The sequence below is a fragment of the Molothrus aeneus genome, chromosome 9, assembly GCF_037042795.1.
Source record: "Molothrus aeneus isolate 106 chromosome 9, BPBGC_Maene_1.0, whole genome shotgun sequence".
Taxonomy (NCBI): domain Eukaryota; kingdom Metazoa; phylum Chordata; class Aves; order Passeriformes; family Icteridae; genus Molothrus; species Molothrus aeneus.
Window position 1 is genome coordinate 28,744,124 of NC_089654.1, and position 122,738 is coordinate 28,866,861.

A 122,738-nucleotide genomic window follows, 5' to 3' on the forward strand; every position below is an offset into this window, starting at 1 on the left:
TATTTTTATCACTCCTCTCTTGCCTTTACTCCAGAGCATGGCTGGAAGGATCTTCAGAGCTGTCTCAAAAGTCAGATTTTGTAGGTTTTGGGTGAGAGTAGGTGAGCCAGGTTTGTATTTTCCCATTTTCAGCTGCTGGGGCAGAGGGATGAGCTGGGAGCTGGCCACTTGGTGGGGATGTTGGCACAGAGAGTGGCCCTGGATTCATGCTCCATCCCTGCCACAGCTCTGCTGAGGAAGCCAAAGGAAAACCTGCTGAATCTTCAGCTTCAGGATAACAGCTTTTCAGCTTTCATAAATTCTAGGACCAGCCAGGACCAGGTAAGCTACAAGTTCAAACTCACTGACATATATTTCCATTGAAGGATATGACCCCTGATGCTGCCAAAGCAGGAGCTGCTCTGGAGGAAGGAGCCTGCACTTGGGAGTCTGTTCCCTGTTATTTGTGCAGGGGGATTAGGAGGGAGTGTGAAAGGCTCAAGTGTGTGTAAATCACGAGGTTGTGAGGTGCAGAGTAAAGAAATCTGGCAGATAAAGGCACCTGTGTGCTGAGGTCTCTTGTATCTAGGGCATGTTTTAGAAAGATTCTTTTGATGTTTCCATCAGGCTCATGAAAGGCAATCCTTATTATGATACAGTAAAATAAATGGCTGGAGATACCTGGGAATAAGACCAAAGAGAAAGCTTGGAACTGAACATCCAAATTCTTGTTGCCTGCAAAATTCCTTTTTCCAAAGGAAATGCTGTTTCTTGAGATGCTGGAAATGGAGAAACTATGTGACAAGATAAAGTTCCCATGCGGTTTTTCACTGAAAAATTTTATGACCATGAGCATTTTGTCCCTTTTTCCCCATGAAGAAAAGACAGCAAGGTGTTCAGGAGCTGAGTTTCTAATGGGCAGCACATTAACCAGTCCTTACTGCAAAGAGAGAGTCTGCAGGCTGGGACAGTGATATTGAGAAAGGCAATCACTGAAAAATGTACTTGCAAAGAGAAATGGGCATTAGAAGGAAAAAAAAAATCAGTGTTTTTGCAAGCTGCAAGTCCACCTGGGGAGGACTGGGAGAGGCCAGTGTTTGTAGCAAATGAACAAACAAAAGGAGGGAAAACCCAGGTTATGTTGGGGTTTCCATAGCAACACAATGCTTTTCCTGGAAAACTCAGCTGATGAGATCTGATCTATCTGCTGTTTAACTCTTGCATGCAGAGCCCATTTCTTGCCTTACCTGTCTCCTGCACAGCACAGTCCCTGCTGCTGGCTGTGCTGTCACTCCACCACGGTGGTCCCCATGGGGAATGATGTTCCTGAGCCAAGGCTGCTCCTGTTCTGTTGCAAAGCACACAGAAAAGGAAGAGTTTATGAGGCAGAGGCACCTTTTGTGTGTAGGGAGGATTTACCAGGTGTGCTGATCCTGGGCAGCCTCTGCCTGAGATCTGTGGAAGACTTTGTGTGACTGGTGAGTTCATCAAAGCAGCCTGACTTAAATTTGTACCTGAATTAAATTTGTACCTGACTCAAACCTGTACCTGATTTACATTTGTACCTGGTGTTCTGCCCTTTGCAAAGCCCCAGCTGTGGGAACTGGGAATCCTTGGTGGCAGGGGAGTTTCTTGTGGAGGAAGGTGGAAGGGGTGGCAGCTTTTGCCTGACAAAAAGGACAATTGAGAGAGTGGGCAGCACCACAAATGTTCATGAAATGGCTACTGCTCTCAAAAATGTAGAAAGAAGCATCTGTTTTGGGGAGAAAGTGGATGTGAGACCCCATCCTGGTACAGCAGAGAGGAAATGGATTCTGCTCCCTGCCTTCTGAGCAGGCTTTGCAAGAGGGGCTGCCCTTGGAGGGGGAAAATGGGATGGAACAGACAGAGTTTCCTCATTTTCTGGGTCCCCTGCATGGTAAGGAGTTACAAAGAGAGGGTGGTAAGGGAAGGCAGGGATCCCAAAGGATGCTGAGTATATTGTCACAGAATCAGGGAATGGTTTGGCTTGGAAGGGACCTAAAAGCTCATCTTGTTCCAACACCCCTGCCATGGGCAGGGACACCTTCCACTGTCCCAGGCTGCTCCAAGCCCTGTCCAGCCTGGCTTTGGACACTTCCAGGGATGGAGCAGCCACAGCTTTGTGGGCACCCTGTGCCAGGGCCTCAGAGGGAAGAATTTCTTCTGTCTGATGTGTTTGTTCCAGCCCTGTTAGGGGCCTGGCAGTGGCCAACCTCTGCAATATTCAGCAAAAGCAATATTCTGTTTAATTGGTGGGCTTTATGTTTGGGTTTTTTTTCCTCTCTGACTGTTGTTCTGTTATTAACCTGTTACTGCTTATTGAGCCCTGAAGATTTGTGAATAGAAAACAACCATCATTACAATATTTAAAAGAAAACCAATTCAGAGGGGTTCAAAGACCAGTAATCCAGGTATATGCCAATAAATAGGAAACAGTGCTTTATAATCTCTTCACAAACCATCCCCTATCTTCAAACATTTATTATATTCCCTCCTATTTCTCCTGACAGCCACCTGTTCAACTTGTGACCTGTTTGTAAAAATCTGCACACCATCTATCAGAGGGATGCACTCACTTACAAACTTCTGTTCTGTGGGCATTGAGTAAATTATTTCTTTAAGATCATATGGCAGATCTATAATTAATTAAACCCTCCATGATATTAGTGCAAAATAATTTCTCCTTTCTAAAAAGGTAAATGTAATTTGCCGATCTGGTATTTGGAAGAATGCTTTCCCCAAAATCAATTCCTTTAGTTTCCAGAGAATAGAAATGAGAAGCAATCTCATTTTAATTATATCTCTTTATTGCTAACAAAGGAATGATTTATGCAATTAAATTAACTGGCTAGAAAATTATTCTCAGCTGGGCTGTCCTAATTCTTTGCTTTCTGAATTGCAGGCTCTTACACTTCTCTATGTAGATTAATTTTTCTGATATGCAAACAATGCTCCTTGTGTTCATTTTTAACATTTTTTATTCACAGCTCCCCTTTTCTTAGTGTCAATGACATGAGTAATATTTGTGCACTGCTGGGCTCTGATTCAGGCCTTTTTTATGTAGAAAGATTGGGAAAAAAAAATCTTTTCTTTTGAATCTCATTATTGCAGAGCAAGGTTTTGAAGTTTTCTTATCTATTGCTGAGAAACAGCAGCAGGAACATGGAGGGACTGCAAAGATGTCAAAGGATGCAAACTTTTGAAGGAAAATGTATCAGCACTGAGGAGACAGGTGAATTTGTGGTTGGTGTTAAGAAAGCATTTTTTAATGTATTCCTCTTATACCTCTGTTTCCTTGCAGCCAGGCAAAAAGCTGAAACACAAGGGGAAAAAAACGAGACAGATTTATGTTGTACACAGACTCAATAGGGAACGAATTTGGGATTTTTTTTTCTCTTTCTGCCTGGGATTACCTTGCAGTGGCTGGCCAGAATGTGAGCTAGAGATATTTGGGCTGAGGGGAAAATTACCATGTAACAACACATTGTGACCATGTGCCAACACAGCCTGACATCTTCTGAATGGGGCATTGGTGTAATGTGCTGCTCTAAACCAGCAGTGAACATATTGCAGAGCACGTGTTGGCTCTGTCTGAGCTGTCCTGCCCTGTATCAGTGGAGATGTGTCAGCTGGTCAGGCTTTGCTGTGCTGGCACTCTGTGCTGCTGTCAGATGGCTCTGAACTGACAGAAAGGAGCTTTAGATTGGATGTTAGGAAGGAATTCTTCCCTGTGAGGGTGGGGAGGCTCTGGCACAGGGTGCCCAGAGAAGCTGTGGCTGCCCCTGGATCCCTGGCCAGGCTGGACATGGCTCGGAGCAGCCTGGGATGGTGGAAGGTGTCCTTGCCATGGATGATCTTCCAGGTCCCTTCCAACCCAAACCAGGCTGTGATCTATGAAATAAAGTTAAAAACCAGTTTTTGTCTGGGTTGGACTGTGGTGGCTGGGGTGTGGAAAGGTCTGCACCATTGTGTCACCATCCTGTTTTCTGAAAAATCACTTTGCCAGGATTTTCTCCTGGGAAGCTGGGAAGCCTCAGAGAAAAAGGAAAACAATAATTATCTCATTTGCTTCTCCTGTGTTTTGTTGCTTTGGAATGTGGTTGGAGATTGTTTATCCAACAAGTGAATTGTTTTTACTTAATGACCAAACACAGTCAGGCTGTGTCAGACTCTGAGGAGAGAGTAATGAGTTTTTCATTAGTATCTTGTTAAGCCTTCTGTAAGTATCCTTCCTCTATAATATGATATATGATAGGATATAATATAATAGGATATGATAGGATATAATATAATAGGATATGATACGATACGATATAATAATATAATATAATATAATATAATATAATATAATATAATATAATATAATATAATATAATATAATATAATAATATGCCTTCTAAGAACATGGAGTCAGATTCTCAATTCCTCCTCCGTCTGAGGAACTCAGAAAATACCCCACACCATTGGGATTCTGAAGGCTTGTGAAATTCCAGAGAGGAAGGATCAAGTTGTTATCATTTGGGTGGGATCAGGAAGCATTTTGGGCCTCTCTCCTTGGGCTGGGGATCATGCAAAGGGAATCTTTCCTCTGGGCTGCTGGGTGGGTGAGGGAAGGGGCAGTTGCTGCAATGCCTCTATTGACTGCAGTTGTTCTCCTTGAGGACATCACTGTAAAATCAGCATAAACTGAATTTGCTTAGCAAGTGGGATCACACTTATTTATTGGAAGAACATTTCTCAAAGAACAGTTGCGCTTGGCTTACTGTCAAGAAGTGATTTTTAAATTTTTTTTTTTAATTAAAAAAAATTTCCCCTAGTTCTGCAAATTCCCTGCACTGAGTTCAGTTCTCCTGCATGAATATCTTGGCTCATACAGGAAATAATCCTTTGCAATGCCTCAGGAAGATGCTCTGAGGTGTGAGTTTACCAGCAGTCTGCAGAGAGAAGGCTTTGAGTTCAATATTATCTATACAGCAGGAATGGTTAGAAATCAATAAGATGAAATTCATGACAAATGCTACCTTTAGGGAGGAAACATCTGATTAAAAAAATGAGAAACAGCTGCCTAGGCAAGCAGTACTGCAGGGAAGGGTTTGGCTTCAGAGTGAATCACAGACAAGTGAGTCAGTGATGTGCCTTTAAACAGAAATCTTGTTCCTGGAAGCATTAATAGGAGTGTCAGGAGCAAGTTGTGGGGTCGGGGGAGAGATATCACTGCTCTGTGCTGCTTGGTGAAGGCTGGCAGAACGTATCCAGCCTTGCAGCCTGCATTTCAAAAGGCAAGAATGGGGAAAGGACTGGGAAATCATGATCTGGGGGATAAGTAATGACAAGCCTTAGAGAGGGAGAAAATTAAACTTCACTTGCAGCAGGAGAGAATTAAGCTGATACCAGGAAAACCTCCACCACAACTTTCAATTCTCACCTATCAGCCCACCTGGAAGCCTCTGGGTGTGCCCTTTGGCCCCCCAGCCCCACCTGCTTTTCCTCTTCACTCCTGCTGCCTTTTTCATTCTGGCTTAGCAGCAAATTCCAGTGGGGGCTGGCACTGAGAGCTGCTCCTGGTGAAGGCCAGGGGAAAGGTTTGGTTTCTCAGTGCCTGAAATCCTCCAATTCTTTTGGAGCAAGCAATGTGTGTGAGGAGCAGTGCAAATGAAAGATGGACTCGTAGTGGAAGGGAATGAAAGATGGGGAAGGAAAAGAAACTAAAATAAGAAAAAAGTCCAACTTCAAACAATCAGAACAGGGAAAAAAACCAAACTCAAACCCCAGTGAAACAAGAAAATGTCTCCCTTCATGGAACTGATGATAAGGTGAGGCTTCCTTGCCATTTGGGACCTCTAGAACAGTTTAAATGGTGGGCAGTGTAGGTTGGCAGTGACAATTTCAAGGATCTGCCCTGTTACAGTCTGAATTCTGGACTCCTGTTCTGTTCCTTAACAAAGGAAATAAGAATGAGTTCCCTCCACATCCTCTAATAGAATTAATCACCTCTCCATGGACCATTTCCCAAATGTGCCAGGATTTAATTTCACAGCGAGTGCTATCCAGATGAAAAGCTGCCTTTGCTAACGTGGGGGATCTCTCCTCTGCAAACTCCATCACTATCACAGGTGGCTCTTCTCCCTCTGAGCAGACCCCTGTGCCTTGCTTGCTGGTTTATCCTGCCAAGGCAGCTGCCTGGGAATGCCCTTCCTCTCTGGGATAAGGTTTATGCCTTGTGAAGCTCCTGTAGATGTGTTCTCTGCAGGTGCTTTTCTTCCAGATGAGATGCTGCTGAGACAGCAGGAAAACTAAACTGGGTGGAATTTAAGAGCCTTGTGCATTTGCCCAGTTTCATTAAAATAAGAGAAAATCACCAGAAAGCCCCATTTTGCTGTTGATTAATTCTTTTCTCTTTGCTGTTTTGTTTTGTCCACGGTGTTGTTCTTAAAATCTGATGTTCCTGCTGAGGATCTCACAAAGCAGGACCCAGCAAAATGGAGTTTGGGCTTGCAATATTTCAACAAAGCCAATTTTAATTTTTCCTTTTGTTTCATTGTGTAACATAAAAAAAATTTAATGAACATTTTACTCCAAGTTCAGCAAATATTTCATTTTGAATACCATACTTTTGTTTATATTGGATTCTGGATATCAGAGTGCTGAAATCAGAGGTTAATCTGGTTCACTGCACTGAAAGAGATGCAAGTGCTGGGAAGCTTTCTGTTGACCTTGTATCTTCATTTCTCCTGACTTTTCATTTCTAGTCTTTCCCATTTCCCAGTAAATTACTCAGAGATAGCTCCTAGCTGTGTCTTACAAGCAGCAGGAGAAATGAAGCAGTGTAAAGTATAGATAATATAGACTGCAATTAGGCAGTAGAGCCTGTGCTTTCTGTCTCATTGCATCTCAGAGGGAAATTCTGGGCAATAACCCTGTTTCTCTTGCCTTTTAGAACCTATTTTGTTATTCTTGTCGAGGTCTGGTTTGGAGCTGGGCGATCTCCTGAAAGTCCCACCTGAACTGCGCTGCTTCTGTGAAGATGGGTGTGGCCACTGCCCCCAAATTGCCCACAACTGCTCTGTGTGAAGATCTGCACCCGGAGACAAAAGCCAAACATCCCAGTGAAGGTGTTTGAATGTCCCCAGGCTCTGGGCAGCATCCTGCAGCACACAGCTTGTCCCTCTGTGCCTGTGCTCCCTCCCTGCCGGGATGCTCTGTGCCACACTCTGGTCCCAGGGTCCATCCCTTCAGCGTGGACCATCATCCCTTGGACTCTGTTCTGCCCATCACCAGACCCAAACTGTTTTCTGCCCACCTGAATCTTCTTCTTTCCCATTTCTGCCCACCCTGAATCTTTTCTTCCCCCTTTTTCACCCAAATAAAGTCTCCCTACAGAAATCTCCGTGCCTAGAGCTGTCTTGGCAAAAGACTTGGCCACTCTAAAGGGCTTCAGCAAAACGTTAAATATGCAAATAATAATAATAATTATTGCTGGTAATAACAGGAGCAGCCTGGGATTTCTTTATTTTTTTTTTTTAGATTCTTCTGTCCTTTGCAGATGCCACTTTAATGCAAATCAAACTTTGCGGATTGTGTTACCTATTGAAAAATAGTTTCAATTAGAAATTCAATTACTCTGTCTTGGGGAGGATGGAACTGACAGTTTCTTTGAATTTTGCACGTTATAGAGGGCTCCAAAGTGCCATAAATCTGCTAATTGATTTCTGTACCTGTAATGTTTGATTAGGTGTATTTTATTGTCTTCTTGGTTTTAATTAACCCCAGGCTTGTCAAAATGCTTCCACTGACAAAGGATATATGATGAACTGAGATAAACTCTATTAACAGAGGCTGACTTTTGTCAGTAATTGCTATCATGCCTGAGAGTTATTAGAAATGATCACACACAAAGAAGCTGTACTTTTGGTAACAACTTTTATGGGCTGTTATAAATCTGTTGATTGCCCCCTCCACGCAGGAGATAAGCAACTGTGAATGACAAGGGGTCCGAAGGAAAATCAATCATTTCCTGCATGTCTTATAAATATTAAGGGTGACAAAATGGGAAGAGTTATGAAGTTGAGAGTTATGAAGCACTTTTTCTAAGGGCTGCAAATGGAATTGATGCACCCATAGCTGTCCCCACCAGAGAGCAGGAGGGCTCTGGGGACAAGGGCACGGCCACCTCTGCTTGTGGTGGAGCAGAACCTTCTTACCTTGGCTGGGCACTCTGAAAGGCTGAAGTGAGGCTGAGATTTTTGCTTTTTTTGGCCTTTGGTCGGAGTTCAAGGCTGCCTTGGAGGGCAGACACCCAGCAGGGCACAAAGAAATTTGTGTATTTACTGATGCTGTGTGCTCTCTGTGTTAGAAATGTTTGACTAGGAACAGCTGGCAAACCATCTCCTGGACAAAACCAGAGAGAAGGGTTAATATCCTTATTTTTACTGATATATCCCCCTGTAAGGACTTTGTTTATGTAGGCTCCTTAGACAGAAATGTATCTAAAACCACACAGAAGTTTGTGCATAAATATTTTTGGGTGAAGTGCAGCTTCATCTGTCGGAGCTCTCTGCCTTTGAGTTCTGGAGCTGTGTGTGAATGGGCTTTGGATGCAGGTGCAGTCCTGAGAACACAAATGAGCGGGACTAAAACCACACAGAGCTATGAAAAAGGGACAGACTTTGTGCAAATTATTTGTTAAAATTGTGAATTATTGTTAAAGTAATGTGAATACTTCATACAAACACCAATATATTAATTTATAGTTAACATTTCTAAATGTTTTGTGGTTTTTAAAAAATATATATATGTAAGGAGACATTAATTTATAGTTAAGGTAATGTTTATAAATGTTTTGGGTTTTTTATATATATATGTGGGGTGACATTAATTTACAGTTAAGGTGATGTTTATAAATGGTTTGGGTTTTTTAAAAAAAATATATGTGGGGTAACATTAACTTATACTTAAGATAATGTTTATAAATGTTTTGGGGTTTTATATATATAGCTATATATGTGTGTGGGGGGGTGTGACATTAATTTATAGTTGAGGTGATGTTTATAAATGTTTTGTGGTTTTTTTTTTAATATATATCTTTATATGTAGGGTAAGCACACAAAGTGCTCAGGAGCTACAGTGATCTATTCCCTGTTTTCTGCCAAGTTCTGTCCAAGCTTTGGACACTCTTGGCTGGGTAATTCAAAGTTGCTTAATAGCTCTTCTGTCTTTCGTGTCTTGCTCAAAACAGTTATTTTTAGCTTGATTTTTTTTTTTAATTTAATCTACAGCTGAGAGGGTATTTTAAACTGACCTTCATTTTCTTTGCTGCTTTTTTCTAAGAATTATCTCAATGACTTGCAGTTGTGGAGAAAGGGGGAGCAGAGTGGAGCTTTCCCCCACAGAGCACACTGCAGTCCTAAAAGCTGCTTTACCTAAGAGCATTAGGATATTCAGCTTGTTATTAATATTTTGGGGAGCTCATAAAATATCTCTGCAGCTTGCAAGGTGCAAGATTCTCACTTTGCTGTCTTAGTTTAGCCCAAAATAGATTTTCCCAGTGCTTGGGGCTTTTTGGAGGAGGGTAGAAGGGGTTGCTGGGTTTATTTGGGTGGGGAGGCACAGCTGGAAGTGCTGCTGTGGGCATAAGCACCCTTCAGTCCCCATTCATTCTGCTGACCCCCAGAGGGTCTGGGAACCACATTCTGCTGGAATCCCAGCTCCTGTGGATCACTGCCATGCAGGGCAGGTGGTTTTTGATTGAATTGCTGAGGGAGAACTGCCACTGCTTCACTGATTTCTGCAGCCTGACAGGGGATCTGTAGTGCTGCAGGTGGATTTTCTAAGGGATCCTCTGCTGCTGTGGCTGGGGAACCCTCCCAGCTGTGGGTTGGGATCTGGCTTGATGTTTTATGAAGAATTAGAAGAGTCCTGGACATCCCAGATCTTGAGATGTGGGAGTGTGAGCTGAGACCAGCAGGGGAAGGAGAGCTGAGGGCTAAGGATGGATGCTCTGTTTTGAGGAGCTGGGGCAGATCTTTTACCCTTGGTGTATTTGGAATGGAAGCACCCTTCAGTTCCCAGGGAGAGGGATCCATTCATTCTGCTGACCCTCAGAGGGTCTGGGAACCACATTCTGCTGGAATCCCAGCTCCTGTGGATCACTGCCATGCAGGGCAGGTGGTTTTTGATTGAATTGCTGAGGGAGAACTGCCACTGATTCACTGATTTCTGCAGCCTGACAGGGGGATCTTGAGATGTGGGAGTGTTAGCTGAGACCAGCAGGGAAGGAGAGTTGAGAGCTAAGGATGGATGCTCTGTTTTGAGGAGCTGGGGCAGATCTTTTACCCTTGGTGTATTTGGAATGGAAGCACCCTTCAGTTCCCAGGGAGAGGGATCCATTTGAATTGCTGGAGTGAAAACTGTCACTGATTTCTGCAGCCTGACAGGGGATCTGTAGTGCTGCAGCCCTGGCATGGCACAGGTGGATTTTCTAAGGGATCCTCTGCTGCTGTGGCTGGGGAACTCTCCCAGCTGTGGGTTGGGATCTGGCTCCTGGACATCCCAGATCTTGAGATGTGGGAGTGTGAGCTGAGACCAGCAGGGGAAGGAGCGCTGAGGGCTAAGGATGGATGCTCTGTTTTGAGGAGCTGGGGCAGATCTTTTACCCTTGGTGTATTTGGAATGGTTCTGCAGGCTGGAGAGCTCACACTGACCTGTTCTATGTGGTATCCCTGTGAATATCATGGAATTTCAGCTGTCCCACCACCCCCCCTTAATGCCCCCAAGGGGTTTAGGGGTAGGTTCAGAAGCTGAACCTTCCTGTTGGTTTGCCTTGGCTACACAACTCAGTTCCAGAGATTCCATGCAAGCCTCGTGTGTGTGAGAGAGTGCACATATATCTATATTCCCTCTTGGGGCACGCTGAAAACAATCCATTCAGAAACCAGGTGTCCTTGTCTCTCTTGGCATCTGGTTAAATATCAGCCAAGTAGGAAAAGGTAAATCCTGGGATGCTTTAACAACTGCCGGGGCCGTGCAGCCCTGGGCTCCATCTGATGGGATTTGAAGGTCACGGTGGCTGCCCACGTGTGAAAGATGTGTCCTTATTCCCCATAGATAAAACACAGCGAGGTGATCTGTCTCAAGGTGTCCCCAAACCCAGCGGATCGGTGCCACCTGCGCTTAAGGCTGCCGAGAGCAGAGGTCGCTGTTGAACTGGGAATGGAGCCCCTGAGCCTCTCCAGGGCCACCTTCCCTCCCCATTGTGCCCAGAGCCCTGTGACACCTCAGGCTGCTGCCTGGAAATCCTCAGCCCCTTGTAGGATTGCCCAGAAAATCCCCAGAAAATCTGAACACGCTGCAAGTTGCCCAGGTGAATTCACATCTTATTGCCAGCATTCCTTACTGCTTGGAAACACCTTGGATTTTAAGGAAACATCTTGGATTTTAAGGAAACACCTTAGATTTTAAGGAAACATCTTGGGTTTTAAGGAAACGTCTTGGATTTTAAGGAAACACCTGGAGTTTTAAGGAAACACCTTAGATTTTAAGGAAACACCTTGGGTTTTAAGGAAACACCTGGGGTTTTAAGGAAACACCTTGGATTTTAGGGAAATACCTTGGATTTTAAGGAAACACCTTGGGTTTTAAGGAAACACCTCGGATTTTAGGGAAACACCTTGGATTTTAAGGAAACACCTTGAATTGTAAGGAAACATCTTGGATTTTAAGGAAACACCTTGGGTTTTAAGAAAACATCTTAGATTTTTAAGGAAACACCTTGAGTTTTAAGGAAACACCTTGGATTTTAAAGAAACACCTGGGGTTTTAAGGAAACACCTTGGGTTTTAAGGAAACACCTTGGGTTTTAAGGAAACACCTTGGATTTTAAGGAAACATCTTGGCTTTTAAGGAAACATCATGGTTTTTAAAGAAACATCTTAGATTTTAAGGAAACACCTTGGGTTTTAAGGAAACACCTTGAATTTTAAAGAAACACCTTGGATTTAACAAAACACCTTGGATTTTAGGGAAACATCTTGGGTTTTAAGGAAACACCTTGAATTTTAAAGAAACACCTGGGGTTTTAAGGAAACACCTTAGATTTTAAGGAAACACCTTGGGTTTTAAAGAAACACCTTGGATTTTAAGGAAACACCTTGGATTTAACAAAATACCTTGGATTTTAAGGAAACACCTTGAATTGTAAGGAAACATCTTGGGTTTTAAGGAAACACCTTAGATTTTAAGGAAACACCTTGGGTTTTAAGGAAACACCTTGGATTTTAGGGAAACATCTTGGTTTTTAAGGAAATGTCTTAGATTTTAAGGAAACACCTTGGGTTTTAAAGAAACACCTTGGATTTTAAGGAAACACCTTGGATTTAACAAAATACCTTGGATTTTAAGGAAACCCCTTGGATGTTTTGCTTCTCTCTGGAGAAAAAGCGAATTAGAGCTTCCAGCAGAGACTGTTGGTGCTCATGGCTTTCTTCATGAGGATGATCAGAACCCTTTGGCAAGGTGGGACATCTGTGGCAGCAACAACCTGGGAAGTGAACAGGCTGTGCATCACACCACTCCACTAATTCAGTATTCACAGCAGCCTGAGCTCCAGCAGTTTGTCCTCAATTGGTTTATTATAGTCAATACTTATTATTTATAGATATGAAAGAGACAAGATCTGAGCCTTTTGATGTCGTAAATCGATACAGATTTGTTCACTCCCCAAACATGCAGGGCCACAAATCCTTAGTTAAAACTTCAGCCTTTTGCCCAGACCTGTAAACTTCACGTGGAAACCTTTGTCTTGGCAGAAACAGGGCTGTCATTCATCCCCAAATCCTGCAATTCCAGCAGAAGGCTGCCAAGCTTGGTGTGGTGTGGTTATTTTGGCAAATAACCAAATATATCTGGCAAATATTTTGGACAGCCAGGCCAGTGCCATGGAGAATTACCTGGATTTGTGTGGACACATTCAGCCTCTCTTTCCTTGGAAGCAGAACTCTGTGTTCAAAGCAGTGGGAGTGCAGGAAACACTGTGGTGTCTAAATAACTTGTAATGTTACTGCACAAAAGGTCTGAGTTAATGATCCAGTTGATTTACAAGTCAACTGCATGACAATAGAAATTAATATTCGCTGATGAGTCAAACTGAGAGACTCTGAATTATTTTTTTTTTCCTCTCTAATGGTTCCATGTCAGATCTGTGTGGGAGTTCACACACCTGTGCATGGATCAGAGGGTGTCTGGGGATAAAGGAGCATTTGATGAACTTTTGGACTCTCCTGAAAAAGACAGAGTAAGAAATCTCGTGTGAAACTGTCCAAGTGCTGTGCTGTTCTGAAAATTTCTTCTGAAAAGGAGATCCCTGATCAAATGTGGCTTTGTTTAGGGGGCAAAATACAAATAGCTGAGGCCAGATTCTGCTCTCTTTTGCTTCTGATTTATATTCAGCTAAACTTGCACCACTGTAAAGTGACAGTGAGAGAAAAGCTGTGGCTATTAGGGGAAGAAAGTGGCACTTTCTTTTAAATTAGCTGATCTGTAGTTGAAGATGGGCTGTTCAGTGAAAGCTGCTGGCTGTGGCATGTCCTTGGCACCTGCATGACTCTAAACAGTCCAGCCCAACCTGAGGAAGGAGAAAAACCCATGAAAGCAGAGCTGTCCAATATGCTGTGCCTGAGGGGAGAGGTTGTGTGGACAGTTTCCCATCAGCCCTGGGCCATGTGGAGAACAAGGACTTTCAGGAATTTTGGGATCAGAGCATCATTATGATTGGAAAAGGCCTCTAAGACCTCACCCAGCACTAAACAATGTCCACAAGTGTAGCAACTATGTGTTTTTTGGATATATTCAAGGCTGATGATTCTATCACTTCCCTGGGCAGCCTGTTCCAGTACCTGACCACCCTCTGGGTGAAAAAGTTTTTCCTAATATCCAACCTAAACCTCCTCAGGTGTGACTTAGGGTCTCCTCTCCTCTCCTCCTATTGCTTGTTCTTTGGAGAAGAGACCAATCCCCACCTGGCTACATCCTCCTGTCAGGGAGTTGGAGAGAGTGATAAGGTCCCCCCTGAGCCTCCTTTTCTCCAGGCTGAGCCCTCCCTCAGCTGCTCCTGGTGCTCCAGACCCTTCCCCAGCTCTGTTCCCCTCTCTGGACTCGTTCCAGCCCCTCAATGTCCTTCTTGCAGTGAGGGGCCCTGAGCTGGACACAGGATTGAGGTGTGGCCTCAGCAGTGCCCAGCCCAGGGGACAATCACTGCCCTGGTCACTCTGTGGCTGGAACAGCCCAGGTGCCCTTGGTTGTGACCGTGTTCACAGGGGTCCCAGGATGAGGGAAGAGATGAGGATCTGACTCCATGTTTCACAAGGCTTGATTTATTATTTTATGATATATATTACATTAAAACTATACTAAAAGAATAGAAGAAAGGATTTCATCAGAAGGCTGGCTAAGAATAGAACAGCAAAGAATGATAACAAAGGCTTGTGGCTTAAACTCTGTCTGAGCCAGCTGGGCTGTGATTGGCCATTAATTAGAAACAACCACATGGGCCAATCCCAGATGCACCTGTTGCATTCCACAGCAGCAGATAACCATTGGTTACATTTTGTTCCTGAGGCCTCTCAGCTTCTCAGGAGAAAAAATCCTAAGGAAAGGATTTTCCATAAAAGATGTCTGCAACACTTGGTCTTCTTGCCCACCTGGGCTTTGCCAAAAGCAGCACCCCCAGGTCCTTTCCAGCCCCTCTGCCTGCAGCACTGCAGAGGTTGCTGAAGCAGAGGGAAGCTCCATCCCTTGTCCCTCCTTGAACACCTTTTTCTCAGAGAACACAGGGACAGGAGCTTGTTGGAGCTCTTCGTTCTGCTGCTCAGCACTGGCAGGGACTGGATGCAAATAACTCTTCAAAGAGGTGCAAAACAGAGTTCCTGGCCCTGCTTCCTGCTCTCCAAGGCCCAGCAGGGTCTGTGACATCCCCAGGCTGTCCCTTGCTTGTGGCTTCCCTTGCAGAGCCAGTACTTAGCAAAACTCCTGGAACAGCCTTTATGCTCTTAACCCAATTTCCTTCCAAACTGCCATATGCTGTGAGCTTTGGGAGGGATTGAGAACATGAGAAGGTTGCTCTTTTAAATCCCACAGAAAGGAGGAAAAGTGGCATTCTGAGTGCCTGCAGGCAAGGAATGGAGAAATCTCATATGGGTCTTGGGGCAGGAAAACCCATGTGCCCTCACCAAACTGAAGGCTGCCTCCCCCTGCAAGCAGTTTTCCCAATCACAGAAAATGTGAGGGAAGCCTCACTTGCTGTTTTGCTGTCACGTTGGGTGATGCTCTGAGATGCTGCTGGAACCTGTGAAGAAATGAGATCAGGCAGAGGGTGATGAGCTCCAGAGAAGAACCAGATGCTGCAGAGATGGATGGAGCTGAGCCTGCTGCTGAGTAACCACTTCCCTCCCTGCCAGGGCAGATCCATCCCAGCTGCTGGGGAGGCTTTTGGAGGGTGCTGAGCCAGCCAGGTGCTGTCTTCTGAATCACTGCTGTGGCATGTGATTGGAGTTAGTGTTTAACTGGGGAGTTAAAGCCCTTAGGGTGGGCAAAGTAACAAAAACTTCAGATGCTGGGACAGAGACACCCTTCTGGCAAGCTGGTGATCCTAGAATTAGGCTTGGAGGGTCTACATGTGACAGTATCAACCTCCTCAGGACTTGCAGAGTGGTGCTGAAGCCCTCCTTTTCCAGCTGGTTTGGTGGCTGTGTGTGTGTGTGTGCTGTCCCCCAGCCTGGATGAGCACGTGAGGCTCTGGTGGCTGCCACATGGAGCTCAGCCCTGCCTGGGCCAGGAAAGAGAGCAGTGCCCTGTGGCCAGAACGCCTCCATATGGATCAGAAAGAAGAGTCTGTCTCCATAGCTCTGGGTGGACTCTGTGCAATGAAGCTGAAACACCAGAAGGTAGGATTTCGTGTGTTTGTACAAAAGGTCTGTGCCCAGTGCATAAACAGATTAAAACTGGATGTATTTTTTCACCTGGGACACCTGATTCTCGATGGTTTTGTAGCTTTGTGCAGGGGGTGTTGCAGCACAGCACCAGGGCAATGAGGGAAATGTACTCTGTCTCCTGCTCTGGATGTCTGTGAGCTATTCTGCATTTAGAGAGTGCCTGAGATCCTTTGCTGCATCTGTGGTTGAAGGACAAAGTGCAGTGATGGAAACAGTTCTGAGATGCAGGATCCAGAGGTCAATTAGTGAATGAGCAGGGATAAGAAAATGGAGGTTGAAAAAGAGTCAAAGATATTTACAGCCTGCATGGCCTTCCCTCTCCTGGTGCTTTATTTTTAATGGCTTGCTGCTTTTACCTCTCTTTGTTTAATGAATATATTGCTGAGTTATTGGAAGCACAAACTGCATCCAAAAGCAGGACACTCAGGGTTTATTATATTCATATAACTCAAAAACAGCCAAATTGATTTTTTTTTCTTTTTTTTTTCTTCCCCCCTCCTCCTCCTCCAGCTCATTTTTAAACCTTGCAGCAGGCTCAGTGGCAGTGACAGGTGTGAGACTGACAGCACTGGAGATGAGAAGCTGGGGAGAGCACCTAAACACCCTCTTTTCCTCCCCTGGTGCTTTATTGCCCTCCAGCCACCTCTCCCTGTGCTTGGGGCAGAGGCAATTCTTGGCTTGCTGCTCCTCAGGGCTGTGGGAAGCTGGGGCTGTCCCTCCCACTGTCCCCAGCATGGCTTTGTGCCTGTGTGGTCACCTGTGTGACCACAGAGGGGACACAGTGGGACCTCCTTGGTCACCACAGCACAGTGGGAATTTGCAGTGCAGGGCTCTGTTGGACCTGGGGCTGCTCTGGTGGCTGCAGGGAGTGAGGAAAACATTTGAAATGGTTTCTCTGGGTGGTGTTTTTTAAAAAAGCATCTCTGTGAGGCTCCAGGTCACCAGTCTGTCCCAGGTAGCACGTTCTGAAGTGGCAGAATTTGGTATATTTGGTGATTTCTGGCCTCTCTTGAGGGTGTTCTCCTGGCTGGAACAGGGATGGACACAGCAGTGAAGTGTAGGACAATTTTTGGAGCCACAACAGCTGCTGGACTCTGGGACTTTGTCCTGCAGCTACCCCATCCCTCTGATGGCAGTGCAGCACCCAGGGGCTTCAGGAACAGCCCTGCCCTGTCCCCCGGGATGGAAAGGGACAGGGGAGGCAAGCAGGGGCTAGGAAGATCTCTGCTCCTGGAGAGAAATAAAGGAACCCACCCTCAGCACCAAACAGCGAGAGGTTTGCAGCTCAGCCCTGGTTAATGAGGGCATTTTGATCTACAATTGTTGACTGCAGAAAGAACCTCCCTGATAAAGGGGGAAGGGATGTCCTGGGGGAGAGGGTCGCTGAATATGCATGGCCCCGGGTCTCTTTGTTTAGCTGATATCTGACTATATTTATTCTTCTAGATTACACATTCTGACTGCGGAACAAAGGGCTGGCAGGAGCTGCTCTCTTGTGCTTAATAATTTGAGTGAATTTACATTTCAATGCAGCCCTGTGCCACTTCCCACCCCCCGTGGAAAGAGCAGAATTTCCCTGTTGCGGGGAGGGGGAAAAGAAACTCCCACCGCAGTGGCCAGGCTGGGAGATTTATTGCAGCTCCTCTCTGAATTTATTCCTCCCGAATCCTGCACACGTGTGTGATGCAGAGATGTTTTTCCTCCCCACTCCAAACCTGCTCTGCCTGCCCCACCTCCCTGCTGAGCTCTGTGATTCATCCTCAAGTAATTAACCATCGGCAGCACAGAAAGTACCTGCCTGGGCAGAAGTGAGAAATCACATCTACACCTTGCAGGAACTGGGCTGAAGGGCTCCTCTCTGAGTGACACCCAGGGAGCTGCACAGTGAGAACAAGGCAGAGTTGCCAAAAGTCCCCTGTAGGAGCGATGGTGGTAGGATGGTCAGGATGGATGGAGAGCAGAGATCTCTGCAGCCAGGTCTGGAACTTGTGGGTTATTGCAAAGGGCCTGGGTGCAGGGCCCTGCTGGGAGCTGCCAGCCACAGCTCAGAGCAGGCCTGAGAGAGGTAAAGAGAGAGAAGGCAAGAGCGTGGTACAGAGGATGAGAGAGAGCAAAAGAGTAAAAGAGAGTGAAGTTCTTCTTGCAATACCATAAATCTTCTGTGCTGAATACTCTAATTCTCACTAACCAATCTAATACAAGATACAGATCCTATAGCATTTACATACAGCCTATAAGAATCACTACATTACCATACTGTGTTACATTTTAAACCCTAAAAACTCCTCTTTGGGCCCCTTGTGCCAAGCCAGTAGGGTCTGCTCTGCCCCTTGGAGCTGTCTGCAAGCAGAGGGTGTTGTTCCATCAAAAGGGGATCACCTTCAGCTGGCCATGCCATTGTTTTCCAGTTGTTCAGTAACTGAGGGATCTCAAAGCTTGCTTTCATTTCAATCTCGCTTATAGTTTCCATATTCTCAAAATCTTTTGCCAGGCAATCATATTTGTAAGGCTTTTCTGTTTCATCTTCCCCAACACTTCTGAACACGGTCTGGTTTCTATGCAACGTCCTTTTGGCTGCACTTTGGGAACTGGAAGTACAAAAACTCCTTTGCTGAGTCAGAGTTGGGGCCGTGGAGGTGGCAGGTTTCTTACTTGCTGGTCTGACCCTTGGATCTCTGCCTGAAGGGTGGTTTGACCTGCTTGGCTCATCTCTTGCTCCTCATCTGAAGAGGACACAGTCTCAAGCTACCTCAGGGAAGGGATCGGTTGGATATTAGGAAAAAGTTTTTCACCAAAAGAATAATAAAGTACTGGAATGCTCTTCCCAGGGAGGGGGTAGAATCACCATCTCTGGATGTGTTTAAAAACAGACTGGACATGGCACTGTGTGCTACAGTCTGGTTGAGGTGTTAGGGCATAGGTTGGACTCGATGATCTTGGAGGTCTCTTACAACCTCATCATTCTGTGATTCTGTGAATTTTCTTTGTTGTGCATCCCTGAGCTTATCTCAGAGATGATTTGGTGTCCCTGCACAGGACACTCATGCACACAGGCCCAGGATCCTGCCTTGGCTGCCACTCACTCCTTACTGAGTCCCAGTCCTGCAGTTTAATCTTAGGAAAGCTGCATAATTTTCTCTTGCTTGCCTGATAATAACTTTGCAGGGACTTTATGTGCTGATAACCTCAGCATGCTACACTCCATTTGGGTCCTTCACCACCAGCTGCTCTGCATTAGTCCAATTAAATGAACTTTGATTATAGGCACAGCTCCTCATTGCTGTTTTAGAGGACATCTCTGCTTTTCTTGAGCTTCCTAGGAGCTGGGCTTTGGGGCCATGAGCACAGCACCTCACTGTTTGGGATTTGCATGCTGAGATGTGGCTCAACTAATGCTTTACTTTCACTTGCTCTTCTGCCTAAGTCCCACAGTGTCTCACATGGTGCAAAATGAGATGGACCCTCACTGCTCTTGGGCCTGAAGAAGCAGAGCATGAGGGAAGTGCAGCCTCAGATGTACCTGAGCACAGCAACAGCCTCTTCCAGAAGTTTATTACACCTGAACTTGTGCCTTTGGACAGCCAGAGGGGACAGGTACTACTTTTGTTCTGAATTCTTTTCTTGCCATCTTTTTCCTTCTCTTTGAGTTTGTGTGAGGACCTGTGTGTGGGAGATGGGAGCTGTTGAGCTTTGAGCTGCTCAGGGCTCCCATGGGGGAGGGAAGTCAGCTTCCAGCAGGCTCCACATGTGTGACTAGTGGCTTTTAATATGTTCAGTTCAAACCTGAGCTGCAAAACAACTTGGAAACAGGTTTTATAGCTGTGTTTCACCACTCCTATGTGCTTGGGAATGTGTCAAGCTCTCTGTGGATGTATGTCCCTATAGTGCCCAGAGCTGAATTCCTGACTCTGCAGAGAGCAAGGCAATGACCCCAGCTTAGTCAGTAAGTGCATGTGATGCTGCTCTTCTTTCTGCTGACATTTCTAGATGTCGGTGTTCTGCAATGCAGAGTGCAGGAAAAAATGTTTGAGGAATGGGGACAGAACCAGGACCTTGCCCTGTGTCCTGCTCCAGCACGACAGAGAGGGGATTTCCTGCCCTGTGAAAATGGTGAAACAGTGTGTGGTTGTCAGCAGTTCTGTTTGAAATGCCTGCTGGAGCATGTAGCTGTGTTTATTTTAATGGCTGGATGTATACATTCATTATTTCTCACTGGTTTTGCATTGTGTACATGCACAAAGGTGGAACCATACATATGTATGTTCCATATCACACACACATCCACAGCCTACAACACCCACCAGCACAATGCAGCATTAAACCAGGGGGCTTTTGCTTCTCTTAATTACCTAATTACATTGATTCTTACATTCTGTACATCTTGGTTTTATCTGAACTTTCCAGAAGGTGTAAGCAATACACATCTTGTCACATCCCATTTTCACACTAGCGCTGGTGCTGTACGAACCATTGCTCGAAATAAAACACGACGAGAATAGGCAGCCATCTGTCTGGGAAGCACATGCAGTCCCAGATGGCAGCTCCTCTCCTGCTTGCTGCTAGCACAGTCCTCTCTCTGCCTGAGGAGCACAGCAGAAATGTGTAACAGTTCAGCAGGGAGATGTAGAACGTGTGGTCCTCCCCCGGGCTGGGGCTCGGGGCCCTCCAGCGATGGGAGGGAAACTTGAAACTTGGAGCAGGGAGCCCATCCCTAAGGGGGGCAGGTGTTCATCTCTCTCACAGCAACCACCTCTCTGGGAATGAGGCTCCTCATCCCGTCTGTCTCTGTGTGAATATTCCTTTCGAATGGTGAAGTGGGGGCCTGGAGGAAAAGAATCCACAGGATCTTGTTGGGTAAAGCTGGAGGGAGGTAAAAGCCTCTGAGCCCCTTTTGAGAAGGACAGGGCTGCTCTGGGGTCAGGAGGGATAACAAGGGGTGCTGAAGGTTCATCACATATCTCTGCTTTTGTTTCCAACCCAGGGGTTCCCCCCTCTGCAAGCAAGTGCTCAGATCAGTTCTCTCTGGACTGTTCACACCAGCGACTCTGCTTGGTTTGCAGGCAGCTTGGCCACCAAGAAGTGACACATGCCAGCCTCCAAGGGTCACAAGCCACCTCACAGCCAGCGTCCCTCCCACCAAGGAGTTGTCCTGTGTCATTCAGGACAGGTGACACTGCTGCCTGCCCTCAGTCAGTGCCACCTGTGAAACCACAGCATGGGAATGTCTGTCCTGCCAGCAGAGGTGAATGGTGATGAAATATCTCTGCTTAGCAAAGCTTGGGCATTTCTGCTGGACATGGCATCCAGGGATTGCTTTCACTGATCAAATTCAGCAGAAAAAGCCCAGGAATGTGTAAAGCACCAAGTCTGGGAGTGGCTGGGTGAGAATGCAGCTTCTTTATTCTTTGAACTTTCTGCCCCTGCACGTAGTTTTTAATCTGGCCTGAGGGAGGGATAAAGGATATAGGGACAGGTTTCTACAGAACAGAAGAAATTATCACAAAAGGAATCACAGCCCTTGGGAGAGGCACCCAAAGCTGTCTCCCTGTGACTTTCACTACAGCCTTTAGAAGACCTGAGCAGTGGTTCTGTGAAACAATTAAGAATTTCCTTGTAATTTTGTTTTGCAAAATCATCTCCTTCCTGGATTCCAGTTTTCTGGAAGACAAAGAAGAGCTGAGCAGTGGTTTTGTGGAACAATTAAGAATTTCCTTATCTTCTTATCATTTTGCTTTGCAAAATCATCTCTCTGCGTTTCAGTTTTCTGGAATGTCTTTTGAGACTGTCTCCATTCCCAGAAAAGCCTTTGCACCATCTAATGACTTTTTAACCTCGTGAGACATGTTCCCATCTGCAGTTTTTCCACTGAGAGGCTCATGGATACGGTATTTTTACTGCATAACTTGGCAGCAGTCATTTTGTACAGGGTGAAACTGCCATAGGTAGGGCATCTTCCACTATCCCAGTTTCTCCAAGTTCCATCCAACCTGGCCTTGAACCCTTCCAGGGACGGAGCAGCCACAGCTTCTCTGGGCAACCTGTGCCTCCCCACCCTCAAAGGGAAGAATTTCTTCTTAATATCTAATCTAAACCTAATATCTTCCTAATATCTAATCTAAACCACTCACATGGTCAGGAGGAGAGACAGTGCATGCAGGAAAGGTCCTGCTGAGATTGTGCAGAGGGTCAGATTGTTTTGGATGCAGGAGAAAAACAACTGCTTATTCCTTCCTCTCGGAAGCGATTTTGCCTTGGCCCGGCTTGTGCAAAATGGAATTAGAGAGCTTTGCTGAGCACCGGGAGCTGGCGGGAGCCATCACTCAGCCAATTCATCATCATGGGAGCCTGGTATCTAATAAGCAGGTAATAAATGTGCTAAGTGTCCACCTTCAGGTTGCCTGCATGCCTCCCCCCTGCCCAGAGCCTGGCTTGCAGCTGCTGGCAAGGAGACGTCACCCTGGCTGAGGAGCAGATGATGCTGGAGTGTGGGGTGTTCTGAGACCCCCCATCGAAGGCAAGAATGAATGAATCTGACTCCATGTTCTTAGAAGGCTAATTTATTTATTTAAGGCTAATATTTATATTAAAGCATGCTATGCTAAACTACACTAAAGAATACAGAAAGGATACTTACAGAAGATACTAATGAAAACTTGTGACCCCTTCCAGAGTCCTCACACAAACCTAACCGCGATTGGTCATTAAGTAAAAACAATTCACACGTTGGATAAACAATCTCCAACCACATTTCAAAGCAGCAAAACACAGGAGAAGCAAATCAGATAATTATTGTTTTCCTTTTTCTCTGAGGCTTCTCAGCTTCCCAGGAGAAAATCCTGGGCAAAGAGGATTTTTCAGAAAATATGATGGTGACACTGGAGCGATGCCTGTCTGGCTTTTCTCTCCTACCATGGGCTCTGTAGGGCAAGGTGTGGGGCTGGGGAAGGCAGGAAAGCCTCACCCCAGCTAAATCAGGCCTGGAGGGTGCAATGGGGCTTGGCTGATCTCTGGGAGTCAGGCAGCAGGTTGTGGTAGGGAATGGGGAGGGTTTGGGTTTGTCATGGAATGTTTTGTATCTTCGGTCGAGGTGCTGAAATTGTGATTTCTCTGGGTTTCAGTGTGTGAGGTGATATGCAAAGGGCAGCTGGAAGGAAGGACAAAGGGATGTTGAGTAGAGAAAGCACAGGGAAATGCTCCCCCTGCCCTGAGGGAACAGCCATGGCTGTGGTACCAGGGAATACAGGAATGGTTTGGGTTGGAAGGCACCTTAAGGATCACCTAGTTCCAATTCCCTGCCATGAGCAGGGACATGTTCCACTAGACCAGGTTGTTCAACCTCCCATCCAATCTGGCCTGGAACACTTCCAGGGATGGAACATCCACAGCTTTTCCGGGCAGCCTCCTCCAGTGCCTTACCACCCTGGGGAACAGGTGGCACCAGGAGAACCTGGGCCTGGAACTGGAGTTACAGAAGTTCAAGGGAAGCCCATGTCCCAGGGAATTGGCAGTGGGTGGCTGTCCTTGCTGGGGGACATGGGTTAGGACAGGTGATCCTGGAGGAGGTGACAAGTCTGGAGGAACAGATCCTTCTCTGGCCTTGGGGAAATGAGGATCCCAACCATCAGCAAATGGGAACACGTGGAATTGCAAGGGCCTTTGCTGGCATCAGGCAGGAGGGGCTGGGGACAACCCTGACTGGAGGAGATTGCAGCAAGGGCAGGAGACAAGGACCTCTTTACATCCTCCAGCTGAGAGCAACCTGCTGGGGCACAATCTCTGGGACCACCACCTGTGATTGACAGCTGTCAATCACCTCTCCTTACTGGGGCTGTCCCCAGAGCCCCGGGGGGATGCTGCTGTCCTGGTCCCTGTGTTGCTGCCTGTGAGGGCTCCGAGCGGGCGCTCAGCACCGCAGGCCCCGCTCGGCGAGGCGGGGAAGCCCGTCCCTATTTGTCACCGAGCATGGGGCCTTGGAGGTGAATCAGAGGCACTGCATTAATGGCTGTAATCATGGCAAGCCTTGGTGCTGCTGGCTGCAGCAATCTGTTTGCTGGCTGACAGCGAGCTCGCCGCCGGCAGCGCGGCCCCGCGGGACGAGGCCTTGAGGGTGGCTGAGCCAGGCTTCTACCCCTGAGTTTGATACCTCAGGAGTTGAGCTTTTATGTTTTTCATCTATTTGTAATCCTGTGATTCTTTAGTGTGTAATTTTATCTTCCTATACACTGCTAGCTCCTGGCTTCCCATTTTGGTCAGACACAATTCCTCGCCAGGCCTGGGAATCAAGGATGCCTCACTGCCTCAGGCCCTGAGAAATGTAAAACCAAAGTGAGTTGGGGAGCAAACTTAGGGTAAATTACTTCATTACCTCAAGCTGTAATTGGAAGATTAACCTCCAATATGCAAATGGACCAAACTTATAAAAGTCTGAAAACCTGTGACCATTTTGGTCCATTTTGGGTGTAGGCCCTGGGAGGCTTTGTCTGCCTGAAACATACCTTCAATAAATATAACAGCTTTTCATTCCCTTAATTTTATCTGGCCTCTGTTTTTAGGTAAGCCCAAAAAGGCATCAAGTTGGGGAGGTGAAATCCTAGGCTCAAGCTCGTGGATGGCAAATCCAGCAGAGTGGATTGCAGCCAGGCAGATTTTGGGTTTTGGGGAGTGCCCTGTGCTTTCAGGGGTTTCTCTTTTCTTTGGTTATCCTTAAAGAGGCCTGCTGCTCCTTTCAGTTTGCTGGCATCCCCCAATTTTGCATTTGTCTTCCTTGCTAATGCTGCAGTTGGTGCTAGTGCTGCTTGGGGTTTCAGACCAGCCTGGGATCAATAGGGGAGCACTTGCAAGCATCATATTAATTGAGCCTTATGTTGAGAGCCCTTGTGCTATTGATTGTAACAGTAACTTCAGCTGGAATTTGGGAAGCACTTACTTGAAGTCGAAAAAATAAGAAGAAAGCAGAATGCTGGGTGATTGCATTGACTTCATTTCCAGAGGATTACACTGTAATAATTGTGTGTGTCCAGTCTGCTTTCATTACTTGTCCCTCTAATGAAAGTACCAGGAATGCTTGCAGATTTCAATATGCAGGATTACAGGGCTTGCTTGGAGCAAGCACCAGAGTACAGTGGCCAGGAGCAATATGAGAGACTTTATCTTAATAACCAGCAGAAGATACCCACTCACATTGCTGTCTGCCCCACTCACATCCTTTTCTTTGCTTTCCTTCCTCTAAAATAAAAAAAAAAAAAAAGGAAACAAAAAATGCCAATTACTGACTGAGAACATGAATTTTTTATTGACCTCCTGTAATACCCCACAAAGCTCAGGAGCCTGGAAAGTAATGAAATGAGATTTCTTCAAAGAACAAATGAATGAGAGATGATGACTGTCTGGCCCAAAAGTGAGATGAGGGCATTGTCAAGGGCCTGACTTTGAGGTGAAGGAAGGACAGGACTGCTCTGGGGTCAGGAGGGATAACAGGGGGTGCTGAAGGCTCATCACATATCTCTACTTTTCATTCCAGCCCAGGGATTCCCCTCTCTGAAAGCCAGTGCTCAGATTGTGGGATGCCCTGAGGGGTTGGGGCAACCTTAGCATGGCTTGTGCAGCTCTGTTTTGTATTGGTTTTGTTGTTTTTCTTCTTTTCTGACACACAGCCATCCTCTGAAGCTCTTGGTGTGGGGCAAAGTACCCTAGATACACCCAGGCTGGGGATGCTTTGGCTGCCAAATGTCCTTTCCTGCTTTGCAGAGCTCTTTGGGGAGGTGCCCTGAGTGCTCAGAACCCCAGGTTTGGGACCAAACTTGCTGGGATCTCGTTGCCATGCTGGGGCTTTCTGAGACTCCAGTTGTTTTTAATATGCTGCTTTGCAATAACCCAACAAAAGCTGCTCTCAAACTCATTTATTATTTTTTATAAATGCTCCCCCCACTTTTTTATTTTTTTTCTGTTGTTGTTGTTGTTGTTTTAAGATGCTGTCAAATTGCACTTCTTAAGATTCATGGTGGATCTCCTCTGCCTGACTCTATTACCCAATTTAAATACACAACAGCAAGAGGGGTTGAATGCCACTGTGTTAACATGGTGCCAGAGACCTCTTCGAGGTTGTTTGTTAAAAGCAAATTGTACCTGTTAAGGGGCTGGGAAGGGGAGCACAGCTGCTGTTAACTGCTTTACCAAATTGACTCTGACTCATTCGTTTCAAATGAAAATTGAAATGCTTTTGACTTCTCCTTTTTCTTCTTCTTCTTCTTTTTTTTTTTTCTTCATCCTTCCAGTGGCAAATTTGCTTTACTTAACGCTAAGTGGGGATCATTTCTTGTGATTACTGAAAAATGCATCATAACTTTTGATTACGCTGCTATTAAGGATGCAGAATGGCAATTGCTGCTGCTCGAGAGAGGGAGAGGGGGAGAGGGAGCGCTGCTGGAGGAGCGGGTGTAACCCTTTGCTGTGCAGAAGGTGGGAATGCTGCTGCTCTGCTGCCCCGGGCTGCAGGGGCGGGACCTGGGCTGGAATTTGGGCTGGGAGTGGACACGAACACAGCTGACCCCGGAGGGATGCAGTGGTGAGGGCTGGAGCATCGCTGAACCGCCAGGAGTTTTCCTTTTGTAGGGTTAATGATCCTCTCCTGAAATGAAAACACCTTGGGAAGGCTGGGTGTTGTGTGCAAGAAGGAAAAATTAGGGGGGTGGAGAGGCAGCAGGACCAAGGACACACATCCCAGGGGTGTGGAGCCCTTCAGTGGGGTGAGTGTTTCTGCCAGGGCCTTTCCAGCCAGGAAATGGGAAGAGAGGGATCCTGGAGGGCCCAGGGACACTGCCCTCAGTGCTGGGGAAACTGAGGCAGGGAAGGGAAGGTGGGAGCAGGAATTGAACAACTAAAGGAGCTGGGGTGTTCAGACTGGAGAAAAGGAGACTCAGGGGTGCCCTCATCACTCTCTGCAGCTCCTGAAAGGTGGCTGTGCTCAGGTGGGGCTGGGCTCTTTCTCCAGGAACTGACAGAACCAGAGCACACAGCCTCAAGCTGCACCAAGGGAAATACAGGTTGGATATCAGGATAAAGTTTTTTACAGAAAGAGTGATAAAGTTCTGGAATGGCTGCCCAGGGAGGAGGTGGAGTCCCCATCCCTGGGTGTGTTTAACAAAGCCTGGATGTGGCACTGGGTGCCAGGGTTGAGTTGAGGTGCTGGGGCTGGGTTGGACTCGATGATCTTGGAGGTCTCTCCCAACCCAGTGATTCTGTGGTTGCTTTACCTTGCACTGTTGGTTTCAGCTTGACCTCAAGACAAGTGCCGGTGATGCTGATGAGCTTTCTGGAGGATCCTTGTTGGGGAAAACCCATCCAGGCCAGTGCAGAGAGCCCTTTCCTGTCTTGGGGAAGGTGTCATCGAAATTTCCCTCCTGCTGCTCAGCACAGGGGCTGTAATCAGAGAGAGAACACCCGTGGGCTGGTGCAAAGGTGTGTGCCCAACATTGCAGGGGATCTGGGAGATGAGGAAAGGAAGGGGGGTTTGCTCTGCATCAGAGGGTCACAGGAGCGAGGCACTGGCGTTTTGCTGGTGGTCACTTCCACACTTGCCTGTTTGCAGCCCCTTCCCAAAGAGCTCTGCTGTTTATTCTGTCCGTTTTGCGGCTCTCCCAGGGCACCACCAGCCTCCTGTGGCTGCTTTAGCCCCGTGTTCCCTCTCTGAACTACGTTTCCCAGAGTTCTGCTCCTGAAGGGCTGTAGCGGGCAGCGCTGAGCCGCCTCTGAGGAGACGCAAGAACAGAAATGTCGTAGCTGCACTTAATTAAATCAGGAGCGCAGGGAGCAGCCACATCAGCTACTTGGGATGGGTTTGGAAGATGGAGCTCCCTTATGAATAAGGGAACACACTTTTTTTTTTTTTTTTTTTTTTTTTTTTTTTTTTTTTTAATGCATTCCCTTTTGCTCTGAGCAATGCTGTGGCCAGCTGCAAACAGCTGGTTCTGTCTCATACCTTGAAAAAACAGGGTTATTAGTGGGAGTGAAAGGACAGGTGAGCTCTGGGATGCTCAGGGGGAGTTCCCTGCCCTGGCAGGGCTCGCCTGAAAACACTTGGGAGGGTGCTGCAAGGCTGGAAAAGTTAAAGATGGACAGAAGTGCGTGGAATGATCAGATGCAGAGACCAACCTGCAGAGTTAGGGAGAAATATAACAGCTCCTAATATTGATGAGACAGCCAGTGCCCTCCAAGGAGAATTATAATTTCTGCTTCTTTTTCTTCTTCTTCTTCTCCATGCCCCAAACTGAGCTTGGTAGCAGAACAGATGTGGCAGAACATGGTCACAGGAAGGGTGTTTTCACCAGCACTGGCAGCCATGTGGGTTGGATTTCTTGGCAAGAAAGCACACTTTTGAAAATGTCAAATTTTTACCAGCTCACCAGTGCCCCCACCCCCAGTTGGAGGGGATGTAACTCAGCCCTCGCAGCTCACCAGGTTGGGCTTTGCTTTGTCCTGGGAGCATCCTCCTGGCTGGAGACTGTGGCTTGGCAATGTGGATGGTGAACCAGTCTCAGCATTCCCAGAAGTACATCCACACATGCACACTTACAGATACACACCCACACACACACACATATATATATATGTAGATATGTGTGTGTATATATATAAAATACATATATATATTTTTTTGCTGGCAGCTGAGATAAAAGGGATATAATGAAAATGTAAACGAAAAACTTTACAGCAGGCATGGCCTGACAGAGGGAAGATTGATATCCCGTGATGCTTTGTCTTGATGAGACAATGAAAAATAACCACCACGGCAGCTGTGTCAATATCAGACTTGGTAATGCACCACTAGCTGTGGGTTTTTATTTAATCCGCTTTGCTTTAAGATGATAACGGTTGTTACTTTTCAATGCCTGTCTGTCAGCACCCTGGCATTGCAATATTCCTCCGCAGCTTTGCGAGCGGGTTTCATTTATTTTAAAATACCATTTCACACACTGCTGACTTTTAACAGTGTTCCATGTGAGTTTGGGAGATTGAATAGTGACAGAAACAACACTTTTTATGAGAATACAGAATATTAAAAATGGGGCACAATATACAGATGGCAGTTTTCACTACAGCTTGTTTTTTTCCCCCCAACCTGCTTCTGCTACTCAGCTTCCCACTGAATGCATTTGTAGTAACACCATAAATGTCACTTTCGCTGACTGCCTTTTGGCATTTTATTTAAATGGGAATTTGCTGCTTGCTGCTGCTGCTGCTGCCACTGCTGCATCCAGCTCCTGCTCTGCAGCACTGCCACTGCGCTCTCCTCTTGCATCCACTGCATTTTCCATCAGCCTGGATCCAGGGGCTGCCGAAAGAGGACAGCCCCAGCCGTGGCAGAGCGATGGGAGGTGTGGGTGTGCACTCCTGAGTGTCTCTGGGAGGACTGGGAAGGTCACTGAAAGCCATCCAAGAGTGTTTTCTGCTCTGTGAAATACTTTTCTCTCTGCTTGGCTTCTCTGAGGCTCTCATCTTGCCAGCAAAAAGGCAAAACCGTGTGCTGCTGTGATGGCACCGAGAGGCAGATGATAGCTGGAGTTAGTAACTTGGGTTTAACTCCTGGGGCTCTTTTGGCTGCTTCCTGCTTAAAAATCTGGCTGCTTGCTTGAGCTCAGTTGCTGTGATGTTGAAGGAGCCCTGTCCCCTCCAGGTTTCCTGGGGCAGAGAGCAGTAAAAGCTTCCCAAAAGGTGATACAGTCACATGGCACATCCCTCTGGGCCTGGCTGCTGCTCCTACAGCCATGTGGATCTCCAGAAAATCTCCAGAGCTTGGTGTATGAAGGATTGTGATGGGTGTCAGTCCTGATCTGTCTCCTGGAGAGAGCTGCTGGTCTGCCAGTGCTTTCCTGGGGGGCCACAAGGGCTGGAAGGCAACAGGGGAAGGGGTGAACTGAGGGCTTGCTTTGATTTGCCCTCTTTTTGTGTCATAGAGTGGCTGGAGAGACCTGCTGAAGTGTCCTTCCTCCTTGGGAACAGGCAATTTTTGCTGGCTTTTTGACCTTTGAGGGCAGAGAGTCAGCTGCTCCCCGTGCCCTGGGTGCTGTGGCTGCACTCCAGCTCTTTGGGATATGATTCTGGAAGCACAGGAGGATCCACACCCATATACCCCACTCAATTCCTTCAGTGTGGGGAGGAAAAGCCTGTGCAAGGCTCATCCTTGTTTTTTTCATGACCCTTCCCACTGCCCAACAGCCCTGTTGATACTCTGTGACAACTCCCTGTCCTCTCTAACCTTTGGGAGGTTTGGGTTGCACTCCTGCCATCATCTTCTAACCCTACAAGACACCAGAGTGTTTCTGGAGATGTCTGATTGCCTGTTTGTCCCAATTCTTTGCATAACTTTGGAAGTGTCTAAGCCTCTGCACATCCAGGCTGGAATGGTTTGAATGAGTTGTAAGTGATGACTGTGGCAGAGCCAGGAATCCTGCACCTTTGTGGGTAGGAAAAACTGGTTTTGTTTGAAAATGGAAAGATGGATTTTGATGGTCATGGGAAAGGAGGTAATGTAAACATTTTTGAGGTCTTTATTTGTAGTTTTGAGGTGATATCTGGTTGCAGGCAATATTGCCCATCCCTGGAAGTGTTTAAAGCCACTTTGGACGAGGCTCTGTGCAATGAGCTCCTAGGGGAATGTATCCCTGGGTTGGAATGAAATGAGTTTTAAGGTGTCTTCCAACCCAAATAATTCCATTATTTCTTTGTTTCCTACCCAAGCGCCCCATAGAGGTCCCTGACACCACCAAATGCTTCGTCCAATGTTTTGGAAAATGATTGACATGGGATTATAACTTTGATCTCTGCAAAATAGTTTATTTCAATCTTTGAGCTGCAGATTCCCTGTACAGGTGTACAAGGACATTATATAAAATATAATGACCTCCACCAATGTTTTTCCATCCTTCTGGTAACGTTTTTGCTGTTGCAGATTGTGGCACTGCAGGACTAAGTGCACCTGCATTCCTTGAGCCCTTCTGGGAGCCTGGGAATTTGTCCTTCTCTATTCCCCTGGGAAAAAGCTGCTATTTTTGGCTTTGCAGGTTGCAGTGGTATCAGACTTGCAAGTGGTGATATTTTAATGTACATAAAGCTGTTTTCCAGTGCAGGCTGAATCTTCTCCCCTCTTGGTCCCAGGAGAGTGTTGTAGCAGGGGGTGGGAGGAGCAGAATGAGCCATTACTGAACAGGTTGACTTTCTAAAGAAAATGTGAGCTGTTTGAAAATGCTCCTACATGAGCAATGTTCCAGGCAATCCTGGGAGATGGATGAGCAGTGAGAGTGCAGGTGAGGCAGGCAGAGGCACTGGAGAAAATGCTGCTTTCTTGTCTCTGTCCCAACACAAATAATTTCCACATAAATAGCACCTATCTGTTATTTAACACTTAAATCATCAAAGTGTCCATCAGCAAGGAGCTCTTTTGTGCTGGATGCTCCACAAATATAAAAGTGTGCACACAGGGAGGCATGGAGATGGTTTATGGCTCCTGTTTTAGGGCGAGGAGATGGTGCAGGTGACCTTTCCAGAGCCCTTAAACCCCATTTTCTATTCATCACCTATTGCAACAAAGAGGACTTGCACAAAGTTTATCCCACACTTCATCAGATCTGTGGTCTGGATTCCTAAAGTGAACTTAGGGAAGCTAAACTTTTCTCCTGCTATCTGTGTAAAAATCACTCAACTACACTTGTGCACGTGTCGGTGTGCTGTAAGTCCATGGTAATGTTGTATTTGCATGATCCATCATGCAAAATAAATAAGAAATAATAGAAAAGAAATAAAATAGAAAATAGAAATAAAAGAAAATAGAAATAAAAGAAATAAATAAGAAAAAAATAAGAGTGTACCTTTGGCCTGATCCTTTTTGGCCTCTTGGATGTGAGGCAAGCTGGATAACAGGGAAAACAGGCTTCATTTTAAGCTCTGCATGTTTTGGCTCTGCTCTAGCATTTCCTATAAATATTGTCTTTTTATTGTTGTTGTTTCCCAAAGCCATGGTGTTTGCCTACTGCCAATGGTTGCCAAGGTTAATTTAGTGGTTCCCAGCTCTACCTGCATGGCTGTGCCAGGGAATTCTGCTGAACTCCACAATTCCATGTGTAATGTCTGAGTCCTTACCCAGCAGAACAGAAGCATTAACCTGAGGTGAAGAATAACATCCCCCTCCCTCTGGACATTTGTTTTCCATGGGGCTGGGCAGGGGGTGATGGTGGGGTGGGTGATGGTGACATGGGACTCCCAGGTCACATCTGTGCCCCCCCTGTGCCCTGAAGGAATGAGTCTCCCCACTGATGGATGGGATGCCATGGAAGCCCAGCTCTTTGCTCCCAGCTTGGCATTTTTATTTTTTTTTCAGGGATGCAGGATTTTTCAGGCAGCAGGATTTTCTAGGATGAAATGGGAGGGATGCTGAGGCATCTCCCAGTTTGAGCTGTCTCTGTTCACCTGTGGCAAGTGGTTATACTGGGTTCTCTTTCATGGCATTTTACAGGTGCACAGAGCTTTTTCTGTTGTCCACAGACCCTGTTTCATCCCTGAGAATTCTCATTCTCCAGAAGCTGTGCCAAGTAGCAGAGAAGTTCCTCCCTTTGCAATATTTCTTTAGGAGGAAGGGTTTTGTTGTTTTTAACACAGAACTATAGGTAGTTTGGGATTTTTGGAAGGAGGCTCAGCTTGGTTTGCTGCAAGGTTTGTAGGGTTTGTAGGTCCTGACATTCCTCATTCAGCATTTCTGGCACCCCTCTGACAAACTCCATGTCCAACAAATACCAAACATACAACTCTACAAAACAAAACAACAATTCATTTTCTTTTATTAATACATAAAGATAAGTGTAAAGACTTTAATAAAATATATTACATAAACCTTTCCAACCATTCAATATCTACACATAAAAACATACAAAAATTACAAAAAAATAAAAAAAGCCAAACTAAAAAAAACCACACATAATTTAAGAATCTATTTAACCAGCTAATATAAAAAAACATTAAAAATTTAAAAAAGTTATAAAAATATTAAAAAACCAAACTAAAAAAACCACACATAATTTAAGAATCTATTTAATCATCTAATATAAAAACATAAAAAAAATTAAAAAACCTTTTTTTGTAAAAAATATATTAAAAAAACAAACTAAAAAAACCCCACACATAATTTAAGAATCTATTTAATCAGGTAATATAAAAAAAAATAAAAAAATTTTAAAAACCTTTTTTTGTAAAAAAATATATTAAAAAACCAAACTAAAAAAACCACACATGATTTAAGAATCTATTTAATCAGCTAATATAAAAAAACTTAAAAAAAATAAAAATGTAAAAAAATTTTAAAAAACTTTTTTTGTAAAAATATATAAAAAAGCCAAACAATCAATTTAATCAGCTAATATAAAAAAAACTTTAAAAAATAAACATATATATCAACATAATATTTATACCTTATCTACTTCAATATATGCAACAAAGCTTTAATAATCTTAAAACTTAAAGCAATTAGAGAAATCACAGCAATCTTCATAATTCAAACAGGAGGGGGGAAATATTAAAACCCTAATTACTAAAAATTTTAAACTCTCTATACTAACAAACAGTAAAGGTGTTTTCAAAAGGTTTGGGTTTGTGTCATGATGGAGTGGGAGGAAGGAAGGACTGGCTTTCAAACCTGTGATCATCATGTCCAGGCCACGTGGGCCTTGTGGCTTCTCTGGCCAAGCTGTGTCATTTTGGCAGAGGTGGAGGCAGGGTTAGGATCTCAGGGCAGTGATTTGGGTGTAACTGGCCTCCCCAAATGTGGGATGCAGGGGGTTTCCAGGAAGGATGTGCTGTGTGATGACTCTGAGCCAGGAGGCCAATTCAGTGTGCACTGTTGGATTCTTCCCAGCTCTCAAACTGAGATTTCTGGGGTTTCTGGGCAGGAAGTGACAATTCCATCCCAGATCTGGTGCTGTAATTGCTGATTTTCCATCTCTCCTTCACTTAATTTGCTTTGGCCATGTAGGAGCTCCAAAAAATCTCCAGAGCTTGGTGTATGAAGAATTGTGATGGGTCCTGATCTGTCTCCTGGAGAGAGCTGCTGGTCTGCCAGTGCTTTCCTGAGGGGCCACAAGGGCTGGAAGGCAACAGGGGAAGGGGTGAACTGAGGGCTTGCTTTGATTTGCCCTCTTTTTGTGTCATAGAGTGGCTGGAGAGACCTGCTGAAGTGTCCTTCCTCCTTGGGAACAGGAATTTTTTCTGGCTTTTTGACCTTTGAGGGCAGAGAGTCAGCTGCTCCCTGTGCCCTGGGTGCTGTGGCTGCACTCCAGCTTTTTGGGATATGATTCTGTAAGCACAGGAGGATCCACACCCATATACCCCACTCAATTCCTTCAGTGTGGGGAGGAAAGGATCAGAGTTGTGAGGAGAGCAGTGGGTGCTCAGTGGCTTGGATAGATGGGATTAACCCCACTCCTGCATTTTCCATGCCTTTTGTCCCAGGTGCCCAGCCCTGAGCTCCATCTCCCCCCAGCACAGGCTCCACTTGGGAGGGTCAAACCCCAAACCAAGCCCTCACCAAGCCCCAGTGCTTCCTGTACGCTCTGCACAGGAATGGATGCTGCATCCAGCTGTGTGAAAACACCAACACATTAATTTGGGATGAAACTGAGAGAACAGGCAGGAAAACCTACAGCTCTGGTACAAGGGGTACTCGCTGGACCTGTGCAGCCTCCAGGATTTAGATCCCTGCTCGCTGTGGAATGCTGAACACAGCTTCTGCATGGAAAAGCTGAGGCAAAGGCCCAAAGGAGGAGCAGCTGCAGGAGGAGCTGCAGCTCACCTGCACAGGGGTCCCTGCACAGCCTCCCACCCCTCTGGCACCCCAGAGCCAGCTCCACCCTGAGTGTCCCTGCGTGGCCAAAGGACCCTGCAGGCACTCTGAGCTCTGGCTGGGCTCAGCAGCTTTCTGTGCACAGCCCTGAATCCCACGGGGAGTTTCCAGCCTTTCCATCATCTGTTGCAATCCCGTGGTTATTATGGATAGCAATAGCAGTACCTGGAAGCTCTTTGGTGGCAGTTGCTGTTTCAGAGGCTATTAAGCTTGCAGCTGAACACCTCTTTGTCTAAGCTAGCGCCTAATCTTTCACGTGACAATATCTTTACAGCTAGACCCATCTGGAGCCTGAGTCAAAATCAGATTCACTTTCACTCCAAGCTGCAGATTTGGAGAATTACACTGTGTCAGCAGGGGAGGGGGGAGAGATTTTTGTTAAGAAGATGAAGGAGATATTTCCTTATCTATGAAAGGCTGCAAAATGGTGTGCTGTTTTTGGCTGGGATGGAGTTGATTTTCTTCCCAGTGGCTGGTGTGGGGCTGTGGTTTGGATGTGTTGATGACACTGGGAGGTTTTTGTTGTTGCTGAGTGTAGGAGTGATGGCGGTAGCACAGTCAGGACAGACAGAGACCAGAGATCTCTGCAGCCAGGCCATGGAACTTGTGGGTTATTGCAAAGGGCCTGGGTACAGGGCCCTGCTGGGAGCTGCTAGCCACAGCTCAGAGCAGGCCCAGAGAAGTAAAGAGAGTGGGAAAGAGAGAGAAGGCAAGAGCGTGGTACAGAGGATGAGAGAGAGCAAAAGAGTAAAAGAGAGTGAAGTTCCTGTTACAATACCATAAATTTTCTTCTGTACTGAATATTCTAATTCTCACTAACCAATCCAATACAAGATACAGATCCTATAGCATTTACATACAGCCTATAAGAATCATTACATTACCATACTGTGTTACATTTTAAACCCTAAAAACTCCTCTTTGGACCCCTTCTGCCAAGCTGTAGGGTCTGCTCTGACCCTTGGAGCTGTCTGCAAGCAGAGGGTGTTGTTCCATCAAAAGGGGATCACCTTCAGCAGGCCATGCCATTGTTTTCCAGTTGTTCAGTAACTGAGGGATCTCAAAGCTTGCTTTCATTTCAATCTCACTTAGAGTTTCCATATTCTCAAGATCTTTTGCCAAGCAATCATATTTATAAGGCTTCCCTGTTTCATCTTCCCCAACAGCTGAGCCGAGCTCACACAGATCCAAGGCTTTTGCTGCTCCCTGCAGTGCCCCACGAGTGAGGAGTGCACAAGGAGCTGGGAGGGGACTCAGCTGACCCCAAGTGACCCAAGGGATGTTCCATATCGTGTGTTTGGTGATATAAAGCTGTGAAGAAGAAGGAGGGGGCATTGAGAGTGAAGATTTTGTCATCCTGATACCTTAGGTTTTAAGTGTTTCTGTTCTGCTGTGGTGTGCAGCTTTTAGCTTTATATTCAGTTTATATCCCAGTTATATCCCAGCTTTATACTGGGATCTTTTCACAGGGTGGTGAAGACAAAACAATCTTGTTCTAGCTGGAGACTCAAGGACAATCTTCAAACTTCAGGCCCAAAGCATAAACATGAGGAGGGTGGGCAAGCAAGCAAGGAGGATGAAATTTCATCATTTGAAGTTGTTAATTGGACAGTTAACTCCTAGATGCAAATGGACTAAAACTTATAAAAATGTAAGGTCTTGTGACCTCTTTTGCTTCCATCTTGGAGCCATCTGGGCAGAGCCACAACTGTGGCTCCAGTACTGCCAGGGTGTGTCCCTTGAAGGCACATATAATATAAATATAAATAAATATATAAATATATAAATTTATAAAGAAATATATAAATATACATGATACAATGTATATATTTATATATAAATACATAAACATTCGAATACAGAAATAAAAATTCTATAAAATATATAAAAATAAATAAAAATAAATATATAAATATAGAAACTTATAAAGAAATACATAAATATATATGATATAATATAAAATATTTTTATATAAATACATAAATATTCTAATAAATAAATAAAAATATAAAAATATAGAAATAAATAAAAATAAATATATAAAATAAATATATAAATAAATATATACATGATATAATATACAAATATATATTTATATATAAATACATAAATATTCTAATAAATAAATAAAAATATAAGAATCTATAAAGATATATATAAAGATAAATATATATATAAAGCGAGGGCACTTCAATAAATATCCACTTTATTCCTCTTAACTCCATCTAGCCTCTGTTCCAGCCCCTTAAGGCATCAGTTTTGGTGACCACATGTGATGAAGCCCTGCTTTCCTGGAGATGGCTGGACAATGCCCATGGGGAGTGGAGCATGAACTCCTTGTTTTTCATGTGTGGTTTTGCTTTCCTCGTTATTAAATTGGCTTTATCTCAATGCACAAATTTTCTCACTTTTATCCATTCAGCTCTCTCGCCCACCCCACTGGGGGGGAGTGAGTGAGAGGCTGTGTGGGGCTGAGTTAAACCACGACAAATGGCAGCATTAAATCTTTGTCAGGAGATCTTAGCAGGGATAATGTCTTTCCACGTCAAAAATCAACCCAAACAAACCAGAGATAATGGACATTTAGGTGAAAGCAAATGATCTATGATTTCTGAGCATGCAGGAATCTGGGAAATGAACTACTTGTTCAGATGTCTTCTTTTGAGTTCATTAGTTTTGTTCCACCCTCCACTTGGTGTTTTAATATGTATTCTAAAACACTTCTTGCATTACATTCCTATCCCTATCTTTCAAAAACTGGAACAACTTAGTTCATAGAATCATAGAATGGTTTGGGCTGGGAGGGAACTTCAATATTACCTTGTTCCACACCCCTGCCATGGGCAGGGGCACCTTCCACTATCCCAGGGTGCTCCAAGCCCCATCCAGCCTGACCTTGGACACTTTCAGGGGCTGCCACAGCTTCTCTGGGCACCCTGTGCCAGGCCCTCCCCACCTCACAGGGAGGAAACACTTGAATTCTGTCTTGCTGGAGATCTGAGTTTGGCTATGATGTGGGGGATGAAATAGAGGTTCACGTATTTTCCATGCTGCTCACTGCAGAGCTGGGAAATTACTAAGCTGACACCTTCTGTTTGTCTCCGTGTTTGCAGTGCTGTGATGCCCCTGCCAAACAGGGAGAGTTATGGATGGGAACTGCTGGGGTTTTAATCTTTGCTGCTGCAAGCTGGAGGCAGCTTTCAAAGGGCTCCAGTCACCTATTTCTGAGAGTTTTGCTGTTAAAGGAGGGTTGTGCTGGAGAAATACTTCCCCCCCAAGCTGTCCTTTTCTTCAAATTCTTTCTTTCTTTCTTTCTTTCTTTCTTTCTTTCTTTCTTTCTTTCTTTCTTTCTTTCTTTCTTTCTTTCTTTCTTTCTTTCTTTCTTTCTTTCTTTCTTTCTTTCTTTCTTTCTTTCTTTCTTTCTTTCTTTCTTTCTCTCTTTCTCTCTTTCTCTCTTTCTCTCTTTCTCTCTTTCTCTCTTTCTCTCTTTCTCTCTTTCTCTCTTTTCTCTCTTTTCTCTCTCTCTTTCTTTCTTTCTTTCTTTCTTTCTTTCTTTCTCTCTTTCTTTCTTTCTTTCTCTCTCTCTCTCTCTTTCTTTCTTTCTTTCTTTCTCTCTTTCTCTCTCTCTTTCTCTCTTTCTCTCTTTTCTCTCTCTCTTTCTTTCTTTCTTTCTTTCTTTCTTTCTTTCTTTCTTTCTTTCTTTCTTTCTTTCTTTCTTTCTTTCTTTCTTTCTTTCTTTCTTTCTCTCTTTCTCTCTTTCTCTCTTTCTTTCCCTTCCTTCCTTCCTTCCTTCCTTCCTTCCTTCCTTCCTTCCTTCCTTCCTTCCTTCCTTCCTTCCTTCCTTCCTTCCTTCCTTCCTTCCTTCCTTCCTTCCTTCCTTCCTTCCTTCCTTCCTTCCTTCCTTCCTTCCTTCCTTCCTTCCTTCCTTCCTTCCTTCCTTCCTTCCTTCCTTCCTTCCTTCCTTCCTTCCTTCCTTTTCTTTCTCACTTTCCCTCTCTTTTTTTCTGTTTTTCTCTCTCTCTCAGTCTCTTTCTTTCTTTCTCTCTCTCCTTTCTTTTTCTCTCTCTGTTTCTCTTTCTCTCTCTTTGTCTTGCTCTCAATCTTGCCTTCCTGCCTCCTTCCCTCCCCCTGGAATTCTTTTATTTAAAAATCCAGAGTGGTGCCCCTGGAAGGAAAGGTCTGTGTGTCCTCCAGGCACAAAACTCTGCAGGTGCAGAGCTGGAAGATTGCAAACAGTTCCTCGGTGTGAATAATTCCTCCTCCCCTTTGGGGGCTCTTTTTCTAGCTTACATTCAGATATACTTTCTCTCTTCTTTTTAAGTAGTCTTCCCAAATATCAAGTTTATACTCCCACTCTTCATCACTCATGAATCCTTGTTTTTACCACTGTATTTTTGTTGTTTATTTAAATGTATATTAATGTGAAGAATTTGTAAATGGTGTAGCGATTTTTTTTTCTTCTGTGCCTCTATTTGTATTGGCAGACAACTTGTACAACATGATGTGAAAATACCCCCATATTTTCTAGTTATGCTTTATCTGTCTGCCTCTGTGGTGACCCTCTGACCAAATAATATCCTCAGTCACTTAGATATCCTCATTATAACCATTAGGTTAAGTGCTGAGCAGAAAATGTATATACTGTACCTTAAGTTTCTAATCACTGTGGCAGAGTTTAGATTGGTGCTATCTTTTTTTAATGGCCAGCAATTCAGTTTCTTGGATGAGGTAGTTAATTGGTTCTTTATTGTCTATAGCCTCAGCAAAGCTTTTTTTTTTCCTTTAGTGTTTGTGAAAACCTCTTACCTTCTATTTTTAGTGTTATTTTTTTCTGGAGAGGAAATAGCAGAACAGACTACAAAGTGCATGTGATTTTGCAGGGATTTAGAATTAAAAATCGCATTTCCAGTGCAATGAAAAATCCCAATGAAGCAAGAATGTGTAAATGAATCTGAAACTGCAGCTGAGCTCTGAGTCCTAAGCTGAGGAGAAGGGCCATTGGGGGAGTGAAATTTAAGGAAAATTCAACTGGAGACTTTTCATTTGTTGCTGGTTTCCAGGAGTTTGCAGCCACAGAGGTTAGAAACTTATATTTACCTTTTAGCACAATTATGATGATTCTCATGTGTTCACCTGTGAGCAGCAGCTGAAGCTGGGTAAAAAAAGCTCCTGAAATAATTTAAGATGATGAAATAAGGAGAAGTTAAGAATATTGCATTAGGCACCTGAAATTTTATCTGTTTGAAAGTGCTGTGGAACTGCTATTTCATGGATCTGGCCTGAGGTGCCATACCAGTAAGAGATGTTTGTGTGCATGGAGTAGCTGCAAAATCAGCTGGGTTTTTATTAAAAATATGAGCTAGAGAGTCTCAATGTGTATCAGAGGTGGGAATGGGGTGCTAGGTATCCATGAACTGAGCAAAACTTGGTGTTCCTGCAGCAGGCAGGGACACTCCAGCCTGTGAGTGTGATCCCACTCCAATGCTGAATACCAACCTGAGAGCTGGATATTGCAAATAACCCCTCTGGGTTGTTTTCTGGGGAGGCAGAGGAGGAGGATTTCAAGTGCTGAAATGCCCTTTTGACTGAGAAGGTTACACTGGGGACACTGGTTTGTTATGGGCTGCCAAGGGCAGGAAATGCCAGCTCTGCACTTTCACCTTTTGCTGTGGAGGTTGTTTTCCTTCTTAATCAAATTGAGGCTGTCCTGGTCTGCTCTGAGCCCTGGGCTCCAGCCCTGAGAAACTCATTCCTTGTGGGTCACTAATTCTGGGGAGGAGGGAGGCCTGACATCTCCCTCCTGGGAGGTGTGGTGGAAAGGTCATGTGCAAAACATGGAGAAATATATTTGTTTCCTCTGGCAGGTACTCACTCCTGTGCTCATTTAGTTTACAGATGATGGATCCAACCCTTGAAAATCTGCTCCTATATTAAGTTTTTTGAGGAAAGAGATGCAACCAGTTTGGGGTTTCTGCAAACACAGGTGCCATGGTGAAAAATAGACTGAGTTCTGAACAGAAATTAATCCAAGCCCTGAAAGGACTTACTTTGCTAACAGTATTAGTATTGGTGCTGCAGATATGGCAAGTCCTTGTAGCTCAATGAGTTTGTCTCAGAAGTTGTTAATGAAGTTGTTTTAGAAGAATTTTTTTACAATGAGGGTGATGATTGTATTTGCTGGGAAATGTCCTGACAAAGGCAGGAATGATGAATCTGACTCCATGCTCTCAGAAGACTAATTTATTACTATATTATATTATATTACATTACATTACACTACATTATACTATACTATACTGTGCTATACTATACTGTACTAAAGAATACAGAAGGGATACTTACTAAAATGCTAAAAAGATAATAATGAAAACTTGTGGCTCTCTCCAGAGTCCTGACACAGCTTGGCCCTGATTGGCCAAAGAGTGAAAACAACTCCCAGCAGAATCCAATGGAACAATCACCTGTGGGTAAACAATCCCCAAACACATTCCACACCAGCACAACACAGGAGAAGCAAATGAGATAAGAATTGTTTTCCTTTTCTCTGAGGCTTCTCAGCTTCCCAGGAGAAAAATCGTGGGCAAAGGGATTTTTTCAGAGAATGTGAATGCCACAGGTGATAAAACCCTGGCACAGGCTGTCCAGAGAGGTGGTGGATGCCCCATCCCTGAAGGAGTTCAAGCTCAGGCTGAACCTTTTCATTGCAGGGAGGTTGGAATGGGTGGCCTTTGCAGGTCCCTTCCAACCCAAACTATTCCATGCTGATAAAGTGATGACTGAATTTGTGTAAAACAGGAAAAAAATCACTGCATGGTGCTGTTTTACACAGGAACAGGGTGGCATGAAGCACATTGTGAAGCATTAATGGGCTGGGGCAGGCTTTGGGGAGGACAGGGAGGAGCAAAAACCTTGGAGGGACCAAAGGCATTCCCTGTCTGGCTGTAGGAACCTGTCTGGGCATCTGCAAGCCCGGGGTGGATAAGCTGCTTTGCAGCCATCCTCAGCCCCACAGGGAGCCATGAACACTTATGTTAGCTGTGCTTACAGCACGTTATTCCTTAGCTCTGCACTTACACAGCACCACTAAGCACCTGCTAATGCTCTGGAGGATTTTTAACCATGCACAGCTTGATTAAATACAATCAGAGCCAGATATGCAGGGGAAATGTGGCTGTAGTCACACAAAACCCTCGTGCCTTGTGTGGGATTTTTGTATCCGAACAGGCTCCTGGTGATGACACCACACTTTCTACCTGTGACTGGAACAGGGTAGGACAAATGCCCTCCTGAGGCACTAAAATTTTCCTTGCTGCTTTACAGAGGTTAAATAAAAGCAAGGGATTTGTTTCCTGAGCAAGTCCCTCTGATTTACAGCCGTGTGGGCAAGAGCAGAGCCACTTACATTAGGAGAGCAGTTTGGAGAAGGAGCACAACAGCAATGAAACAGCTTTGAACTCTGAAAGGTGCTGATGAAATGCCTCCCTTGCACTCTGTCCCACTGGGATCTGCTCCCACAACTCCTGTGGAAGTTGTTTGAAAACCCTTATGGCTTTGTGCTTTAGGGCCAGGTGTGTGCCCAAGGCTCACGGGGAGAGGGGTTGTTTTATTCCCTGGCAATGCCCAGATGCTGCTCCAGCCTGCTCCTGGGCTCTGCTGGGATGGAAGGCACTAGGACTGGGAATGTTCCCCCTGGGAAGAAGCCATGGGAATTGCAGGTGGAGGCCGAGGCAAGAGGGGAGCAGCAGCGTTGTGAGTAAATTGTCAGCAGCCTTTCTGTGTGTCCTCCCCTCGCCTCCGCTTTCTCCTCACCGACATATCAGCGATGTTTATTAAGAGATGACAAGTCTATCAGGCCTCATAAGCAGCCTTTCACAAGGAGGAGATCTTATATCCAGAGAGCATCATCAATCTTGTCTCTGCTCTGCTTTTCTGAGCAGCTGATAGCGAGCAAGGCTCCATCCTCTTCCCCCTCCTCCCCACCCCTTCCCCTCTCCTCCCCTCCCCAGCCCTCTGCAGCGCAGCGGGAGCCAGCAGGGAGAGACTGGATTTGCATAAAGTGTTTGTGGAGAAGAGAGGGATGCAGAAGGGGAAATGCAGCCCCTGCTGCCGGGGCTGGAGGTGGTCCAGGGATGCAGGGTGAAGTGCACCCCAATCTGCTGCCCAGGCAGCTGAAGACTGCCAAATTTGGGGGAGGAGAATTGACACTAGGGTCAGAAAATGCCCCTCCCCAGCTGCTGTGCTGGTGGGGACAAGGTGAGGAGAGATGCTGCAGTCCAGCTGTGCCCCTGTGATGCTCCTGTCCAGGGTGTTGGGATCTCTAGCTGGGCAGAGTGACCCCAAGATGGGTTAGAAAGTCTCTTTTCCCAGCCTGGTGCTTGGAGAAGGAGTCAGGGCTCTTCATTTCTCGGTCTCAAGGTTGTTTATTGTTCCTTATCTAGAAAAAATTTTCTCCTGTCCAGCCGAGGTCAGCTCAGCAGCACAGTCCAGGCACTCTGCCTGCACCCAGGGCAGTGTTATGTCTTTATACTAAAAACTACATGTGCAATATTTACAATTACTTCCCAATACCCATCACCTATGTTAGACAGTGAGCTTCTACTCTAAACCAATCCCAAAGTGCCACCATCACAGCAGAAGATGGAGGCCAAGAAGAAGAAGGAGAAAGGCTGGACACACCCAGTTCCCTCCATCTTGGGCCTCCTGAACCCCCATACCAAAAACCCTAAAATCTACTTTTCCACCCTGTGATAACTTCACTAATATTCTACTTAAACTGTTGTGGCTTGCTGATCTTCATACAAGGTTGGTCATTTGCTCCATGGGTCATAATCAAACCCACAGGGGCATTCTGGGCTCTGTGCCAGGGTCTCTGAGTCCCCTGGCAGGGGTCTGGGCTGCTCAGGACAGACAGAGGGATGTCCTGGGTCTTGACATAGGGAAGAGCCTTGCAGAGCTGTTGTTGCCCAGAGAAATGTGATTGCCTCATCCCTGGAAGTGTTTAGGGCCATGCTGGATGGAGCTCAGCTCTGAGCAGCCTGCTCTAGTGGAAGGTGTCCCTGTCCATCGAGATAATTAGATTATCTCTGAGGTCCCTTCCAAGCCAGGCCAGGCTGGGTCTCTGTGGCTCTCTGATCTCTCCAGCTCAGTGGTCTCAATGTGCAAGGGCTCAGAATTCCCCTCTCAGAGCAGAAATCATCACTTCTGTTTCTGTTTTACAAAGTTCATCCTATCTTGTAAATAACTTTTTTTTTTTTTTTTTTGCATTATCTGCACACTTGACACTCATGGTGAGCTGATTGGTTGGAAAACCACTGCTACCTTTCCTCCCTGACCAAATTAAATTTCTTGTTATTCCCTCTGCCTATTGTTTAGAAAACTACTGCTACCTTTCCTCCCTTTCCAAATTAAATTTCTTGTTATTCCCTCTGCCTCCATTTCCCACTTCCTTTTTTTTTAAATTTTTTTCCCCCCCAATTCTTAAAATTCCTTTCCTCTGCTTTTATTTGAAGGCTCTGACTGTTTAGGACTAAATTTTGTGCACAGATCCAGCCCTGAACAGTAAGACTGTGCTAAGAAAAGCTGCCCATTGCCTCTTAGAGATCCTCCTCCCATGGCTCTGCTCATGCTGGCAATGCCTTGGTCTCAGGGGAGAGGAGATGGATTCACTTTTAGGAGCTTGTTAGGGAGCACAGCAGTGAGCTTTTTCCACCAAGTTTTTTGTTCCCTGGTGTTTCCAAGAGTTTAATGGCAGAGAGAGGGAGCTGAGTGACCTGTGGGGGAGTGGGTTTGAACTTGTGGCAGCTCAGAGCTGAGCCTGGATGTCCTCAGCTCCCTGTTTCCCATTGCTGGAGACAACTATCAAATCACCTTTATCAAATATATATAATCCTCCACCAAGGGTTTAGGCTACCAGGCTTGCAAGTGTGGGATGAATGTTGACACATCCTTGTTAAAAATATTGCTAAGCCTTGCATATCTGATGTGCTTTCTTTTTTAAAACTAAAAACTGGAGACAGATAAATATAACCAGGATGCACCTCACCAAGTTTTGCAGAGACAGACAGTTTCCTGTCTGAAGATGCATCAGAAGAGCTGGCAATTTCCAGGAGTTCCCATTAAAACTTTATGATGAGAAATTGAACACAAAGCTCACAGAATATTTAAAGCATTAAAACTAACCCGGTGTGAAATTTCCCAGCGATCCCTTTAGGAGGAGGCAGGAGTTTATGCTCCGTTTTAAGGCTCCTCGAGCACAGCCTCGAGCAGGATGGCACAGGAGCTGCCTGTGTTAACAAATCCTCGTGGGATGTGTGGTGGAGAGAAATATGAGGCTTTCTTGGAGGCTTTTGGAGTGTGATCCCATTCCCTTGGGCTCGGTGGGAAATCTGTTACCGCGCACGGCGCCGTAGCTGGAGCTCAGAGCCCAAGCTGCCCAAAGAACCTGGCTTGGATTGAAAACCAAAGCTGAGGTAAAGAATTGGGAAGAGGAGAGGTGGCAGAAAATGGCTCTCAACTGAGTAAAGGCCTGTCAGGAAGGAAATGGTTTGCTGCATTTATTGTTTAGGTGTGAAGGGATGGCGGGAGCTGCACCAAGATCCGTTTGATTCAGGCTGGTGTTTGTGATGGCTCCAGCCCTGTGTGGTTTAGTGGAAGGTGGAGGAAACTGAAGAGCAGGCAGCTGCAGGGGGGATTTATTCCCATTCTTCTTTGTCTTTCAAAGGTCATTGGAAGCCCAAGGGTTTATATCCCTTCCAAAATTCTGTAGCATTATGATTAGGTGTCATTAAAGTTGCTGCCTGTAATGTGCCAACATTACCCTTTTGATTCATACACATTTTCCTCCTGTCCTTTTCCTTGGGAGTGGGGAGGGAACAGCCTGACACGTCTCTCCTCTGCCCTGGACTGCCAGGATCCAAGGCAGTGCCAGCACTCTGAGCCCAGGTTTGCTTGCTGTGCTAGGGAGACAACAACTGATGCTGCAGGTTTTGGTTTTGTCCGGTCTCTATTTTCCCAAATGAAGCTGCTGGTTAATAATGGACATTTTAGAAGCAAAGATAGCAATCCCTGCCTTCATGGGATGCACTAGAGCTGTCCCAACTGTGCAGCATCACTTCACTGAGAGAGGTGTGCTGTGTCCCACACTGGTCACTCTGTCGTGGCTCAGCCTGGGCCACCAGCCAGGAGGGCAGGTAGCACAGAGGGAAATCAGGCAGTGCAGGCTCTCCATCACTGCTGTACTGTCACCATCATATTTTCTGAAAAATCCTCTTTGCCCAGGATTTCTCTCCTGGGAAGCTGAGAAGCCTGAGAGAAAAAGGAAAGCAATATTATGTCATTTGCTTCTCCTGTGTTTTGCTGCTTTGGAATGTGGTTGGAGATTGTTTATCCAACATGTGAATTGGTTTTACTTAATGACCAATCACGGTCAGGCTGTGTCAGGACTCTGGAAGGGGTCACAAGTTTTCATTAGTATCTTGTTCAATCTTCTGTCTGTATCCTTTCTCTATTCTTTAGTATAAATATAATATAATATAATATAATATAATATAATATAATATAATATAATATAATATAATATAATATAATATAATATAATATAATATAATAGCCTTCTGAGAACATCTTTCCTCCCCATGAACAAGGGACCCCAAAAATCCCACTCTGTACCTCTGTTTTAGTGTTCAAGGGGCTTCACATGCTTCATGTCCCCTCTCCTGGAGAAGATGGGCACAGGGCTTTTCTCAGCCCATGCCACACTTGATCACTGATGTGTTTTCACCCCACCTTTGCTATTCTGGATATTTGCTTCCCTGGGCCAGGCCTTTGCTGGGAAGAGGCTGAGGAGGCTGCAAGAGGTCACCTTTTGCAGTCTGGGTCTGTAGTTCATGTCCAGCCAGCAGCTTCTCCATCAGACAGGCTCGGGGGCTCAGCCTCCTTTGGACAGCAATCCCTCATGGGGGTTCCCCAGCCTCCCTGTGCGCTCATGGCTGGGAAGATGGGCAGCAGCAGCTTGGGTCAATGGAGCTGGAATTACTCTCCTGTCCCCTGAGATTGTCAGGTCAGCAAGGATCACTGCCAGGGGAGGCCATTAGAGAAGCACATGGAGGAGACCCCATAAGCTGTCTTATGCTGTGTCTGTGCTGTTGCAAATCCCTTTCCTTGTCAGGAAGCCTGCCCTGGGCCATGGGATGGGGATCTCTGGTCCACAGGGAGACCCTGCTCTGTGTAGGCAGTGTTTGGGGAGCATGGAGAAGCTGCCAGGAGACTCTGGATTTTCAGGAGTGGCACCTCTCTTGGAGCAAAATGTCTTTCCCACTGCTGCAGAAATTGGTACTGTGGAATCCTAGTTTTTGTCTTGCTGCCATCAACGAAAAAGAGGGAAGGAGTGAGAGTTTGCTCCATCACTTTGATACCATTTGGGTTTTGCCTTTTTTTTCTTTATATGTTCTCTGTATTCTTCTGTATTCTATACACTTGTAGCTCTGTAGCCTATTGTATTAGTGACCCATTTTCCCAGTACTTTTCCATGGCCTTTCCTTGAGCAGAAAGACAAAACAAATTCCAGAGCTCCAAGCCCTGGGGGTGCAAGGCCCCTGTGCTATCTTGGTTCTTCCTGGGAACCAAGGCTGAGAACAACTCTTTGAGATACATTTTCATGGATTAGTGCTGAAAGGGGGGTTCCAGAGAAGGGGCTTGGCCTGGGGGGGAGGAATTGTCTTCCTAACTGGTGCTTTTTATCAATTCTGCTAATTTTATAAAACCTGTAAAACTGTATTCACCCCTGGAGGGGGTGGGCTTTTGTGGACATCTTTCCATAACTGCCTTTAAATAAAGATCCCCTTTTACATTACCTTCTCACTAAAATGATCCCAAGTTTCATTTCCAGCTTGAGGAAAAAGACAACAACTTCTGTCTGCTCTGAAGCATACATTGACTCAGAAAAAAGCCTCTTCCCAAATCAGAAATGATGAACCACAGTGATGAACCAGCCAGTTTCAGGTCTGGCTTCAAACACCAGCATGGCAGTGGTTGTGCAGCGGCTGATGGGCCCCGTGGCCACTGTGGGAGCGTTGTTCTCTCCTCCCACATGCCGTGACTCAGGTCTGGCTGTGCAGAGGAGCAGCTGCAGCCTCCAGGAGAGCCCCTAATGAGGCCAGGATCTCCTGCTTTCTGTCAGCTCTGGGAGGAGGCCGTGGGTAATTACCTCTCCTGCCTGCTCCTCGCTGCTTTTGAGGTTCAAGCGGAGAGCGCTCGGATGCGCCGTTTAAAATTCTGGTGGTGTCTTGTCAGGTCAGCAAGCTGCAACACAGGAAGGGATTTTACATCCTAAGGATTCCAGTGGCATTCCTGCTTGCCTGGTGCATTTTTATACCTGTGTGAAGGTGGGTTTTTCTCTGCTGTGGGGTTGTAGCTGTGATGGTTTCTTCTCACCAGACCTGTGTTTGCCACCTCAGTTTGGTTCTCATGATTGGGGTATTCTGTATTGTGCTGGATGAGCTGGAAATGGCAGCAAGAAAGAAGGTTGAGAGGAAAGAAACCCAGGTTAGAGATCACTATGAATTGCTGTAACCCTTCTTTTACCTGATGTTAGCACCTTTACAGACGGAAAACCTTCTTATAAAGTTTGATCTGATGTTTTATCAGCTGTTTTTGAGTGCACAGCCTTAGCTCAGAGTTGGAATCTGTGCTGTAATTGGCCTCTGTCTACAGAACTGGGTAATGCCCCCTTGGTTGTGCAAATCTGCATCCACTGTGAAGGGCATTTTCTGTCAGCAGAGAGGAGGGCCCTGGGGGGAACACTCTTACCTGCCTTTGGCAGCACTGGGGAAGGGCTCTTGGCCATGTGAACTGAATCTTGATCTCCCCAAGGCAGTTCAGCTGCCTGGATGTTTTGTACAGCTTCACTGGAAAACAAACCTAACGAAACAGCAGGGTCTGGCCTGGCTGTGGACTGGGAGAAAAGTTCCTTTTTCTGTACTGCTGGGCCAAGGACCAGGTTTGTAGTCCTGTGTGTCCTTCCTGGCTGTCCCAGCGTGACTCGAGCTTGGAAAAGGAATGGCACAGACCTTCTGCAGAGAAGGAAGAGCCCTGGTGTAGACAGAAGTGGCTGAAACAGAATAATATTTTCATCTGGGGAAAGCAGGGTGGGTTTCTGCTGCCCATGAGCCATGTGCAAGTGGGACACAAAGAGGGGAGGGACGGGGTAAGGAGAGTGCCAGCATTTCTGTGCCTGAGTGCAGGTGTTCAGCTTCTGTCTCAGGGTTTTACTTCACTGCCATATTTTCTGGAAAAATCCCTTTGCCAGGATTTCTTCTCCTGGGAAGCTGAGAAGCCTCAGGAAAAAATGAAAACAATAAATATCTGATTTGCTTCTCCTGCGTTTTGCTGCTTTTGAATGTGGTTTGGACATCGTTTACCAACAGGTGGTTGTTTGACTGGTTTCATGTGAATTGTTTTGACTTAATGGTCAATCACAGCCAGGCTGTGTCAGACTCTGGAGCAGAGAGTCACGAGTTTTCATTAGTCCCTTTCTAGCTTTCTGTCTCTATCCTTTCTGTATTCTTTAGTATAGTTTTAGTATAACATTCTTTAATATATTATAGATCTTTATATAACAAATTAGCCTTCTAAGAACATGGAGTCAGATTCCTCATTCCTCCCTTTGATGGGGGACCCTGAAAATACACACCCATGTCTGGGACATCTGGGGTGAGCACAGGAGCACCAGGCACGCCAGCTCTGGAACCAGGATGGCAAGGGAGGCAGGTCAAAGTATCCCCAGGTCAAAGTATCCCCAGCCCTGTCCTGGATTTGGGGCCGTGGTTAGGAAGGGGAGCAGGGTTTGGAGCAATGCTGGGATGTGATACGGAGGGCATGGCGGCTGGCATTTGGAGGGGGGGATTCATTAAGGGATTTTTTCATTTCTTTTCCATTTTTGCCGTTCTCCAGGACTGTCATCCGTTCGGCCAGGAGGTGGCTCTGGAGCACGCTGAGGAGCCGGGCACAGCGTGCAGTAGCCACGGCGACAGGGAGGGAGAATCTCAGAGCGATGGGAGGCAGATGGGCTCTCCTTGGAGCTTCCAGCAGGCTGTGTGCCTGTCCTCTGACACACACACATGCAGAGGCAGCCTCTGCACAGTCCCAAACACCCCTGAAACCATGGGCTCTGATGTTAAGGAAGTGGGGAACATGCTCCTGGTGCTGGGAACACGAGCCTGGCTCAGGCTGTCCTTTGGGAGCGGGGATGACTCTGAGTGTGGTGTCACACCAGATGTAGGCTCTTCTCCAGAGCTCCAGACCTGTGAAAAGTTGTTGTGCCAGGCAGCAACTCCGAGAGGAGCCGCATTTGTGCTTGTCAAGGTCCCCAGGGATGTAGGGTGTTGTAAATGCAGGCTACCCCAACGAGGGGAGAGAATGATGCACCTGACTCCATGTTCTCAGAAGGCTAATTTATTACTTTATGATACTATATTATATCAAAGAATACTATACTATACTATACTAAATAATACAGAAAAGATACTCACAGAATGCTAAAAAGATAATAATGAAAACTCCTGACTCTTTCCAGAGTCCTGACACAGCTTTGCCCTGATTGGCCAAAGAGTGAAAACAACTCCCAGCAGAACCCAATGGAACAATCACCTGTGGGTAAACAATCCCCAAACACATTCCACACCAGCACAACACAGGAGAAGCAAATGAGATAAGAATTGTTTTCCTTTTCTCTGAGGCCTCTCAGCTTCCCAGGAGAAAAATCCTGGGTGAAGGAATTTTTTCAGAGGTTGTGAATGCCACAGGAGGGCATGAGGAGCAAAGCAGGGAAAGCCTTGACAGAAGCACAGAGAGGCATTGCTGCTGTCTAGGAAGATTTTGGCATCCCAGGCTTTGGAGAATGTGCCAAAAGTTGTGCCTGGCACACACAGGGCTGCCAAGGCTGAATGACTTGCTTTCTGTCATCCTTGGGCAGTGCTGTGCCCCTGACAAATGGAGAACTTTGTGCTCCTGTGAGAGTAGAACAAGATCGTGGCAGTCCAGGGCTCTCTTGGTTGAAGCTTTGGGATGCCCCAGAAGCAGGGAATTCCTGCTCTTCTCTCAGTGCTGTGATATGGTTCCTAGTGATCTCCTCTGTGCTGAGGATACAGAGAGCTAGCCCTGGAAATCAAAGTCTGCACTTTGATCCCCTTTAGGAGCTCAGAGAGGGACCTTTTACAGCAAAACTTGGAATTCACATATTGAAGAGCAGGAGGGATGGTGAAAGTCATGGGGGACAGGGCACCTCAAAGGACAAAGAGAACAAACAGGCCTAGAGCTCAGCTGGACCGGAGCAGAGATGTGCTCAGTTTGTTCCATGGAATCACCGAGGTGCTTCCAGCTGTGTCTCTTCATCTCCAGTGGCCCAGCAGTGCTGTTGGCAATGCTGCCCAGGTGCTCTGTTCCCTTTCCATCTGCTCTGAGGTTCACAGAGAGCCTTGCACTGACTGTGTGGGTTTAGAGTTCAGTGCAAAATGCTTTGCCTGTTGACCTGCAGAAGGCTGTGGCAGGACCAGGGGCTGCAGCTGGACCTCAGCCTCCTGTGCTGATGGCCCCTCTGCAGCCAGGACCAGCAAGGGGGCCCTGCTGTGAGGCACTGGCTGTTTGCTCTTCATATCCTATTTGCTGGTGAAAGCTAAGGGAAGAGGAAGGGCTTTAATTCAGCTCTAGAGCCTCTGCTGGCTACTGCCTTGTGCTTTGCCAGTGCTGTGTGAAGTGGAGAAAGGGGATTACTGAGCACCACTGGTCCCAGTCTTCAGTCTGGGAGCAGATTTTAGAGGACAGACCTCAACCCCAGGTCCTTGTTTGCTAAACAAGCTGGATCTGGAATTACAGCTGATTTGTGTCTCATTGAGAGCTGAAGGGTGAGACCTGAGATGGCTTTTTACACTCACATCCTGATGCTGTGGAGCCAGCAGAAGAGACTGATTGTTAGACTGGCAGCTCTTTAGGTCGAGGCTTCCACTGAAACTGGAATCTCTGTAATCTGTGGCCTGAGATAAGCTGCAGGTACTGAGCTGAGAAATCCAAACCTGTTGCCATATTTCAGCATGTGCAGCGAAGCCTGTCTGCCCTCTGCCTCTCTATGCTTTCCTGGAGAGCTGGAGAGGAAGAGGAGAGATTCCCCAGGCTCTATGTGAGGTGCAACTGTAATTCAGTGTGCCTTGCTGGACCCTGAGCCCACTATGGGCTGCTGAAGGAATGTGTGCTCTGCTAGGGTTAAATGCTTACATGAAATCAATAGAAGTTTTATTGCCACCACGTGATATGGCAGCTGGAACTCTGCCACCCCTAATAGAAGCTGTGTTAGGTCTCCCCCCTCCAAGTACAGGACAGATATATTGGTCTAGACAACTGAAAAATAGTGGTATATTGGGAGGCTGCGTTTTCATTATGTAAATGGAGCTCTACAGGAGGATTAATTGATTATTCAGTTACTATGGATCTGTCTTGGATGCCCTGGCAAGATGAGAGAACCTGATGGAAGCTCTCCAGTGGTGCTCTGGGGCGGCACAAAGGAGTCCTTGAGCACCCCCTGCTCCCCTCCAGGCAGTGCACAGTGCTCTCCCTCCAGCAGGAATTGTTTCCCAGAATGGTGCAGGTGCCTTCCTGCTCATGACTGGTGACCATATCCTGTACAGGCAGCAAAATCTTGCAAGAAATAGTCAGAACCGACCTATTTTGTGCTGTTTGGAGGGACTCACCTGTTGACCAAGTCTTGCTGGTGGCAGCTGGAGACCATGCAGAGGGCTCCAGAGTAAATGTGCTGCTGCAAGTGCTGGGAGCTGTTGAGATAAATACATTTTTGGAAACTTGCACCTAGCTTCAATAAATATAAATATAAATATAAATATAAATATAAATATAAATATAAATATAAATATAAATATAAATATAAATATAAATATAAATATAAATATAAATATATATAATACATAATATATATAAATATATATTATATATATAAATATATATATTATATACATATATATGCATACATATATATTATATATATAATATATATATATTATATTATATAAATTATATGTATGTTCATAATATATTGTTTTAGCCTCAGCCCAGCAAGTGAATGGTACAGAAACAGAGGGGAAAGATCAGCTGGGGGAAGGAAGGCACCATGATTTTTTGATAGGTACAAATATCTATATCATGGGCAGCTTGGGAGCTCTTTAGAGTAGATCTTAATGAAGCTCCATGTGAATGTAGTGCTATTTAGGCATTAAGGTCAGTGTCCACAGAATATTTTGGATTTTTGAGTATTTTAGAGTGTGGATAGGCTCCAAAATTTTGGAGCTCACAGGAATGGCTGCTGTGTGGTCGGTGCTGTTGTTCTGCTCTCATTCCTAGGTTGTATCTGGGGCATTTTGAGAGCTGTCCTGTAAACATGCTGAGGTCTTCACTGCTGCCTGCATCACTGGGGTGCCCAGGTGTGGGGACAGCTGTGGAGCAGCTCTGCTCCCTCCCTGTGGCCCTGGAGCACTGGGGGTTTTTTTGTGGGTAAGCAAGCAGGGCTATCATATCCTCATAGCTAGATATGTCCCTCCTGGTCAGACAAACACATTATAGTACAGGGAGTATTTTCTGACTCAGAAATACCTGTTCTGCCCTCCCCAGCAGTGGGAAATAGACCTGCACACTCTGTTGGGTTCAGATTGCTGCAGGAAGAAAGGACAGCTGTGGTGAGATGGATGCATTCACTTTCTGCTGTCCTGCTGTGTGGGATATAATTGCTTTATCCTTCTCTCTTCTTCCAAAACCATTTCGATATTGCTGCCCAGATCAAATTTTGTGAAGAACATTTTAAAGCAAATCTTAGCCTTTGGCCTGAAATACATCACCTGTGGAAAGTTTTACAAACAATCCCGATATTTGGAGTCTGGGTGGGGAAAAGCTGTGATATTGGACAAGTGGAAATTTAGATCCTTGTGAGTAAGTGCAGATACTGGAATGGAGGGTGATGTATCCTCAGATTTGGGTGGGGAAGAAGTCTTTGGGAATTGGAAAAAGGTCTAGTGGTGAAAGGAAGACCTGCTTATGCTGATGAAATAAGGAAATTTGCTTCTGTAAAACAGGGAAAAATGAAAATAAAAATTAAAAGCTATGTCAGTAAGTGTGCCAAGCTCTTCCAGAAGTTTGCAGAGTGTCTCGCAATCCTGCTGAGAACAGGGCAAGAAACTTTCTGGAGCCCTGTTGCAGATATATTTTCATGAAAAATCTTTTCTTAGGATTTTTCCTCCTGAGAAGCTGAGAGGCCTCAGGAACAAAATGTAACCAATGGTTATCTGCTGCTGTGGAATGCAACAGGTGCATCTGGGATTGGGCTCATGTGGTTATTTCTAATTAATGGCCAATCACAGCCCAGCTGGCTTGGACACAGGGCCTGAGCCACAAACCTTTGTTGTCATTCTTTCTGATTCTATTCTTAGCTTAGCCAGCCTTCTGATGAAACCTTTTCTTCTATTCTTTTAGTATAGTTTTAATGTAATATATATCATAAAATAATAAATCAAGCCTTCCGAAACATGGAGTCAGATCCTTGTCTCTTCCCTCATCCGAAAAATCCTGTGAACACCATCACAGAGCCCAAAATAAGGAACAAAAGAGATGAGATTCTCCTTTTCCTATGAGAAGAGAACAAACTGTGGCCATGTACGCCCTTTTTGGGGTGACAGAATTGCATGAGACTGCTGCAGGGGTAGCTGTGAGATGCCTTTTTACACTCCCATCCTGATGCTGTGCAGTCAGCAGAGGAGACTAAATGTTAGACTGGCTCTTTAGGTCAAGACTTCCACTGAAACTGGAATTTCTGTAATTTATTTCATTTAAACTTGCTGCTCCTTTGTTCAGCACTGGCTGTGGAGAAGCAGCTCAGCTCCTGCTTTGTGCTGCTGGCACACCTCGTGCAGCACGAGGCCTCTTTGCTCTTTTCCTGAAGCCACCAAGCTCTGAGGATTTCAGTGCAGAAACTTTGCAGACACCAGGCTTGTTTGCAAGGCAGACATGCATTTCCACATCCTGTCTCATGGATTCCCGAACAAAGATGTTTACAGGAAAAAAAAGAAAAAAAAAAAAAGCATTAATGCTATAGCAGGAGGGGGAAAGCATAATGTATTCTTCAAATGTTTGTATGTCAGCAAAACGCCTGCAAACCATTCAATAGATTAATCCTGTAGCTGGCCTAAAAGGAATGGATTTCTAGCCATAACTGAGATTGGGAAAAATTGATTTCCATGTTCTTGTTGACTGAATAAGATGAAAACAACTGCCTTGGCACTCATTCCTAGGCCAAGAATTCAGATCTCTGCTGGGCTGAATACCAGAACTAGCCCAGCTCAAGAAGTGATGAAAAAGGGGCTTTTCAGAAACCAAATCTTAACTATTTCCCATTGTGGAAATGGGATTTGCAGCAGATCATGGCTGCTAAAGTAGCTGGTGGCTTTGTGTGGATGCTTGGCTGGATGCTTTGGTCTCTCAGACAGAACTATGAAGGCACTTCTGGTATTCATAAATGTGAGAATGGCTTGGTTGTCCATCTAGCTTTAGTGTAAAATTTCAAGAAGCAGTTCAAAAGAAGATATTTAAAATATGTTTAGGTTCCATGGAAGATACTTCTAAATTTATTGTTAAGAAACTCTTAGTGAGGGGGATAATGACCTTATGCAATGTCTGAGCTGGAAATTCTCATTGTTTTCCCCACCTCTGACAAAAGACAGTAGAAAAGATGGGAGAAAATACTGCCTAGGACAGGAGGTGACATCTGCAGGTGGGACAGCCATGACACACTCTCCAGACCTGTGTTCCCTGTGTCTAGGGAGTCCCCAGCTGGTATCTCCCAAGTTTTTCCAGGCTGGATGAGCTGCATCAACCCAATCATCTCTTCATCTACACTTTGTTGTTTCATCATTTCAGGAGCCTTTTTTCCCCCTGGGACTGGTTCCCATTGAAGAACCCTTGTGCAGGAAGCAGGCAAAGCAAGGGACATAAATTCAGTTTGAGGTCCCACAAATCCCAACATCTCCCCACCCTCAGCCTCTTGCTGTGGTGTTGTGAGGGTCCCCGGGATGAGGTGAGAGATGAGAATTTGACTCCATGTTCTCAGAAAGCTGATTTATTATTTTATGATCTTATATTCTATTAAAAGAATGTTATACTGTGGGAATCCACATAATCAGAGGGTTTTGGGAAAGCTGCAAGATGCAGACCTCAGAGACAGCAGAACTGTGAGTAGAACTAAGCAGCTGCCATGAGATAGGTCAGCAAAAAAAATATTTAAACTGTAAATAAGCAAGGGCAAATAGAACAATGATCTGTGTATTAACGTTTGTCTAGAGTAGCTCTCTAAGCTACAGAAAGTTTATCTAGCAAGATATTAGGAAGGTTAAAGCTTAATAATGAAGCTCTGTGTGTTGTTTTAAGGCTTACAAGCAGGTATTGTATTCAAAATAAGCAAGCATTTTTTTAACCAAAGGTACCTGTGCTTATAGTGGTTGGATAGAACTACTGTCAATGTGCTTTTGCTTTGTGTGATTGGCCAAAAAACTTTTAAAGTGAGTTGTAACATTGAGTTCTTGGTCTGCTGCCTGGGATGTGAGCTGGTGGCATCTTCCCATTGTCATAACCATGGAAGGAGACTGATGCTGGAAAATCAAACAGCTCAAGGCACGTTCCCAGCAGCCCCGTCTCGTTCGTGGTTTGCAAATAGCCCCCAGCCAGCGTCACTATACTAAAACTATACTAAAGAAAGAGAAAGGATGCATCAAAAGGCTAAACAAGAACGATAATGAAAGCTCCTCACTGACTTCTCAGAGTCTGACACAGCTGGCTGAGATTGGTCATTAATAAAAACAATTCACATGGAACCAATCAAAGATGCACCTGTTGGTAAACGATCTCCAGACCACATTCCAAGCAATCAGATAATTATTGTTTTCATTCTTTTCTGAGGCTTCTCAGCTTCCCAGGAGAAAAAATCCTGGCAAAGGGATTTTTCAGAAAATATCATGGTGACATCTTGTTCTGTGGATTAGGCCAATGAAAAAAGGCAATCCCTGTCCTGAAATTCCCTGGGAATCACAGCAGCTTTTGAGTGACTGCAAACAGATCACTTGATAACCCTCAGTCTTATTGACACAACTCCAAAAACACGCTGCAAAGTGTAAATAATAAATGTGTAGTATCCGCACTGGAGCAGGTAAACACCGCCTGATGTTGTCTGATATTTCACTGGCAAGGTGTCCTCGGTGATGCTCCAGCAGAATAATTTTCCAAGCGAGTGGCTCGCGTGACAGGTGGATGTGCTGAGCTCACGGGGCTGGAGCTGGGAGCTCCATGCTGGGGATGAAACAGGAGCAGCTCCACAGGTCCCTCCTGCTGCTCCTCCCAGCAGCTCCGTGCTGGAGATGGAACAGGAGCAGCTCCATGCTGGAGATGGACAGGAACAGCTCTGTGCTGGGGATGAAACTGGAGCAGCACTGTGCTGGGGATGGAATAGGAGCAGCTCCAGGGGTCCCTCCTGCTGCTCCTCCCAGCAGCTCCGTGCTGGAGATGGAACAGGAGCAGCTCCATGCTGGGGATGGAATAGGAGCAGCTCCATGCTGGAGATGGAATAGGAGCAGCTCCGTGCTGGGGATGGAACAGGAGCAGCTCATGGGTCCCTCCTGCTGCTCCTCCTAGCAGCTCCATGCTGGAGATGGAACAGGAGCAGCTCCATGCTGGGGATGGAATAGGAGCAGCTCCATGGGTCCCTCCTGTTGCTCCTCCCAGCAGCTCCATGCTGGGGATGGAACAGGAGCATCTCCATGGGTCCCTCCTGCTGCTCCCAGCAGCTCCATGCTGGGGATGGAACAGGAGCAGCTCCTGGGTCCCTCCTGCTGCTCCCAGCAGCTCGGCACAGGGCCGCCAGGAAGAGCTCACCCTGGGCTTGCTGACAAGGGAGTGTTGCTAAAAGCTTTCTCCCTGCTGCTGGTGTGGATGTGTCAGCTTCCCAGGCTGGATGACACGGGGATTAATAATTCATGCTGGAGGTATTGACTGGTGGGAGCTGTTAGGAGCCTTGCCCTGGGTGAAGGGGCTGGAGATGGAACAGGGGATATCTGTATCACAGGCTTTAGGCCATGAGTTCTGCAGTATTTCACTAACAAGCTGTAAAATGGTTCTGTATCTACCCCTACAAGGTCTTCTAAGAAAAACTATCTAATTAAGAAATGACAACTAAATTATTTTTACTTTTGACCCAATAACCAACCACCTGTGCCCCACAATGCAGACTTTTTTATCCAATTACACCCAAATACCACCCAATACCAATGGAGAAGAAGATATTTTATCCAATACCACCCAAACCCATAAAGAAAAAGGTGAGAAGAAGGACCAGCCATGGCTCTAAAACCTCCATCTTGATTTATATATATTACTATATTCTAAAACCTTCAACTCTAAGTTTCCCACCCTGTGATATTGCACACTTCTAGTCAAACTACACACCTATAATCTCAGTTCTATCATTCAATTTTGGAAGCCTTCTCCACAGTCTCAGGTCAAAATGTGGTGTTCTCTTGGGGGTCTGTGCCTTTTAACACAGAAACTCTAAAATTCTCAGCATGCAGGGTTCCAACAAAGAGTCTCCCCATGCCAAGGTGGCTGCCAGATCCCCTCCAGGGTGGCAGTTCTGGCAGCCAAGACTGCTTCTTGTTACCCAGAGCATGCTCCTATTCTGCTTTTTGGTGTTGCAAGATGTCTGGAGAAGCCAGACTATTGAAGAGCAGCTTTCCATAACTTGCAGGTGGACTCTTGTGCCTTCTGAGTCTGAAATAGTTTTTGTGATAGGGTGGTCTTCAGGATGGACTCTGCAGTTGCTCCTATTGTGTGCAGGCACATCCTGCAGTATTCCCAAGGGGATTGTAAGGCAGGAAAGTGTAGATTGGCTGACCTGCCCTGACCCTGTGGGAGCAGAATCCCCCTAGAAATGGATGTGATTTCCAGGAACTGGGAAACTGTGGTTGGAATAAATGTGAATTTTAAAGAATCAAGTGTCTGTGTGAGCTGCTGTGATCCTGGATGGTGGGTGCCACCTTCATGCTGTGTGTTGGACCTGTTTGGCAAAGATTTTCCTTCCTGGCCATGTGGAGACACAGGAAAGTTTGTAAGGTGACCTCAGGGCTGTACAGTAACAGCCTGCAATGTCTGTAGTTATGGATGGCAGACAGAGGAGACCAGGGATGTGTGCCCAGGAATCCTGGGAAGCTGCTCTCAGCTCCAGCAGTCACAGAGCTCCCCAAGATCTGCCTTTCCTGGCCTCTCATGATGCCTTGTGCAGGCTGAGCTGGAACAGAGACTGGACAGAGCTAAAGAATAAAGTAGGGATTTGTTAAAGGCCTCAATGGATCCACCTTGGGCAGCACAAGAGCCCAGCCAGGGTTGCACCCCAGATGAACCAAAATGGTCACAAAATGGACAACAGGTCATGGGGTCTCTCACTTTTATAAGTTCTGCTCCATTTGCACATTGGAGTTCATTGTCCAATTACAGCTCCAGCCCATGCAGTCCCATCCTTCTTGTTTTTCTCTCTTCATTCCACATTGTTTGTGCTCTTGGGCTGAGATTTGGATCATTTGTCCTTGGTCCCCAGCTGGAGCAGGAATTGTTTTGTCTCCCTGCTCTGTGCACAGAGCTCACCATCCCCTCATAGGAAGCCCAGACCCACACACTAAAGCAGCACAGAATCTGAAAAAATATAAAAGCTCAAACCTGAGGCATCACTCAGTGCCCAGTGTAACATTGCACTGACTTTCCCAAGTAAGATGTAAAACTGAGCTGATGGGCTTTTTGAGAGCAAAGCTCTGTTAACAAGAGCAGGGAGGTTAACCTTGGATCCCTGCCCAAATTGAAGTGGATATAATCTCTAAATGGCTCATACCAAAATGAAATCCACTTATTGAGGGAACGTGTCCCTCTCTCTCCTGTAGTGCTGCTGTGCTGAGCACAGAGGGGACAGAAACTTGTGGGTGAGTGAATTTTGTGCTGAGAGTGTTAGGAAGCAAACCAGGCCTGCCTTCCTGGGTGCATGCTCTAAGAGATTCAACAAAATCAATCAAGGAAAAAAAACAGCCTAGAATAGATCAAATCCTGGCTCCAGTCTCTATTTTGATGGACCCTGGATTAGTCCTGAGCAGTGCTATCTTTCCTGGGAAGACCTCCCTCATGGCACTTTCTGTGGGCCAGGGTTGTGCTGCCATCCAGCTCTGTGGGATGGACAATGCTCCAGGCTGGAACAAGACTCCAGAGGCCTTGGCTCAGAGATGATGTTCACCCTGGTCAGGGGCTGTGGTTAAAAGGAGCTGTAGGGAGGACTCACCCTGAGTAAAAGTTGTGCACCAGGAGCCTGGGGAGCAGATATGTGCAGTAAGATGGAATAAACTGACTGCCTGCAATAGCTGTGCAAGCACTGGCTGCTGGGCTCAGAGGGCTAAGAGTTCTTCATGCTGCAAAATGTGCTGTAGCAATGCAGGATCCCAATGTGCCTTGGTCACCCAGCAGTACTGGACCAGGTTCTGGGAAGCTTCCAGCCTCAGCTTCACCAAACACGTGCTCTGCCTAATGCAAATGCAGCTTTGGAGATGCTGAAAGGTTTCTCCCCCCCCCCACTCTTAAAAAGAGCATATGTTCTCACTACTAACAAGCAGGTTTGCAAAGAGTCTATTTTTAAGATGATTACAGGGTATCAGTAGCTGTTCCAGTGTCAACTGTCGGTTTTGTTTCCTCGTCGGCAGTAAACTGTTGGCAGGTTTGTGCACCAGAGGTTTACTCCTTCCCAGCTGTAATTGCACAGCACAGAAATTATCACTTGCTCTGTGCATGCCTCTGCTGGTTCATCCCTCTGAGCCTGCTGCTCACCAGCAGCTCCTCCAAGCACTTCCCACATGCTGAAGAGCCGTGCCGTGGCATCTCCTGCTGGCAAAAGACAAGGCCTGGCTACATCTCAGCTGCACAGATGAGCCTGAACGTGGCATTGTGCTACAAGTGTGCTCAATATTGGTGTTTCCTGCTCTGTTGCACAGGGAAAGAGCCCAGGATCAGCTTCCTTTACTCTCGGGTTGCTGTTGATATTTGCTGCCCTGAGATGTGCAGGGTGTCTCTGCTTCGGCCCGCGCAACTGAAGAACGAGTCTGGACTCTTCACTGTTCGGTCCTGAGGTTGTTTATTAATTCTTATCTATAAAATTTTCTTCCTGCCCAGCCGAGATCTGCTCAGCAGGGCAGCCACAGGCACTCTGACCAGCCCCGAGGCAGTGTTGTCCTTTTATACTACAAACTACATATATCATATTTACACTTAATTCCCAATACCTATCACCTATGGTAGACAGTGCACTTCTACTCTAGACCAATCCCAAAGTGCCAACAAAATCCCAACAGTGCACTTCTACTCTAAACAAATCCCAAGAAGAAGAAGAAGGAGAAAGGCTAGACACGCCCAAGTTCCTCCATCTTGTCCCCATAACCCCCATACCAAAAATCCTAAAATCTACATTTTCACCCTGTGATAATTTTGTTATTACACTATTGAAACCTCTGTGAGTTTCATGTCTCATACAAAGTTGGTAACTTGCTCCAAGGGTCAAAATCAAATCCCCAGGTGTTCTGGGCAGCATGCCAGGGTCTCTGAGCCCCCCAACGGGGTCCTCGGCAACTCTGGACACCTGGAAGGATGAACTGAGTTCTGACACTTTCCCACTAAGATGTCCGAGTCTCTGTGGTCAAGATGACCCCGAGGTGTTAGAAAGTCTCTTTTTCCCAGCCCTGAGATTGAAGGAGTCAGGATTCTTTGGCTGTGGTTTTCAAGGTTGTTTATTCTCTGTTATCTCTAACATTCTCTTTCTGATCTGCTGAGGTCTGTCCAGCAGGTCAGGTTGTGGCACAATGACCACCCTTGGGGTGGTGTTATCTTTTTATACTAAAAACGACATGTACTTTATTTACAATAATTTTCCAGAACCTACCACCTATGTTAGACAGAGTGTTTCTGCTCTAAACCAATCCAAAAGTGTCACCATCACCCAGAAGATGGCGGGCAAGAAGAAGAAAGAGGAAGGACAGAACATGCCCAAATCCCTCCATCTTGGCATCTGAATTCCCATTCTAAAAACCCCAAAATTTTACTTTTTCACCCTGTGACAAACTAACTATCATTCTACTCAAACTCTCATGGCTTGTAAATCTTCACATAAAGTTGGTAATTTTCTCCATGGGCTGAAATCAAAGGCACAGGTGTTTTTGACTCTGTGCCAAGGTCTCTGAGCCCCCAGCCAGGGGCTCAAGACCTCCAGGACAGCCAGAGGAAGGTCCTGGGTTCTGATGGATGCTTTTTTTGCAGGGATGATTTTTTTGCAGGCAGTTTCCCTCATCTGCTGTATAAAATATAAAAAACCTGGAGCTCTAGCTGAGATCTTCAGGGTGGGGAACACCCAATGATGGTTTGGTGATTTGCTGGCTGGGTGTCTGGAGAGCTGGTGCTCCTCAGCTGGTGAATAGCTCAGCCTTTCTGCATCTCAGATCCCTGTGTGCCTGGCAGGCAGAGCAGCACGGCCAGACTGCACCAGGAGAATCTGAAGTCCTCTGATGGAACAAAGGATGTGGAGACCTCCTGCTACAGCCAAAGCTGTGCTGGCTAGAGAGCACTGGAGTGTTTACTCACACCATCCCTTCCATCCTGCTCCCACACTGCTCAGCCAGAGGTAACTTATGGAGGAGGAAGCAAATAGGATCCTTTATTGAGAATTAAGGAAATAGCATTGTAAACACATACATCCTTTTATTTTATTTCTTTTCCAAGCATCTAAGTAGCCCCATGATTTGTGACTGCAGCTCTGCACACAGAGGTGATGAGGGAGTGCAGTGGGAAGTGTCAGCTAGTGGGAGGAGGGCTCAGAAGTTCCAGTCCTTACCCCACAGGGCACATCCTGTAGGAAACAGCCACTTGAAGTACACTTATTCCTTTTCCCTTGACAGGCATGAGATGATGACGACGCCTGGGTGTGAAGTCTGCTCCGAGGCCTTCAGTGCAAGTCCTTGGCACACCTCTTCAGACTCAGCCTTCGCCCCCATCCTGAAAGTTTCCAAACTGATGGGAGAGAAGCCGTGGTTGTGTTTCCCGGGCTGACACCTCCTGCTGAGCATCCTTCCCTGCAGGAATGGCAGTCCTCTCGCGTTACCCTGGGCACGCGCCGCCGTGCTGCTGATGGGACCAGACAGGATCCGTCACTGTGCTGATGTGTCTCCTCCACAAAAAATCCTAAATGACACCAGCATCTGAGAGACGAGGAACAAAGGGAAAAACAAATAAAATTATCTGCTCTGTTTGGTCCCCTCTGGTCATCTGTCATCCCAGTCTGGTGTGGGGGCTTTGAGGGAGGGCTGCAGTTTGAGGGTTCTGGGTTGGGGGTATGAGAGGGGTTTGCTTTGTTCATGTGAGACCAACAGGCCTGCCAGGCCAGCACGCTGCTTCTGCTGGACTCTGTGGAGTCTCTGTCTCTGTTTCAGCTTGATGCTGGTGTCCAGACTCCCCTGAGTGCTGCCACAACCAGACCCTTGCAGTGGGGCAGAGCTCGGTGTCGCTGGTGCTTCACAAGCGTCAGAAGGACCTTGCCAAGGTTGTGTGAGTGTCTCTCCCTGCCTCAAGGTAAGATCATCTCTGCCTCTGTCATTGCTGCACTAATCTGTCTGTAAAGACCCTTGGGGATACAGGTTGCTCAACCTCTTCCAGGACTTCTAACAAGAGTAATTGTAACAAGCCTATAAAATGTGTTGGGTTTTTTTTGTTTACTTTTCTTCCTTGCCTCAATTTTTGTTTATGTTCTGTGGTGGCTATGGCTGAGGAAACATTTTCCTTCACATTTCCAGGAGGCTGTTTGAAAGCTGCTCTCAGATCAGTGAGGACCAACTGGGATGGCTGTGCTCCTCTGCAATGCATGTGACAGATGTGTCAGCTCTGGGCTTACTCTCTCCAAATGGTCCATTTCTGTCTCAAAACACAGTGGCCAAAAGCAGAGCACCAGCCTTATGATGAAAATCAGCCTTTAAGGTAAGAAGCTGAGATACTCTTGCTTGAACGAGATGTATGGGGAGCCTCTCTCACATGAGGATGCTGACATTAAACCTTCAAGGCATCATGGCCTCAGCTCCTCAGAACTGCCTGTCTTGTTGGACAGGGAGATTTCTCCCAGATGTGTTTTCTTGTTTCAAATTGTCTGGTGGAGTTTCCCCCTCTCTTTACACAGCTGTTACTTCCAGCCTCAGCAATTGAAGGTGCTTTAAAATTGGGTGGGTTAGTGCTTGTGAAATAGTCTGGGCTGTTCATTTTCATGGGACTGAAGAGTGACTTACTGTTCATATCCTGAAAATTGTTTGTTTTGCCTGGAGGGCATTTTGCACAGGAACTTAAATTGTTGGCTTGACTCTCCTTTGTGTAAGTTGTCTAAGTTGAGAGCTGTGTGTTCTATAACAACCTCTTCTGGTCTGTGGTGGCAGCATTTGAGACCTGCCCTAATCAGAGTTTTGGGTGGCACCACTCCGAAGAAGAGCGCAGGAACTGGAGGAAAGAGAGCAGAGATGGGAAAGGACAGGTGCATCCAATTGAGGTAAGGAGACTACCAAACACAGGGCAGCCAGACCAGAAACATGCAGATTATGTAAGCACAGCTGGGCTAAAACTTGGCAAAATAGTTTTTCTGGTATTGTAGACTATGCTCAAGCAAATGATTTTCTGTGGACCCCACTGAGCAGAAGAAAAGATAATTGTAATTCAACGGAGAAAACAAAACATCCATTTCTTTAAAAATGCCCCAGCCTGAGTAGCTGCAGACCTGGAAAATAGCCTTAAAAATAAACAACCAGTAGCTCTAATTACCCTGGAAGGCCACCACCTTCTCTTGCAGAGGCAGGGGAAGCAGGCTGGGAACTAAAGGTACTGGTGTGGTGACAGCAGAGCTTGTGAGGAAACCACTGGGTCTTGTCCCTGGGCAGCCCCAGTTAAGAAAGAAATACATCTGCAGGCTCCATGTCCCCTGCCTGCTGCTGGGACTGCTCACTGGTGATGACATCTCAAATATGTTTTAATAACCAGAGGCTGTTAATAAGCGCTTGCTACTTCACCAGCTTAGATGCATCTCTTTAAATTTAAACAGGATTAGATAAGGTAGGGAGATTACTAAATACCCAAATGAACATTAAGCAGATATATTGGAGGTTTAACAACTCTGCAGCAGATTGTTAAATTGCTCTAAATATTTCCCTACTAGTCTGGGGGTATTTAATTAAAACAACCCCTCTAGTCCTGTGTAACGTGCCTAGCAGCCCTACAAGCCCTGCACAGGGCAGGACCTTAATTGGCAGCGTTACCATAAAGCTGAGCCATGCTCGAGGACAATTAAAAAACAACAGCCTCCCCCCCTGCCCACCCCACCCCTCAAACCACCCCAAGCCCCTCTAATTAGTGTGAGAAATGACGACAAAACAACTCCGAGTGTCTCCAGTGACAGGTGCACAAATAACAAGGCTGATGAAAGATTTTGCAATTAAGATTGCGCTATGAAGATTAATGGGATATTTTCATAAACTGATGTAAGACTGCCTATAACCCAGTTGCCTCCACATAACTCCATCTCCTTCTCTGTATCTCTTATTTCTCAGATTTCCTTCACCCCCTCTTTGCAGCTTGCTGAGGGTTTTCATCCCCAGCACTTTTTTTTTCCAGGTCTCCCATATTTCCTGGCATTTCCTTTCTCTTGCTTTGGCTATTCTTGTCTAAGTCTTGGGTTTCTGCTCCATTTAAACTTCCTGGCTGGGGTGGAAGTAGGGCTGTCCCCATGGGCTGTCCATGTGGTGTTGCTCCATCATGGGCTGTGTCCACTTCCACTGGCTCACTGGAAGGTATTTCCCAGGTTTGTTAAGGATCCATCTGCAAAGCACACATCTGGCTCTGGAGCCACGTGTGTCCATGGCTTTGAAAGGCCCACAGGTCACATTGCCTGTGCTGCTTCCCAGCAATGTCTCCCTTGAGCGTGCCAGTGATTCTATTAACCCAGATTAAATTGGTACAGCCACTGCTTGATAGGAAGCATTAAACTGGCAGGGAAGGAAACTGGCAGCTGGAGCAGACACCCCTCCCCATGCATCTTTCAAAGAGGGGGGTTTGTGCCTCTCACCCAAACCTGCTCTTTTCCCAAAGACATTTGCCTGTTGCTGCCACTGTTGTGACTCTGTAACTCCTAATTGCCTCCTGTTATTCTTGATATCTCCAAGGCAGACTGGTACACAGGGAATTTACATTTCTTTTAATCTAGTGAAAGCAGTGATTGGACACACAGCCTCCAGTCCTGCTTTTCTTCCTCTCAGCTGCTGCCATACACCAGGTTTGATGTCCATCTCTTCAGTCTGTCTGTGCTCACTGGCTGCCTCCCCTCCCTGCCCTTGAGTTTCCTTCCTGACCTTGTCCTCAGCCCTCCCAGTGGCTTTTAGCTGTGATTTTTCTGTGAGACCTCAGAGGTGTTTGTCAGGACAGGGGTTCAGAGGCTCTGGGCTGGGTGTAAGTTGTGCCTGGCTGCAGGGAGCTCTTCCTTGCTGCTTGCTTTTTCCTATTGTTTTTTCCTACATAAATGATGTGTTGGAAGAGACACCTGCCCAAACCTGCAGCCCTGCTCCCCCCAGGGCCCTCTCACCAGCCAGGCTGCCCAGGACTTTCAGAGCTAGGGGTGAATAATCTCCTGCACAGGGATTTTGAAGTGGTTGTAGCTGGGGCCCCCAAACCAGTACAACCACTTCCACACTGGCCTGCTTGTTAGCTCTGCTGGGGAAGGGTGTAAATAAGACCTCAGGGAAATGCTGTTTGCCTCCTGATGGCTCTCCCCATGCCTCTATCCCTAGCAAAAGGGTTGTAAATTACTGTTTCCCACTATTTGTGAAGAGTCTTTAATTGAGAGTTAGCACAGGACCAGTGGCTTGTCTCAGACACTTCTCTGCACAGAGGCATGCTATGCACTCCAAATTCTGACACCCTTTCTATGAGGTTCATGAAAAAACCTGGTACAGCAAAAAGGCAGGAGGATTCCTGTCTCCTAAGAAAGAGGCATTAATTGGTGGTGACAGAAATGCAGTTTTTCCTGACAATGGTATGTGCCTGACAGTATTCCACTCACCACAGCAAACAAGCAGAAATTAGGGCTTTCTGTCTCTTGTCCATGAGCCTTTTTGACTTGATATCTCCTTGTCTCTCCTCCTTTTAATTGCTCAGCTATTGTCCTATTAGTGTCAGCGCTTGGCGGGCGCAGGGGTTAGAGCTGAGATGCTCTGGCTGGTGCTCTGTGAAGTGTCAGCCTGGATAAATACAGTGCTTCTTTCTGCTCTCTCAAATCCCCTTTCCCACTCCCTCCTTACCTTTCAGATGCTGGAAAAGGCCAAGGAATATTAGTGCAGGCTGTAGGTGTAGCCTTCCCTCCCAGCCCTCGGCTTGCTGGTGCTTGCAGCCCAGGTCTGTGACTCTTTGCTGCTCCAGAGCTGAGATTATGCTGGAAAAAAATGTTTCTGCAGTGAGATGATACTTCTTGGTTTGGGATTCTTGCAGACCTTGAGAAATGCCTGGAAGACTCTCCTGGTAGAGGTGCTGCTGTGCTCCTGCCTCTCTGGATGGGCAGATCTGCAGCCTGACCTCTCAGTCTCTGCTTTCACCTCATGTCTGTGTGCTGGTCCAGAGGGGCTGGCTGTGTGCTTTTTATTCCCTCTCACTGTCCTGGTGACTGCACTGATGCTCACTTCCAGCAAATTAACCTTTTGGGGGAAGTCTTCACCTTACCAGCTTCTTGTCCTGGCTGCTGACACTTCCCAGGAGGCTGATGCCTCCCAGTGACCCTGCTGGGAATGCAGGGTGGAGCTGCCTTTTGGTGGAGCTGGGGATGGAGGGCAAGGACTGGGAGGCATCAGAGGGCAGATGTGCTTTCCAGGCTGAGCAGTTTCCCCTGCTGCTGCAGTCTGCTGGGATGTGCTGCACGCGAGATTGTCCTTGGAGAACTCCTCTTGCCAAAAGCAGCACAAAAATGCTTTCTTGCTTCCTGGAAGAAGCACAGAGGGTGCCAAACCCAGCCTGCCAAGGAGCAAGGCCCATTGCCCTGGTGGCCTGTGGTTCTGCTGTGACCTCTGTGCCCTGGGGAGCTCGGGGCAGTGCCTGGCTGACCCTGCCTGCTCTGCTGGGAGCTGGGGACAATCCAAATGGATGTGCCCTGACCCGAATGGCCCCTGCCATTAGTGCCAAGCAGGTCTGGAGCTCAGAGCACTGAGATGTGTGGAGATGCAGCAGCAGAGCTACAGGGACCCCTTTGCTCACCCCACAGCCTGGATGAGCCAGAGATCCCAAGGAATAAGCAGGATGCAGCTCTGCCTTGGGAGATGCTTTGAAACAAGCAAACACGTGGGTGGGAAGGGAATTTGTGCTGCAGGGTGGATTTAATGCCTGGTGTTTTATAACCTGAGTGCTTTTTACCAACATGGTTTTACTATCCCCTCCCATCTCAACAGCTATTTTATAAATATTATTATGAAGAAGTCTTGGTGGTAATGCTAAAGGGAAGCTGGGCTTTGTTTTATCTGAATAGCTCTTGCTTCCAGCTTGGGATAAGGGCTGTAACACTGCAGAATGAAGCTGGGCTGGAACAAAAGGAAATCTATTCATTAACTTAAATCGTAGTAATTTTAGCATGACCCAAGAGGAGCCTGGTGAATCTAACCCTCTATTTTCCCACATCCTTCCTAGCAAGAGCCTTTCTTTCTCACTGAGGTTTGAGAGCTGACTCACTTCCAGACTGGAGTGAAATCTGGGGTGGATATTTTTTTTTCCTCTAAGATTAGTGTCAATGCTGTAACAACAATTACAGTGGAAAGAGAAATTATTGCCATTGTTGATTTTAATGCGTGAAAGCTGAACTTAAGTTGTCCACTTACCAACTTCACAGATGCTGGGTTTATTTTTCTTTTTGTTGTTACGTGCAGTCATAGATTCCTGTAAATGCTGCTGCTCACCTAGGGGGTAGGAATCACAGCTGAGAGCTTGACTGCCTGATCCCTTATCATGTTAGTGGCTCTTTTCTAGGACTGCACCTCTACTTTTTTTTAGGACTTGATAATCTGTGGTGGGGGTGAGAGGTCAAACCAAGACCCAAGGAAAGAGGTGAAAGTGTCTGTTTGGGGCACACTGACAGGCTCCTGCTGGTGCCAAGGCAGGTGAGGAGTCCTGGTTCCTGGCCTCCTGCAATCTGATCACGGTTGCAAAGAGACCTGGACCTTTCCATGGGCCAAAGCCAGAGCTCAACTACCCTTGGCAAATTTTTATTGTTGGATGTTGGTTTTATTTTTTTTTAATTTTTCCTTTTAGATTCAGCTATAGTTGTGAAAATGAGTGGACAGAGGATTAATCCAGAGGAAAAAGGAGGGAGTTTCTGGGGGGCAGAGGGCTAGAGGGTTGGGGATGCAGGAAGCCACAGGTATCTCTGCTTTCTCTCAGCTCCCCAGTCTGTAAAACGGGGACAAGGAGGTCGATAACTTACATAAGAGCTACTAGCACGCAGCATTCTGCAAAAGCTCCCAAAAAACCTCCTGGATGGCAAAGCACAATGGGAGCACAGACAGCCTCATCACTCAGACAGCAAACTCCTACATGTGAGAACGCGCGCCGGGCGTTTGACGTAGCTGCTACCCAAATGCCAGCAGGTGACGAGCAGATGGGGCTGCCGGGCGCTTGTCTGAGGTCTGCCTGAGCAGAAGGTGCAGGGGGAGTGGAGATCTGAGTGCTGGGGCTTTTTTTTTTTTTTTTCCCTTCTATTTTTTTTTCTCCCCCTTGTGTGTGTGTTGTCGAAAGCTGCCACGTGGTTCTCACCAGAGATGTAAAAATAGAAACCCTTGGCTTGCGCGGGGCTGCGGCTTTATCTGGGAGCTGGGGTGTCGTGCTCTCCTGGTTATTTATAGGTGGCAGGCAAACCTTGGTGTTGGGAAGGATGAAAGTTGGACAAGAAAGTCTCACAGATATGTCTGCTTAGCAGAAAGATTTTTGAATGTAGAATCTGAAGAAGGAATAGAGATGGAAGCAAGTTTTGATATAGAAGAAAAGAATTGCTGAGCCAGTCTTACTGGATAACCAAGGAGGCAAAGGGTGTGTTAGTTAGAAGGGGTTTTTATGGCTTAGAGCAAAGGATAAACCCACCCCAAACAAGAAGATGTTTTTACCAAGCAGAAAGAGAGCACAGGCAAACAGGGCAGCAAAGTTGCAAGTAGAAAAAAGGTCACAGAATTTTCCACTGCAAGAAAACTGAAAAACAACTTCTAGCTTAAACTGTAATGTACTAACTTTTAGTGATTGGAGAACAATAACATGAATATGGTAATTATAGCAGTTATGATAGGCTATAGATAAAAGTTAAGGTATAGATTGGTTCTAATGTATTAAGATGCTCAGCAAAGAAAAGTCTATAATGCAATGTAACCTAAACTAAGGGTCTGCAGGGCTGCCTGCAGCTGGGGCTGACAGCTGTGGGCACAGCTCTGTCACCCACCACCCTGGACTGCTGCAACCTCTTGGATGGAATAAACTGCATTTTGGAGAGCTGCCTGGAGTCCAGCATCCCTCACCTTGGGAGAAGGATGAGAGGAGCAAAATGAGGAAAATGTTTCACATGGTGCTTTTGGGCTGTGCTGGTGCTCGCTGGGAACCCTGGGTTTTTTCCTAATGTGTGCCTCCACCAATCCTGCAAGGATGGTCCCATCTTCAGAGAGGCTCTTCTCTCTGATCCATGTGTGTGACCTGCCTTGGGGACAATGTGGATTTAAACACATTTTAGATGATTGGCTTTAAGGCATTTACAGCATGGTGTGGCTAAAGCTGATAGGGCAAGAAACACTTATAGTGTATTGTAATTAGGAAATAGTTGTTGAATAATAAAATAAGTTTTTCTTCCTTGCACATCTCCAAAACCAATTTTTACAATTATAAAAATAACTCAAATTATAATTAAAACAAAAACAAAATTACTAATTATACTAATAGTTCAACAACTATTATATACACAAGGGATGGATGGGTGGATGGAGGGATGGATGGATGGATGGATGGATGGATGGATGGATGGATGGATGGATGGATGGATGGATTGAAGGAGCTGATGAAGAGCAGTGCAAAGGACAGTGGCAGTGAGCAGCCAGCTCGATGTGTGGTGTTTTGGGGGTGGGGATCTGCTGTTCTGGTGGGGGAACCAGCAGAGCAGTGCTGTACCAGCTGCAGTCTGTAGTCCTTTCTCTTACAGCCTTTTGCTGTACCCTGAGTGGTCCCAGTCATCTTGCACTGTGCAATTTCCTATATTTCTACTGCTCCTGCAATCCCTACTATGTGCCCCAGTGCAGCCCTCAGCTTGGAAGGGAATTGGAAAAATTAATTGGGTATTAAAAGCCTTGGTGGGCTGACCCTGGGTGGGTGCCAGACACCCACCAAAGCCTCCCTCTCACTCCCCTGTGCAACTGGATTGGGGAGAGAAAAAATAACAAAGGGTTCATGAGTTAAGGTCTGGGAAAGGTCACTCACCAAATACCATCACGGGCAAAACAGACTTGAATTAGAGATATTCATTGGATTTGTTGCTAACAAAATCAGAGCAGGATAATGAGAAGTAAAAACAGAGACTAAAACCACCTTCCTCCCACGTTATACGCTGAGCATGATGTCACATGGTCTGGAACATCCCTTTGGTCACTTGGGGTCACTTGTCCTGGCTGTGCCTCCTCCCAGCCTCCCATGCACCCCCGGACCTCTCACCATAAAAAGCAGAAATGCCTCAGTTCTGTGTGAGCCCTGCCCAGCCCCAAGGAAAACATCTCTGTGTTCAGCACAGATGCTGCACACAGCCCTGCACCAGCCTCTGTGAGACCCTGCCCCAGCTGGAAGCAGCACAGAGGCACAGCCCTGAAACCTCGTGTCCCAGCACAGATGCCTCTTGTTGCTTCCCCCTCCCCAGCCCTGGCACAGGAGAGACCAAGGCAAGAGGGTCAGTCTGAGAATCAAACCCCCTCCTGCCTGCAAACGTTGAGAAACACCCTGTGCTTTCCTGGGAAGGCATCCCTGCCCATCTAAGGCTGGGAATAAAAACCAAGATCCCTTCAGACTTCCTGAAGAGATTGTCCCACTCTGTCCCTTTCCCTGTGACAGTTTGTGAGCCTTTAAGGATGAGATGCTCACAGGTCCCCAGCACTGGCATTGCTGTGATGGGGACAGGGGCCACCACACCTGGTGGTGCCTGGGAATAGGAGGCAAACAATTACAGCTGAAGAGGTCGTACAGCATTGCAATCCTGAAAAGAAACATTATGATTCATCATTCCTGATGTAATGTCATCTGTTTAATAAAGCTGTAACTCACTCTGGGCTCATTTTTAATGGGGCTATTTAGGTAATGGTGTTGGGTTTTCTCTTTCCCAACCTCCCCCCATTCCCATACCAAGTAGGATTTGGAAAGTGCTATTGTAGCCAAAGACTTTTTTTTTTTTTTTTAATATTTACAATATCTTTCAGGCCATAGCTGAATGGGGTATTATTTATGTCAAATCACTACTTACCCTGAAATATGGGGGGAAAGGAAAGCCAACAGCTGGATATGGTAATGAGTAAATAAACCATGTGTCTCTTTAATGATAGGGACATGAATTCGTGCCGCATGGGGAAACGGCCGGCGATAAGATGCCTTTCACTGGGGCTGACCACAGAGCAAGGGCACCCCAAAATTTATGTGGCTGGAGGGCTCCCTTGGCAGCTTGCTGAGAAGAGAGATGGTCTGGGGTTGGCTTTGCTGCCTGTTCCCTGCAGGGTTGTTGTCCACAGGCAGGCACAGCAGCATTTGCTGCCTCCAGCCTGGAGGCACGGCGTGATTCTTCCCACAAAAAGCTGGGTTTGGTTTCTGTGGATGTCTTGGAAACACAGAGTTCTTAAAAATCCAGAAAGGTCATTTTAGGAAGAAGTGGTGGGAGGGGGAGTGGCTGTGATAGCAGTCCAGAGGGAGAGGCTGTAACTGTTCTTGTGGTCTGGGATTTCTTCAGGGTGATTTTGTGTGTGTGTGTGTGCAGAGAAGAGGTCTGGGGATGGACATTCTGAATGCCTGTTGTTTGAACACCCACAAGTGACATCAGTTGTCTGTGTCCTCTCTAGAGCAGAGTGGCAGGAGTCTTTCTGTCTCTGGGGATGCGCTACAAGGGCACAGCCAGAGAGTGGGTGATTGATGCAAACTGTTAAAGGAGAGGGGAGATGCCAAGGGGAATTGCCTGAGGACAGCGTTGAAGTAGGTGTGACAACACCAAACCTCTTTCTGCATTCAGTTTCCTGCACCGGGGCAAAGAGCTGCTTTCATTTTGTGCCAAACTGGGGCTTGTGTGAAGTTTTGGTGTGAGGTAAAGCTTCTACCACTAATTATTCCAAAGATGAATTCCACATTCCTGCACACATGCAAACCTGGTGGGAGCTCTCAAGGCTGAGTATCCCCCTGTGCTGTGTGGAGTGGAGACACAGGGCACCAATTCCCTGTCTCACAGAGCTGATGCTCCACGGGGTGAGCACTGAGCTGCAGCCAGGTGGGCCCATTTCTCTTGAAGTCAGTTGTGTGCCTGGCTCTGTGTGCTTGTAAGAAAAAAATCAGAGCTGCAAAACTGGATGGATCATTTCTGATATAGCAAAATCCTCTTGACAGTGGGCAAGAGCAGATGCTTTGGGAGTGTATGAGGGCTGGGCAGACCCTTCCCACTTTATCTACCTGGCTTTGATGTAGGGACTGTCTCAAATTAAGGAGTCTCTTAATGTCAAAAAGGACTTGACTTCCTATGTGGGAATTACATAACCTTTCAAAAGTAATGTGTTCATTGTACATACAGCTTACTGAAAAACCAAGTCATCCCTGCCCTCTACCACAGTCCTCCTGAAAGGAGGAACCAGAACTGTAACTGGTTAGAGCTCCTTCTAAGATGCTTTAAATTGGTGTGAAAGTGTCATTAAAAATATTGCACCTTGCCACCCACAGATTGTTTAGTTGGCAACCACACATAAAGGCCAGCAGGGTTTTATTTGAGGATGTGTTGTTTTATTCACATATTTTTGCCTAATTCAAAAAGTGAGGTCACTGGTTTTAAGAAGCCAGAAATTAAAATAAAAATAACCTCAAGGCCTGTACAGCTTTTGTGGCTGGCTGCACTTTGTATTTTCCCCCAGACTTTCTAGATGGGAACTCCCTGTTGTTTATCTATCTCTCCTGTTATCATATCAGGAGCAAGAAAGGAAACAAATAAGGAAACTTGGGGAAAAAAACCCCACCAAACCACAAAAAAAAAAAAAAAAACCCAAAACCATAAGAGCCTTAAAATATCCCTCACTCAAAGCAGTTTCTACTTTTGTCCCATCCGGTGGTAATTTATGGCAGTGGAATTGGACAGATGCAGGAGCCAGCCCTGTGCTCTTTGGAGGAGCCAGGAAAGGCTGGGAAGGTGAGCTCTGTCTGGAGGAGAAGGGTGGTTTGTGTGCTGTGGGGTCACCACGCTTCCTGCAGGCTCCTCCACTGTTTCTTTACAGGCTGGCTGTCCCGTGTGACTGCTGCTGAGCTGCATCCTGTTTGGACCAGGGGATTTGGTGCTCCATGGACCTGAAAGGAAGGTCAGGGGATGTCACATGAAGGTGCTTGGACTCCTGCCCACCCTGAGGAGGTGAGCTGGTATCTGGTGATGAAATGGTTAGTGAGGTATCATATGCTACAGCTCTGGGACAGGTCATGGATTTAATATTCCTTTCTTCTGCTTCCTTCTTCATGCTGGTCCTTCACCAGAATGGGGGTGATGGTTTTCATCTGCCTTTTGAAGAGTTTTAGATCTGACATGTTCAACAGCTGAGACTTTGGTCAGGGATTATTGCCAATTTCCCTGTAGACCTTCAAAATGTTCTTTGCTCTTGGTCTAACTCAGTGTAGCTTGGCCTGGACACCTGTGCTCATGTCAGACACCCCCTAATTCCACCCACGGGTTCGGTTTGGGCTCTTTGGAGCAGAGGGCTGCTCTTCATTACTCCAGCCCCGTGTAAGCAGCTGCTAAGGCTGAATATCTTTGGTGCAGTAAGAGGAAATTGTTTCTGCCTGCCTTTCATGTCTGTACTATCACTTGAGGAACCCGTGCTGCGACCTACCAGGGCTGTGCTCACATGGCTTAGAGTGGGAACCCAAACCAGCATGTGTCTCCTGAAACAAAATACCAAAAATCTCATCTCATGAATGCTGTCGAGAATGTGAAATTTGTGGGTAAATCATAATGTGGTTCATGGGGTCAGCAGAGAAGGATAAACCTGCCACTTACAGATGTTCCAGGCAATAAAAAGGGACCGTAAAGAAAAGCCCCTTGTTGCCAGGCAAAGCCACAGGCACAGAATTGAGCCGTGCCTGAGGCCTCCTGCTTTCCTGGGGAGCAGGGAAGGGGTTAAGTGTGGAGCTGAGCACTCAGCTTGCTCTGTATTATGTCCAGGTGGCATGACGTGTGAACAGACGAAAGATAAAAATCACAGCGGATAAAATCACAGAGGAAATGGCTCTGTCTGAGCCCAGATCACGACGCCTTGCGTTGACCCCACAACCTGAGCTCCATCAGTCAAGTTGTCCTTCCCTTGACTTCTCACCCCATGCTCTGCTGCTGCTGCTACTCCATAAAAGAGGAGGGTGGTGGGAGGAGGGGAGAGGCGGCTCAGCCCGATGACTAAGAGGGTCCGAGGACACAGGTCAAGTTCTTTCTGCTGGAGTCTGGAAGGGAAAGCTGAGTACTCTACCAGACCCTGCTATAAAGTGATCTTCACCATAAAAGGACTGAAAAGTAACTGGGAGGAGAGTGTGGTCCTGTCCTGCCTTGGCTGGGCATGGGGATGGGGGTGGTGGAGCAGAGCCAGGCTGTCCCAGAGCCACGGAGCAGTAGCAGTGTCAGGGCCTGTGGCTTTGCTTGGGAAGGTGTCAGGTCTGTGACTTGTCTGTCAGTGGGTCCCTTCCCTCCCAGCTCTGCTGACAGGAGGCCAGGGAAGAGACCAAACCACCCTGGGTAAGGATGCTGCTGCTGTGCCCTTGGTGCTTGGTCACCTTCGAGAGAGAAAGAAAGTCTTTGAGGGCTTGGATCAACTCTGTGGGCATCTCAGGGGGGAATGAATCTCCTCAGTCTCCTTCATCAGAGACAGGTGGCATTGGTGACAGAAATAGTGTGCCACTGTCCCAGAGCCAGGCAGCCACAGCTGTGGGCACGGGCGCTCTCCAAGCTTCGCTCTCAAAGGAGCCATGTTCGCCACAAGGGCTGGAGGATGCTGGAATTTGCTCCCTTTGTCTGATCCAAAAGTGTCTCGTTTTGGGGAAGGCCTTCTGGGCATGCTGCATCAGACATCTGTTTTACAGGGTGTTTAGGATGGGGCTCAACTCAGCCTTCCCAAAACTGGGAAAGGCTGGGAAGTGGTTCCCAATAGTAGCTGGCCGAGTTCCCCTGCCCTAATTATCTTTTGCAGCCCTGGGATTTGAATGTGTTACCAATGACCCTGTGCTGGGGCAATAAGAAGTGGGAGGGATTTTTAAGTGATTAGGCTGTAAATTTCTCTGTACATTAAAAAAAAAAAAAAAAAAAAAGTGCTTTGCCTGTGGTATAAAGATGCAGGAAACCACAGCTCTGGTGGCTTCATGCCTGCATGGCAACTTGTATTTTCAATTCACCTAATTCACCTTTACCTAGTTCCCTGTGTATTTTAGCTTAGTTTAACCCAGCAGAGTTTAATTGGAATTTTTGCACCAGAAGGGCCAAGCTGGTTTAGAGCTGGCACTCCCTGAGCTGCAGGTGGGCTTTGTTGGTAGAGATGCCTGCAGAGGTACTGGAGACTGAGTTGCTGGGAACAGAGTTATGGCAGGAATGTGCTTGGGCATCAGGTGCTGGGTTTTTCAGGCAAAAGGGGAGTGTGGCTGAGCTTGGCTTAAGTGTCTGCTGAGTCTGCTGCCCTGTCTGTGTGAAAATGATGCCAAAGGACCAAATGCTCTGAAGTCAACAATATCTCATGATGACCCATCCCAGGGCTGGGTGCACCAGTGGTGATGCTAGGGGAAGGTGAAGGTTTAAAAATCCCATGTCTTTTTGAAGCACTGCTCCCCTGAGGCTGTGATTGTGATCGTGTTCTGCTCAGAGGAGCAGGGTGGGCACCTCCAGACAGAGACTGACCTGGAACAAGGAGGATGGTGATGTACCCATTAAACAGTGATTTAGAGCTTAATGAGCATCACACCTCTGCCTCCCCTTGCTGTGAGGAAGGTCAAGGTATGATGACCAGGCCCCATCTATGAGCAAAGGTGTGTCTTGGCTTGACAGCATCTCTCGTGCCTTTGACAGCATGTGTGGTTCAGAAAGTGCAAGCAGCTGTTGACAAGACTGAGACTTCCCTGTCCTGGCCAGGAAGGGCTATCCCAGGAGCACAGGCTTCAGCAAGGACGTGGAGGATGTCCACACAAACATACACGACTTTTTTGGGAGGCAGGATGCTTGTCTGTGAGCAAAGCCACCTCTGTGTGTGGCACAAGGGGCAGCTGCATTTGGGGCTCACAGCGGGCTCTGCAGGGTGTGAGCAGCCAGGGCAGCAGCCCATCTGTGTGTGTCTGCTCCTGGAGAGGCTGGAGAGCATCACCACTCCTCCTCCCCAGGGAAAGCAGCTCCGTGGCACGACCTCCCACCTGGGGAAACGAGATCAGCAAATGACTCCTAAGTAGCATGTCCATCACTGTCAAATTGACCACGGATGTCAAGCGTGAAGCGGCTGTCCCCGCGGCGTGGCCGGAGCCAGCCCCTTAGCTGGCTGAGCCGAGCTCTGCTGACTCCCCGTGATAGCATTTTAATGTGAGGGATGACAGAGGCCTCCAAGTTAATGTCTGCAGAGAGGTGACAGTTTTGAATGTCAGCCAAAGTGGAAGGCCTGCCTGGAATTTCGCAGAGAGGGAAGAGGATGGGCGTGAAATTAGCCCAGGCAACCGTGTCTGCCGGCAGCCTCGCGGCGCTGATACCTGGTGCTCCCAAAGCTGGCAGCCTGAGCAGAGCCTTCCCCCTGGACCTCAAAGGGCCACCTACATGTGGCCCTTCCCAGGAGGGTCTCCAAGGGCTGGAGAAGGGATTTGAGCCTGGAGATCCCTGTTGCACTCCTGCAAGGACCATGGGGATGTGGAGATGGAGGCAGAAACGCTGTGCTGGAGATAGGAGGTGGAGATGAGGTGGGAGCCAAGCTGGTGTCTGCCCACCATTATTAAAAATAACCAGTGCATGTATTTAGATGCAGCCTGGCTCTCAGGAGCTTGGCTGGCTGCCTGAACAGCCCCATGGAGTCCCACAAGGAAGGCACTCCTGGTGATTAAAATCTGATGGCAAAGAGCATCCGAGTAATTCCTAAACAGCTCATTCACGGGAGGGAGCGAAAGCCTCCTAATGCTCCTTGTGCGGATGAGGAAATGGCCAGTACAAATCAGCCCGTGCCAAATGAGCAGGTATTCCTGTCCCCTTCCCCAGCCTAGGGCCTGAGAGCTCCCTTTGCTGTGCCTCAGTTTCCCTCCTCTCCATAGGCATAAAATCTGGATTTCTTTATGGAGAAATGTTGGAGAAAATAAATGGCTTCAGGGTTGCAAAGGGCCTGAAGACTGCAGGTGGGAGGCATTCCTGAAAGGAGACGAAAGCAATGACAAGATACTGAGCACAGCCAAGAGCTAGGCTGGATTTATTAAAGAAAAAACGAAGGAGACATCTGTGGTCAGCTTGATAAATTGTCTCCCCCTCAAAGCCGTGTTTCTCTGTTATTGTTCGCCTGTGATGGGATCTTGACAAACTCTTCCCCGGGCTCAGGGGCTAATTGCTGAGTTCACAGAGTTGCAGATGGTCTTCCATGCTGTCATCTGAGCTGGCACTAGGCTGAACTGGCTGTAGACTGGCCATTGGGAAACCATTAATGGGTTTGTTTGGTAATGCAATACAGGGGACAGTATTTCCTTTTAAGTCCAGTAGAGCCCAAACTCTTCCATTTGCTGGAGAAGAGTCACATTCTGTTTGTGTTCCTTGTGAAATCCTGTCTGTGGTATGCAAAAGGATTTTCAGAAATCTGTGTTGGACGACCAGAAGATCAGGAAGAAGGTGCTCTGCTTCTCCTTACTGCAAAAGCCCAGGGAGGAGGAAAAAGTTTGGTTGTCTGTGTTCCAGCAAAGCCACGACTTGGGACCTCTGGTGGCCTGCTGTCACCCTGTAGGGATATCCTCTGACTTGAATATTTGGGAAGTCACAGCTTTGACACAAGAGATCTTTGTGAGAGAAACTGCCTGATTCCCAAAGCAGGATTTTGACTGAGAGCTGTTTCAATAGAAATAGAATAGAAATTTGTGTGTAGATAAGGCAGTGTAAGGAATGCTGTCAGATAAATAAACACAGGTGGTGGCTCATGAGGAGCAGGATTGTAGTGGGCAAATCTCTTCAGAAAATATCTTCTGGGTGTTGGAAGCTCCTAGGGATTCCAGGAGCTGCTAAACCAATCCTGTGTTGCTGGGATGGCACCTCAGACTAGGCTGAGGTGGTGGTAACAGAAGTGGTGAGTTGTGGCTGCTCTTCTTGCCAGGGTTTCACCTCCAGCTGACTACAGCCATGTGGAAAAGGAGATGAAGGTTTTGTCCACCCCTTGCCCCTTGCTTGAAGATAAGAGTCCTGCTTTGTTGTTGCACTGAGGGCAGAAGAGTGGCTGCAGGCCAGTTACACAAAAAACCCACCAGAACTCCTCACAGATATGTCAAATGTCCGTTATACGCAAAAAACAAACAGACAAAAAAAAACAACCAACCAACCAAAAAAACAACAATCCTCCCCCCCCCAAAAAAAAAACACAACAAAAAGACCCACAAAAATTCCCACCAAAAAGTCAACACACCCACAAACCAGAAAACACTTCCAAGAGGAAAAAAAAAAAAAAGAACTGTGGACCCCCTAGTTCTCAGCGCCCCAGAAGTTCAAGTTAGTGTTGGCTGGTTTTAGCTGGATACTGAAATGAAATGGTATTGGTGCTGAGAAAAGCCTCTTAAAATAAGGAGAAGGCCTAAAATTAATCCTAAATTCCTTACTCTAAGTTTAATGCTGTCTTTATAAGCCTGGGCAATTGACTGGAGAAATGCTGGCCTTTGTTTGACTATTTTTCTTGGCAGCACTTTGACCTTTAGGTATCTCCTGGCCTTGACCTCAGCTCTTTCCCAGCCAGGCAGCCGTGGAGGAATGCTGCAATTTGCAGGCTCTTAATCCCAATATATCAAATGCCAGTCTTGAGCAGCACTGCTGGAATCTGCTGGAGCATTGACCCGTGCCGTCCTTGTCTGCACTGCTCCGTGGCTCCTCTGAGAGCCTTGAAGGACACTTCTCTGCCCAGGAGGATGTGGACCCTTCTCCTGCATGGGAGGGATGTCACAGGGAGGCTCTGACTCCACCAGGAGGGTGTCTCTCATCATCTCATAGTGGATAACTTCCCTGCCATCCCTGCTGGCACGCAGAGCACTCGCTTTCCTCCCCACGGGTTCATTTTGCAGAACCTGTTGTCTCCCAAAGTGTGGGTGGAGGCACTGTGGGAGAAGAAGACCCGTGTGGATTAAACTCCAACTTGCTGCCATCCCTGCCTCCCTTGGTGAGAGCTGTGGCTGAGCAGGTTCCCCCTCCTCAGGCTGAGGCTAGAGCTAACTCAGGGGAGAGATGTGTGCGGTCGTTTATCCTCCTCTTCGACAGATGGGATCCGACAGCTTCTTCCCTTATGCAGTCACAGACTCCACAGCTTGCATCTTTTCCCCTTTTCTGCCAGGAATAACTTTAAGGGGGGCTTTAAAAAATGGTTCATTAATGTTCTGGAAATGTTGTTTTGTGTGTGAATTGCAGGAACTATTTACAGTAACTTCTCAAATGAACCTTGCGAAAGGGGAATAATTTTGCTCTGTGCAAATTTCACAGCCTTTTACTGCTCTGATTTTTGTTTATTTTTTTTTTTCTTTTTTTTTTCTTTTCCTGACAGCATCTACATTTTAAAGTTATGGCCCCAGGCTTAAGAAACCCAGTGTCTTTTTGGACCAGGTGAATTATGAATCAGCCTTGAACTCCTTTCATAGTGCTGAGTATTAATGTGTCCATATTGCAGAGGGTTAGTGACTTAGCCAGTGGGTTGAGCAGAGAGCAAAGAGGGGACTTGAGGTCTCCAAGTGTTTAAGGCAGGGCACTATATTCATTCCCTGCTAGACAGATGGGAGACAGTGAGGCCCATGGACCTTGGAGAAATTAATGGAGCTCTCTGAAAAAAAAAAACATCCTGCTTAGAAATGAAATGTTAGCTGCACTTCTGTGTGTTCTGTGTGGCTGCCTTTATTTTTATTGGTCCCTCATCCATTAAAGTTGTCACTTCCTGATGTCATCCCAACTTTCTGTTGGGAGAAGGCTTGGTGGAAGAGCCCTTCCATGAAAATGGGGATATTGGCCAGTTGTGCTGCCTGCATCTCGTTTTAATGGGGGTCATTAACCAATTATCAGCTTAGCTGAAGATACTTGCTGTAAATTTAATTAAAACTGATTATGTGAGGTGAGATTTTTCTTGGATGGGAGCTTTGGTGTGCTGTGAGGTGGGAGACAGCTTGCCCAGGCAGAGGGTCAGTGGGCAGGCAGCTGGTCTGGATGTGTAACTGGAACAGTTTGGCCAATATTTTGGTCAATATTGGTCAGGTCTGGAACAGTTTCATCAATATTTTGGTCTGGTCAGTTTTGTTGATCTTTCCTGACTTACATGAATTACCTGCAGACCCTGGGTTTCTGGAGAAAGATGCTTTGGATTATGCTGCAGCTCCTTTTGTCCCCAGTATCCTGAGGCTTTTTCCTACCTCTCAAACCCATCTTGCTTGCTTTGGGTTTTGACTTGCATTATTTATTGTTCCCTTTACATCAGCCCCTCTGCTGAAGCCAAACCTTGTCTCGTTGAGCTTGGCTTCTTGGCAAGTCTGAATCTTGCAAATACGTCCATGTTCAGAAGAAAAACAACTGTTTAAGGATTTAGAATTCAATTGAAAGCCAAAATGAAATACAACATTTCATTCTGGATAATTAATAGATTTCTTTTGATAGAATAGCACTGATATTTTTGTTGATATTTAGTAATAAGTGCTGTCACTGAAATGCTTCTTTTCAAATATAATTTTAATTGAATTTGAAGCAAAAGGCATTTCAAGATGAGGAAAACTGAACTGCTGGGCTCAGAAATATTGCAGATAGACATCTTGATTTTTCAGAATTAAAATATTTCAGTCTGAAGAGCTTTCAATGTGAAGGAGTCCGGAGTGATTTGAGGAGTATTTCAATGTTCCTGAATCTGCATTTTTCCCTGCTTATAGACACAGTATGTGTGTGTGGTAATGGAACATTTTTTACCTACTTCCACAGTAAATGAGTAGCTAGCACAGTTCTTTGGAGAAAAAACTTAGAATTTAAATAGACAAGCTGGCAGGTTATTTAATCTCTGGATAATTTTGCCTGCCAGCAGAAGAGTATTTTTCACTTGCCCAGCTCAGTCTTTGGCCAAGCCAAGAACTGAAGCTGGGTTTTCTGAGTCCTTGTCCCATGTCCCAAAACAAGATCCCTGTCTTCTCTCTTTGTCTGCGGTTTGTGATAGATCACCCAAGTCTCCTGATATAATTTCTCTTCTGCTTCCTGACTGTATGATTTGAAACTTTTATAAACAGGCCACAGCAAATGCATGTGACACACAAAAATATGGGTATTCATCAAAGCAGCACAGCTGCTCCTGAAACAATGGTGCTAAGGAAGCCCATTCATACTAATTACAGCAGCACAAAGAATTGTGTTGCTAAATTTGCTGGCAGGTCCAAAAAATGTTTTGGCTTGACCTGAAACAGTCTCTTTTGGGGGAAAAGCTTTTGGCAAGTTGAAATGTTTTAGTTTCACTCTAGGAGCAGCATTTTGTTCTGAAGCGAAAGGTTGGCTTCAAGTGGAGACGAAGAGTTGGAAGAAGGAACTTTGGTTTCAAGTCCAAGTGAAGTTTTTTGTTTGTTTGTTTTGAAGGAAAGAATGTTTTTTCTCTTACCCTTGAGTTTGATAAAAAGGGATAAGTGGAATGGTGGTTTGGGCAGCTTGTTCTCCCCGGTCTGAGCTCCTCAGCTGCTGGAGAATGGCCTGACCCTTCTGCAAGCGCCAGGAGAAACACCTCACTTGAGGGTCAGAGGCCCAGGTGACCTGTCCCTTCTCTGCTTTGGCCCCAAAATTGTGCTGAGCTGATCACTCTGGTGAAGCCAAGTAGTCCTTGTGTGCTGGGGGAGACAGAACAGGGGCAATTCCACTCCTAAATCTCTTTTCTCTGAGCCCAGAAGGAACAGAGTGTAATTACACTCCACATACCAATATTTCTGTGTACTCCTCTGATGACATTCCAACCACACAATAATATTTTCCTTTCTGAAAATAGCAGGCTGATTTAGTGAGATCCTTGAATGTTTAGAAAGTCTGAAAATGCATAATTAAGGTATCCAGCCAACTCCCCCTTTTGCCTTGTAATTATTGTGTGTTGATAATCACCCCGAATGACTTCCACCACCCGCTCAAGCTTAACTTTGCCCCGCAGATCTGTCAAAACAGAGACGTGTATCAACATCTCAATTTGCTATTACAACAGAGGGAACAAACTTCCTTTCCTCTTCAGATGAATCAATTTTCAACGTAATTTCACAATCGTGCAGTGGGTAGAATGCACAGGCACAGCCTCTGCATGCCTTTCTCTTCAAAATCCTACCTGCATGAACCTCCCGGTTTATCACTGGGGTTGGGTACCTAGCACAGCCCCAAAGAGCTGCCTGGAGAGAGGGGCAGCAAAAGGCCAGCAGCCTCATGGCAGACATCTGAACTGAGGTGAAAAAGCAAAATGTTTCCAGCCCACATCAGCTCTGCTGGCTTCAGCAGGAGCTGCTTTGTCTGTGTGACAGGGTGCACGCTGGAGCCCGTGTGAGTTGATGGCAAAACTGTGCTTCATGTTGTTTCAGTCCCTGCTTTTATTAAGCAGCCATTTGGATGACATATGGAAATACATGTTATATTTAGGCATGTCGTCCACGAAGACAGTTACAAAACTATTTTTAACCCTAATACTTTTACTAATCCTTCTAAAACTCACCAAGGGGCACTAACTCTTCTCCAGCAGCAGAGGAAAACTCAGCTGAGTCCTTAGGAGTATATTTCTGGGTGGGAAGATGTTTGCTAGAATAACTCATTCACTTCATTCTGATTCTGCTCTTATCTCAAGTTGCTTTGCCCTCCTTGCCAGCATCCCACTGATTCCTTTGGCTTGCCATACCCACAACCTTGCTGTAGCAAGTCCCAGGACTTGGCAAATGCCTGGGGCTGCTCGTGGCTCTGGCAAGCACCAGCAGCTGTGTTGCAGATCTGTTCCAACACACAACTATGTGGGGCTGTTCCTCTGCTGGCCGTGTCAAAATCTAGGGTGCTGCTGCTCCTGCACGCCCAGTGTTGCTCCAGGTGCTTGTTTGCTAACCCTAACCCTAACCCTCACCCTAACCCTAACCCTAACCCTAAACCCAACCCCAACCCTAACCCTAACCCTAACCCTGCCCACAAAGCACACCAGCCCACCAGCAGCACTCCTTTTTTCCTTTAAAGAAAGACTTTTTCCCAAGCCTTTGTGCAAGGGAGAAGCCATAAAGATGGGGTTAACAGCTGACATTGTGGATGGGCCATCCGAGTTGCCAACGGAGATGCGAAAGCACCACTGAAAGCTCTGAGATTGATTTCTTCAGGAGCTTTGGCAGAGAGGCCAGAGGCAGCGTGCCAAGATCTCCCAGGATGGCTCCTGTCTGGGGTATTGCAGCGCATTCCTGCCCATGAAACCCTTGTTGTAACCCACTGGGGTGTTCTGCGGGATGTCTGCAGAAGGCTCCGTTCCCTGCTCCAGGCACGGCCTCCCCCAGGGGCCGGCGTGTCACTGTAATGTGACTCCTCAGCTTGATCCAGCTGCTGGGTGGGGAGGGAAGGAGCTCTCTGCTCCCTCCGTAGCTCCGTCCAGCCACTCTCCCTGCCGGGATGCCAGCCCTGCTCAGCCTCAGATAATCCAGCCTCTATTTTGGGGGATTTTTCCTATTATTTATAAATTTTTTTCCCTGTTTCCTTGGCGTCTCCTGTAGCCCCCCAACACCTGCAGGCCTTGGGAGATGTGCGTGCCTCCTCCCGTGGCTGTGCTGGGCAGCGAGCAGGGATGATTACCTTGCACTCCTGCACTGCAGTGCAGTGATGATGGCAATTTATCAGGCTGTTCCCTGGTGGACTGGACTTGACCTGGACACGAGAGCCTCAGTGCTTCCAAACAGCTCCACTCACGTGGTGCCCACTCCAGCTTTCCTGGAAGGCAGGCGGGTCTGGCGGGAACTGCCTGACACGCCGCCATGGATGCAAAATAACCTTCAGTTAGGGGGGAAAAAAAAAGGATAATGAGAAAGAAAAGATACAGAAAAAAACCCAACCTTCTGCCCACGATCCCGTGGTAACCCTAGAAATACGGGCATTAACGTCCAGAGAGCTTTCTCCTCTGGATGAGGGGGGAGTTAATGGGTTTGGATTATTTGTGGTTATCTGGATTTCAGATTGACACCATAAATATTCAAACTCTGAACCTGGCTGGATGCAGCCGCTGTTGACTTTTGTATGACCTAGCTGGAAACTTTAAATCAGCTGTCGACTTGACTTTCAAGGGAGTGAAATGCTCCAAATCCACTAGATAGCATCTCCTTGGTGTTTTATTACCTCCTGAGAACCTCACTTTGGTAGGGACCCAACTCCAGCCTCCTATCAGAAAGGAGGGCTTTGTTAAGCTTGCAAAGTTGTTAAACCTGCCATGTGGGAATAAGGGTGTCCTACCTTGTGGCAACACACAGGGCTTATTATACTGAAAGTACATGATTAATACACAAGCAAAATGAGTCCAGATGCAAGCCTAGCATTGTGTTATTAATGGGCTAACACAGATCTCTATCAATGGTGCTCTCTGTCTGCTGGATCACGTTGGATGCTTTCGGTGGGCTTTTTTGGGGGAGGTTTTTTTTTTAGCATTCCTTTGTCTTTTGAAATGGAGGTATAAAGCTTTTCTGAAGGTATTGAGTAGGTTTTGCTGCCAATGTAGAGTGTGCTGTCATTTTGGTCAAGAGTCCAGGGCTGGTTTATATAGTGCTGGGTGAGTCAGAAGTGACACACAGTGAGCAGTTGTGAGAATGGGCCAGCAGTGATGTCTTGGAGTGGCTACCTAAAACAGAGGCTAGACAAGATTAAGAGAAGAAAAGTGGGTATTTATTGAAGGTCTTCAAACAGCTACACCTTGGGCAGCCAAAAGCTTCCAAGGGGCTACACCCAAGATGGACAATGGTCACAAGATTTTTCAGACAGACACAAGTTTGGTCCATTTACATATCAGGGGTTAATCCTCCAATTACAGCTTCAATGAAGTCATATTCCCCCAGTTTGCTGCCTCCCAACTCACTTTTGTTCATACCTTTTGGGGCCTGAGGCAGTAGGGTGTCCTTGAGTTTCAGGCCTAGAAAGGAATTCTTTTATCTGACCAAAATGTGAAGACAGTAGCTAACACTCTCTATAGAGTTTAGAGTTATACACTGAAGCAGTACAGGATCTGAAAAATATAAAAGCTACATCCTAAGGCAGCAGCAGTGCCACCTTGAAGGGCACTTTCTTGCCCAGTGACAGGGCAGAGCAGCCCTCCAACACTACTGGACTAATCAGAGCAAGCAGTGTGTTCAGCACCACCAGCTTAATGAATGTCACTGGTGGTAAAGGTTATGGCCTTTGGTGGAGAAAGAGACTCAAAGAGCATTTTGGTGATTGCATGGTGGCAGTGGGGAGGGCAGTGACAGAGCTGACGTGTCCCTGCTCTGCAGAGCTGGGCAGTGCCTCCAGGGGTGATGCTCTGGACACTCAGAGATGGATAAGCTGGGGCTGGATGTTTTGCCAGAGTTGAGAAGGAACCTGCAGTGTGGCTGGAATAAAACCTCCAAGTCTTTGTAGCCCCATGGGAGATACCAGAGAGCTCTTTGCCTTTTTTTCCCTCAGTTCCCAGCTGAGGGCGAAACTTCCCAGAGCCATTGCTGGATTTGACTTCCCAGCCCTAAGGCTGATCTGGTTCACAGCAGTGTGGGGCACTCAAACACCAGCAGAGGTGTGGCATGAAGTGGTTTCAGGTCCACACAAAGTATGGTTTTAAAAATGCAGGGGCTGGCAAGTCCAGGCTGACAGCTTTTAGACTAATTGGTTTGATGGTCTGGACCTCTAATGTAATGTTTTATCACGTCCAACAGATTCCTGTTCCAAATTCCCTGAGGAGATCCCTAAAATAGCTGCTCAATGAAAAGCTTTTCCCTGCAGCTAAGTGAGAGGTGCTGGCATTTGAGAGATTTTGGAAAACCAGCCCACAACCTTATGGATTATTTCCCATCTCCTTTGCTTCTCTGACAGTGAATCACAGGCAAATGGGTGGGAGTTGTAGTGGCCAGTGCTCCAGGTCCTCATTCCATCCCCACCTCTGCTGGGAAGGTGCTTTTTCCTGTGGTTCCTGCTCCTGGTGCTTTGAGATCCCCCTCTGCACAAGTCCCCAGAGACACATGGTGTTCTGGACACCACACATACAGGGGTTTGGAAGTCCCAGCATGGCCACAGCTGTCATCTCATGTCTCCAGCCCACCTGGTGTCCTATTCTGCAGCCTGAAGGCAGTGGGTTCTTTGTCTTGGTTTGGAAAGACAGGAATCTGCCAAGGAAGGCAGGAGTCTCCCCTGAAATGGAGAATGTAAACCCTCCCCACCCCTCCAAATTGCTATAAATTTAAAATTAGGGGGCTCTCAGGCAAAAAATATGGGAGCAGGAAATAACAGTTCTTTAACAGGGAAAAGAAAAAATAAAAAGGATAAAATAAACAATGCAGTACACTAGAACAACACTGACAGAGTCAGAACCCAACCTGACACCCTGTGGGTCAGGCTGTTGGCAGCAGTCCCATTGGAATTGTGGCTGCAGCCCTCCTGCAGTGTCAGGGGTGGTTCTGCTGGAGCAGGGATCCTGTAGAGAAGGATGGATTCTGCCTCTGAAGATCCAGGGGAAGGAGAGGCAGCTGCTGTTCCTCTGGGGAATCCAGTGGAGAAGCCGTGCTGGTGTCTCAAAACCTCTGGATTATATCTGGGTAGGAATGTTTGAAATCTCAGATTATATCCAGGTAGGAATGCTTGGCTCCTCCCTCTGGGCTCACATCTCCCAATGGGATGCTGCAGTTCTTATCAGCCATGCAGGGACATTCAATAGCTGTTATCAGTAGATGTCCCCTCCCAGGGAGGAGTGAATGTGATCACTGAGAGAGAGAGATAAGGCAAACTGCCCACTTGACAAAAGATAATCTGCCATACAGATGGCAATAGAAAACACCTTGCATTGCAACCTTCAACATCTTGTAGGGACACCTTCCTCCAAGCTCACTCCTGGTTATGAAGATGTCTGGGCTCTCTGGTACAGCCCCACGTGCCTTGGGCTTTTAATACCATCTATGAGTTGCTCTCTGCCGACTAAGATTAATTGAATATGTAAAACAATAGGTGTAAGGAATTAATACAGGGCTTTGTAATACAAGATGACTTTTATTCTAGTTTGAATACTTCACACAGCAGCTATAAGTGCATTAGTTTTATTGATCTATATTCATAGAATTATTTAAATGTACCCTCTGGTGCTGAGTGTCAGGGATTTTCCAATGCTTGCCACTATGCATTTTTCATTAGAAGCTAGCCAAGGTAGATCCAAACTTTGACTGCCCAGGCAAGATTAATTTCATCTTGACAGCCCCAGCCAAACATAGGCAGAGTGTTTTGAGAGCTGACCACTAACCATGGTCTCACACCACGTCCCCTGGAGCGGTTTCCTGGGCTGCCTCCTTTGGGCTCTCCTGTCTCGTCAGCCTCTCAGTGCTGCCAGGGTACACTGGCTCCCAAACACCCTGGCTCCAGCAAGGCTTTTCTTCTGAATTCTGTTTTAAAGAATGAAAATGGATGGGTTCCTATATATAGCTGAAACTCTTGTATTAAAGCCCTGTCTGTATCATGCATACTAAGCCTGGCCTGATCTTTCAAGGTCAGATGTTTGGCAGGTGCCAACAGTCTGTAGCTGGTAGAACATTTCTTCCATCCAAATGTGACCGGATTGCCTTGTATATAATCAGATTTTTTTCCCCTGCTTTTGTCTAAAAATGCTCTTTCCCTTCCCTAGTGAAGAATTTAAAAGGGAAAAAAAAAAAAAGAGGAAAAAAAGCAACTTAATTTCTGGTGAAAAGCATTCTCAAGTTTTTCTTTTAATGATGTTTAATAGTTGTCACTAGCCAAAGGAAACCTAACTTTTTTAGGATGAAAAGGACTAAGCTTCCCAGAGAAAAACAAGATGTGATGGGGTTTAGTGGTTAGAAGGGAGGCAGGTGGGAAGGCAGCTTTGCCACCCAGGTTTGTAGTGAGGTTGGGTGAGGAATGGGGGCTCCTGTAACCCCCCTTTCCTGCACTGGGCTGCTTGTTAAAGCCATGGGGAGTCTCTGGTGTCTGGTAAGAGGCTGAGCTCATGCTGCAGCCCTTTCTCCAGGGAGGACACTGAGAAGGTGTCTGTCCTTTAGCTGACAGCCTAGTGAGACTAAAACTCTCTGAGTTTTCTGTCTCTCTGCTAAATTGGGTTAAAATTAGCTGACAGGTTCCAAAGCGATTGAAACACAGAAACCTACAGTGTAATTGCATAAGCCACTTTCCTTGGGAACCAAGCGAAAAAGCACCAGCATGTTTTACTGCACTTATTATAACAATCATTCTGTGTCTGCTTCAATGTGCACAGCACTGTCTTGATGTGAACTCGAGAAGTGCTGGAGGGGTACACAGCCCATGGGCCTCCTTGGGAGGGTGTGTGTGGATGCATGCAGCAGGAAACCTTTGGGATTTGGGATCCCAGCCCAGCAGAGGTGCTGTTATCAACCCTGCTAGAGAGGTTGTGCCTGTTACCATCTAAAGCCTCCTCTGAAGCCGGCCTTGCTCCCCCTGTTTTGTCCTTGGGGCTGGAGGAAGGAGCTTTCAGGGGATGCTGCTGCCTCTGAGCTGTTCTTCCTTAGGGCTGCTGCTTTCCCATGAGAAGGCTGAAACTCCAACTCTCATCCTTTCAGGATCAGGGAGTGGGGTCTCCTCTGGGCCTTGCGGCAGGGAAGTGCTGCCTGCTTCCTTGTCCTGTCTGGCTGATGGTGGCTGCAAAGCTGTCCCTGGAGAAGGCTGTGCCTCAGGGCTGGAGCAGGGACACGGTTGCTTGCAGCCTAGCTGTGCAGGTGGCCCTCAGGTGTGTCTGCTCCTCCCAGGTGTGTCCTGTGCTCCAGAGCAAGGGCAGAGCCTTGCAGGGCTGTACAGTGTGGAGGGAGATTGCCTCTGCACTCTATGGACACTTGGAGGGAGATCTTTGCTCACCTATTTTAATGTATTTATTTATTAATGAATGGAGGGGGTAGGATGGAAAGGGTGGGGTCACATGGGCCCTGGCATCACTATGTCCCCATGTGTTGGGGAAGATGAAACAGGAAAGCCTTATAAATATGATTGCCTGGTAAAAGATTTTGAGAATATGGAAACTATAAGCGAGATTGAAATGAAAGCAAGCTTTGAGATACCTCAGTTACTGAACAATGGGAAAACAATGGCATGGCCAGCTGAAGGTGATCCCCTTTTGATGGAACAACATCCTCTGCTTGCAGACAGCTCCAAGGGTCAGAGCAGACCCCACTAGCTTGGCAGAAGGGGTCCAAAGAGGAGTTTTTAGGGTTTAAAATGTAACACAGTATGGTAATGTAATGATTCTTATAGCTGTATGTAAATGCTATAGGATTTGTATCTTAGACTAGATTGGTTAGTGAGAATTAGAATATTCAACACAGAAGAAAATTTATGGTATTGTAACAGGAACTTCACTCTCTTTTACTCTTTTGTCTTCTCTCTTATCCTCTTTACTCTCTCTCTGTCTCTCTCATCCTCTTTCCCACTCTCTTTACTTCTCTGGGGCCTGCTCTGAGCTGTGGCTGGCAGCTCCCAGCAGGGCCCTGCACCCAGGCCCTTTGCAATAACCCACAAGTTCCACGGCCTGGCTGCAGAGATCTCTGCTCTCCATCCATCCTGACCGTGCTACCCCCGACGCTCGTACACCCATGGCTCAGCATCCTCCCCGCAGCCGGGCCGGGAGATGGAGCCGGGCTGGGCATCCCCTCGCTCTTCTGGTCCCGAGCCCTCCCGGGGCCAGCAGCCCCCCAGCAACCCCCCAGAGCCTGCCAGGCGGCTGTGGCGGCGGGTTCGTGAACTTGGCTATGTTTTATAGCCACTAGAGGGGGGTCAGAGACTGCTGCCTTGGGCTGCCGGCTGCGGGGAAGCCCGGCTGGGGGGCTCGGGCTGAGCCCCACCCGGGCACGCAGCCCTTCCCCGGCTCTCAGCGTGTTCCCAGCGCCTTTCCCTGGGGAAGGACGGGCTGCCTGCCTCTGCTCCGCTTTCTCCCCATGGGGATGTGGCCGTGTGAGCAGCGCTGGGTTAGCAGGGAGCCGAGCTGGGGAGTCCCGCAGCCCACCGAGCTCAGCTCCAGCAGCACTCCGTAACCCTGAGCCAGCTGGTGTCCCCCAGAGTCTTCTCTGAGCCTGAAACCACCTGAGTGGTGTCCCCCAAAGTCTTCTCTGAGCCTGAAACCACCTGAGTGGTGTCCCCCAAAGTCTTCTCTGAGCCTGAAACCACCTGAGTGGTGTCCCCCAAAGTCTTCTCTTTGAGCCTCAAACCACCTCAGTGGTGTCCCCCAAATTCTTCTCTTTGAGCCTCAAACCACCTGAGTGGTGTCCCCCAAAGTCTTCTTTTTGAGCCTCAAACCACCTGAGGCAGCTCTGGGCAAGACCCCATCAGCTCTTCTGGCCCTTCTTCCACCTCTTGTGGATGGACATCCCTCCATCGAGGTGTGCTCCTCCAGGGAGCAGTCCCATGGCTCTGCAAACTGACACCCCAGTGTCACCCTGGGTGCCCAGCTCAGGGTACGTGGTTTCAGCCATTGCTGAAGGGCAGGCACTGAGATTTGCCCAGGAACATCAGGCCATTGGGATCTCTGGAGCAATTTCAGCTGGCCAGGAGCAAGTCTGTTTATTGTCTCTGAAACCAGGCATTCGAGGTGCTCAATTTCCTTTGCTAGCAAAGCCCAGAGCAGTGTTTTGTGCCAAGATGAGAAGAGATGTTCAGAACACTTTTATAGCTCATTGTTTTCCCTCGTGGGCCCCTCTGTGTGATTTTTCTGAAGGGGGAGGAAGTACTGGATTTTCCATTTCAAGGTGCTGCTCTCCAAATCCTGAGTGATATGAGCCATAGCACTTGAAAACGTCTCACAGACACCTTGGCAAGACTCAGCCAACTTCTGAAGAGAGAGGAAAGGATGAAAAGAGCTTGATTGCCCTTTGTAGAGCCCGGCACAGCATCAAGAGGGACTTTTCTCCCTGGGAGCAATACACCTCTGCTGCTGTCACATAGTGGATGTTCCTCGTGGCTCTGGACCAGGATGAAAAAGCAGGCAACTCCTCAATGGCATCAAAATGATGTTCTAAGATCCCCCCACTTGTTGCTGAGAGCACCCAGTCCTTAACACATCACAGGAACTGCCTGTTCTCCATGTCACTGGTTGCATTAATGGACGGGAGGGATTTGGCCTCTCTACCCCTCGGCCTCCCCACAGCTCCGGGATCGTTTTAAGTGCAAGGCTGTGGATTATAAATTATACAGCATTTTATAATCAGGAAAACATCTGCTGGGTGCTCTTTGCAGTGGACAGGGCCAGCCAAAGGCTCCAGGACACGACGCGTAGGGGTTGCACCAATCGCCACCTGTCTGCTCCTATAATCGAGTTGATTTTTTACCATCTTGACACCAGCTTTCAAGATGCATGATCTATGTGTTTATTTAGCTGTCTTTCCTGGCGTTCCTTAGTTTTGAACTCCTGTAAATCCTCCCACAGTTGGGTTTCTGCACTTTTCAGAGATTACATTTCCTGACAGTACATTTCTCCTTCCCCCTCACTCCGTTGACAGCTCAGGCGAGGCTCCAGGGACCCAAGTGTTCAAACCTGGCTCTAGAAAGCTGAGCTCTGACACAGAGTGGGTCTAACTTGCCAGAGCTGAGGAACTGGTACTGCTATAAGCAGGAGAAGTGACCCAAATGCATTGCTTTGAAGCTGAAGTCCCCCTCCAGGTTCAAAATTGATCCAGGGGCTGTGTCAGCCTCCAGGACTTGTCCATGTACGGCCTCTGAGAGGTCCTGCTCAAGTCATGTCTCCAGGCCAGAAAGGTAAGTGGACTTGATGTGGCCAGAACAGCAACTTTTTATTAAAAAGCCCAAATTCTGGCTGAGTGGCACAGACTTTTGCAGTTCAGTTTGTTTGGGTCCCCATGGCCCTTGCTCACTGATGTTCTCATTTCAACAGGAGTTAACCCACTCAAGAGCTTCCAAGGGATCCCAGTTCCAATGATTCCCTGAAGGATCTCATTATAAATGCCCTTGTTTTTCACAAAACTGTGCCACTTTTGTCCTCTTCTTTTGGGGAAGTATAGCTAGGGCTGAACTCCACCAGCTTCCAGATGTTTACAGATGGGTGAATACTTGCACACTATTGGGAAACAACATGCAGCAACCTTTGCTTTTTGGGCTTTTTTCTTCCAGCAAAGCAGGTGTTGTTGAGCAGAGCTATAGCCAAGAAACCTCTGAAATCTGTGGCATGCTTCCTACAACCCTTAGCCTCTGACTGCAGCAGCTGGAAACAAATCTCCATGGAAAGCCTGTGTGAGTTTTAAGGGTTAACATGGGCTGATCTGTCTTTCCAGGTGTGGTTTGCAACCAGCCTCCCTTTCCCAGCCTGTCCCAGCACCTTTTGTTCACTCCTTGTCCTCTTTTGCCCCCTCTGGCCCTTTTCTTATCCCTTTCACAGAGCTCTTGTGCCTGGTCCTCAGCCCCTGTGCTGCCTGCCACAGCCCCTCCCTTTCTCTGCCCCTTTTTAGAAGAAGGGGAAACTTCCAGGATCCAGAGCCATCCTGGCTCTGCTCCATGTCCTGCCTATGCCACTTGATCCTTGACTCTCTCCCCAAACTTCTTAGCCACCAGTGACATGTGAATTAATTTATTTACAGCTTTAATACATCTAGAAGGAGTTTTCTGCTTGACTGCATGCTGAGGGTTCCCCCATCTCTCGAAGAGGATTCCTGGCTCTGGCAGGTACTGTGCCTGATATTTTTCTGAAGCCAATGTGAACTTATCCCAGGTGTAAATTCATGTTTAAAGCCCTTACACTCGTGCTTGGATCAAGTGGCATTCCTACCTACTGCTAACCCTGCTTCTGAGCTCCTCTGTTGCCTGCAGCAGCACTCAGAGGTGTTCAGATAAAAGGGATTTGAATGTTCTGTGTTTCTCAGGACAAAATTTGCCAGCTCTGTTGCCAGGCCCCAGCTGTACCTGCTGTTTCACTCACCCCTCAGTGGTGCTGCCTCCCGCCCTGTGGTGCCATTTTAAACACCCAGCAGGAACAAAGCTTCTGGTAAAAGTCCAGTTTCCTATGGCTTTGGGCTAAAATCTTCAAGTTTTCACCCACTAAAGATCTGGCTGGACATCTGAACCTGTGGGTAGGTGACAACACACCAGTATGTGTGTGACATGTTACTGTTGCTGCATCCTCAGGCTGTACCTGGCAGCAGCATGCTTTGATGCATTTGTGGGGCCATGACTGAGAAACCCACAGAGGCAGAAAGCATGTCCTAACCAATGTCCCTGCACTGGCTTCTTTTCCCCATCCTTTCCAACATGATCCTCACTGCCAGGTCCTCTCAGCCATCCTTGTCCAGTAGAGATGAGAAGAATTAATGACTTACCCTGGCATAATTTACCCCTCTGCATAATGAGATGTTGGAGGCTCTTTTTCACACTAGGCTGGAGAGTTGCCTTTATGGGCATCCTGAAGTTTTGGGCTTGAATGGAAACCCATCTCCCACTAGCAGGAGATTGGATACACCTCATCATCCCTTGTGCATATTTTTGCCTGCCACGCAATCACAGGAAAATAGGTGAGGAAAGATTGATCTGTAGGTATTAATTTTATGGGGTTGTGTGGAATCCACCTCCCATCAATTTGCCAACAGCTTAGGAGAGCCAATGTCCTTATCATTCCCCTCATTCTGGCAGGGAATAACCTGCCAAATGAGGTGTCCCTTTATAAGGGTGTTATCATGTAGAACAGTGAAGAGGATTTGCACCTCTAATGGCTCTGTGGTAATTTATATGGCATTTTTGCCTAGCTGAAGCCTGGGTCTTGTTGTGTTGCTCCTTGGAAGAGAGATCTTCCTGTGCTAAACTGCTCCAGGTGGGAATGGAAACGTGCTGGGAACAAACAGCTTCCATGGTGAGGTGGCTGCAGGTTGAGAGCAGAGCCTGCCCCACCAGACTGCCTATATCACAAATAATTGAAGTCATGTTTGCCCCTGCAGGGCTGCTTGGGCTGCACCAAGGCTGTTGTGATCTGCCCACGTTGCATGTGTGTGCTCCTGGAGAAGGTGGCTTAGATGGAGCTCCATCCCTCAGTTAATTCCCATTGTCCCCACCCCATTTTCCCAGTGGTTTAGTGACCACCATGTTCAGTTCAGGGTTGTTGTGATCTGCCCATGTTGCATTTGTGTGCTCCTGGAGAAGGTGGCTTAGATGGAGCTCCATCCCTCAGTGAATTCCCATTGTCCCCACCCCATTTTCCCAGTGGTTCAGTGACCACCATGTTCAGTTCAGGGCTGATGAGCCTTGCCCAGCCCAGCTCTCACCACCAGCCTGTGCCTTCCCATCACATTTAGGCTGGAAAGGACCTTCCTTGGAAACTCTGCCTGCCACCAAGAGCTGGCAGCATGGCTTGCTAATGGTGTCACAGTCAGACTTTGCCCTCTAGGTCTCATCTTTGGAGCCAGCACCCTTATTAGAAATACAACCCTTCTCTTCCCCCATATTTTTTTAGAAGTATCACTGAAAACTAAGGCAGAGAGAAATGGAGCCCTTTGCCCAAGGTCATTAACCAGCTGCAGAGTCTGGAGTAAGAGCGCCCTGATTTCCTGGTTTTGTGTCACAAGTGTGAGCAGCTCTGATGACAGCAAGGGCTTTACTGTAAGGAAGGGGGGAGCAAAAAAAAGCCATATTTCAACATGCTTCTTGCTCTGTCCCTGAGTGCATCCCCCAGGGTGAGAGTGAAGTCAAGAGGCTGCTGTGAAAGGGTTATAGCCGACCTCTGATCACAACCGATTAATGACAGCCCCAGGGAGCGAAAGCCCTTGAGCTGCCAGGAAGGAGGTGAGCGTGGAAAAGTGGAGAAGTTTTAAATGCAGCAGCCAGAGTCCAAAGTAGAACAACAGCCGAGGAAACAGCTGTGCCTGGACACAGTGCAGGAATGGAGGGGATTCATCCATCCCCAGCAGGCTGGATCCAACCCTTCAATCCGCTTTGACCAGGCTTGTTGCTCTGAATTTGCTGGTGAGAATCTGGGGCTTTTAAATTTATTTGTTCAAATTAAGCAAAAAAATTTTACTGTGAGGGCGGGTTAGTATTTAGCTGCAAGCAGACTGCAGCAGCATGGTGTGAGGGTGAGGAACACTTGTCAAACCAGGGAAACTGAGGCAGAACACCAGGATGGGGTGGGCAGAGCCAGGATCAGGAGGAACACCTGCTTCTCCCTGCACCACCAGGCATCCAGCTTTGTGCTGGGCTCAGCAGAAATCTTGCCTTAATGTAATTAAAGGATGAGCAGAGGCGTCTGCAAGAGGCTGTTTATGAGTGCAGAGGAGGGCATGCCGGGAAGATGCTCCATTCCCAGCTCCAACTGCTGCACAGGAGCATGACCCTGGGCCAGGATGTGCATGGCTCGGATGCTCTCCAGCTTTCCAGCTCTTCCATGAAGGGCTGAGAGCAAATTGGCTGCTAATTCAGACAGGGGCTGGCTGAACTCAGCACTACAAATGGCAGGATGGGTGAGGAAACCCATGCTCCTGCTCCAACAGGTCCAATTCTGCTTGTTAGACCTTGTCAATAGTTTCCTGTCAAAACCAATTCTCTGTCAAGCAGATGTTGCTTTTTTGGTTTCTTTTCTTCTTTTTTTTTTTCTTTTTTTTTCTTTCTTTTTTTTTTTTTTTTCTTTTTCAGCCAAATTTCTTGCTTTTGGCGCTTGAGGCTTTGTTTTTTCTCCTTGCTTAAAAAACAACGTTGAAAACAGGATTGTCAGCTCTCAGAGTCTGAATCCAAAGGCTCAAGCTAGCAAGGTCTCCAAGTGTATTTTTGATTTTATGTCAAAAGAAAAAAAATAAAGAGAGGAAAGGAAGAAGATTTTTAAGAACTTATTGTCATGGTGGAAAAACACATGTTAAAGAATGTCAGGAAAATTACTGGGGGCCTTTTTTATGTAAGACTCTTTGATGGCCTTGTAGTTGTGAGTCTGAGGGTGGTTCAGATGGAGCAGAGCTTGTGGTTCTTGAGGTGGTCCTGTGGAGGAGTTGCACTTTGATGATCCTTGTGGATCCCTTCCAACTCAGGATAATCGATGATTCTGTGAGCTTAGGGACAGGGATGGTGGCAGCCCAGCTCTGGTGACATCTGAAGGTCCCTGTTAGTGTGTCCCCCTCCCTGTGCAGGTTATGAGGCCTGCTGTGTCTTCTCTGCTGGTTCAGCTCAATGGGCAAAGCTTGCACACAACATTGAACAGAACAGCTCCTCAATATAACAAAAAATGATCTGGCTGGAGAAATGCTGCTTTCTTTGGGAAGCTTTGGGTAGAGTCTGTGCTCTGTCCCATGGGATTTGGAGCAGACAGCCTGGCTGGCAGAGGTGATAGGGAGGTGCTTTCCCACTCTGAGGGAGCTCAGTGATGATTTTTGTCCTTCCCTGGCCCACTGGATGCCCACCTGGTGCTGGGTGAACATCTGTGGTGTCTCTGGCAGCACCAACCATGGTTTAAGGGTTGATGCTCTGGCTCACTGATCTCGGAGCTACACGTGGACGTAGCTGACTTGCACAAAGGAGCACCACACTGGGACCCAGAGGCTGGAGGGTGCCTTGCTCTGTGAGGATGCACAGAGGTGAGGGGGACCTGAGGGGATGAACTGGCCCCAGGCTTGCCAAAGCTTTTGGGTGTTGCCAGAGTTAATGCAGGGTGCGCGTGCGCCTCTGGCGTGTGTTTATGCATGCAAAGAAGTGCCTGCTGGGGAAGGAGTGGAAGGCTTGTGATTTATCATTGCTCTGTAATGGGTGCCTTGCTTCTAGTGAAAGAGGTCAACATCCCTGAGAGATACCAAACCCCCTCCTTATTAACGTCCTGTTACAGCTAATGGCTTGGGGTAGGGCAAGCAGGTCTTACAAGGAAGGCATTAAAGAACAGCGCGACTTGGAAGGGAAGCCAAAGAATTTACAGCAATATTTACACAGAGGCTCTCCCCAGAGATAAGGAGGTACACAGTCAGCTCGGGAGATAAGCACAGCTGTGGGACCAGGCAGAGCAGGCACTGTTGTTTGTGCATCCTGAAGTTCAATGGGATCAGAAGCCAGAGCTGTGTGGTGCGGGAGAGGGGAATGCGAGCAGGACCACACACACCAGCTGGGACCTGGCCTCTGGAGGCACAGATGCTGTGTTTGCTCAGTGGCTTGCAGTGAGAAATGGGGCCAGCAGTGCTCCCTCAGACTCCTAGACCCGAGCCCCAAACCTGGGCTTGAAGGTGTGGATTAATGCAAGTTAATGAGTGCAGCGTCCTGTCCTGGTGAAGATGTGGAGGTCTGGCCCAGGTTCATGTCCCTGGCAGCCACCATCTGTCCTGTCCACCACATGTCACAGGTTGACAGCTGTTTCTCCAGCGGGTCCTGCTAGGGCAACCCAACTCCACCTCCAAGAACTCACCTTGATTCCACCTGGGGAGACCTAGGGACACTTTTCACAGCCCAAAGGGAAAAGGCGAACCTCTACATTTAATTTGAGGTGAGATACAATTCCTAGACAAGCATGTGTCCCAGGACACAGGTCATCCAACTTGGGGAGCAATTGAGAAACTTCATCTCTTTCCTGTCCAGGTGATGTTGCAGCCAGGTCTCCCTTCCTTAGTTCTTTAGCTCTACTTTTCCACCTTTCCTGTTGGCTCTGAGAGAGGTGCAGTGCATCTGTGTTCAGTTGTCCCTCTACTGTGCTGGCTGAAGATCCCTCAGACCATTCTCAGTCTTCTCCAGCCACTTGTTGCCAAACAAGCCAAAATCTCACATCCTCATCCAGCAAAATCTCCTGACCCAAACCAGGCTGAAGACAAAAGGAGTTTCCTTGCTTTTTTTTCTCATTGACAGCACCAGGCTTTGGATTTAGTCATGTGGAGAAACCAAATAAGCCTTGTGCGTAAGCCCTTACAGGAGAGCCCAGCCTGCTCCTTGCCCCCTTCCTGCATCAACCAGACACCTCCCCTCTCACTCCTGGTTCCTTTATGTGCTCAAATCACCCATGGCCACCATGTCATCTTGTGCTAGACTACATCTCCACCGTCCTCCCCGGCCCCTAATAGCACTCGGCCACTGATCTCCGAGCACTCCATCCATCATTTGACTAGCACATTATTTATTTACCATGGGGGAGAGAAAGGAGTTGGGTTGTCTGGAGAACGTATTAAATTTTCATTTGTTCTCATTGATTCCTGAAAGGAAATTGCTGAGTTATGCCATCAGGTTGGACAATATGGAGAGCATCTACTAGATGGGGGTACTGGGTGTGAAATAGGGCAGAGTTGAGGTTGTTTTGAATATTAGATGGAAGTTACGGTGACCATTTAGCTGAGCAGCTTGATGAAATGCATCGTCTGCTTCCCTCAGTCTCTGCTGTAGCTGCTTGCCCAGACTCTTCCCGGTTTCTCCTGCCATATGGGACACACGTGGTGCTGTTTCCTCCTGGCTGCTGGGTGAGGAGCTCTCGCTCACTCGCTCGCTCGCAGGTTTCCCCACCGGCTCCGAAGCACCGTGCATGTGCGTGGGAGCGGCTTCTGGCGAGGGCTCCTTCCCCGTCTGCAGGAGCTGCTCGGCCTCTTCCAGCTCATCCCAGTCGGTTTGGAGACAGTTCCCTCACATATTTCTTCTCCAGGCATGTCTGGGCTCTCTCCCCCTGAATTTCCGCTGTGGTGGTTAGCACGTTATTTATGGCAATTTTTTCCTATTTTTTTTTAGTATGTACTAATATCGTAGGTTGCACAAGAATACTGGCTTTTCCATAGGGCTCCTTGTCATCCAAAAGCTGCTCATTTTTTCTTTCCCAGCCAGAACTGGCTTCCCAGCCAACAGTGATGACTGTGGTTCAGGTTTTCCATGCTTCAAATGATTAATGTTCACGTTTTCCGTGCTTTGATGCCCACCAAGGACTGGCTTGGAGTCTCAGCTGAGCACTGGCTCACATTACTTCATCTAAGTTCCATTTTCTAACCAAGTTAAACAAAAAGTGTCGTCTGAACCTCCTCAAGACACCAGGGTTGCTTTAACTTTTGGAGGAAGTCTTTAGTGGAAATGTTAAAATCTCATCTGAACAAGTTGGAGAAGAAATTCTCCTTGGTGAAAAGTCTCATTGCTGGGATTTTTGAGGACAGACACTGTTTTCTGGGTTAAAATGGCCACCTGTGTCTCATGCTGCCTGAGGACTGTGGGCTGGGGAAGTCCCCACATCTCTGAAGGGGTCACCTCCATCTCTGGCCCCTCTGACCCCGCTTGCTGCCTCAGGTCACAGTAAACCCTTAATTCAGGGAGCCACAATGTAGAAGTGGAATGTTTTTACTGGGGTTTTATTTTTGCAGTCTGGAGGATAATCAGGGGTCCTTGGGTTTCTGTGGGAGTTGAAAGAAAGGACAGAGCAAACTGGCACTGTTCCCAGTCCAAAATGTTTTCACTAATTGCATGCAACCTTCCTTACAGGAGAGAGAGGCTGCAAATACCATCGGCAGTTTAATTACCACTGTTGGTTCATGTTGATTTTATTTATGCTGCTCCCAGTGCTGTGTGTGAGCAGAGTGTGTGTGTGTGTGTGTGTGTGTGTGTGCAAGGTGGGATGCACAGGGAATCATGGATGGCTTGAGGCTTGAGGGAGGAAGCTGAGGGGCATGTGTGTGTTTATTTGGGGGTGTGGAACCTTTCCAGAGAGCCCTGAGGTACCAGGTGGCAGCACCCCAACACCCATGGCAGGTGTGGGTTGGGAAGGAATGGTGTGAAGCTGAACACGGGTGTAGGGGTGAGACCCCTGGACTTCCAGGCCTGTTTCCCAGAAGTGCTTGGCTTAGCCAGCAGGCTGACTCAACTCTGAGCCCCGTGGTGGATGAGCTCCCCTTGCTATCCTTCTCCTCCTTGAACGCAATGCGCTTCTTCCCAATCCCGGAGGGGGGGAGAGAGCGGCACGGGAGGAATCCGACACGAGCAGGCTGATGGCTGCCGTCCCAGTGCAGGCTCAGCAAATGGGGCTTGTGATGGATGAATGTGCAGGGCAAGAAGTAATAAAATGGGCCCCAGTCATGTAATCTTCCATTAAAATGAAATGCATACCAGAAATGAGGCATTTCTGCAGCTTGTACCATCTCCCACGGAAGATCATGAATAAAAGAGGCAAGTGTACTGTTGACAGATGCCGGCATGCATAAAGGACAGTTCCTATAAAGGCAAAGCCCCGGCTAACAGATGGACTAAAGATGTGAGATGCAGGAAGATTTACCAGTCTAAATAATTCAAGGGAATGTCGTATGGGGAGGCAGTGCTGGAGAGGGGAGCCGGCAGAAGGTACAGATGGAAAGGCAGGCCAGGCCTTTCCCACAAACCCATTAAGAACGTCGCTTGTCTGAGTGACAGTATGTCGCACAAGGCACCAGCGGAGATGGGTGGATTTGCCTCCAGCACTCCTTCCGCAAGGTCAGGAGAAGAGGTAATCTCAAAGCTTGCATCTATTTGAGGTTTGCTTCCTGCAAGGCTGCTTTCTCCAGCCTTCCTCCTCTCCCACCTCTTCTACTTTGTCCCTTCCTCACCTGCTGCTGGGCAGAACGGGAGCACAGAAATGTTTCTGTGGCCACAAGCAGAGGGTAGATGTGGCAAAGGCATTCAGTGCCTCCACTGCTCTTCTCTGCCTTGCTCTAGTCCCTGGATATCCTTTGGACTTGGAGGGAGTCTGGGGACTAGTGCTGGTTGCCCTGTGCCCATTAAGGGCATTTGGTGGCTTTACAGAGCTTGGTGGAGAGACACGGCTGTTGTGTGACATTTCCGTGCCCTGGCGACGGCAGCTGGAAAATTTTGTGAATCTCCCTGGCCACTAATAGGAAGTCTGAGAAGAGCTGGCTGAAGCATTGCAGCATGTTGGGAGGGCTTTGGCAACATGGGATGCAGGGATAAGCTGATGTAGGAACTGGCACAGAGGATGGGGCATTGTGGTGGCTGAGAGCAGGGTAGGGGATGCCCGGGGCCCCTCTCCCAATGTTCCCTGGGAGCCTGGGGTTGGCTTTGGTGAATGTGAGACATTTTGGGAGAAGAGGGAGGATAAAGGGCAAGATGCAGAGGGTTAGATAGAAGTCAGTGGCAGCTGCTTGGCAGAGATTGTGCGCGCTCTCCGCTCAGAGAGGACGCCTTCCCCAGGCTCGTCAGCCGTCTGCAGCACGGCGATTAATCATTGGTGTCAGAATCCCTAATCCTATTCAATGGAAAACAAACAGCACGGCATCCAGCCCTGTGCTGAGCCCAAGCAATTAGCATGTTTACATGGGCTGGGGAAGCTCAACAAAGAGTGGCCAACGGGGGCCACGGGAAATGAACCCTTGTCAGCCCCTGATGTTCCCAGCGCCTGGGATCCCCAGGCTCTGACTCAGGCCCAGGCTTGGAAATGTGGCTCCAAGCAGTTGGATGCAGCTACTTGCCACCAAAAAATGATTTTTCTCGATTAGGGCTCAGGTGTCTGTGAGTGTGGGCAGCTGCTGAGGTGGGGGGATGTGTCTGGTATGGATGGTCAGCTGGGGAAATAGGGGATCTGGAGGAGATTAGGAGTTTGCTCCTGCTTAGGCTTTGAATCAGTAGCAAAAGTAGCAGCCAAAGCCTTTGCAATTCCAGCAAACTCAGCCCTGATGCCAAGCCCTTGTCCCCATTCCTCCTGCTCCTCTCAGGCCCTCCCCACTGGAGCTGCATCTCTCTTGCTGGAATTATTGTGATGTCTTTGGGTGCTCTGGGTTAGGACTGGGCTCTGCAGGGCCAGGGATGTGCAGGACCAACATACCTGCTGTGCTGGCCCTGTCCCTGGGGGGCTCAGGTCCCTCACATAGGCTTCAAGGAGGTTTGAGAGGTGGGTTGCAAGGAAACATGCAGGACTAACCAGACATAACTGTCCCTTGTGTGTTCTGTCCCCAGGGCCTTGCAGCAGCCGCCTCAGATGAAAACCTTTCCCAAAACCAAGAGAAACAAAAAGATTCTTCAAAGTGGATGGAGATGCTGCACAGTCTGCCCTGCCTGAGCATCTCTGCCCTGCTCTGGATTATTTAACTGGGTTCTGCAAACATGATTTCAAACAGCAAACAGCTAAGCAAGAGGAGCAAGACATAACCTTTGTTTCTGCAGGACCTACCAGAAGCTGACAATGTGGATACGTGGGCAATGGGAAAAACAGTTTATGTTTTAAGCTTCATGTGACCTCTGGAGCTTCTGGGCTCTGGAAGGTGAGAGTGAGACAATCCTCACAAGTACTTGATCCCTCTCGAAATGAAGGGGCTTTCCTGGGCACACAGCTTTCCCCCTTCCCTCCCAGAAGTGTATCTGATTTTTGGGGATGGAAAAAAAGAGGATTGATTCAAATAAAAATGTATTTGTATGAGAAAAATTATTTCCTTCCATGAGTAAACACATAGTTTGAGGCAAATTTATGGCTTTGGCCTGGTCATTAATATCTGGTTGTCAAAAAGTATTGGTTTGAACAAAAATATGTTGTAATAAAAATGCATTGTTTTGAAGAAATTTATTGTCCCCATGAAAACCTATTCAATTCAGAAAGATATGTTGATTTCAATGAAAATCTATTTGTTTTAAGAGACAGAGAGAGGGAAGTTGCACTCAACTGAGAACCAGGGGCTTCTCTCAGTACAGATCTCCCTGCAGTCCCTTGGCTATTAGGATGGGGAAAGCTGGAAAATCAGCAACTGGGCAGCAAAGCAAACCTGTAGGTCTTTCCTGTGCTCAGTGACCATCCTCCCAGCTGAAGAAAAGTGCCCCAGCTCCCCTAGGGCAAGGAGTGGGAGGTGGTTGTCTCCATTCCTTATGGATTGGATGGCTTCTTCCACAAACAGCTCTCCTCACCCTGCAGAACTAACCTTTAGATCACTTTTAAAGGTCTTTTCCAGCCCAAAGGGATTTATCCAGCCCATGAGGGTCCCAGGGGGTGGCTTCTCATGAGAACCCACCTACAGCTGGAAAGGTGCACATCTTGCAGGTGACCTGGAGACCTTCATCTTCTGCTTCCTGTCTCGAGCCACACATGAGCAGCAGGAATGTGTTGGTGAGTACCTGAAGGGGAGATGGCTGTGTCCACACTGATACCCAGAGCAGTTCCCCTTGGCTTGGTGGCACAAAGAAAGGGCCCCTTTTGGCTCAGGGCAGCTTTGTGGTGTCTTTGTGGTTCTCCCAGCCCTGCTCCGAGATGGGACTGAGGTTTGCTATCTTGCCTAAGCCTCTTTCCCTGCCAGCAGGGACTGGATGAAATTCACCCTGAGCTCCAAATCCCTAATGCTGCCTTAGCTGGGATTATGAGAGAAGCCACCGTGGTATCACCTGAAATCCACCTCCCAGTGCCTCCCGTTTAAAACAATCAGCAGATGTTTGCAGTGGGCTTTTTCTTTCATTATGCTCCAACTCTGCTATTTAATCAGCTTCTTCCTTCCTCTGTTTGTACAAGGTATCGCTCGCCCATATTAAAGCGGGGGAAGGGAAGGTGCGAGATGAAAAAAATAAAAGAAAAATTAAAAAAATAAAATTGCCTACCCAAGAAATGTCACTGCTGTAGTGTTATCCCCTCCCTGCCAACACACACACGGGTTCTGGTGTCAATGGAAAGGTTGCCTCTGATTAATATTAATAAAGAATTAGAGCTGTGTTTGTCATGATCACTTCGTTTGGTATTGCTCTGTGTGGCAGGTGAAAGCAGAGGAAGGAAGGGAAGAGGTCTGCACGGCATTCATTAATCATTTCATCAGGAAGGAGTTCAAAGCAGAGGCCAGCCTTAACAAGGGCTGCAGGCAGGGATGGGGCCATGTTTATTCAGATGTTCCTCCTTACATCCCTGACCTCCTGCCTGGTCAGCTGGTGTGAGCTTCCAAAGCTGAGATGCTCTTCTAGGATCCAGGCCATCCTACCCCTAAATGGGGCTGGCCTGGTCTTGTCTAGGCCAAGGTGATGTCACATGGAAGTCTGACACAGGTCCACCATGGGTATCTGCTCATCAGCTGAAAAATGACTCCTCAAGAGGTCCTCGTTTCCCCTTTGGGTCAAGAAGGTTAAAGAAGAGTGGTGAGACTGTCCTTTGAGAAGCTGCCTGGTGGTAAACTTCCTTCTGCATGCTGGGGCTCTTCAGAAGAACAACCCCTCAGGCCAGGTGAGCAGTGGCCAGGACCTGAGAGACACTTGTGAGACACAATGGTCTCTGGGAACTCTTGGAGTAAGCCCTAAGAGCCATGTTCCATCTCCAAGGAAGGCAGCAGGGATACACTTGAATTTAAGGGGCTCGAATTCAGAGGGCTCCTTGTCCTTCCCAAAGATGGTTCCTCCCACCATAAAATAGGTGCCTAACCCTACACCCCTTGCTCTGTTGGCCACAAGACCCTACAGGTAACCTTATACTTAAACAACTATTCAATGGTTCAAGTCCAGAGGCCTAAATCACATTTTTGCAGAGCTGCTCCTGTAGCAGGCCAGCCCTGCCCTTGGCATGTGGGGTTGGGAACACAAAGACCAATGTCACAGGAGTTCAGGTTCTGTAATTTATGCAGGCTGGAATTCAGAGCGAATATTTGAATTAAGAGGAATAATAAAATATGAAGAGTGAGTGGCTCTGACTGAGGCTGGTACCTTGCACTGGGTTCATGGCACACAAGTCAGTCTTGGCTGATGTTTGCATGCTGAGCTTAGCGTGGGCAATTTATGCAGACTTTTAGTGGTATTTTGTTTCTTAAAAGTGTGGAGATTCCCGTAAATCTTGGCTTGAACACATCTGTGTGTGGCCAAAACTGGTCTCTGCTTTCTTTATAATCTGTATTTTCTGGATCCAAGACCAGAAGGCAATACACACGTACATATAGCAAAAGTTCTTTGTATTAAGAATTTACAGCTCAGCCTTCTTGTTCCTTTTTCCATATTTTTCCTCCTTTTTTTTCTTTTTTCTTTTTTTCTTTTTTTTTTGGATGCTATTTATTATTCAAATGTGGGGAGAGTCGAGCCAAGTGGTGCATTGCTCTCATTAATTATTCTCTGGGATTAAGGAATTGGTTAAAACCATATCTCCCTTAATCCTGTTTTATTAATTTTATATTCTTGGCAAAAAAAAGAAGCAAAGCAACAACCACATCCCCCCCCCCCCCCACAAACCCTCTCTACAAAGGGATCATGCAGCTTTCTGCTGGGACCCTGAGAACAGGAGGTCTCTGGTGTTCCATGGATGCTCGTTTTTTAATTTGATAAAATAAATTAGCACAGGATTAGAGCCTTCCTGACAGCAGAGCTCGACTGCAGTTACCACCTTAAGGGAGGCATTAAGCATCGTTTTAAGCATGGACGTGAAGTGGGAGTGAAGTTCCTTGGAGAGAGGGAGCTTTCCTCTCTCTAGGAGCGCGACTGGTGGCCTCTCCTCCCCTCCCAGGCACAGCCAAAGGGGCCACCTTTCTCCAGGGACAGGTTTTGGGTTGGGTGAGGTGGACACTGCTTGGTCAGGCACACATACAAGCCCATCAGCTCCTTTCATACAGCAGCCACAGCTGAAAACTGTGATCACCCTCTTCCTTTTGGGATATTTTGGAGATGTAAATGAAATATTTTTCCCTAAAACAGCAGAGACTTGACTCCTGAGAGTGAAGGCTTGGTCTTGGAGGGAGAGTGGGAAAATGGGAGTGGGGCTTTTGCAGGTTTGATCTCCTTTTCATGACAGAGAGGCTCCAGCTGGTGCTGTCATCAGATTCTGCTGGCATGAGATGTGTGGAGGCCGAGCTGGGAGGGAGCAACCTGTGGCTGCACTGCAGATGTAGTGGCCTCCAGACTGCTTGTTTATGTGGCTGCCAGAGAGGAGAGAAAGGACAGTGGTGGTGTGGGAATCTCTGGCCTATTCCTCAGATAGAGAGGAACCTGGATTGGGCTTCCAGGAGCAAGACTGATCCCAAAGAGGTTGCAAGGCACAAGGAGCTGGAGCAAGGCTGAGCTGATCCCAAAGAGTTTGCAAGGCACAAGGATCTGGCCTCTGAGTGCTAGGCTTAGCTTCCTGAGTCTCATTTGGAGCCCCATGAAGGAGAGGCATTTGGTCCCTCAGCTGGATGGGATCTCTTGGTTGGCTTTTGGGAAACCCATGCCATGGAGACATTTAAACTGGAATTGGTGGGAGAGTTCTCAGAGCTCTGCAGTGCAGCATTTGGGACTGGTGACAAGGGTTATATAAAACAAGAGACTGTGATGGCTGTGTGGTTGATGAGTTCTTGTCCTGTGCTCATCTTGAAGCTGAAGAACAACTGTCCTCACCACTGAGCTGGGTGCTGGGGATGCATTGCTGTTTGCCTTTAATCTTTCTCTAAGTCAGGCTTTTGTACGGCTTTCAAAACAGAGTTGTGCCTAAAATATTGCTGAGTGTTTTCTCCCTGGAAAAGATATCTGGTTTGCCAATAATGACAGTGGCTTAGCAATGAGTCTGCAGAGATGCTGGGCTGTGATGGAGGGAGGTGTGGGATCCACCCTCAGCTTCCCTGGGAAGGGCTGTGAGGATTAGCAGGTGTCAGCAGAGAAGTGCCCTAATGCTGTGCTGGCCTCGGGGTCACTGCTGAAAGCTGCCCCCTCTTTTGAGGGTGTCTTTGACCCTTTGCCTGACCTCACCTCAACACCTTAGCTGCAGAATCAAGGGTCGCACTGGAAGCCTGGTGTTGGTTTTGAGGCAGTTGTGGGAATCCCCCCAGTTCAGGCACCTGAACAGTGCAGAGATTTTTGCAAAAGATCTTCCATTCACTAGTCACTCATACAAGAAGGCTGCACAGACCCTTCAATAATACAAACACCAGAAAACACCCTCAGGGCCTGATTTGTCAAACATCCCAACCCAAGGCATATCTATGTCCTCTGCCTTTTCTCTACCAACCAGGGATTTCTTTACTTCTGTAAGGTGTGTGTTATGATTTCTTGCTTGTGAAAAGTCACAAGCAGGGAAGTTTACTTTTATAAAAAAACACAGAATTCCTTTGGAGGAAAACGATAAAGTCAATGGCTTAGTTTGTTTCATTCAGTCTAGGAACCACTTCCTAACTTGCTGTGTAGGAAGAGCCAATTCTTTCTTGTCCTTCTGTTAGCAGAGCTGGCATGGAGCAGGAGCACCATTCCCAAGTGCTGGGTATTCCCTGTACAAAAGGCTTAGGCAGGATTTCATTGCTCGGTAACTCTGTGGCCTATGGAAACTCACTTGGACCCAATGAGGTGCTAGGCTGGTGCCAAGCAAGTTGTGTCTTATCTCAGCCTAAGACCCCCCCAGAGTGGACAGATGATGGGGTGGGATGCATGGAGCTGGTTGGATGTGAGTTGTACTCTGGTCCTAGGGATATGCAGAAAATCCTCAAATGATGCCAACAGAAAGCTGAATTAGACTCCATCCTGCTCCTGAAATACTGTGCTAGCTGCGGTGTAGCTCACAAAACCAGTGGTGTTTGGGCAGAAAAAGTCATCTGTGCTGATTCCTGGGTGAGCTTTGTTGGATTGGAGGGGTCTTCCCTGTTGTTGGAGAAGTCCTGTGGCATGGCTGGAGCAGCCTCCTTCTCCACAGGGACGTGAGCCAAAGCAGAGTGTGGGCTGGGAGCACTCCTGGAGTTGGCCTTAGTGGCCACTGGCTTTAAAATATCTGAGAAAAAGCCAAAAGCATACTGATAAAAATTACAAACAGCTGCCTTCAGGTGCCCTGGTAGTGTTTTGATCTTGTTCCCAAACTTTTGGGTGAGGGAAGAGCTAATTTAAGTTAATTTGCATCGTGGAGCATGGCTGATGTGCCAAGGAAGGGGACCTCACAGAGCCACTCAGAAGGCAAGCCAAGAAAACAAAGGCGTGTATTCCCAGATTTGAGGTAGGAATTATATACACTTAGAGTCATGAACTCTGGGTAATAATTGAAAGGTCAGATTGATGAGAGCAGCCTCTGAGATACGATTTCTATGACAGCTTGATGGATGCTCCACTATCAAGGTGTGCTTTTAATCATAATCTCATTACTCCACTTCTTATGGTTCGACTCACCTAAACTCATGGGAGGAATCAGGGGCCACCTCTAAAATGTGAATCGGCTTTTATTTGGAGGTAGAGGAGTTGAGTGGTTTGGAGAAGAAAAAGGAAAGAAATGGGCCAGAAGAGAAAAAAAGACCTTCTGGGCCAAGGATGAGTCAAGAGTCTGTGTGAGAGCAACACCCCCATGGATCCAGAGCAGGGCTCTGGTACCTTTCTGCTGGCTGGGACTGGTACAGGTGCTCTGGAGCAGAGGAAAGAGACTTGAACCTCTCCCAGCATCAGCATCAGCCATGAATCTCACAGCATTGCTGCCCCAGGAGTCTGGGCATGGGCCCTGTGGAGAGATGGCCAGTACGTCTCTCCCAGGCATGAGCAGAGCGTTTTTGGGGGGAGAGATCCAGTGTTGGCTGTTCCTGCACTCTGATCTATCTGTCCAAAATCCATGAAGATTTCCTGATGGCCAGCTGTAAAATGTGCTGATGGACAGCACCAGCTTCCACAGCCCCTGTGCCTTGGAGAAGGGAAGAGCCTGCTTTTTTGAGGTTGTGGTGTACAGGAGCTGAGAAGATAAAGCTGAGCTTTATCCCAGCTAGACCCCAAAGAGCCACTGAGGGGATACCACCTCTTCTTTTGCAGTAAATACCAAGAAGCCCAGAAGATCCACCACATCCACTGGCCCATCCACTCTGGCTGTGCAGAAATGGCACTGTGGGCCATGTAATGGCAGTGGACACAGCCCTTTTCCCACGTGTTTCCACCTGCATTGCTGCATCCAGCTCTGGAAGGACAGGAAGGACATTGCTCCTGTTGGGATGAGCCCAGGGAAGGCCACTGAGATGATTAGAAGGGTGGACCACCTTTCCTACAAGGAAAGGTTGAGATAATTTGGATTGTTCACCCTGGAAAACAGAAAGATTTGGGGTGACCTAATTTTGGCCTCCCAGAACTGAAGGAAGCCTACAGGAATGATGGAGAGGCACTTTTTACAAGGGTGTTTAGAGAAAGGAGAAGGAGGATTGATTTCAAACTGAAAGAGAATAGGTTCAGGAAAAATTGTCCCCGGTGAGGGCAGTGAGGCCCTGGTACGGGTTGCCCAGAGAAGATGTGGATGCTCCATCCATTACAGTGTTCAAGGCCAGGTTGGATGGGGCCCTGAGTCTAGCAAAAAGTGTCCCTGCCCATGGCAAAGGGGTTGGAACAAGATGATTTTTAGGTCCCTTCCAATCCAAACTATTCCACGATTCTATGCCATCAGCACCACCATAACCCAGACCTGGCTAGTGGGGGCTCCCAAAAAGCATCCTCACAAGCTTCTCTCTGAGAGCTCGGTGCCAAGGCTGGAGGAATTCATTCTCACCTCCCTGGAACCTCCTGCAAGAGTTAGTATGGAAATTTCAACCTATTTTTAAGGGTTATTTTCACTCAAGTGAAATCTATCAAAGAAGGAGGGTTATTTTTACAGCACGCAGCAACTGCCGGTTGCCATGGCAGCGGGCGGGCGAAATGCAATAAAGCATCCCTGTGTTATCGTAAACACAAAGGGAACCACGGGCACCAGCAAGAAAGGAGACTGTCGTGGGGGAAACTCCATGGATCCCTTACCAAGAACCTCGTTTGACTCAGGGAGTGACAGCCAGGGGGATTTTATGGGGCCCTCTGTGCCTGTGCAGGGTCTGGTGGGCCAAAAGGCTTTCAGAGGGCCTGGAATGAGTGTTAACACTGATATGTCAGCCTGGGATGGACTTTTCCCCTGTTCATTTGGAAACACTTGGAAGAAGTTTAGAAAATGTATCATCCAAAGAGCGGAAGCACACAGGACTCTGTATTAGTTTTTGTTCTGACTTCCAGGACAAGGTGCAGGCACATGCAGGGCCTGGTGGGCCAAGAGGTTTTTGGAGGGCCTGGAATGAGTGTTAACACTGATATGTCAGCCTGGGATGAACATTTCCTCTGTTCATTTGGAAACACTCGGAAGAAGTTTAGAAAATGCAGCATCCAAAGAGGGGGGGCACACAAGACTCTGTGGTCATTTTTGATCTGACTTCCAGGACAAGGAGCATGCCCATGCGGGGTCTGGTGGGCCAAGAGGCTCTCAGAAGGCCTACCATGAGTGTTAACAACACTGATATGTCAGCCTGGGATGGAGTTTTCCTCTGTTCATTTGGAAACACTTGGCAGAAGTTTAGAAAATGTATCATCCAGAAATTGGGAACACACAGGACTCTGTGTTTGATTTTGATCTGACTTCCAGGACAAGGAGCAGGCCTGTGCATGGCCTGGTGGGACAACCAGGCCCTCTCTGAGGGCCTACCATGAGTTTTAACAACACTGATATGTCAGCCTGGGATGGACTTTTTCCTCTGTTCATTTGGAAACACTCAGAAGAAGTTTAGAAAATGCATCATCCAAAGAGGGGGAACACACACGACTCTGTATTAGTTTTTGATCTGATTTCCAGGACAAGGAGCAGTCATCCTCTTTTAGATGTTTTCAGACTGTGAAGGGATTTTGCATGTGAGTTCAACCTCTCCATCTCTTCCAACTGTGTCCTGTCTCTCCATTAACTCATCTGCCCTGTTTCACCTCAGCAGCTGAGCACAGGTGAGTGACTGGAGTACCCAGGAGAGCCTTGGGGTGTGTAGGTGGGACCCCATTTGGGATATCACTCATGAATGGTGGCCATCCCCGTGTCCCCCCTGTGTCAGGGACAGAAAATTCATGAGCCCTTTGAGGTGCTTTATCCCTGGAACCTGTGCTGCTCTTGGCTCTGTGGAAGCCACAGGGCTGTCCTTCATTGCTCTTCCCTCCTAAGATGCAGAGTGTCCTGAGGTGACACATCTTGGCTCCACAAGGGCTGGCTGGGCTGGGGAGAGTCTGACACGACCCTCAGTGGGTGTTTTTATTTCAGTAATGTGGAGGAAGACCAAAAAGGCACAGGACTTGGCTTCTTCACCACACAGAAGCCTCTTTGAGAACCTGAGGGGTTTTCCTTTGTGTGGGAGATCCAGGTACTTAGAGCACTTTTGCTCAGAAACATGTTGAATCGGGTACCAAAGCCCAGACCATCCTAAATGCCTTGCCATTTGGCTTGCCTCAGAGATGTCACTGAGCTTTTGGGTTTGTCACTTTGCTCTGATACTGGTTTGAATTTCATGATGTGGGGCAAAAGCCCAGCAGTCGTGAGTTTGGCAAGTGCTGCTGAAGACCAGAATATTCTTCATCCTTGCCCCATGAAAACTGAGTTATCCTTAAGTGAAAACACCCTCTCCCAACCAGCCTAAGGTCAGTCCAACTCCAAAATGTATAAATTAAATCCTCGAGGACATGCACACGAGTTGGTCATCCCAATGCCACCAAATGCCAAGGATGGGTGTGAAAAAGGTGAGACCCTTGCACCAACCAGAAGTCCCACTCCTGCTTTCTCCTAAGATCCTGCTGCAAGGTTTGCAGGGCAATGCCTTTGAAGCTCTGGGGCTTGCTTTTGCAGGGAAAAGGAACAAAGGCAGCAGCATGAGTATAAATAGATCCCTGAGAGGGTGAGACCAGCAGGAGGGGAGAGATTGAGATGATTTCTCTTTCCAAAGGAACAGTCTTGACACCACTTTCTTTTATGGCTCTACCTTGTAATATCAAGTGATTGCTCCTTGTGCCCTCATCTAGGCAAGGATTGTGTAAAAACCCCAGCTAATTGCCAGGGGAAGGCAGTTTGCTCCATTTTTTTAAAAAAAGGTTAATTTTCTTTGTATTGAATAATAATAAAAATATATGATAATGCTAAGCTGCAGGTGTATGTCACCTAAAAGGGTTCCTAACTACTGGGGCTTGTATTGAATTATAAGAGAGTCAATAATCAGGGTAGGTGGCTCTCTGGGAGTCCCTCTGAGGAAGAGCTCAAGCTCTCCATCAGCCTGGTGGTATTTAGGCAAACTCTTGCTTGGGGAACACTTCCACCAAGGACATCTCCAAAGCAAAGGCAGGGAGGGTTCCCCAGGGGCAGGGATCCCTCCTGCTGCCAGCACACCAGGATACACTGGCAGAGCTCCAGATGATCTCCCTGAGATTAAACTTAATTCACAACTCTTTCACCTACGGTTCCGTTCATAAGTGTTTCATTATTTGGGGGTGAGTGCGTGGCAGATCCATTCTTTGATAGCACATCTAGCATGTTGCACTTTACAAAGCATTAGCAATAAATGCTTAATGGAAGAGGCTATATCAAGCTGTTAGAGAGAAAGCCTATTATAAACGTGGGCTCCTGCTAAAACATCGTGTGTGTCTGTTTAACACCTGATGTTAACTCGGGAAGCGTGTTGGAAAGCTCTGCTTTTTGGCACAGAGAAAATGAGAGGCACTTTATGTATTAAAGTGTCACCAAAATTTCCTCCCTTTGTTTAAAGCAATCTTGAGAAAGTGTTGTCTGAAAGGTAGCTGGCTGAGATGGGAATTCTGGAGGAACTGAGACATGCAGGAAGGAGACTTCGAGCTCTTTTAGCATTTTTAGCACAAAACCAAGCTGGTTTTGGTAGGGTCTGGATGCCAGCCTGAGCTGTGTGCCCCATAGCCCAATCCACCAGGGAAGCGCAGCTCTTCATCTACAGCAGCATGGAGCAACAGGACAAGTGGCTTTGGCTTCAAAATGAAGCAGGTCATGTTTAAATTGGATATTGGGAAGAATTTTTTCCCTGTGAGGGTGGTGAGGCCCTGGCACAGGGTGCCCAGAGAAGCTGTGGCTGCGCCTGGATCCCTGGAAGTGTTCAGGGGCAGGCTGGATGGGGCTTGGAGCAACCTGGGATAGTGGAAGGTGTCCCTGACCATGGCAGGGAGGCTGAAAGAAGGTGACTTTTCATTTTCCTTTCTACCCAAACCATTCCACAATTCTATTTGCAAGGTCCAGCCTTGAGTCCAACACCACTGAGGCTGAGTCCCAGCAGTGTTCTGTGGCACATAAACCTGCTCACCACGTCTGTGTCCACGCAGTGCATGGCACACCCTCCACAATCCATGATGATTTTGGGACCAGCATAGCTGGACTGGGCTTCTCAGAGTTCCAAAACAGACCTGCTGTTCCCCACTCTTCACACCTGACCCCTCTGTCTCATTCCAGTGCTTCAGCAGTTAAATGGAAAACGGTGTCTGAGAAGATTAGAATTAAGTTATTAAAGCATCTGGACACTTTTAAGAGGATTGCTGAGCATCGTAGTACTCAAGATTGACTTGAGAATTTGGGGGTGGATTTGCAGCTGGAAGAAATTCCTCATGTACTGTATACCTGCCCCTTGTGTATATGTTAGCATACTTGGCACAGATGTCTCTTTGTTTCTGTACAGGAAACTAATTGCCTTTCTTGTTTCAGTCTGAAGTTTTCTTGTGTCATTCTGTAAATAATGAGAGGCATTTCTCAAAGTTTGCCAGCGCCTTTGTCTCTCCTGACAGCGCCTCAGCTGCTTGCCCTGTGCTGGAGGAGCACCCCCCTTGCTGGAAACCTGGTGTCATCTCAGCAGGATCCACACTGGCCAAGAGGTTTGTCAGCTGGGAGGGAAGCAAAAGTGTGGAGAAGGAGGTTTTGTGTGAGTGACAAGCTTTGCTTTTGAGCTCACCCTAACTTCCAGCTTTTGGTGTGAATTCCTGGGGATCAAAGTTCCTTATTTATCCCCAGTGCAGTGGGGGCAGCAGCAGCAGCCAGCACCTCCTGTGACCCACGGGGATGTGACCCTCAGCAGTGCAGCCTGGAAGGGGGATTTTCTCAGCCCCCCCCCGCCCAGTGCTTCTGACCCTCTGTTTCCTTTCTTGTGCCTTTTAGAAGCTGATCTTTTGGGTAGGCAGCCTCTCCTTTTCTCTAAGCTGTATCTCCTGAGGCTTAAAGAAGAAGAGCAGAAGTTCAGGGTTTGTGACAGAATTGGAAACAATGTGATGCCATGATGGAAATCCAGCTCCTTCCTCCTGGTACCAAATGGTGGTTTGCTACAGACCCATGGAAGAAGAAGTTCCCTCAGAGCTTTCCCAGGAAGGAAGAGCTGGAGCAGTTACAGAATGAAATAGGGATGAGAGAGACTAAAGCCAGCCTAAAAATTTGTCTGCTGCTCCAATTTGATGTGAAAGAAGAATTCAGGTCAGTACTGAGAGAGCAGATGTGAATGCTTGGTGCAGGAGGCTTTGCTGCTGTGAAGGAAGCAGAATTTACAGGTGTTTGAGCAGCAGCAGGGGAGGTTTGTCTGGTGAGAAAGGGAGGGTCAGTCCCAGTCATGGGTCTGTGACTGCCCAGATCCACCCAAATCAGGAGGAAAGAGCATTTCCCTGATCTCATGGCTTACACAGACAGTCCTGTGAGCAGAGGGAATGCAGCTGGCAAGAGGGCACAGAGCTGCTCTGCATCCCAGCTGGCATTGGGCAGGATTTGGCTGCACAGAGCAGCCAGGACCCTCTGCTGGGCTGCTGCTGACCTCAGGCTGTTGCCCATCCTTCACCCATCCCTGTGCACCAGCTGCTGAGCTGGCAGAGCAGCTCTAGTGACCCCATCCCAGCCACTGGCAACTCGATGCTGTTGCTGCTTTTTTATTTAAGTGTAACCACCACAGCTCTGATTTCTACGGTGCAATTTGGGCTCTGGAGGAAATGAGGGGTTGCAGTCAGCAAAGGAGCACCAAAGAAGGCTTGTGATGGGAGAGAGGTTTGGCTTTAGCTGGCTGAAAACCACCTGGGAGGAAGGCTTGTGGCCAGAGGATGCTGTTGGACATGTCTGAGGCAGGCTTTGGGCTCTGTCAGTGCTCCAAGGCTGGCTCCTTGTGCCTGGCTGCAGAGATGGGGTGGCTGGGAGAGGATGCTGAGCCCTGCCTCAGTTTCCCCTCTGAGAATGCAGGAGATGGGAGCCTTTGGGGCAGCTGAAAGGAAGAGAGGAGGGGGTGTTGGGCCCTCTTGCCAGCACCTGGGGGCATGTTCTGGCCGGCTGCCCTTCCCGCTGGGGTGGCTATTCACCAGAAAGGAAGCTGGCAGGGAGGGAAGAGCATCCAGAGTGGGCTCGAGCCATCAGATTTCTGTCAAGGACTTGGCCTGGACTTTTATTACCTGTCCCACTTGTCACTTTGGTGGGAGAGCAAGCAGGGACATGGTGCGTACCTGGTTCCTTCGGGGCTGTCACATCTGCTGCAGGGGGGACAGCAGAGATTTTGACAAGCCGGTGTCATTAGCACTGGGCTGCCAGTCGGGATGTACTGTCCACCTCCCTGGGACCAGCCAAGCCATTCATGAGGCAGCCCCTCATCCGGAGCGTGGCTGGGGCAGGAATCCCGATGCTCTCAGCATCCCTGCACAAGGAGCTGCTGCCTCATGTCCGCCCTAGCGCGGGGAGAGGAAACGCTCCGGCACCGCTAACTGCGGGCGGCTCCCGCCTTGGGCACCGCTGCCAGACACCCCCTGCTCCCCAGCACCACGGCAGCGGTGTCACGGTGTGTGCCACAGCTCTGTCACCGTGTGTGCCACAGCTCTGTCACCGTGTGTGCCACAGCTCTGACACCGGCCTGACGCCCGCACCGTGCCGGGGCACTGACAAGCGGTAATTGGGAGGGACCCCCTCCACCAGCATCACCTGCCAAGGCCATGGGGAGGCAGGGAGTGACTCTGCAGCCATCCGAGGAGGAGTTCGCACACTGTCGCTCTAGGACACGAAATAAAATGATGTGGACACTGGGTTCTGCAAGGTAAAAAAAGAGGGAAGTTTAATTTCTGACTCCAACATTTATAGTGACAGTGGATTGGAGGGTGACAGTGCCACCTCTCCAATGACACTGGACAAACCAACAGTCCATCAACTTTCTCCTCCTCCATAAAAGAATGCAAAACAATAAGTTATTTACATAAAGTGTGTGAGAAAGTTCGTTACAAGAATGGGAACCTCAGAAAGCTTAGAAAAACTTAGAAAAACAGGGTGACAGCACACTGAGACTTTTCAGGTGGCATTGGACCTGCCAGGTGTTGACTAATGCTGGCAGTGGGGGTGCTCTGCAACCACAGGCACACTGAGCTGGGCTAAGGGGGTGAATTGACAGCACTGCCAGCTTGCACCACCCCCAGGAGCCCTGGGATGTTCCTGGGCATGCCTTCAGGAGCACTGAGCTGCAGGTACTGCTCCCTATGCCCCCAATCTTATTTAGAGGTGTTTAAATGCACTCATGGCTGTGAATGCTGCTGCCAGACGTGCCCCAGCAGCAGGGCTGGGCATCCAGGATGCTCCTGCTCTGCCAAGGGGATCCCCTCAATCCCAGCAGGAACAAGCTGCTGTCTGCAGCCTCTGATTCTTCCAGGGTCTGCTCTGGCCTTGCTTTAGTTTGGGATGGGGATGTGCATCCCAGCCAAGTGCGTCTGGAGCAAGGAGTTGCTGCAGAGAGTTTATTAGATTGGGTGATAGCAGCAGGAGGAGCACTGCAACCCTGGGTGTGCCAGCTCTGTGCCACTGCTGGAGTCCACCCCTCCTCATCGTTCCCCCTGTGAATTTCTCCCAGTTGGTATTTTCAAGGGCCCTTCCCATATTCTCCCCAGCCCCTCTCAGGTCCTGCTCTCTGTGGCTGTGTGTGGCAGTGCATTTCAGCACTGATTACAGCAGTGATGAAATCCCCCTTTCAGCAGCAGGGCTGCCCAGCGAGGTGGGGAATGTTGATTTCTCCATCACCAGCAGGCTGATCTGCTGCCAGCAGCACCCCTTCTCATCTTCCCACCTCCTGGTGAGGGCTGCTGCTGCTGCTTGCTTCAGCTCAGCTGCTTCTGTGGTATCAGGAGCAGTGCATCCCCCCCAGCAGCACATCTGCAATTACTGGGAGGCTTTTTTGCCTGTGGCTGCACATCCCCACTGCATTTTCAGCAATAACAGCTGCTTTGTCTCTGGTGTTTTACCCAACCTCTTGAAATCAGGGACTTAAGGCTGCTATTTTTGGCTATGAACCTGGCCATCAAGAGAAAGCATCATAATTTGTCCGTGGTTTTTGCTGCACTGACACCACTCCCTGTGGCAGGTGCTTTGGGCTGATGCTCGGCCCAGGGTGAGGGATGCTTTAGGATCTTTGTGAGCTTTCAGGTGATTTCTCCTCAGCTGTGATGCCTTCCACAATGTTTTCCCCACCAGTGGGACCTTCCTTCCCTCAAGGCCACCTGACATCTGCACTGTGGTTCTTGCCCATGTCCCCCTTCCACAAGGCAACCTCTGGGACAAACCACAAAAGATGGCCCGTTTAAAAGTGCACACTTTGCATGTCTTGGGGTCCCAGGGGGACACCAGAACCTTGCTGATGCATCTGCTTTGCTGAAAAACTTGGCTCATGCCATCATGGCTCTGTTCCCTGAGCGAGTGGAAGTGCTGCTGGGCTGCCTCTCCTTGGGCCTGGGGCTGCCAGGACTCAGCTCCCTGCCTCACACGTGCCTCTGCTAGCACAGCATTGCCCTGCTGCCTTCTGCCAGGCAGATCTTTGTGGGAATCCACAAAATCAGAGGGTTTTGGGAAAGCTGCAAAAGGCAGGCCTCAGAGACAGCAGAACTGGGATTGGAGCTGAGCAGCAGCCATGAGATTGGTCAGCAGAAAAATTATTTAAAAAGTAGAAAAGCAAGGAGAAATAGAACAATGGTCTGTGTATTAACGCTTGTCCAGAATAACTCCCTAAGCTACAGAAAAGTTTATCTAGCAAGATATTAGGAAGAAATGAAGTTTTAAGCTTAATAATGGAGCTCTGTGCATTGTGTTTTAAGGCTTACAAGCAGGTATTGTATTTGAAATAAGCAAACATTGTTTTAACCAAAGGTACCTGTGCTTATAGTGGTTGGATAGAAGTACTGTCAATGTGCTTTGCTTTGTGTGATTGCTCAAAAACCTTTTAAAGTGAGTTGTAGCATTAAGTTCTGTGTCTGCTGCCTGGGATGTGAGCTGGTGGCATCTTCCCATTGTCATACCCATGGAATGAGACTGATGCTGGAAAATCAAACAGCTCAAGGCACGTTCCCAGCAGTCCTGTCCTGTTTGTGATTTGTACAGAGACCCCTGGCCGGTGATAAAATCTACCCAGCAGACCCCTGCCTTCTGCCAGGCAGATTTTAACCTCTAAAAGTATGAGCCCCATCTCATCTGTGCTCTCAGGCTGCCCAAGGAGTCTCTCTCCTGTGTGCCCCAAGCTGGGCTCTGGCATTGCTTGTGGATGGCCACACGGAGAAGAAAAATGGCTTTAAACTGACAGAGGATAGCTTAGGTTGGATGTTAGGAAGAAATTCTTCCCTGTGAGGGAGGTGAGGCCCTGGCAGATGTTGCCCAGAGGAGCTGTGGCTGCCCCATCCCTGGCAGTGTTCAAGGCCAGACTGGATGGAGCACTCTGGTCTGATGGAAAATGCCCATGCCCAAGGCACAGGGTGGGAACTGGATGGGCTTTAAGGTCCCTTCCAAACCAAACCATTCCTTGATTCTAGGAAAACTATCCTAAATTTTTTTCCCCTATCACAGAGGCCTGTGATGCCAAAAGCATCCTGCGAGACCCACAATCCAACATGCCCCTTTCCTGGCTGTTCTCATCCATGGGGTAAGCAAAGCCTGCTGCCTGCTCACAACCCACTGCTATCCACCCAAAGGACCACTGGAATGGCTGCCATAAGCTTAAGGCAACACCAGGAGGCATTTATCCAGCCTCTCTTAAATTCACTCAACAACCCACAGCAGCAACAAGAGCAAATTGTTTTGAATTTAAGAAATTAATTAAAATAGTAAGTAAATAGATAATCTGAGGCATTAAGCTGTGCATTTTTTAATAAGGGCTTATTGCTGCTCTCTCAAAGATCCTGCTGATGTCAAGGGAGGAAACCTCTTCCTCACAGTGTGGTGATGTCACCCTGAGGGAGCCCCCCAAAACTGTTTCCTTGAAGGTGTCCTTTCTGCCTCCTTGTCACTACTTCATATTTTCTGAACATTTTTTTGACCACATTAATGATTACAATGAAGTAGGATTTTTATTGGCAGCACAAATCACCCTTCCAAGATGATACCAGCACTTACAGTCTTATTCCTGTCATTAACAGAATTATTATTATGGCTTTGCCACGCTTCCCCTTCCTAAAGAAAGCAATCCAAATCCAAATATTCTGGCTTAAAAATATCCTATCCTCATTTTCCTCTCTAACCCAAAAAGAGGTCACACCAGCCCTTTTGGGTAACAGAAGAGCATCTTTCTCTGGATGTACTTATGCTGTGGTTTAGGTTATTGAGCACAATTCTCAGGCCTGAGAATGACTGTACATCCTAATTGTACATCCTAATTGTACATCTGCTGAATTCAGCTGCCTCTGGGCTCAGCACTGGGCTCAGGTCTTCTGCAGTTCGGCCCTGCTTTGCTCTTTGGGGACAGAGCCAGCAGCTGTGGAAAGGTGACACTACCAGATGCTGGCCAGGTGTCCCCTGGTGTGACTTGCCCAAAGAACCTGAAGGTGATCCAGGGGATTGATCCCAATATCCCATTTTAGATGAGGTGCTTCTCTTTCTCTTCTCGAGCTTCAGAGCACCACTGATCCCATCCATCTAGCAGGTTGGAATTTTGGCTACCCTGAAATTAGCTGCCAGAACAGTAAAACAGGGAGCTGACAGGGTGTTTGTCACAGCTGGGACTGTCCTCAGCAGGCTGAAGGTAGCTGGATGATAGGATACACAGGAGAGGACACATTGTTCCCAGTCTTGGCCGTTATGGCTTTACAAATGACTATTCCAAGCTTAGTTCCAAAATGGTGTCGTGGCTTTCTCTGCTGTCATCAATTGCCATCAACACTGCATTTAGCTGACATAATTACTTATTGTTACAATCAGTGCCCATTAGGTTAAAGCTAAATTACAGTCTCAGTCCTTGGGAACTGCCTATTACATCCATATGAATACGCAAAGTTCATCACTCATGATTAACGTTGCTACAGTGAATACAAAAGGAATTAGTGAGGACCTGTCACTTATTGTAAAGTGCTGCCAGATTATGGTATCAGAAATGATGTGTCAACTGTTAAAACTTAATAATCCATGCTGGAGTGCTGTATCTGATTATAACAGTGATCAAAGGAGAGGCCTGATTGACACTCGGAAACATTATGGGACCGATAACCTGTGAGGGTCAGGAGTCGTGCACTGAATGCCAGGGACACAGCTCAGTGTGCTCACCCCCAGCTCTGGGCACTCTGAGGGGCTGGGGACACTCCTGGGGGCACCTGCCCGGGTGCTGCCACGGTCAGGAAAAGATCAATGGGTTTGTGGTCCTTGGGCAGCTCCCTGAGCTGCAGCTCCTGCCTGGCACCTCCCTTTCTGGCAGGAGACAGCCTGTGGGCTCCACTGTGGGATTCAGTCTCCCTCCTCCATGGTGGACAGTGTAAATCACCCTGCTGCAGTCAGAACTGGCATTTCCAGACCCTTCTCTTGCACTGGTGGGACCTGAGTGAAGTGTGGGAGCACATTTGCCCCAATGTGAGATGGGAGGACCCAGGAGCTCTCCTCATTTGGGTGGGATTTGCTGGGTCCCTTCCTTTGGGGTAAAACAGCGTCAATAAGTATGGATCTGTTCATGTGTGCAGGGATTTAAAAAAAGTTCTAAGATTTTATTTCAACATTGCTTAAGGGGACTGCCTGATTTTTCTAATTTGAAGAGACTTTTTGTTTAGAAATTGGTTGTTTTGCATTTTTCTTTCAAACTCTCAAGACTGAAGAAAATGTTTTACTTCACTCCCTGAGGGGTTATGGGGTTTTTTGGGTTTTTTTCCTTTTTTTTTTTTCCTTTTCCTTTTTCTTTTTCTTTCTTTTTTTTTTTTTTGGTTCTAAAAACCATCCTACAAGCAAACATAAAGATCTGCTGTTGAACTCTGCTAACAAAGTCCTCTTGGGAAGAAGAGCTGAACCACACAGGCTGAAGCACATGGGCTTGACAGAAGTGAGGGCTATAAATCTATGTCTGGCCCCTGCTAATCACCCAAGACAGGCTCTGGCTGAGGCAAGGGCTGGCGTGGCCCCTCCAGATCCATGGCATTGCGCTCCTCATCCAGCAGAATGTCTGGAGCCAGGATGTGGGGAGGTCCTCATCCACAGTGGAGGTTTGTGTTGGGCCACTGATGGATG

The 122,738-nt window shown here is 47.3% G+C and overlaps 2 long non-coding RNA genes across 2 annotated transcripts; both read left to right on the forward strand.

Moving 5' to 3' along the window:
* Positions 1-21,784: 21,784 nt before the first annotated feature.
* LOC136560220 (uncharacterized) lies at positions 21,785-63,275 on the forward strand. Its single transcript, XR_010784097.1, has 2 exons — positions 21,785-22,346; positions 62,928-63,275. It is a non-coding gene; the product is annotated as an uncharacterized lncRNA (long non-coding RNA).
* A 139-nt stretch (positions 63,276-63,414) lies between these two features.
* On the forward strand, positions 63,415-104,070 carry LOC136560219 (uncharacterized). The gene is made up of 4 exons (XR_010784096.1): positions 63,415-63,597; positions 63,819-63,999; positions 64,446-64,555; positions 103,544-104,070. It is a non-coding gene; the product is annotated as an uncharacterized lncRNA (long non-coding RNA).
* The last annotated feature ends 18,668 nt before the right edge of the window (positions 104,071-122,738 follow it).